This window comes from Girardinichthys multiradiatus, chromosome 6 (assembly GCF_021462225.1).
Source record: "Girardinichthys multiradiatus isolate DD_20200921_A chromosome 6, DD_fGirMul_XY1, whole genome shotgun sequence".
NCBI lineage: Eukaryota > Metazoa > Chordata > Actinopteri > Cyprinodontiformes > Goodeidae > Girardinichthys > Girardinichthys multiradiatus.
This window is the reverse complement of record NC_061799.1, coordinates 6,151,482-6,295,660: the sequence shown is the minus strand read 5'-3', so window position 1 is coordinate 6,295,660 and position 144,179 is coordinate 6,151,482. Positions and strand designations below refer to the sequence as shown.

The following is a 144,179-nucleotide window of genomic DNA, read 5'->3' as shown; positions in this document are numbered from 1 at the left end:
GGCCACTTTGTTTAAAGATTTATTAGAGTGTAAAAAAGTATTTCTGGGCATATTTGACTCTTTGAATATTTGGCTCTCCGGGTAAAGAGGCCTCTCCGAACCAAGTTCTTGAATATTTACAGGCCTCCTAAGTCCAAAACTGATGATGGACTCAGACCTGAACCTTCAGAGGCACATAAAGGTAGTAACTAGGTCGGCCTTCTATCACCTAAAGAACATCTCCAGGATTAAAGGACTAATGTTTCAGCAGGACCTTGAAAAACTAATTCATGCGTTCATCTTTAGTAGAATTGATTACTGCAAAGGTGTCTTCACAGGTCTTCCTAAAAAGTCGATCAGACAGCTGCAGTTGATCCAGAACGCTGCAGCCAGCGTCATCACTAGAACTAAGAAAGTGGAGCACATCAGCCCGGTTCTAAAGTCCCTACACTGGCTCCCTGTAGCTCAGAGAATAGAGTTTAAAATACTTCTGTTAGTCTATAAATCACCGAATGGCTTAGCACCAAAATACATTACAGACTTGTTGTCAGTGTATCAACCACCCAGACCTCTCAGGTCTTCTGGCTCAAATCTACTCTGCATACCCAGAACCAGAACCAAACATGGAGAAGCAGCTTTTGGTTCTTATGCTCCACTAATCTGGAATAAACTACCAGAAAACTGTAAAAGCGCCGAAATCCCTAAGTTGCTTTAAATCAAGATTAAAAACTTATTTGTTTAGAGTGGCCTTTGACTGTGCCATCTAAACATTATTAGTAAAGTTTTCAGTCCAATTTTCCTTTCATTTTCTTATCCATCATTCTATTCTCTTTATTTTATTTTTATTTTTTTAAATTACCTCTGTTTGAGTTTCTGTATCATTGTAATGTTTTTCCGTATGTGCAGCGCCTTGAGTGCCTTGTTGTTGAAAAGCGCTGTATAAATAAACTTGACTTGACGGCAACTCAGCTAAGCACATTAGTTTTCTTTGGGTTTCCAGTTTGGATAAAGTTCAGGCCACTCCATTCCAGGAACTGCGGTCTCCAGCAGAAGTTATCTAATGATGCAACATCTATGAGCTGGAGCATCATCATCCATGAAGATGAAATTGGGCCCGTGTTGTTCATGCAGGGGCACAATGACTGGATTAATTATGTTATTCAGGTAGTATGGTAGTATTGGCAGTTCTGTATTGACTAGACACCTGCCCACACTGTAACACCATCACCACCAAAGGCCTGTTCGGTGACAACAGTGGCCGATGCAAAGCGCTCTCCTTGACCTCTCCAACATCGTTAGCGGCCATCATTTCTGCTAAACCTGAATCGGCTTTCATCAGAGAACAGAACTGAGGCCCACTGGTCCCTGGTCCAGCGTGAATGCTCCCTGGTCCATGCAAGATGATGATGCCTGTAACTGAAGATGTGGTCAGGTACCCTTGCAGGTCATCTAGCACGCAGACCACGCTCATATAAACGGTTTCAAATGGTCTGACATGACACTTGGGTTCCTCTCACCTCCCTTAAATGTGCCTGGAGTTGAGTGGCATTCATCACCTGGTACCGTCAGGGCACTGTTCACAAGGAAGCAGTCATCAGTGTGGGATGTGGCCAAAGGACATCAACTTTTATGCCTTACTGTGACTTTTCCATACTCTTTGTTGCAACCTGCTGATGACACTCTGTAACACTCTAAGCTCATTGGCCACTTAAATCTGAGAACATCCTGTTTGAAGCCACATAACGGAAAGGTACTGTTGATTAATTGTTAGGTGTTTTCTTGGTCTCATAATGTCAAAATGTGAACAGCATGATGAGGAGGACTCTTTAAATATCAGTTCTGATTCAACCAAGAACTGTATTGGTCAATTCATGGATCAAGCACCTGTTGTGAATTTTGCCATTAAGCTCCTTGCTAGAAGACAATAAATACTAAAAAAAATTGAACAGTTGGACATGTGCATTCAAAAGTTGTCAAACAGTATGTATGGACTTTAAAACCTTAATACATGGGGAAAAAAGGCTCGAATATGTAGAAGAATTGGGAAACTGCACTCACAAAACACAGCTATTTGAAATGCACGGCGTTACAAAACTTCACTAGACAGAAGCACATTTCTGCTTGCAAAACCTGTCCCAGCAGTAAGTTATATATGTTTGTTATCTTGTTTGGTTAACTTTGTCCAGACACATCAACTTCTGGGGCGCTCTACGCGGTTTTGAAACGATTTATTTTCGTTTTCAGTCCATAGAAAGGCGTACTATTGCATGTTAACACGCCATTCACCCTGTATCTCCTTTAGTTCCTGGTATTCTACTGACACCGTAGACTATGGACCTCCTGCCCGTGCTCTCTAAGTTCACCAGGAAATGTTTTAAATCTTATTTACCCGCAGTTTAGCCTGGACCAGTTTACAGACCGGAAGTCTAATTTTGTGACGTTTCCTTTCGCCGTCAATACCCTATAAATCGACTCTTCAGTTAGTTTCTGGTAACAACATTATCCAGATTTGCACTGTTAAATTAATAAGCTCAATTTCTTTTCTTGGCTTGCAGAAGTTCAGAGGAAGAGCCACGTCATGTAGCGGCTCCTGGAACAGCAGGATGTGGTTTCCGGAACTAAAGGCTGTACTGTAAAAACTACCAGCCACCCCAGCTGCTCCCGCTGGGTATAACCAGGTTTCTCTGCAGCGATCACCGGCTCTATCAGCGCTAATTAACTCACCGTCTGCAGGAACGACAGAAGCCATAGCAGGTACACCTCTCCCGACATTTTGGAACCTGCTTTGTTGGAAACTACTACAAGGGTCCTTTATTATTTCATAGGGGAAAGGTGCAATGGCCTGAGTGAAATTATCTATGAAAATGAAATGTATATTGTAATTGTCTTGTTTATTGATAGAACGTCGGTATAATAGCTTGTACATTTTTATTTTTCATTTAATAAGAAACATTTTATTTAATTATTTCGGGGTTTTTTGCATTCTGGCATTAACGAAGGGCAACTAAGAAATCTCTCCTTGTCTTTGATGATTTCCAGGATTGTGAAAAGAAGGCGACACCTGCCGTCTGGTTGAGGTAACTCACATGAAACTATCCAATACGGATTGAATAGGCAGTAAAACTGGACGAATAGAAAGCCTCTGCTGGCTGGTGGACTGATCATATACCCAATAGCTTGGGTGGCAAACGGGTAATGTGTCCGTAGTGCGGTAGTAGCCACACTCTATGGGGCAGGGGGCACTGGCAACCGCGACTGGTACTAGTCTGATTCCCAATCCGACGTGAGAAATTTGCATTCTGCTGAAATCTGTTAGGCTTTGTGACGATTTACAACCCTGAACAATTAATTAAGCATGGGACTCTACCATTTGAGGTGACAGTAGGATCGGGGCGTTTCAAAATATTCACACACGTTCTTAGCAACGAGAGAGAGAGGGCCATGCTCGCACTCCTCAGCCGCTGAGTAATCCCCGCAGCCGCTTTGTTTCGGTGTTTTCTCTTTCGAGGATGGAGTGACCAAATCCCTATCCGGATGATTTGATGGGGCTGCTCAGAGTCATGATGCCACCCAAGTTGCAGCTGCTGGCGCTGCTTGCTTTTGCAGTGGCCATGTTCTTCCTTGAGAACCAAATCCAGAAGCTGGAGGAGTCCCGGGGAAAGCTTGGTAAGTTGACGCGATCATGGCAGAACGGCGCTTCTAATGGACCGCTGCACGGTGAGAGGAGGAGGGCTGGCAGAGATCCGGGCGAGCCCTCCTCGTTGTGCATGTGGGTCAGTTAAAGACGCGAGGTGCGCCTCATTCCTCAGGCATGCTTCATCTTGTTCCTCAGAAAATGGTACACAGTCTTTCATTATTTACTGATGCAGGAGCTCCTGCACTTTGCATGACTCTGAGGCGAAAATCCATTTCTGGGTAGGGGAATTGGTAATTACATAAAACATCTACAGAACTGAGCAATCAGCCTGATGCTTTGTGACAAGGAGGAGCGACTGCGTGGTTTTATACAGTAAAAGGGGCAGCTGGTCGCAATGGTTTTCATCACTGATTGATCAGTACTAAAAAATACTAAGTTACGTCCTTTTGATGTTTTAATCCATCCAAAAAGCAGTTTGACAGCATACTTTAAAGATGCTATCACTAACAAATACACGCTGCCAACAAAACAGCTTGCTAAAGACGTATGGATTTCCACTGCAGGATTTTATTGTATACATTTGTTTAAAGCAGAGAATGACAAAAACGAGCGATTTCAGATTTGAGTGTATTTGAGCTGATGGCATCACAAGAGGCAAAATAAACGAGGCGATCACCTGACATTATGTTGCGTTCTGTTTGCACTCAGAAGTTCGACTTTCCAAGTTCGTAATCGGAAATGCATCAAGAAAGACCCCTGAAGTCAGAATTCCAACATAAAATCGGACCTACTTGAGCAGCGCCAAGTTTTATCCATATGGCTGCTGCATATATAGAATTTTGTGAAGGTTGCAGGCATCGACTATGTATTACCACTGGCAATTTTGAATATGTTCCTTCAGTGTTTGGGAGCATAAAACTGAGCCTTTATTGCTGATAGTCGAAGCACCACAACAATTAACGAAGCCCACTGGTTTTCCACATCGCAGCCAGAACGAGCTCCAACTAAAGAACAAGATAGAATGCAGTGTTATGGTGCTTATTATGTTCAGAAGGGATTTTCAGTTTCCAGTCGGAATTAAAACAAGATTGTCCCCTGAAGTCAAAAGTCCTGAAGTCCAAGTTTAGTAACAAATGCAACACAAGGCCAGTAAAAACAACTTATTAGCAATCTGACCATTTTTATCCAATTAAACTAGTGCCAAATGTTCAACTGTACATCTATTTGTGAACGTGTTCTTTTATCATTCCCTACATTGCTATTAGCTTGTATTGCTACTAATAGTTAGGAAAACCACAGCAATTAGCAAATCCCACTGTTTTTTTTTACTTGCAAATATGCACGCAACTCGAGATATGATGTCATTCCTAGATCTAAGTGCTGACTTCTAACCACCGATAAACACTATATTGTAGAAGTGAAGAAGTATACAGGACATGCCTCTGAAGGTTGAATCAGATTTAAAAACTGTGGAAAAAGATAACAAGAAATACAAAAATGGCCATACTTAAATGAACACTGATCAGTTGCCTTATGTGATGTCATAAGAGGCATGTAACTGTGGAAGCTTGGTTTTGGTAGGGTGCAATTTATCTTTGTTAAATAACATATTACACAATGTAGCAAATTACATAGAAAAAGTTACTGTGACAGGTTGTTCCATAGATATCTGTAGTGAGTTTGGTTAATTTTACAGAAAGAATACCATGTTTAATACAGCATAGTTTGAAAGAGAAGCTTCACCCTGTTACGCTTGTTTGATGCCTATCTAAATGTTGGATCACCTTAATGAGCTGTAAGAAATGTAGGAAAGTAAGACATTAAACTGCTTGGTCAGGTTGCTGGCTCCTGATTCATGCTTGGACTGTAGGAGGAAAACATCACTGCTCAGTACACTTTTAGGAAATAACCTGCATTTGTGAGGACACTTCAAATCCTCCCCTGCCCCCTTTACCAAATTCTCCTCTGATTAAAAGAGTGGCCGGCGATGCCCTCCAAAATCTCATTGCCAGGTCCCACAGGGGCTCAGTCCCAGTAAAAATCTGGGACGTTGCAGGATTATCTCTGCAGTGCCTCCGCTGAGGGGATTTTTGAGGAGCAGCAGACCTGAGCAGTCATTTTGAAGGGTGCAGCCAAGGTATCTCAGGGGGATTCACACAACATCCAACCTCTTCTGATGAGAGTGCAATCCTGGCACCGAGGCAATTCCAAATCACAAGCATTCGAACAAGTTCTAGCAGGAGAAGCACAGGTGTAATTAGTGACAGCTGGGGTACATTGCATCTCATTTAGGTGATGCAGCCTCAACGTCTTACTCATGAGTAAAATATGCACTGTCTTCCATTGATCAAAAGGCAGCTAAACATATTTGATTGGTCAATTTGCAGTTTGCACAATCAATGAAGTAGATAAGAGATAAGATGACGATATTGGTAACAGTTATACAGTTAACAAGCAACAAAATTGGGGTACCCTTATCAATGGAAAATAATAATGAATTAAAATAGAGACACACACACATACATATATATATATATATATATACACACACACACACACAGTATCATGTCAGGTGTTTGCAGTCTATAGCCTATATCTCCTGTCCTGCTGGAGGGCAGCAGCTTAGCCTCCTGGCGTCCTGGGGGTGTGTGCTGAGTCACATGATGCTGCATGCTCTCTTGAGATAGCAGGTGATTTTTTTGTAAGCCATAGAGCAGGTTGAAGATCACATACAGAGATGTAATATGTCAGTACACTCTATATGGAGCAGCAGTAGACTGCTGTCAACAGTTGCCTCTTCAGGTGGATCCTCCTGAGGATCCTCAGAAAGTGCAGACAATGTTTGGGACTATAAACAATCCCTGAGGTGTTTGACTTCCATTGGAGGACTGCATCAAGGTCCACACCCGGAAACCTGAAGTTGGGCAACCTCTCCGTATGCTCCTCATTAATGTTGATGATCTCCTCCTGAAGTCAACAATCAGTTCTTTATTTTATAGGTGTTGAGGGCCAAGGTGTTATCAGGACACCACTTAACCAGCACACCACTGTTGGGGTGTCGTCAGCAAACTTGATAATGACGTTGTCTGGGTGGGTGCTGACGCAATCATATGTGTACAGAGCCTATAGTAAGGGCCTCAGCACACAAACTTGTGGAGGTCCAGTGTTCTAGAGGAGGACTGTGGAGAGATGGGACCCATTATGACTCTCCAAACATGGTGGGAAGAAAGTCTCTTATCCAGCAGCAGGGAGTAAGAGGAAGCCCAGCGTCCTGTAGTTTTAATGTCAGGCTGGCTGGTAGTACAGGATAAGGGCATTTTCACACCTATAGTTTGATTACTTTGGTCTGAATCAGTTGTTTAGCTTGACTTAGAACATTTTCCTGTTTGGTTTCTTTTCACACATAGAAAACGAGCAAACCCAACCCTGTCACTACAAACCACACGAGAACGTTCCGTCTGGTTATTGGTCAGATATGCCTGGGACGAGAGTACCAAATGTAAATACAGGAAGCAGATGCAGGGTCCATGGCATTGGGGGGTTTAATCACATCATGTGGGCACTATGTCAGGCATAAATATCTGACAAGTATACTGAAAGATGTTGAGAGGACCTCTTGCATGGGGTTGCATGGGGCTTTATAATATAGGAAAAAGATGTGCAGCCGGTTTGTTTGCACGCATGCCTGGCTACGGGAAGCCATTTGGCTCAAGCTTGCAGTGAACACCTGGTAACTGTTTTTGCTGAAAGAAAGTCATAAAAAAATCCAGTGTAGATAACACAGCGCAAGTGTGGAAGAAGGTGCTCTTAATTTTTGATCAAGTAAAATTTTTCCATGTTAAATCAGTTCTGGGCTGCACGGTGGCGCAGTTGGTAGCACTGTTGCCTTGCAGCAACAAGGTCCTGGGTTCGATTCCCAGCCTGGGGTCTTTCTGCATGGAGTTTGCATGTTCTCCCCGTACATGCGTGGGTTCTCACCGGGTACTCCGGCTTCCTCCCACAGTCCAAAGACATGCCTGTTAGGTTAATTGGTCACTCTAAATTGCCCTTAGGTGTATGAATGAGTGTGTGCTTGGTTGTTTGTGTGTTGCCCTGCGATGGACTGGCGAACTGTCCAGGGTGTACTCCGCCTCTCGCCCATAGACTGCTGGGGATAGGCACCAGCTCCCCCGCGACCCACTATGGAATAAGCGGTAGAAAATGACTGACTGACTAAATCAGTTCTTTGTCTTCTTACATAACGCTACGTGTGGCAGAAAATGTGAGATAAAATAAATAAACTGCTGGTGGTGATAAAATTAGAAGTTTCATATCATAATTAATCTAAAAACATTGTCATGTGGCTTCTGGGTCAGACTTCAAACTATGTTTTAATGTGTCTGATGTGCAGCTGAAGCTTCTGCTCTCTATCTGATTATGGATCTGCTCCGATCCAATAAGTTAGCTAAACACTATGCAGGTGACATGAATTGTTTGATTAACATTACATTTTGTTTATAATTTCTACATAGCTTGCAGAGTTTTGCATGGTGGAGATGGTGACCTCAGATGAGAACCGATTTAAAATACCGAGGAGGTAACTGCTTTGCATTCACCATCTGCTTCATTCCTGCACCACATTTACTACGCAGATTGGAATAAGTCCATGCAGACACAAACACTGCCATCAAGTCCAGGAGATGCAAGAAATATGCACTTCTGTTTGTATCAGGTCAGGGCGGTCCTCTCTCTTTAGCCACAAATGCACCTGGTGCTTAAGTGATAGAGAAAAATATTCCTAAGAGAAATACTTGGGATGCTTTCCAATTTTGAATAACACGCTGCTACGAGACAGCGAGGTAATAACAAATGTTTCTGTGAGATTGTTATTTAAATGACTGAAAGCTGTTGCCTTTATTGGACTGATGTAGCCTTTAGCATTGCCAATCATGTCTGAAAAGGTCAGTGGCACAAAGAAAATCTCAGTAAGTCAGTAACACCTATGCTTCCCTTGGTAGTCCGTGTTGAGGAGCAACTCAGGCATCTATTTATATTTCCTGCTCTCCCACACAGTGGTTTTTCTTGTGCCTGCACGAGGTTGCAGAGAGCTGTGCAGGGTTATACGCTATACGCTGGGAGTCTGTGTGTGAGTTCATATGAGCGTCAGCTGAGCTCAGCTTCGGGGAGACGAGCGTCCGTCAAGCATTGTTTGGACAGATATGAAAAGACATTTGCAAGCCTGAGGAAGGAAAAACACGTGTCAGTGAACCTTGGTTGCTTCAGGACACGCATAATCAGTGTTATTATTGATACATGGGGGTCGGGGGGTGTTGTAAAAGTAATAATTCTTTACCTATTATTTACATTTTGTCATGTTGCTTTTGATAGACCAACACAAAGTGAAGTATAATTGTGAAGGGGATGAAAAATGGGAAAGCATGGTTTTCATGTTCTTTTTTTTTTTTTTTTACCTACATGCAAATTGCCGCATGTGGTTAAAAACAATGGCGAATGGGCCGGAGGAGACGGACGCTGTGTAAATCCATGGAGGATTCGAAGTGTACACCACACTCAATTTTTTTTCTAAACATTTTTGAAAGCCAAGTAGTATTTTTCTTTTCACAATTATGTAGAGCATTGTGTTGGCTTATCACATGAAATGCTAACAGAATACATAACCGTTTGGGGTTGTAAGGTGACAAAATGTGAAAAAGTCTAAGCAGTATGATACTTTAGGCATGTCGATTCTTCCTCAGTCGGTTCTTCAGAAATAGCTAAAACTCTTAAGCTAAGACTTTGTCTTAAAATTGTAAATTTTTTCCTAGTTGCTGCCAGAAAACCCAAAAAGCTATCACTGCTTTATTGTTCAAGAGATCCATTGGGAGAAAACCAGTGTGATCATTGTGTTGAATTTTAGACCACTGTTAATGAAATTGTGAATAAAATCCATTACCGTTGTCTTAAATGAACATTTCATCATGACTTTTCTCCATGTTGGAGCAATAAACACACTCTGCTGAAAATGAATGTGAGAGGCCCTCCCCTCACCGCCACCACCACAAGAATCTGTTGACTTGGCAAGAAAGCTCTCTGATTGATGACCGGAGCAGGCAGACGTCTATATGGGAGCAGCGAATTATGTGCTGCACGGCCAAATAGTTGTGACGGGGGCCCTGATGGTGACAGTGCTGAAGGCCGGCCACGCTGCCTCGTCCCATTACCAGGTACGCCTGCTGCACATCCATCTGTACAGTGCTGCAAGGCAGTACATGGACCATTAAAATGGACAGATGGTGTCCAAATCCAGATCAAGATACCACAAATCATTCCCACACCATGATAAAGCGGGAGACTACAGGATACATTGTTAGGTTACAATAAAAGCCTCTACAATGATTCAACCCATGGCAGATTTCCTCTGTTGCTTTTTTGTCACAATTAAAAAGATCAGCAAACAAAATATTAACATCAGACCAAGATAGCCTGAGTAAATACAACAATCGGTTTCTAAACGATGATTATCAATGGAAAATGGCTATCCAAAACAACCTGGCTCTATGTGTAAAAAGGTAATTGCTCCCTAAACCTAATGACTAGTTATTGCACCCTTTGGTAGCAACAGCTGCTATCAAATGTTGGCAATAAGTGGCAGGGACTCTTACTTCAGTGTGGAGGAATTTTGGCCTTTTTTTCTTGCAGAGCTGTTTGTCGTTGAGCATGAAGTGCCTCTTTTAATGTCATGTCAAAGCATCTCTACCAGATTTATGTCTGGACTTTGACTAGGCCGTTGGACCATTGTTCTGCAGCTGAATCCAAGTGACCTTGAGCTTAAAGTCACTGATGGTCGGACATTTTCCTTCAGAATATTCTGCTAGAGAGCAGAATTCATGGTTCCCTCAAAGATGGCAAGCCCTCTAGGTCCTGAAGCAGCAAAGCAGCCACAGACCATCACACTACCACCGTCATGTTTAACTGTTGGTATGTTGCTTTTTCTGCAATACTGTGTTTTACCCCATATGGAAGGGGACGCCGACCCTCCAAAAAGTCCCACTTTTGTCTTGTCAGTCCACAGAATATTTTCTAAAGTCTTGAGGATCATCAAGTTATTTGGCAAATGTGAGACAGGCCTTCGTGTTCTTTTTGGTCTGCTGTGGTTTTCACATGTGAATTCTGACTTTCTTATTGTTGAATCATGAACTCTGAACCCTTGACTTAGGAAAGTGGGAACTGGAGTGCTTCAAATGTTGTTCTGGGTTCTTTTGTGACATCATAGATGAATCCTTGAGTAATTTCTGTAGGTCAGCCTCTGCTGGAAAGGTTCACCACTGATGCATGTTTTCTTCATTTGTTGGTAAGGTTTCCCCCTGTGGTTCACTGGAGTCCCAAAGCCATAGAAACCACTCTGTAACCCTTTCCAGACGGATAGATGTTAACGACTTTGTTTCTCATCAGTTCCTACACATCTTTATATTATTGCATGATGTGTTATTTTCTTAAGGCCTACTTCAAGTTGTCAGATGAGTGTGATGTAATTAGTTTCTCTTTTCTATAGGTCAGGTGATATGACTAGTGAAGCTGAACCAAAAAAATGTGGTTTAGCACAGTTAATTCATGATTTAATAAAGGGGACAGTCATATTTTCACACTGATTCAGGTCCATTGGATTGCATTATTCCCCTAATGAATAATGTCATGATTTAAAACTGCTTTTTGTATTTGCTTAGGTTATCTGATATAAAAATCTGTTTAATAATCTGAAACAATGACGTGTGAAGCAACACAAAAAACTAGTAATAAATAGTTTTTGCAGCATTGTATTTAACACCACGTTTCTTTGTGGTCTCTTCGCTATAAAGGAATATGGTCCCTCTCTTCCTTACGATGTTACTTTGTTGGATTGGTTGCTCCCTTCAGTAATTCCCACAGTGTGGTTTTAGCTGAGGATCAGGCTTTGACTGCACTATTGCAACACCTTGATTCTTTTGTTTTTCAGATATTTTGGGATGTGTTTGGGATTGTCGTCCAAAAAAATGCTATGTTTTTCTGCCATCATGAACTTTAACTTTGATCGTGCTAATTAAACCCTGTAGACTAAGATTATTGCTCCTGGGTTTTTATTTTGGCTTAGCAGCATTCTCTTATTTCAGAGTGAGATCCTGTTGCTTTACAGGTTGATTTATTCCCCACATTACACACCTCCTGCAGGGCATATGACCTCTGATTTGCTCTCAGACTATTCATCATCCCAACGTTAACTAGGATGCATCTGGCATTGGGTCTAATCTGATAGTCTGGCCGTATTCTTCTACGGCTGCTCACTGGATTGGTTGAAAGGTAGACAGGCTCTCTGTGGAGGAAGAGCTAGAGAAAGGAAAGCAAAAAACATTCTTCTTTCCAGAGATTTGAATTTATGGCTCGACTCTCCAAGCTAAGATTGCTGTTATATTTTTCATACTACAAACAGTTTAAGGTGCTCTCATTGAATGAAAGTATTACTTCAATCTGAAGATAAGAAGAGCCGGAACTCTCTGCATCGCTGAAAATTTATAAATGCATCACAATCTTCCAGGTTAAATAAAACCCAACTAAAAAGAATTCCAGCATATTTCATTTACTTTTTTACAAGATAAGTTGTACTTTCTTTTTTTATTGCACACCACAAAATCTGGAAGTATGCCACATCACAAGATATTACAATTGTTCATTTTAAAATGATTTTCAATTTAATATTTGAGAGAAAAAGCTCTGATTTACTGTTATGCATTAGATTGTTCAATCATTTATTGTAACTATGCAAAAGCCTTGGGTAGTCTTTCTGTCATGTTTAATCAATAATTATTTATATTAGGACTAGCGGCAATGCCACAACATGTTTCTGACAGAGCAGTCGTCGTTTTGCAGCTCCGCAGTTAAACCAGATGTCATTGAACTCTTTAGTATCTATTTGCAGCAACTGGCTTGACTAGCATGAATGTAGAAAATACAGTTTCCTTTTCTAAAAGCATCTCACAATAAAGTTAGCTTAACATTGAAACAAGTGATGGATACTGAAAACAACTGAGACTTCCCTCAGTAACAGCCTTTTAAAACCAGAGTGCTGGTGGTGTTATTGTCAGCATGATCTGTTAGCTCTCAGATAACTTTTTTTTTTACTCCTTAACGAAAAACGTTTGGATTTTTAGTTTCTGACTGGTTGATCACCAATCAGGGCCACTTGAGAATCGTCCGATTCCGGTCATCAGCCAGGTTCTCTGTGCTGCTCTTGTGAAAACTGGACAGGAACTATCTGGCATATGGTATTCAATGAGCTGCATATAGAGCTAAAATAATGTTTCCAGCCATTGGGTATTAAATAGTTTGATAAACTAATACCAATGCCAGTCACATGGTTTTACTCCACTGAGTTCATTACACAGTTGAGTGCATCAGTATTGTATAACATTTGTCTTTCCAAGTTGCTGCAAAAGAGTGTAGGTGGGCCAAACTCTATTAAAAGGGTATTCCTTCTCGGAGAGCGCTCCTCTTCATGTAGATCTGTGCTGTTCTTAATTTTTAAAGCTCTGTAAACTCTTCAAACGTGGTCATAGGTGGCACTTTTGTACACATGTCACAGCATAGAGAAATGCTGCTTGTAAAAGTGCTGCCTCATGGCCTTTGTAACGGGTTGAAAAATAGATTGCTCCAACTGTGTGCCCTGCAGGCCTTGTGAGGGCTTCATGTCTCTCAGTAGGACAGAATCTCAAATACTTTTTTTTCCCTCTCAGCATCAGCGGCTTCTATCTGCTGGCAGTTAGTCGGCCTGATTAAAGGAATTCAATTTCCATCTGTTGCGTGGTGGTGTCTGCTTCCAGACACAAGTGGCTCTGTGATGAGTTCTGGGAGAGCAGAGACCTGCTGTTGAATGCTGAAAGAAAGGCGGGGGGGTTCATGCGATCATTGTTGAGGCGTTTGTGGAGCTGATGGAAGACTTTTAAGCATTCATTTCCTGGCTCAGCTTTGTCGCTGTCAGGCCTGAATTTGACTTTGATTGTCATGCTAGACACTTACAGCCCAGCCATACACGCCGCTACTCAGGGACCTGGAGATCTGGTCAGGAATTTGCTCTTGAAAGGACATTGGTCAGGCATTACCAGTCTGTCCTCAGGCACACACAGCACAGAGATTGATTGCAGCTCGGTCCCCTGCCGAACATTATTCATCTGATTGCTGAAACTGTATCAGACACTGAGCCGCAGATGTGTATGAAACTGTCCGCCAGGCTTCTTTTTTTACACACCAAGATTTGTAGATTTTGTGCCAACTGACACTAAAGAAGGAGTTTGAATACTCTGCACTGTTCCTTCTCTCTTTCTCAAAGCCAAGAGCAAGTATTTTCCTCGAAGACACCTAAACCCCACTTTTTCCCCTTCTTTCTTGTTTTCTTTTTACACAGCAGTCGGGTTCCTTTTGAACTCTCACTGAAACGCTTCATATCCTATTTTAGCTCTCCTAAGGGCTATAAAGGATGCACGAGTCATTTGTTCTCCCTCTGCACCTGGGCATCTGCTACCATAAGCAGCTGGTGGTGTCTGCTGCCTGCACCTCTCTAAAACATGCCATTTTGAGCAGCTAATGGTGGAGAGCTCACTGAAGAGATGGGTGTAGGTGTCGGGGAAGGTTGTTGGGGGGGAAGGTTGTTGGAGGTTGGACAGCATAGTGCTAATGGTCAGATGGGGCTTTTGCTGTACTGTTAGAAGGAATCTTTGATTGGGGCCAGGGATTTATGGCCTCTGGTGTGCACTTTGTCTGACAGAAAATTTGTTCCTACACATCGGGGCGCACAGCGGCAACCGGAGCCAGCTCTGCCTTTCGCTGCTGTTGCAGGATGACAGACAGGCTAATCAGGGTGTTATAGACGGTTTCACATCCTTGGTGTAATTGGAGGCTGTTACAGCAGAGCACAGCACTCCAATACCACCCATCACCCCCACCCCCCGGATTGCCTCACTCCTGTTCTCCCTCTAACCTCACGAAGGCAACCTCTCCCGCCACATTTCTCCCTTTCGCTACATAGTAGTGTAAAGACTATGATTCTTCAAGATAAAACCAACCAAATTTGAACCAAATTGTAAGTGGTGCGTCAACCTCTAAATCCAAGGAGAAAACACCATACCTCCTGTTAACTGGATAACTCGTCAAAGACAATGTACCCTCTAAGCCTTTTTCTTTTACTGCAATTGTGCCTAAGAAGGGAACACAAAGTGATGTGACACCTAGCCGGCCAGTGGTAAATAAGTCAAGATCACATTGTAATTTCTTTGCGAAATACAGGCTCGACAGAGGCCATCCCTTATGCTCATTCCTTAGTGCTTTGTACATTCTAATTTTATTATAGTTTAGATGAACAATGTCATCTGGACTAATCATTCTACATTTATTCACAAATGGTTTCTCATGTTTAATTCTGTCAAGGAGGAGCTTAACCAAACCCTGCAGACCTTATACCCCATCACACTATTGCAAATAACACTACTGCATCGCCTTCCTACACATGAGATACAGTATTATATATGATATTATCACTATCTTAGCCTAGCTGCAGGAGGTTTTTTTTATGCTGAAAAATACATATGTGCCAATGCAACAAAATTAATTTAAGTCTGTCTAAAATGTAGGGTAAAGACCCAATTATAACATTAGTTTATTTAATGCTGTGCTATGCAGACACTATCTGCACTGATGAAGATTCAATGATGAAGATTCTATCACCTCGAGTTATTGGAGTGGCTCCAACTAAGGGCAGCTCAACCTACTTCCTGATTAATTCAGCAAATATTTAATCACCTGGGTCCACTTTTAGAACATTGAACTCTCATCCCTATATGGTATTTGGATTTTTAGAAATTAACTAGCATAAAACAAAAGGTAATGTTACTGCAAATGTAACATACTTCACCATGACAGTTACATAACTTTTACACCTTTTATCCCTATACACACACACTAAACAAAATGGTGCGGCATTAAAAGTCACACACATACTTCAAACAACAAAACATTGTGACTACAGCTTTATTCTTATTTGCATGTTTTATCTTAAACTTTGAGCAGAGTTGTAGCTCCCATGTCTTGCCATATTACATTCGATCCCTGCTAACCCTCTGCAACTGCTGAATTTTTCAGTCTGTTAGCTTTACCTCAGCAAACTCAACACACAAATGAGATGATCTTTCAATCTATCTAACTAAAAGAAATCCCAATAAGAAATACACATAGGTTCCACATACATAAAGTTCATAACAATCAAACACATTTTAATTTTGTGTTGGTGAGACACAAAAACACAGATTTTCAACTATATTCCATAGTTGGCCCAGGTTCCAGTGTCAGGAAAATCCACTTTTTCCATTTAAAGAAGAATGATTTATTAAAACTCTGCTACAGTTATCAAAGATCTTGTGTAGCAAGGCATCAACTAGCAAGATTTGTCTTTATTCGGCTATGCTACACAACCATTGAGAGTTTGAAGGAGATTACATTAAAGTCTTCAGATCAGTTGTAATAAGTAACACCAAATCACAACGGTAGCAGTCTCCTGGTCAGTGAAAATAGGATCTGAAACTTTGAACCTTCAAGAGGAACTAAACCACCTATCAACTTTATTTTGCAGATAGACTGTATTAACTGGGCTTTAAGTGTGCTATCTTTATATCTTTATGTTACTGTTTTTTTTTAATTTCATATAAACTTGTTTAATTTTGCAACATTTGTCCTAAAACCGTCTTAGTGCTGCCCTCTTTGTGTTTAACAGTGGTTACTCCAGTTGAATTTTCCTATTATTTCAAATGGTACAGCTTGGTACATGCTTACGTCACACCCCCTGCGTTCAGATATAAAACCATCTCACTCAGACACACGCTCCCGTAGCGAGTCAGGAGTTAGAATTGTTCCTCCGCTACCTCGTCTACACCAGCTTCAGGCATCGCCTGGTAAGACTCAGGCTCAACGGGCTCCATAAAGCCTCTCTTAACCTCTAGTGATGAGAGGGGTGAAAAATCCTCTACCTCCAAAGATCTATCCGTAGCGAAACTACCAGCATCACTCTGGTGGTAGTTTCAATATGTGACATTAAGCCAGCTGCCAATTTCCCTCATCCTCCTGACCCTGCTAAACCCTCTCTGCTCATCCCCACACTTGGCACAGCACACTTCGGTGGCATTTTTCAAAGATTGTCTGGGGGCAGAGTTATTCTGTTACGTTGGGTTTAGTTCCAGTTTAGGGCAAAAGAGTGGATGCTTTATACTGAAACCAAATTTAGTCCATCTGTCCATCTAAACCCGCTTGTCCTTGCAGGGGTGCTGGTAAATATCTCGTGATGAGAGGCAGGGTACATGGATAGGTCGCCAGTCCGTTAGAGGGCCACACAGACATACAAGACAAACCACTACGCAACCACACACTCATACCTGAGAGCAATTTAAATCAATCAATTGAGATAATGGACCCGCTTTTAGAGAACCCACACATGCACGGAGAAATCATGAAAACTCTGTGTAAAGACTCCAGAATGGGATTAAAATTCAGTATGTGATCAATAATGCCTTAGTAAAAATGCTGATAGAATTTATTCAGAATTATACTTTCTTTTAAAGGACAACAACCCTAAATTTACTCTAAAACATCCCCTCCTGTTATAGAGCAGCTTTAAAAACAAGTTCAAGTGTAAAAAAAGAAAAAAAGAGGGATGTTTCTGTAATACTAACTTTCAGCAAAAGTCATTACAGAGAGAATATATATTTAACTGATGCCAATACGGTACAATCTAATGCATTTAATCCAACTCAGATACATTCTATTTAGTTCATTTCAAAATAAGTCAATTAAACAGTCTAATTTATCCAATTAGACTTGACCTACATGTACCAAATGTAAATGGAGCTGAGATGAGCTGAGCTGTTCCCAGAGTTGAAGCTGTACAGGGGGATGAGCTAAAATACACCCAAGCTCACGTGGATATAGTAGACATTTCAACTAACCCTCAAAGAAACGTTTTTTATATTTCACCAATTATAGACACATTATCTGTGGCCATTTTCCCAAATTAGAAACACCAAGTGTCATTTTTTGTTCTATTTACTCACTAGGGTTCTTTTTCTTTTCCCATTATTATGACATTAGACATTCTTCCAAACGGCTTGGCTTAACATAGATGTCATCTAACTGCTGCAGTACTCACAGGTAACTCTACACTAGAGCTGCACAATATATGGAGTTGAAGTGTCACTGTAAGCCACATCGTAATCACAAAAGACTACTTGTATTGTGCAATTAAGATCGTTTGACTATTAGCAATTATTAATGATTTAATTTAATAATAATCAACTATTACCAAAATTACCAAAAAATTTTCCAATATAAAATTTCAGTCAGACCCATCAGAGCAAAACCTGATCAGGAATTGGTCTGCCTAGTATGGTTCTAGGAATACCAGCCCAATATGCCGTGGTATTATTGACCAATAGATGAAAGAGGTATTCAAACACTGAACACCGTTCTGTACCAGCAAGCACTGCACACATATCCAATAAACACAATTCAACACAATTCAACTCCAAGGTAAAATATTTCATTTGACAAACTCTTTAACTAGGGTAAAAATATTCAACTAAAACTACCAAGCAAAATGAAGGGAAAAAAATGAGCTATGTACAAATATAGAAACATGGGAACCAATAAAAAAAATGCCATGATATCACAGTTTAGTGTGGATATTTGTGTTTAAGAACCAAGGTTTATTTAGCAGAATATTGAAATGAGGTCAAATTAGTTTTAAAACTAATTAAGAACAACAATTGGTATGTAATGAAACAACCAGTCAAAATGCAAATCCTTTCGAATGATAGTGTTGTCCTCCGCGTCTTTTGGTTTCCATTTTAAAGCAGCTGAGCCGCTTATTATCATCACATTTTGTTTCTTCAACCAACTTTTTAATCAAGTACTCTGTTCTCCTGAACACTGTCCAGAATGACCCGTTTTACAGACTTTTAGAGATTATTGCATTATACCCAGTATTAAAACATATGGTACCTTTGTTCTGATTTTATTAATTGAATCTCTGTGACGTTATCGATAGCAGACCTCTTACCTGTAGTAGACTAATGATGAATCACCGTGAGCTTTGCAGAATTTAGATATGTCCTCTATTGTGGGTGGGCTACAGTTAGTCAGATGTACACAACCTGTTTTATAGGACTTTGGCCATTTAAATTAAAGAAAAATAAAAATGACCATATTAGAGAGATTGAATATGTCAGCAGACATTAACAGATTTCACAATTATCTTTCATGTTACGTTTGGTGCCATTTTGTCCATCCGGACAGCGTCTTTACTTCTATGTGAAGTTCTGTTTGTTGTGCCTGTTGGATGTGTCGATCCACCAGATCAGCTGCGACTGGTGGCCTCTACCTCTGCCAAGAATAACGTAAACCTTTGGATCTGCATGACCTGGGCAGCAACATCAATGATGGTGTATTGCTGTGCAATGATTCCGATGGACTCACAATCAGCTTATTCAGTAAAAGCAGCTAATGAGGCTGATTAATTCAGCATACATCTGACTAGCTTGTTAGCCTTTCTCAACCTCTAGGGATGTACTTAATTTTCCAGCAAGCTGCCTTTGATATGACATATTTCCACCACAGGTATGGGAACTATCATCGATAATACAGTCCCAGAGCCTCAGTTCAAAAAACCTGAAATAACCCTTAATATAGGGCCTACTGTTTTATCATATAATAACCAACCTTACTAAATGAACTCCACAGGGCTTTAAATTAAACATGAGCCTTTCAATTAATGACAGCACGCCAGCATGTCCTGACTGTTGGTTCTGTTGGTTTTCTATTACTCTACTATACCTGCTAGTAAATTCTTTGAGTTGTAGGAATATAAGTTCTTCCAAAAACAGTGATCTGTCTTGTTAGTAATGTTGAACAGTTATCATCTGTTAATGAGTTGTCTATATGTTCTGTTATTGTTGCAGCAGTTGGGAAAATTATTGCATTTCAGATTTAAATTATAGCCGTTAGATCATGTTCATATTGTAGTACTGTGATATATTGACTCATACCATGTGAGTCTGATGTCAGCCAATACCTAATGTAAAAATGATTACTCACCTCAACCTGTTTTAGCAACTAATGTGGTTTACTGTTTACTGTAGCTTGAGTAGGTAAAGGCTTAGAGTTCTGGCGGTTGATGACGGCTGCTGTTGCAAACACGTAATGGCAGCCATCATTTTCTTCACACTGTCTCCCCTGCAGAAGGAGCAGGGTTTACCAATTTCTGCTTTTTCTCCCCGTCACTCCTCACAGCTCCTTCTCTGACAGAACAAACATCAGGTGGCTAATAAAGCTCTGTCATAACCATAACTTATTATGGCTGTGCTCTCACTTGGATCCTCCTTGATCAATTGATGTAAACAACATTTTTATATGCTTTCACAGTCTCTTATGTGGTATTACAACGTACCACTTGTGTTTTACTGTCCCCATCGGCCGAGCGACTGAGAGGACAATAACGTTTGCTTCCGGCTGAGGAAGCGAGCTGCTGTCAAAGGAGGAATTAAATTTTGATTGGGACATAGAAATATTTAAATCCCTTGCTTGTGGAAATCATAAACTTCTACAAAGAAGAAAAAAAGGATAGAAAGCCTGTAGCACTTTTACAACCAATTACATCAGACCACAAATGAATAAGCAAGGAGGAATAAGGTTTTCATTTGTCGAATATCCTCCTTTTCCCCAGATTAACTTTGCTCCTTGTTTACCAGCTGGCTGTCCAAAACTATAGATCTCTAGGGATTGACTGTTGATTTTTTGCGTGTAAAAATGCTTCCTCCTACAGCCCCTTGCAAGTATCCATTCCTCGAACCCCTTTATATTTCATCCTGTTACTTCAGTACATTTTATGAAGGTTTTATGTGATAGACCAACAAAAAGTTCACAATTGTGCAATTGAAGGAAAAGGATCCATGGTTTTCAAAAATGTTTTAAAATAAATATCTGAAAAGGTGGTGTGCATGGATATATGTTCAGCCCCCTTTTTTCACCTAATCAGAGAAAACAGTCCACCAGGACATACTTTAATCTGTTCTTTGAAGGCCCCAGATGTTTTGTAGAGAACATCAGAGAAGAAACAGCATCATGAAGACCAAGATGCACAGCAGACAGGTCAGGGAGAAATGTGTAGCAGGCTTAGGCTCTTGATACATCTGGAGGAGCTGGAGAGATGCAGGGGTTGTGAAAAATAATCACTAGGGAGTGTGAAAAAAAGCATGTTACACTTTTCAGAATTTTCTGTTTAAAATATTGAAAACCGTCAGTCATTTTGCTTGATGTAGTTGGAAAGTGACAAAACATGGAAAAGCTCAAGGGACCTGAATACTTTTGCAAGGCACTTTAAGACTCCACTTTCATTTTTATCAGTATGCATGCTTCTATCTTCTTTTTATTCCCTGCTCCCATTTCCCTCCTTATGCCTGCATCCTTTGTCCTCTCCTCACAGCGATGTTGGCAGCTTCACCAAACTGCCTGGCTTTCAGTTCCAAGTTTATTAGAGAGAATACAGATAAGAACATGACAAACAGCTGCGTTGCGTACTTGTCTTTGTGTTTGCACAGCACCTTATTAACAACTTATCTGGGTTACTGAATATTGAGACCGGCCCCCGCTGAGTGCAGATCCCCACATTTGTGAGTCGACATCTTTGTGGTTTTTCCTCTGCTTCTGCTCAGCTGGTGAAGCTGCTCACCAGAATGATTAATCCGGTTCTTCTTTTCTTAGATGTGTGGCTGTGTTCTTCCAGCCAAGCCTCTGCACCAGTCCAACACAATGGATTACAGTACTCCTGGTTTGGGCTTTGTTAAACAGATTAGTCTTTAGTGAGCTCTTTCATGTTGTCTGCACAAGCTACTGAGAGCTTATAGACTCCTATTCTTACTATTTTGGGTCAGCGTTAGCCTCAGGGTTTACTGTTTTACACTCCAACTGATGTTTGGTAAAGATCCAAAGTGTTTGTCAGTGTATTCAAAAAAAGTCTGCATGCAAGTTTTCTAAAATCCAATAGAAACTGCTTGAACCTAAATGTAACAGAACTTTTTTGCCTGACCAGTTTTGCTCGGAAGGTTGAAGTAAAACTGTAATTTAATCCCAACTACCAAACAAAACCAATCAAAATGTTGAGCACCTGGAAAGAGTGGTCCAACTTGGACCTGATTTAACTTGCAGAGCCGTGATCAGTATATACACTCACCGGCCACTTTATTAGGTACACCTGTCCAACTGCTTAACACAAATTTCTAATCAGCCAATCACATGGCAGCAACTCAATGGGTTTAGGCATGTAGACATGGTCAAGAAGATCTGCTGCAGTTCAAACCGAGCATCAGAATGGGGAAGTGACTTTGAACGTGGCATGGTTGTTGGTCCCAGACAGGCTGATCTGAGTATTTCAGAAACTGCTGATCTACTGGGATTTTTACGCACTACCATCTCTAGCGTTTACAGAGAATGGTCGAAAAAAGAGAAAATATCCAGTGAGTGGCAGTTTTGTGGGTGCAAATGCCTTGTTGATGCCAGAGGTCAGAGGAGAATGGACAGACTGGTTCGAGCTGATAGAAAGGCAACAGTAACTCAAATAACCAAGGCATGTAGAAGAACATCTCTGAACGCACAACACGTCGAACCTTGAGGGGGATGGGCTACAGCAGTAGAAGACTACACCGGGAGCCGCTCCTGTCAGCTAAGAACATGAAACTGAGGCTACAATTCACACAGGCTCACCAAAATTGGACAATAGAAGATTGAAAAAACGTTGCCTGGTCTGATGGGTCTCTATTTCTGCTGCTACATTCGGTTGGTAGGGTCAGAATTTGGCGTCAACAACATGAAAGCATGGATCCATCCTGTCTTGTATCAACGGTTCAGGCTGGTGGTGGTGGTGTAATGGTGTGGGGGATATTTTCTTGAGGTATTTCTTGTTCTACCCTGTAAATGTCCCAAGAGAACTGTTTGGTTTTTCCACAGTCTGCCTCCACAACACCCACTTGTATTTTCTAGAGTAACAAACAGCTCAAACTCCTGCTGTCATGGAACTGCTCTCATTTGCTGATGACCAATTGCTTTTGATTAGCTAAACCTACTTGCCCTTTAATCCCGTGGAAGCTCAAAGGGTGTGCTTAGTTTTTCCATTTTGGCTTCATCTTTGCTTAACAAACAAAGACAGTACAACATGTTTTGTCTGTTTTTGTACAGTTGACGTTAAAATAAAATAATTTTCGAAGCTGATAAAGACATGACAGTTATGTTCTGATATGTAAAGCCATACATTTGACAGGGGGTGTGCGCCTTCTTTTTCTGCTTCAGGCGCAATAAAATGCAGAAACGGAAAATCAACAATGGATAAATAAGATTTTTACAGGTAGTTTGGCATTATTCTCACTGTGAGAAAGACATTAATAACTCCTTGTTTCCTGGGGATAGACAGGAAGATTTGCCTGAGCTGTTCAGACTGACAGCAGTATGAGTTTAAAAGCAGAGGTAGAATGTTTTAGTAGAAACTAGAAGTAAGATCTATTCACATCCTCAATTGACTTCATACATACACAGATGATTTTTCAAAAATACAATCAATGATGGTAAATACAGTACATTACTAGACATATGGAGGTGTAATGAGATGAACGAATCACTCAGATAAGGCTGCAGAGATGAAATGATAGAACTGCTCTGTGTAATGGACTTGTCTCTTTGTGAAACAGATTTTCTCCTATCCTTCCCACTCAACATTAAACCCATGAATAGCTGTTGTCTGCTCAGTCTAACAGTGTTGAGCTTTCCCTCGACCCCCGTACATGCTTTATTAATTACTTGTTACAGGGCCTATGGATGAAAAGGGAAGAAAGAATATCTCGGTTGTATCTTTGCAATCCGTTCAGCACAGTTTGGCCGGTGTTTATTGTCACACTAGGAAATAAATCCTTGGAGGAAAACCAGAGAGCTCTACTCCAGTTCAGATCTACTCTATATGCCTTCCTCTGTTTCATTATCTTTCATCTTCAGTCATCTGTTGACCTGACTGTAGTATTTCCCGTGTTTTGCCAACAGTCTTTAGCAGTGACAGCCATTCCTGCTGGGACTGCTTTTCATTTTTACAAAAGGCATTTATTAGCTTGTCCTTAAACATTGTTCACTTGTTTTCCTTTTGCTCTCTGCCAGAGAAAACATGGCCAATAGCCACTGCTTGGTCATCGAGGATGTGTGCAAGACGAGAGCTGTTCCAGCCAATCCACTGTACAGCTTGTCAGACCTACCATTTCTTCACAAAGCAGAGGATTGGTAGGATCTGCCGGGTGTGCCAGTTCTTCCATAATCCTCATCATCTGCTGGCGGTTTCCAGTGAATCAGGCTTCTTTTTCTTTTCTAGCAGACGTTACTGACAGGGCCATGCAATCAGAGATGTCTCCTAGAAGAAAAAGTGCCAACTTAAACCATGATTATTATCTTTTTTATCCAATTTGAATAAATAACTGAATCTGACTGCACTGTTCAATGGTTAGGATTAATTGGAATGTATGTATCTGACTTTTGTGAAGTGCCTTGAGACGTCTTGTGAATTGGCGCTATATAAATAAACTGAATTGAATTGAATCATCTATCTACAGTATACCATACAGCTGTCATTGGAATTATAACATTACTTGCATTTAGCTGTGCAGTCTTAGATATGCCATATGAAGCTGGGGCCTATTTAATTGACCATAGATTTCAGTGCAGAAGCTGAACATGACGACAGCATGTCTAATGTTTTAGTCAACATTTGCTGATAAAAATTGCTTTCCCCACTGAGGGGTGGACTGGTCTCTGGAGCCCCACTTTAATATCTGGTTTTAACCCATTCCATAGCAGATGCTAAAGTACAAGGTGAATAGGGTTGCAAAATGGAAATTAATGAGGAGTTGTGACAATTAATGGAAACATTTATGTTTAGGCTTTTTGATTTGATTTAAGGTGATTCCAATCTGTTAAAGAACTACAATTATCACAGTTAAAAATTTCTTTGTGGCCTTCTTGCCACATCCCATCATGTGTTTGACAGTTGGTGTAAACCAGGATTTAAATCATTTTAAACAAAGACAATAATAACAGTGATTAGCACGCTTAGCAATAGAAACTACATACAGCAGTCTCTATTTATTCCCTTGAAAATACAGAGACTTACCTGAACTATTTAGAAAAAATGCCTGTTCCATTGCAGACAAAGGTTAAAAGCTCAAAAGAATAAAACTATTTGTGGGATCCACTCAAGTCAGCTCTGGATCAGTTAACTCCATTGCCAGTGTGATGAATGGCTCCCAAGGCCTAGACTTTCATACCTAAAAAAAAAAAAAAAGACCCAAACTAATGCTTTGGGTCTTTAAGTAGAAAATGAAGAAAGACCAGCACCGGCCCATAAGGGTTTGTCAAGTTCTTGCGCAGATATGTGCATCCCAAACATTTGTGGTTGTGATGATAAAACCCGTTTTCAAAAGATGAGGCCAAAGAAGTTCACAAACAGAAGAACAAAAGCAGCAGAAAAATTATTTTGTTTGAAGAAATACAATGTATGGAGATTTCTTGTCTTAAATTATATGTATTTGGACAATCTATCATTCAGTGATCACAATGTAAGAAAAAGTATGTCAAACTGTAATAGAATTGCACCAGATAGTGCACATTATCACCACCTATCAAGCTATAGTAAAAATGCTGCAACTCCGAGTGGAACGCTGTAGTCCAGGTGACCCAAAAACAGCTCCATATTAGCACTTGATCATAGGGAAGTCCAAAAGCAGTTTGCGATCGTGGAAGAACTTAGCATGTTTCCGGCCTTATGAAGTTTTTACATGCCATCTACATGGATAGCAGAACCTGATTTTCAAGTAGAACATCTGTCACTATGGACAAAAAAAGAAACATCTGTATGCATTAAACACTTTGAAAGAAATGTCGAAAGAAGTCGTTTTTGTCATTTTCAGTCCATCATCTTGTATCCAGTCCTACTGGCTAATCCCTAAATGACATTCAATGGTGTAATTGTGGTCTCAAGACCCACAGTCCAAAGCCGTTAACCACTTAAAGCGGTTTGCTCTCTGTTGTCACTCAGCTCAAACAAGGGTTTGTTCTGTGCCTTGTCTAAATTGGAGGAATGCTTTGAAGGCAACAGAGACATTCTTGTTTTTAGCGTATGACTTTTGCTGGACATTCGGCAAAACATTAATAGGCATTATATAATATTTGGCCTTTACATGGGTGGTTTATGAAGAATTCTTGGAGAGCAGCAGCAGCATGACTCTGAAGGCATTATAGATGGAAATCAGACTTCTGACCTTAACAGCACTGTCCTCTTCCCATATATATAATTCTTTCCCCATCAGTTTGTTCTCTGCTTCTTGTAAAAACATAACTCCCATGAAAATTATATGAATGAAAAGGTCTTTGAGCATTACAGATCTTCATAAAAGAGCACTTCTTGTCGACGAAATGTTTTGTCGCTGCAGTTTTTATGAGGATCTTCAGTGTAGTTCTTCTGAGTGATGTGGACTAAAATGCACTCAGTCTGTGACTTCTAATTAAATCTGAGTTTGATTCCTCCTATTATAGCCTGCCTGGAGAATCAGTCATTTACTCCAACTATCCCGTGTGAACTGTTTGCTTCTGTGGTTTCTCTGTGTTGGTAATAACAAGTTGGTTATCATCATGAAATTGTTCATGATGATTAGGAGTGTGACGATACATCTACGAGACAACACCTAATTAAAGGTTCACAAGAATGAGACAACCAAGGTTTTAGTCATTTATTTGGGAAAACTGAAAATATATGTGTAATCTTTCACTAATAGTACAAATCACAAACTGTGTTTTAAGGAATCTGTAATCAGTTTAGACTATTTTATAAATTATGTTTTGACAATTTGACAGGTTTGACTATTTTATAAATTGTGTTTTTTGTCGTTGCCCAATACTAAGGTGGTCCAAATTCCAAAAAGCACTAAAAATGCTTAGACCCCCTAATCTAGGGGGTTTATGCTGCCCTAACAATTCCTTGTTTTTAAAAGCTCTGGTTCAAACATGAGGAAGCTACTGTCAGCATGCAGAAATACTACTTAAAATTGATGTTTCATTTAGTATTTTATATTAATCGCCACAGGGGAGTCTGGGACATCTGAAAGGATGGATTTGGCATGTGGACCAAAGAATATTTGCAGGCCCCCGCCAGCTGTAGTTTCTAGAAAAAGCAGTTATTGACAGTGTTCTATCCATTCCTTTAATGTCACACATGTGGGTCATAGCCATTAGGATAACAATTCCTGTCCTTGAATAATTATCCGTTTTAACATGCCATTGTACGGTGGTGCAGTTGGTAGTACTGTTGCCTTGCAGAAAGAAGGTCCTGGGTGCAAATCCTTGTCTGGGTTCTTTCTGCATGGAGTTTGCATGTTCTCCCCGTGAATGCGTGGGTTCTCTCTGAGTACTCCGGCTTCCTCCAATGGTTACTCTAATTGTCCTTAGAGATGAGTGTGTACATCTGTCTCAGAACAACCTCTCCAGACCCCTCCCAACCACCGGAGGTAGGCGCCAGCCCCCTCGTGACCTTGTAAAGACAAGCTAGTCTAGAAAATGGATGGCTGGATAGATGAAAATGCCTGTTTGTACATATGCTGCCTGTTGTGTCACTGCGTCTTTCACGGAAGCAAGTATAAATGTGATGACAACACTTAAGGCAATAGAAAAGTTAAAATTTCTAGTCTAAACAGTCTATGGAACGCTTCCCTCCTTAATTCTTATTTAAATCATTTTGGATACAGGTTCCTTTTCAGCTCTGTTTTGCTGCACACGCTTCCTACTCCTTATCATTACTATATCTCTACCTTGGTTTTTCTTAACTCCACTCTTTGCTAAATGCATCCAAAGACGGGCCTAGAATAAATGGTTTCCAAAGTCAAGTTTATCCAAGTGTGTGTGAGTGCTGAAGTGGTGACATAATTGTCGCCCTGGAAACCTGGCAAAGCAAAACAGCAAGCTACATCCGAGGAGCTACCGAGGGCGCACAGAGAAACCGTCAATAATGGTAAAAACGTTTTACATTTCTTTTACCACATAAGCGACTTAGATCTCCTTCCGGCCATCCTCCGTTGATTTTGCAATCCAGTAGCATCCAAGCAGAACCATACAAGCCGTACACCTCAGTCTGCTCCTGATAGCCAATCTCTATTACCCACCTAGCTCAAGGCCTCGGTTCGATGAGGCTAACCTTTGGAGAGAAGAAAACTGGTGGATGGGAGCAATGATGGATTTATGAGCCGCTTGAAGAAAGGATCATCTTCTCTCCCTCGCTTTTATTATCCCATCAGATCAGACGTGGGAGCAATAATACATGACGGCTTGTCCTATTTCGGAGATGTAGCTGCGAATGTGAATGATGATTTGAAATTCTAGCATCTAATCAGCGTGAAATTGCTTCAGTAAATATGTTTCAACTACCAGGCCCTCTGTCTTCCGCCCGCCTCTCACTTGGAATGGGGCTGGGAGTAATAGGCTTGTAGTTGTCACAGTTTTTAAGACCCGTGTAGGCTGCACGGTTCATAATTAGCTTTTAATGCATGGAGACGACTACAGGGGAGGGAAGCTGAGGAAAATGTGGAATGAAAGGAGCCTTACTGTGTGGCCATAGTAATTCACACTTTTGTTCCCTAATTAAATGACCTCAGAGGGGATCTCTAAGCTTAGCTGGATGTGTGGGTGGGTGTGTGTGTGTGTGTGGGGCGCCCTTTGATATGGGGGTTTGTGCCAAGTGTGTTCAGTCTGGCAGTGAATAGGGCACCCACTACAAAGCTAAAGAAGAACCTCTGCGTGCCTGCTTCACTCTCTTGTTGGTTATTGGAAATTTGGCAAAAAACACCATGTCGTTAACAAGTGTTTTCAGGGCCCCTTTCACATGGTCAGTGGATTTCAGTCAGCAACACAGCAGCCCTTGTGTTTTCTCACTCTTCTTACGGAACATTACCTACTAGGTATCAAACAGGAAGGCTAATTTTGGCTTTAATTGTTTGAAAGCTGATGTTTGGTGCACACCGTATTTCTCCCATGCAGTTTATTTTATATGTACATCAGCAACAGCAGCTTCTTGCAGCAAATTTATTCTTTCTTAACCTGGATTTTAAACAGAGCTCACTGTCAACAGAGTTCATAGGGGATGTTGTTCCTTTGATTGGAATGCAATGAAAACTGTTGACAGGGATGTATATATATCTACGGTATAATGTAGAGTAGCAGTGACTCTGGAAAATGTTGCTGCTGCATCTTTCAGATGTCATATTTCATTTTAATGAGAACAAAAACCAAATATTTGAACTTTTATTGTTGTGTGGTGGTGGCTGTAAAGTGAAAGATGAGCACACTTTAGAAAAAGGAGCACAGAATGTCTTTGAAATTTTGAATGATGTTTAACTGACTGTGCCTATTTATGGCTAGTTTTTGTTCGCTCTTTCATGATAAAGTTTAGCACCTTTGCCTGTTCCATTAAACTCACCAAGATTTTCCTTCAAGTCCAAGTTAGGAAAACTGTTCACTTAAAATTTGTAAGTCTTGTGCCAGGAATTAAGTGTTTTAATTTTAAAAGGTATATGATCATTCTTACTTTTACTTTTTCAGTAGTGTTTGAGCCTGTAATTCACAATAGTTATCCTCATCCATGTGTGACACGGAAATATGTAAAAATGCGAATAGAAAAAACAATGTAACAAGGTAACTGAGACACTGATCAATGCACAACTCAATTGCCACCCTGGAAGAATATTATGGTTGAAAAGTCACCTACTCAAACTTAATCTCATAAGTCATGAGTAAGAAGCATGTAGTCAGGTGAAATGTTGTCTGAGAGCTGTATCTTGGAGACTTAACTTCTGTTCTGGTTTTGACAAGCATTATAACTCTGTTCACAAAGGCATAAACATTCCCATTTTTCCCAATAACTGTGCCACCAGTATATTTCAGTATATATTTATATCAGCAAGTCATGCTGTTGTTATCTTACACATAGTGGCAGTGAATGGAAGCAGCTAAAGGTCTCGCTTATCTACATATAATCTATACATATTTTACATCGTAAGGGTTTAACTGCAGTGAAGTAGCAGTTAATGTCCTGTTCTGATTACATTGTCTGTCACACCTTTCTATAAGTTCTTATAGAGTTAGCTTTCTAACAACAATTTAACAATTTGGCACTTCAAGGTAATGCTACACATATGTGGTTGAAAAGTATGTTAAGATATCAACTCAGCACTAGCAAACGTTTCTGTTGTTTGTTTGGCTGGTGCTGAGCAAAAAAAGACTACTAAATCTATCTGTCGTAGTTGGAGCATGAACTATGATATGTCCCTCTCCCTTAGCCTTGGGTTATTTATTCCCCTGAAGCCAACGTTTCAACTGTTTCACAATCTTGAGGAAAAAAACATGTTTTGAACACAGACTGTTTTCAGTGGGATATGAGAAATCTGTCATGTTGAGCTATTTATTAATCTCACTCGCTTTTCCCTCCATAGAAAATCTTTGGAGAAAGTAAGAATGCCCACTTCATTTTTTTGTGTAACCAGTGAGCAGCCACCCATCCGTTCAGCATATTCTCACTAGAAATGTTATTTTCATACAGTAATAATCCGTTTTCTTCTGTTTACAACAGTGGGTGTGTATGCTTTAATGTAACATACACCACTTCATTATCCACATATGGCAGTACCTTTCCATTTTAGAGCTACATGACCTCATGGCTTAAGGCTCATTTTGTGTCCAAGAGTGTATTTTAAATGTACCCGTCTGCTTTGTTTAATAGTAGAAAGGCTGACTGACCGAAGATTTTTAGGTTGTTCGTTCGTTCGTCGTCTTCCGCTTATCCAGGACCGGGTCGCGGGGGCAGCAGACTCAGCAGAGACGCCCAGACGTCCCTCTCTCCAGACACCTCCTCCAGCTCCTCCAGGGGGAGCCCAAGGCGTTTCCAGGTCAGCCGAGAGACATAGTCCCTCCAGCGTGTCCTGGGCCGTCCCCTGGGCCTCCTCCCGGTGGGACGTGCCTGGAACACCTCCCGAGGAAGGCGTCCAGGAGGCATCCGGTATAGATGCCCGAGCCACCTCAACTGGCTCCTCTCGATGTGGAGGAGCAGCGGCTCTACTCCGAGCTCCTCCCGGATGGCCGAGCTCCTCACCCTATCTCTAAGGGAGTGCCCGGCCACCCTACGGAGGAAGCTCATTTCAGCCGCTTGTATCCGGGATCTCGTTCTTTCGGTCATGACCCAAAGTTCATGGCCATAGGTGAGGGTAGGAACGTAGACCGACCAGTAAATTGAGAGCTTTGCTTTTCGGCTCAGCTCTCTCTTCACCACAATGGACCGGCACAGCGCCCCCATTACTGTGGCAGCCGCACCGATCCGTCTGTCAATCTCCCGCTCCATTCTTCCCTCACTCGTGAACAAGACCCCGAGATACTTAAACTCCTCCACTTGAGGCAGGAACTCCCCTCCAACCTGAAGAGGACAAGCCACCCTTTTCCGGTCGAGTACCATGGCCTCGGACTTGGAGGAGCTGATCCTCATCCCAGCCGCTTCACACTCGGCTGCGAACCGCCACAGCGCATGCTGTAGGTCTTGGCTAGAGGGGGCCAGCAGGACCACGTCATCCGCAAAAAGAAGAGACGAAATCCACTGGTCCCCAAACCAGACCCCCTCCGGCCCTTGGCTGCGTCTAGAAATCCTGTCCATAAATGTTATGAACAGGACCGGCGACAAAGGGCAGCCCTGCCGGAGTCCAACATGCACTGGGAACAGGTCCGACTTAGTGCCGGCAATGCGGACCAAACTCCTGCTCCGCTCATACAGGGACCGGATGGCCCCTAATAAAGGGCCCCCGATTCCATACTCCTGGATCACCCCCCACAGGGCATCACGAGGGACACAGTCGAATGCCTTCTCCAGGTCCACAAAACACATGTGAACCGGTTGGGCAAACTCCCATGAACCCTCGAGCACCCTGTAGAGGGTATAGAGCTGGTCCAGTGTTCCACGGCTGGGACGAAAACCACACTGTTCCTCCTGAAGCCGAGGTTCGACTATCGGTCGGACTCTCCTCTCCAATACCCTGGCGTAGGCCTTACCAGGGTGGCTGAGGAGTGTGATCCCCCTGTAGTTGGAACACACCCTCCGGTCCCCCTTCTTATAAAGGGGGACCACCACCCCAGTCTGCCAGTCCAGAGGCACTGTCCCCGACCGCCACGCAATGTTGAAGAGGCGTATCAACCATGACAGCCCTACAACATCCAGACACTTGAGGTACTCGGGGTGGATCTCATCCACCCCCGAAGCCTTGCCACCGTGGAGCTTTTTAACCACCTCGGTGACTTCAGCCTGGGTGATGAAAGAGTCCAACCCCGAGTCCCCAGCCTCTGTTTCCACCACGGAATGCATGATGGCAGGATTGAGGAGATCCTCGAAGTACTCCTTCCACCGCCCGATAATGTCCTCAGTCGAGGTCAGCAGTCTCCTGCCCCCACTATAAACAGTGTTGGCAAAGCACTGCTTCCCCCTCCTGAGGCGCCGGACGGTTTGCCAGAATCGCTTCGAGGCCAACCGGTAGTCCTTCTCCATGGCCTCACCGAACTCTTCCCAGGCCCGAGTTTTTGCCTCTGCCACAGCCCGGGCCGCAGCACGCTTGGCCTCACGGTACCCGTCAGCCGCCTCAGGAGTCCCACAAGCCAACCACAGCCGATAGGACTCCTTCTTCAGCTTAACAGCATCCCTTACTGCCGGTGTCCACCACCGGGTTCTGGGATTGCCGCCACGACAGGCACCGCAGACCTTACGGCCGCAGCTATGGGCAGCAGCATCGACAATAGATGCAGAGAACATGGTCCACTCGGACTCTATGTCTCCAACATCCCCCGGGATCTGGTCGAAGCTCTCCAGGAGGTGGGAGTTGAATACATCCCTGGCCGAGGGTTCCGCCAGGCGTTCCCAGCAGACCCTCACTATGCGCTTGGGCCTGCCAAGTCTGTCTGGCTTTCTCCTCCTCCAGCGGATCCAACTCACCACCAGGTGATGATCAGTGGACAGCTCAGCCCCTCTCTTCACCCGAGTGTCCAAAACATGCGGCCGAAGGTCTGATGATACGACAACAAAGTCGATCATCGACCTCCTGCCTAGGGTGTCCTGGTGCCAAGTCCACTGATGGACACCCTTATGTTTGAACATGGTGTTCGTTATGGACAATCCGTGACTAGCACAGAAGTCCAATAACAAAACACCACTCGGATTCAGATCGGGGAGGCCATTCCTCCCGATCACGCCTCTCCAGGTGTCACTGTCGTTCCCCACGTAGGCGTTGAAGTCCCCCAGCAGAATAATGGAGTCCCCGGGAGGGGCACTATCCAGCACCCCCGACAGGGACGCCAAGAAGGCCGGGTACTCTGCACTGCCACTCGGCCCGTAGGCTGAAATGATAGTCAGACCTCTCCCCAACCCGAAGGCGCTGGGATACGACCCTCTCATCCACTGGGGTAAACCCCAACACGAGACGGCTGAGCTGGGGGGCAACAAGCAAACCCACACCAGCCCGCCGCCTCTCCCCGTGGGCCACTCCAGAGTAGAAGAGAGTCCAACCCCTCTCAAGGAGATGGGTTCCAGAGCCCACGCTGTGCGTGGAGGCGAGCCCGACTATTTCTAGTCGATATCTCTCGACCTCCCGCACAAGCTCAGGCTCCTTCCCCCCCAGCGAGGTGACATTCCACGTCCCTAGAGCCAGCCTAAGCATCCGGGGATCGGGCCGCTGAGGTCTCCACCTTCGTCCGCCACCCAATCCTCTTTGCACCGGTCCCTCACGGTTCCCCCTGCAGGTGGTGGGCCCACTGGGGGATGGCCTCGCGTCTCTCGTTCGGGCTTGGCCCGGCCGGGTCCCGCGAGGAGCAACCCGGCCACCAGGCACTCTCCGACGAGTCCCGACCCCAGGCCTGGCTCCAGGGTGGGACCCCGGCTCCGCCGTACCAGGCGATGTCACGTGCCTCGATATTTTGTTCTTCATGAGGGGTTCTTGAACCATTCTTTGTCTGACCCATCACCTAGAGCCTGTTTGCCATGGGAGACCCTACCAGGGGCATTTAGGCCCCAGACAACATAGCCTCTAGGATCATTTGAGCACTCAAACCCCTCCACCACGTTAAGGTGACGGTTTTTAGGTTGTCTGGCATTAAAATAAATTAGAAACACTAAGTCATAAAAACCTTGGTAACTGTACCTTGAGAGGAAAAAACATGAGCTACTCATCAATATACTGTATTTTATAGTGCTGAATGTTTTAGAAGAGAGTAAGGACTGGGCTCAGACACTTTTTCTTCATTATGGGGTAAAGGGTCTGAAATAAGAGCAAATATTGTGTATTTTGGACATGCTGTAGCAAAGATGCAGAATGTTTTCAATGCATGCACAAAAATAAAAACCAATCAGAAGAAAACACAGTTTGATGGGCATAAAGGAGTACATTTTTGCTAAATATTCCCAAAGTACTGTTAGCTCTGTCAGGACTTAAACTGGTGTGTAAAGTGTCACTAAATGTGAGAGAACTGAACAAACGAAGGACAAAAAAAAAAAAAGAAGAAAAAACAAGACATTTGAAAAAAAAGGTCAGCCAAGGAGCTGTAGCTGAAAGTGTTCCTGGGAACTAGAAGGAAATCCATCAAACATGCTTATAGCGTTTTTGGAAAGTTTTAAATCACTTGGTGCCATCTAACTTAATTGATCTTCTTACCTTCCTCCCACCAGTAAGAGCAACTCAGGTCAACCAGTCAGTTTCTCTCTTCCATGAGCCACATTAAAACATAAGTGTGATCTGGCTTTTCCAGGGTCAGGTCCAACATCATCATGTGTACACAGCCCAGACAACAGAAGCATTAGAAGCATTAAATCTTGGCTTAAGATTACTTGGGTTTGAGTGAGACAGTAAAGACTTTAAAATAATGTGTTTTTGTCTACTTTGTTCTTCAATTTTCACCTATTGTATTTCATAACTTTTAATGCTTTAGTCTTTTGTGTTGTTGTTTTGCTTGCCTGTAAAACATTTTGGTCAACCTCAGCTGTTTTTAAATATAATTTATAAATAGATTCATCATCAGTCAGACATTGACCTGAGAAAGACGTAACCCAGGACCTGAGAAGGCATCCTTTAGTTGATCATCCACTGTATTCAGGTGTTTGGGTATGACCTTGCTCATGTCAAAACATTATTAACATTTGGCATTTTTGTAATGAGAGCCATAGAAAGTGAAACAAATTTCATCCTTGTGGTGGGCTGCTGGTGACAATATACAATTAAAGACGTTTGCTTTAAGTGTTTTTGTTACATATACAGAAAAAAACACAGTTTCAATCCCTGTATTAAGGAACCAATTTGTACCTCTAAGTCTTAATATGTAGGTTTCAAACTGTAAAGATCAGCTATCGGAAACTCCTTCATAGTTTGAATACAGACTCAATGTCTGGATTCCGACTTTACCCTGACATCAAAATCCAATATGGATGCTGTCATGACTGCCTTTGATCTAGCCTGGCATTAGATTGAAAACAGTTTATAGGTAAAGATGCACAGATATGGATTTTGTGGCCGATGTCTGATCTTCAGTTTTTGTAAAGCTTATATCTGTGGATACTGACTTTAGCTGATTCCAATTTATCTTTTAGAACTAAGGTAAGCTCATGTGATCATATATTGCATTACCATTTTTTTCTAGCCTTCCTGAAGTGAGTAAAGCGAAGAAAAAAGGGTTAGGCACTTGAGCATCCTATATAAGCAATTAGTGCATTACTCAAACAGCAGGCTCCATGTGTATATCCCGGAACTCTGAGATTTCCAAAAAAAGTGCTAACATGTCCACAACCAGCATGTTAATTGAGAGAAAACAGGACAGGAAACAAAATGCTTTATCTTTTTCCTTTCTCTCAGTTCAGTTGGTAACAACTCAGTGATACTGAAAATAGCAAACCTGGAGTCTTGACTCAGTAACAACATCCACACTGAAGAGTGTTGTTGTCACCACAGTCATAGCCTTTAGGTATTGTGCATTAACTGATCTGAAAAAGATCAGATTTTTCAGTTTCTGAATGTTCAGTCAGAACCATTGGAGCTAAAAAATTGGCTAATTCCAGTCAGCAGCCAATCTTGTTGCATTTTGTTTTTTTTTAAGTTTAAGTATTAATGGATCAGAACTATATTTGAAACTCTGACTCTGGTACACTCAATTTGGTAAGCCTGAGTTCATTAGAGTGATTTTAAATTTCCATTTTTGGGAAATCTAAATCACACTGAATGCACAGATATTCGTAATACGCTTTAAAATAAACCAACTGTGGTAGACCATTGTCCACATGGCTAACAGTGGGAAATGTTTACTCTAGATGTGGAAAATAGACTCTGTCTTCCTTCAAGCATGTGCTACTTAGTTCTACTCTAAAGGCGCCTAATATTAATGACTTTTATTAATTAATGCTGTTTCTGCTGCACTGTGTAGACTCTCTGTACGTGATCAAAATATTCCAGAGATGTCACTTGATCTTAGGCGATCGAGTTCCAACATAGCAACTGGTACTGCTGCTGTTGTTGGCCGAGGCGAGCTTTCCATCATCATGTGAACACATGTCTCCATTACAGTTGTTGTGCATGCTGACAGGCCCTCACCTATCACAAGCAGCTGGCCTGTCTCCACTCCACTGAGTACGAAGCACTAGACGCAAGCGTGCGGAAGTAGCACAGCACTGTGTGTAACCTGATCACACCTCATAAACAGCTGCATGTGACCATGTAGCTCAGTATGACTCTTGCCGTGGATATGTATTATCAAGCTTACTCACATTTAGGGAAATGGTGGAATCTCGAATAAAATCTTATTTGTAAGAATTAGGCTGGGCCCTGTCCAGGCTGGGCCTGTGTCCCTAGCAAGACACAGCTTCAAATGGTGCTCTGCTTAGAGTTCCCACGGGTATTAGGGGCTTTAGTGTTGCTGCCTCCCCTCTTCACACACACACACAAACCTTTTTTCCCTGCATCCTTCCTGCGGAGCACTCGTCTCTTTTGTCAGCACCCGTCAATCTGAGGCAAATTCTGACGAAGAAAGCCGGAGGGTGTCAAAGGCCAGGCCTTTTTTGTTTTGCATCTATTCACACTGAGGCACAGAAGTCTGGCTCCTTTGCAGTCTCACACTGTTTAGGAGGCAATAACCCCAGTAAAACCTCTGAGCTTCTTTTTTAAAGGGCGTTGATGTCCTGTAAACATCCAGTTAGATATCAAATAACTGTAATCTTTATGTCTAACAGCCAGCCTCTAGCCCTTAAATCTGTCTGCTTCAGGACTTCATCTCTACACCACATACAGTTTCAGTTCAATTCAGTTTATTTATTAAGTGCCAATTCACAGCAGATGTCATCTCAAGCACATTAAACAAAGTCAATTCAATTGAATCATTCAGACAGATTCCAAGTCATCTCCATACATTCCAAACTGATCCAACGTGAATCCAAAGGTTTTCCATCTAAGGAAACCTAGCAGATTGCATCGAGTCACTGACTCGAGCACCCATACCTTCTGGACCAGCATGTAGCACTTTGCATGGTGTCATTAACAGTGCATTGTACTAATAAAAATCTAAAAAGTGTGGTTTGGATTTGTATTCAGCCCCCCTGAGCCAGTACTCAGCTTGTAGAACCAATGTCAGCGGCAATAGTTTCTGTAAATGTCCATCACCTTGGTTTATCAGGCATTTGTTTATGCATAGCTCTCTTATGCGAAGCCTTTTTTAGTTTCCGAGATAAAAGGTGGGTTTTTTGCCTTATGGCCTTTTTTTTAGATTGATAGTCTGCAGTAGTTACTTCTCTAAGATTTCTGGATGGCTTTGCTTGTCATTGTTTTGTCACCAACATGATTTCTCCAAACCTACAAACTGGCAAAGCATTTGCTTTAATAAAGGTCACTCTGGTTACTGATGATTAGTTAATCAATGATTTTGATCAGAAAGGCCTGACTGCTTCTTCCTCTCTTTTATAAATAGTGACTATGGCATATTTTAGATCTTGGTATGCAGGATTGTAAAGTAGCAAAATGTTTTACCCCTTCATCCCTTATTCAAAACATCTTTTGTAAATCTTATTAACTTCATCTAGTTTCCTGTCGTTCCCACAGAGCGAGCCATTGCCAGACACGAGGTGCGGGAGATTGAGCAGCGGCACACGCAAGATGGCCTGAGGGAGCGTGAGATGGCGGCCGTGCTTTCTGACAGCGAGAATGACTTGGTGATCATCTACAACCGAGTGCCCAAGACTGCCAGCACCTCCTTCACCAACATCGCCTATGACCTGTGTGGGAAGAACCACTACCATGTCCTGCACATTAACACCACCAAAAACAACCCTGTCATGTCCATACAGGACCAGGTCAGAACCAAAGCTGACAGCCTGTAAACCTCTGTCGTGGAATCTATATGCTGAGATGAGCTGTGTGTGTTTTTAGGTGCGGTTTGTAAAGAACGTGACAGAGTGGACAGAAATGAAGCCTGCAATTTACCACGGACACGTCTCTTTCCTGGATTTCACAAAGTAAAGAAATATTCTTTGTTTATGTTGACAGTAGGAAGGCATAAAACAGGAAATTCAAACTGATGTGACTTTGGTCCTTTAGCTCCCCCTTGTGGCCATTTAAGACTCAAAACTTTAAAATGGGAATGTATGCAGGTTCATTTCATTAAATTGAAGTGCAATCAAAACGTTTATTTCAGTAATCCAATTTAAAAAGTGAAACTCAGAATATTATTATTAGGATTCTGTGCCTCCTCACTCTTCCTCCTGACTCTGGGACCTTGATTTCCAAATGAAACGCGTAATATAATTTCATTTGGAAATAGGACTTTGGATCACTGAGCAATAGTCCAGTTCTTTATCCTAGTAATTGTCTCTGATTCAGCTGTGACGTCACATGGATGGAGCAGCTGTAGAATGTCCCATTAACTCTTGAATGGATTTTGCAAACTCTCGAAACTCCAGTCATCCCTGTTGCTTGTGCATCTTTTTGCTCAACACGTTTTCCTTCTACCCAACTTTCCAGAAATAGGCTTGGATTTAGCTCTCTATGACTAACCAGTTTCTTTAGCAATTACCTTTTTTGACTTGACCTCCTTGGGGCAGGTGTCGCTGTCCAGTCAAAAGTTCTAATTTGATATTTGAATTGAATGTACCTGTGTGTTAGGAAATTATTTGGCACAGTGAGTTAACCCTACGTTCTGTCATATTTAATATTGTCTTAAAATTTACTCCAGAAAGCTGTTTAATGTCTTGTCCAGTTCTGACTCAAATAATCCTCCTCAGGTTTGGAGTGAAGAGGAAGCCCATCTACATAAACCTGATTAGAGACCCTATCGAGAGGCTGGTGTCTTATTATTACTTTCTGCGTTTTGGGGATGACTACAGACCTGGCCTGAGACGTAGGAAACAAGGAGATAAGAAGGTAAAAATTCTCACTGAGGTGCCTAGATTCCCACTGAAGCCCGGTCTCTGCTCTTCAGGTTGGCCATCAAACTATCCCTCTTACTCAACATGAGCAAAAAGCACGTGTCAAATATTTGTCTGAAATCATGAGGTCTCAACATTGAAACAATGTGTGTCTCTTTTAGCAAACTATTGCCCTTTTTGTTCTTCCGAGTCAGATTTCTAAACGCTCATATTGGTGTCAGGTGATGCTCTGGATACGTGTGTAAATAGATTGAAGATTGATTTGATTTAAGAAAATGCTACATGTACGAAACAAAGAAACCTGTTAGAAGAAGTCCCTAAAACTGCACAGCTTGGACCGCTGATCTGTTTTGTCGATATTTGTTTCAGACATTTGATGAGTGTGTTTCTGCTGGTGGATCGGACTGTGCTCCTGAGAAACTTTGGCTCCAGATCCCCTTTTTTTGTGGTCATTATTCTGAATGTTGGTAAGTGTTCCAGTTTCTTTCCTCCTTGACAGCCAACGTTATGCTTAATGTTCCTGTGCAAAATGAATTAAGCTCACCCTCAGGCTACTTCTGTTGAAACCAAATATTTACATACACTCTTTAAAAACACAATTTTTTTCCCTTTTCCCACTGTATGACATTATTGCTTTCTTCAAATTCAGTTGGTTTTTTTAATATATATTTTGATTCATGGCACTAGTGCCCTATATTTTTCGATTTATTTCTGAAAGTAGGCAGACAGGAAATGGGTTGGAGAAATGGGTAAGACATGCGGCAGACTTCACCGGGCCAGGACTCGAACCCAGGACCGACGCGTCGAGAACTAAGGTTCCATTAATGGGTCCCGCGCTCTACCGCTGCGCCACAAACCGCACACACAAATTCAGAAGTTTACTAAGATTACTATTGCTCTAAATGATTTGGGAAACGCAGGGATAGATCTTTTCATAGAAACCCAGATGATGATGTCATCGCTTTGTGAGATTCTGAGGTTAATTCACAACATTTGAGTAAATTGGAGGCACACCAGTAGATATATTTTAAAGGTAGACGCCTCAAACAAACTGCTTCCATGTAATATGGAAAAATCAACACAAATGTGGGATTCTGCAGCACCTCTTCAACCTCAGCCTGGCCCAGAAGAAGGTTCCGGTGTTGTGGAAGACCTCCTGTCTTGTTCTGATACCAAAGAAAACTCACCCATCAGTCCTCAATGACTATAGAACTGTTGCCCTGACATCTCACATCATGAAGGTCCTAGAAAGACTCCTGTTGGCCCACCCGAGTAAGCAAACAGTAAACTATCAGGACCCCCTTCAGTTTGCTTATCGCTGTGGAGTTGGAGTTGAAGATGCCATCATACACCTGCTTCAGCAAACCCACTGTCATCTGGACAAAGCCAGCAGCACTGTGAGGATCATGTTCTTTGATTTCTCCAGTGTATTTAACACAATCCAACCTGATTTGCTTGGTCAGAAACTCCAGAAGACTCAGGTGGAGGCCTCAACAATCTCCTGGATCAAAGACTACCTGACAAACAGACCACAGTTTGTGAGACTGAAGGGTTGTGAGTCTAACCAGGTAGTCAGCAGCATAGGAGCACCACAGGGGACTGTACTCTCACCATTCCTTTTCACTCTGTACACCTCAGACTTCCAGTACAAGACAGACTCCTGTCATCTGCAGAAATACTCGGATGATTCTGCAGTCGTGGGGTGGATCAGAGATGGACAAGAAGCTGAGTACAGGAAGGTGGTGGACCGCTTTGTGGCATGGTGTGGAAACAATCATCTCATTTTGAACGTGACTAAAACAAAGGAGATGATTGTAGATTTCAAGTGAAGCAGGAATAAGTCAAACACTATTTCTATCATGGGAGAAGAGGTGGAGGTGGTGGAGGAGTACAAATACCTCGGTGTTCACCTGGACAACAGACTAGAGTGGAGATGCAACTGTGAAGCCATCTACAAGAAGGGACAGAGCAGACTGTACTTCTTGAGGAAGCTTAGGTCCTTTGGTGTTTACAGCAAGATGCTGCATATCTTCTATAAGTTTGTTGTGGAGAGTGTGATCTCTTCTGTTATTATCTGCTGGGGAAGCAGCATCAGAGCCAGGGACTTAAAAAAGCTCAACAAGCTGATAAAGAAGACTGGCTCTGTTCTGGAGACTCCTCTGGAACCTCTGGAGATCATTGTACAAAAAAGGATGCTTTATAAAATGAAGAACATTATGGAGAGTGTCTTCAGTCAGAGGCTTCTTCAGATCTGCTGTAAGGAAAATGGCAAAATACATATAATAGTTTAATTCTTCTTGCCCAATAAATCAAATACTCCTGGTTTGCCTGTATAAGGTCGTGAAAGTCAGCCTGAAAGCAGCCACACATTCATCTTAACAGCAACATTTCAGTTGTAGTCAAAACCTCAACAAAACAATCTCCACATTCTACCCTGGGCATATGTTGACTATTTTCTTTATTACAGCAGACTTCCATTATAGGTTTATTTTTTTTATTTCAATTCTGCATTATGCTTTTTTAGTCAGCAGTTTCTTTATTCCAATCCAGAATGTGATGGGACCAAAAATGTGCTTAAGGTGTCTGAAGCACCTCAGATCTACAGACGTTTGTAAAAATTAGCACGCTCTGTGAAAGCATGTGTGTTTTTCTGAAATATTTAGACATATGCATATTTAATTTTACTCTTAACGATACAGAAACTGTTGCTTTATATAAATAAACGTGGTTGCACAGTGGCGCAGTTGGTAGCACTGTTTCCTTGCAGAAAGCAGGTCCTGGGTTCGACTGCCGCCGGTCCTGGGGGTCTTTCTGCATGGAGTTTGCATGTTCTCCCCATGCATGCGTGGGTTCTCACTAGGTACTCTAGCTTCCTCCCACAGTCCAAAAACATGAGTGTGTGTGCATGGTTGTTTGTCCTGTGTGTGTCTGTGTTGCCCTGCGATTGATTGGCAGCCTGTCCAGGGTGTACCCCGCCTCTCGCCCATAGACTGCTATAGATAGGCACCAGCTCCCCCATGACCCACAATGGAATAAGCTGTAATAAATAAATGTCAAAAACCAAGGAAAGTGTTTTACAATATTTTGTAAAAAGTAAATTTTAAAACAGCTGACTGATATTTGTTGTGATGATTTCCCTTGAGTTTCTTTGCTGTTGTACAGTAATGGTGTCTGTGATTGTGTTTTTATTTCTTTTTACCTGGTTGCAAGTCAAATTCCCAGTAGGGAAAAGTAATAAAGTCATACTAATATTGATAATTAAAAACAGCACTTTTTGTTGGGGAATACATTTTTTTCCCATTCAAAATGTTTAAAATGTCTTACAGCTGAATCACATCAGGTACATGTAATCAGAACATCATTACTTAGCATTTTGATTGAGGTTTGCTCTGTTTGAACCTGACACACTTTGTTTGGTGTACTTTTAAGTCAGTGAACACAATGGTAAGATGTAAAAAACCATCTGAGACTGTCACAATGAAGATTGTAGATACTGTGAATATGGTGAGGGATTTAAAGAGATACCAATGTACAAATCTTATTTCCTGCTCTCGGTGGAGGAGGACGCTTTTCCTCTGTCTCCGCACCCCTCCCATATCTGCCCTGCTTCAGCTCTGTGTCTTGTCTTTTTGGAGCCTCTTTTTGCACATCTTCCAAATTCTTCCAAAATATGGATTTGGTCAGCTGGTCTCTCAATGCAACTGATCAAATTTTCTTGACGAGAAGACAGGGGTCGGGAGAGCCCGCTTGCCCGGACGGGACATTTTTCTCCGGATACACGATGGACTCCTGGCAGAAGTGGAGGATTGTGTGTTTGTCGATAATGTCAGTCGAGGATGTGGAAGATGTGTATATAATTGGATGTTTGATATCAGGATTTCTGCTTCTTGGAGTCAGCGGTTACCTGGCATATCGAGAAATTCGGAGAATGTCAGCAGCTGTTCTGGCCATTGTGAGGCTGCCTGGCATGTGTGATGGGATCTTCAGATCGATCAACACTCAGACTGAGATGTTACGTGAGCTGAATCGCAGACTGGATGTGATCCTTATACAGGATCGCAAGCAGGTTGCGGTTCCTGGACTCAGGGGTGAAATGGGATAAATCTTGGAGAAAGTTGTTTGCTTGGATCTGGCAGAAAGACCAGGAATTTGGCTGTTTGGATTCGCCTTTGAGAAGCACCAGCGAGACTATCAAGGCTGACGGAAAATTAAGAGTCAGCCTAACCCAAATAATTATTGTTTTTCTGAATCTGGCTCCCCTGCACGGCCTTGATGGCTGGCTATCTTCAACTTCTCCTGGAAGTTATGTAAACATGATGCTCTGCTCCCTCTGCCCCCTCCCTTCCCTGAGGACACCTGTGGACCTGCTCAGAACTTTGAGGCCGGTTGATGAACATTCCAACGAACCATCAAGGACAATGGCCTCTGTGACAGTGCTTCATGGACTTACTTGCACACACTCACTCGCGCACACACACACATGCTCAAGATACACATATGCACCCCCTCACACCACCTTCACCGTTCCCGGCATGATATTGTTTTGTCAACTTGTTGCTTCTTTGTTCTGAGGTTTTTTGCAATCTCAAACTGTATCCTGCTAAGGATAAAGTGCGAAATATGATTTTTTTTCCCTCTACTTTCCTAATGTGGCCTCTTTTCTCATCTAGCAAGGGCAGCGCCTGTGAGTGGGCAGCAAAGCCTCGGTGACCCGTCTCCCTTGTCTTGTGTCATGATGTATGTTTGGATGGGTTGTACTGGAATTCTAATTTCCCCTCGGGGATCAATAAAGTATCTTTGAATTTAATTGAATTGAATTGAAATAGCAATTAAATAATTTTCTTTTCCAGAGATAAGATTAGACATAGATATTTGAACATTTCCTAGTAAAGAACTAAATATTTGATGGGATGTCCTAATTTTCCACATGACTCGATCATTCCTAACCTGCCAGATAACGGAGAATATGTAGTTATGGATTTATTTTCCAATGTAATTGGGCAGAAATCACTATGAGGGGAATAAATCACGCATTTTACCAGCATCTACAAGACAGCTGCCTAAATTTCCTCCTTTTCTGGCTTTAAGATAAATTTCTTTGTTATTCTGCTCTGCATTAGTGACACAGGCTAAGATAAATGTATTATTGTTTTTCTGTATCATTTCGTTATCTGTTTGTAAAATTGTTCTGAACAGCAGCGGTATCGGTTAACAATGCATCACAATAGGCCTTAAAGTACTTTGCCCCCTGTTCCCAGGATCTTTCAGTTCTTTTAGCTTTGACCCGATCTCTATGCAGTATTTATGTAACATCTTCTTTTGGCATTGCTTTTTCCTGCTCTGACTCTCTGACACCTGTTCTTCTCTACAGAGCAGGGTGGAAAGCTGAGGCTAACTAAGAAACTGTTTTCAAAAGCGTTTTTTTTTCCAAACATGGTAAAACAGTCTACAACACTTCTCAGTATCCAATGTCATTCTGAGAGCAGCTAGTAGTTTTCTTTCCTATCTCTGCCTCTGCTTTGTCCTCCGGGCTCACTCTCGGTGCCTGGGTTGGTGGCATCTCACTCCTGTTTATTTTTCTGGCCTCAGCATCATTCTTCCCTTCCTGCTCTTATAACCAGATTGTTTTGTACCTCTCCAAAGTTGTGAGCAGCAACCAGAAAAGAAACAGGCTTAACTTGGAATTAACCCAAACAAAACCTGATCTTTGTGTAGGAATGTGGGCAGCCAGTGGGCTCTGGAGCAGGCCAAATACAACCTGGTGAATGAGTACATGCTGGTGGGAGTAACTGAAGAGCTGGAGGACTTTGTGATGATGCTGGAGGCTGCGCTGCCACGTTTCTTCAGAGGAGCCACAGAGCTGTATAAAACAGGTACTAAAGGTTTTGCTGCATCACTAAATTCATATTTTCTCCATCCTCTGCTGGAATAAACGATTATATATTTTTATGAAATCTAATTTAAAAAAAGGTAATCAAAAATGTAATAATCAAGATCTTAAATATAAATATAAAAAATAATAACATAAAAATAAAAACAGAACAGACTCTTAAAATGCAGCAGGAAAAACTCAAATCCCATGCTAGTGTTTCATAGTGAAACTGCATTTCCACATGCATTATGATAGAAGAACATAAAATATGTATACCCAACAACTGTACAGTCTGAGTAATAGTACTCCTCCAGTGAGGACAATTGACAAAAAACAGCTTTACTGCGAAGAATGTAAAATATCTATTCAGCCCCCCTTTATTATGATACCCCTAAATAAAATCCAGTGCAATCAGTTGTTTTCAGAAGTATATTACTTAGGAGAAGGAGTCCTTCTGTTTGTACTTTAATTTCAGTTCAAGTGCAGCTGTTCTGTGAAGGTCTTAGAGGTTCGTTAGAGAACAAACGGCATCAAGGACCAAGGAACACAGCAGACAGGGCAGGGAAAAAGTAGAGGGGAAGCTTAAAGCAGACTTGGGTTGTAATACACCAACCTCCATTTGCTGTAAATGGAAAGTATGGAACAACTGGCAACCTACCAAGACATACACATAAACTGACAGGCAAGGAAAGCATTAATCAGAGAAGCAGCCAAGAAGTCAGTGGCAACTGTGGAGGAGCTGCAGATATCCTCAGCTCAGCTGGGAGAATTTGTGACAGAATTAATATTAGTTGTACACAACAAAGTTTTTGTCTTTGTTCAAGACTGGCAAGAAGAAAATACCACATTTACCACAAACATGTGGAAAAAGATTCTGAGTCTAGAATTGATATTACTAAAAGTAACACTGGACATTACTCCAAACACACCATTCCCTAGGTGAACCATGGGATGCTTAGTAGGGGGGCAGAGAAGCTTATCACAGTAGATGGGAAGATTGATGGAGTAAAATGCAGGACAATCTAGGAAGAAAACCTTTTAGAGGCTGCAAAAGACTTATTGGAGTTTAGGTGCACCTTCCAGTAGGACAGTGACCCTAAACATGCCAACAGAGCTACAATGGGATGGTTTAGATCAAATCATATGTGTGTATTAGAATGGTCTAGTCAAAGTCCAGACCTTAATGTAATTGGGAATATGGGGAAAGACTTGATTGAAATTGATGTTTCTGCTGACCTGAACTTGAGCCATTTTGTTAAAAACAACAGGCAACATTTCAGGTTCTAAGTGCAAAGCTGTTATTGCAGCAAAAGGTGGAAGCATGACTCAGTGTGGCTGAATAATATGCACTCCACACTGAAATTATTTGATATAAAAAATATTCTTTTCCTTTCACACGAATACTTTTGCAAGATACTGAATAAAACACGAAGCCTTCTTTCATGGGGGCTAAAAAAATCATGGCTGGCATTTTTTATGTTAACAGAAATGTATCTTCTTTCTTCGAAGGAAAGAAATCCCACTTAAGGAGGACCAGTGAGAAAAAGCCACCCACTAAGGAATCCATCGCCAAGCTGCAGCAGTCAGCCATCTGGAAGATGGAGAACGAGTTCTATGAGTTTGCACTGGAGCAGTTCCAGTTCGTCAGGGCCCATGCTGTCAGAGAAAAGGATGGGGAACTCTACATGCTGGCTCAAAATTTCTTCTATGAAAAGATCTATCCCAAAAACTAAAAACAGGGTCTCTCGGGAGAACAGTTTTGGGGTCTTTTGTGCATAGGTTGAAGCATTCTGGGGAAAAGAAGTGGGAGGATGATGGGGCATGAGACATGAGGACTGCTGCTGTTGACTTGCTACATTTGTGATGGAGGACAAAAAGAGGCACTGCTACATAATCAGCCTGCCAACAGCTGTTATCCATCACTGGGTCAATCAGCTGGTGGGGTAGCTTGTATTTCATCAGGAGGTTGTTCTTAGCAGCTTTTCCACTCTGTTTCCCTTCCACAACAAAGGTCATCTGTGCCGAGGAGCCTTCACTGACATGTGTGCACACATAACCCAGCCCACTGTGGATCAGGTGTAGAACTGGCTGTTCGTTTAACCTGAAAAAAAAAAACCCCACTGGCTTTGTACTGTTTGATTGTGTTTGGTTGTATTTTAGCTCTTTAATATGATTATTGTACATATTTGAGGACTGACATTTTTCACAGTGAAATGACTTCTTGCATCACCACCGTGACTAACTCAAAGTGACTGTAAAAAGCTGAGTACCTGCTTGAACCTAAACATCATTTGGTGGGGGTTTTTCTGCTGATTGACTATTTACTGGGGCAAGTGTGTGTGTTTTATACTTTATTTGATGTGTGACTCTTGTAAATGAATGATGCTTTTACACTTAATGTTACTGAATTGTGTTGGAACATTACAGTGAAGATGCTGCTTCTCTAAACATTTCAGTCCAATTTTCTTTTCAAGCTGTGGGTTGAATATTTTGTAGAGATGCACCAGTTTGTGTCTGATTTATGATTAGCGATTTTTGTAAAGATTTGACCTACCGAAAACAATCTTGGCTGAATTTCTTTAAGAACTACAGTATGTTGAACAGTGTTCAAAATACACTGAACAAATAAACACGACACTTTTGTTGTTGCTCCCATTTTTCATAAGGTGAACACAAAGATCTAAGACTTTTTCTATATACACAGAAGGTCTATTTCTCTGACATTGTTCACAGATCTGCCTAAATCTGTTAGTGAAATAATTGGCCTCACTTGAGGAGTACTCATATGTGAGGCATGTCAAAAAGCTGATTAGACAGCAGGATTACTGTACAGATGTGCTGTAGGCTGGCCACAATAGAAGGTCACTCTAAAATGAGAGGTTTTACTGCATGTTGGGCAAGGGGAGTCGAAAACCAGTCAGTATCTGGTATGACCACCATTTGCCTCAGCAGTGCAACACATAGCCTTGATCAGGTTGTTGATTGCGGCCTGTGAAATGTTTGTCCACGCCATGTCAGTGGCTGTGTGAAGTTGCTGGATGATGGTAGAAACTGGAATATGCTGTTGTATACGCCGATCCAGACTATCCTAAACATGCTCATCAGATGACATGCCAGGTGAGTATGTTGGTCATGCAAGAACTGGGATATTTTCAGCTTCCTGGAATTGTGAACAGATACTTGCAACATGGGGCCGTGCATTATCATGCTGCAATGAGAGTTGATGGTCGTAGATGAATGGCACAACAATGGACACCAGGATCTTGTCATGGTATCTGTGTGCATTCAAAATGCTATCATTAAAATGCAACTGTGTTTGTTGTCCAAAACATACCCCTGCCTATACCATAACTCCACCACCACCACGGACCACTTGATCCACAACATGGTTATCAGCCAACTGAACACCCACAGGACGCCAATTTACACTGTCTGCCATCTGTCCTGTGCAGTAAAAACCGGGATTCATCGGTGAACACCTTTCCAAAGTGCCAGATGCCATTGAATGTGCGCATTTACCCACTCAAGTTGATTACGAAGATGATCTGCAGGCAGGTCGAGACCCTGGTGAGGACAATGAGCACGCAGATGAACTTCCCTGAGATGGTTTTTAGACAGTTTGTGTAGAAATTCTTTGATTATGCAAACTGATTATTGCAGCAATTGTCCGGGTAGCTGGTCTGAGACAATCTTGAAGGGTGAAGATGCTGGATGTGGAGGACCTGGGTTGGTGTGGTTACACATGGTCTGCGGTTCTGAGGCCAATTGGATGTACTGCCAAATTCTATGAAATATCTTTGGAGATGGCTTATGTTAGAGAAATGAACATTAAATTCAGAGGAGACAGCTTTGGTGGACATTCCTGCAGTCACCACCACAATTGCACACTTGTTCAAAACTTGCAACATCAGTGGCATTGTGATGTGTGGTAAAGCCACACCTTTTAGAGTGACCTTCTATTGTGGCTAGTCTAAGGCAAACCTGCATTAATCATGTTGTCTAACCAGCATCTTGATATGCCATACCTGTGAGGGTGTAAATTGTGTCGGCAAAGAAGTGCTCACTAGCACAGATTTAGACCGATTTGTGAACAATATTTGAGAGAAATAGGCCTTCTGTGTACATAGAAAAAGTCTTAGATCTTTGGGTTCAGCTCATGAACAATGTGAGCAACAATAATAGTGTTTATATTTTTTTCAGTGTAGTTTGCTAATATCAGGAAGACTGGAAAGTTCATTATTTTTTTCTGTTCAGAGGAGAGGTGACCTAACACTGTGTGTGAGAGAGCAAATGCTGTAAAACAGGGTTCTGACAATTAGAAACCAAGACAAGAGGATTTGGGAGGTGAGATTTTAACTCTTTATCAAGCCCCCAGAGACCCCAAAGCACTTTACACTACAAACAGTCATTCACCCATTCACAGTGGTAGACATTGTAGCCACAGCTGCCCTGGGGACTCGGGTGAAGTGTCTTGTTCAAGGACAAGCTCAAGATCTTGATTACATGCTGTTGACACCATTTAGCCATTTAAATCTGGTGTGTTGGACCAGTAACACATAAAAATGTTGAAGGACATCGGACCTGGAGAACTGGAGTTTGACACCCTTGCCGTAGAGAATGCACATGCTAACCTTAACTGAGATTTCCAAACAACTTCCCATTATGAATGGGCGATGTGGACTTAATAGCTAATCACAGTATGCGATAACAAGAAAAGTGATGACAATTTCAAAATTCACAAGCATTTGGACTCTACAGCTGTCACTGCATACATCCAGAGACACAAATGCTCCTCTAAAAATCAAACCTAGCCATTATCAAATAAGCAACTTCAGTGCATCAGTTACATTAAGTAGTGCAATTACACCACAGCACACAATAATTGAATTTAATCATATTCTCAAATATATTGAACTTCATTGATGCTTTGTTGGAACCAACAGTGGATTAAGTAATAAACCCAGCCGTACTGGGATATTGTTCGGAAAAAGGCCCAGCAGTGACTGTACTTCCTGTGGTAACTCAAGAAGTACAACCTTCCTTAGGAGCTGCTGGTTATCTTCTACACTGCTATTATTTAGTCTGTCCAGGACAGGTCCAAACTTCAGCAAACATTTAGGTCTGCAGAGAGATGCTCAGCACTGGCCTTCCCTCCATCCAGGTCTTGTAAAGGAGTTTTTAGGCTTGCAAACATCCACAGTTAGTCTGCCATCATTAACATAAATGACAAATGTCACAATAAATATTCTTTAATCAATATGGTAATTGCCTATTACTACTGAATATATTTATAAATCCAGCAGGTTCCATAATAGTCAGAGATTGGAAGTTCAGAAGGATAAAACAGAGAAAACTTTGTTTATAACATGTTCAGCCTACTCAGATTCTACTAACGTTAGCTGTAGGTCAGTTGGCTCCATCTCCACTTTGAGAAAAGCATCTCAAAGGTGGGTATAAATGACATCCTGTGGCACACGGTTCCTTTTTTGGTCCAGAAAAGGTCAGGTATGAAAAGCCTCTAAACGTAGACAGTGTAGAGGAGCAGACTTACTGAAGTAGTGAAATGATCAACTGATACAATTTGATTTTAACCAGCTGCTCTCTTCCTTTTGTGTTTCCTCCTCTTCCACCATTTTTAACTTTGAGTCTTCTTCCCTCTGCCACTACTTCCACACTGAAGAGTGTTGTTGTCTGGGCTGCCTATAGGATTTCTGAGTTCTGACCACCTGGTCACCAGTGTTGGCCAGTCAAGCTGAAAATCGCTAAAGTACCTTGAATTTGAACATTTCAAATTCAAGGTAGTCAGCGTTTAGTTTTTGTGATGTGGCTGAGTTGTAAAAATTACGAAAACATGGTACTCGGCTTGTTTTTTCCTCTTCTTCTGCTACAGCTTAATAAGAGCTTGATGTCACTTTTTTATTAATCTAGTTTGTTGAGAATGCAACTCCTGACATAACATATGGAATCAACCATCACAGAGGAGCTTTGGTCAGTGTTTTTACTTTGTAGCAAAAAAAAAAAACAATTGCATAAAACATTGCTAAATTGTATAATATATCCTTGTTGTAAAGACTTTCAAATTAAGTAGAGCAAAGAATTATGGAATCACTCAATTTTGAGGAATAAATTATGGAATCAAAAATAATAACAAAAAATTACTAATAATACTTTGTTGCACCTCCTCTGACCTTTCTGACAGCTTAAATTCTTTTGAGGCTCAGTCTATGCCTATTTATCTTTGGCCCACTGGAAATCTGATTTTATCAGGTTTTTATTCACTCCCTTACATTTCACTTGAACACATTAACTACAAATTCTTCCTATTTGTCTTTAATTTCTGTTTTGCTTCTTTTATTTTCAGGGTATATAGAGTTGAGCTTAATGAATGTGTAGATACAGCTCAGTGGAAGCATCAGTTCCCAGTGAGATGCATAGGAATAAAATAATCATTTCTATTGTTTCAGCTTATTGGGGGCCATATTTTCTGACAGTCAGTCAGCTTCAACAGCTCCTTAAAGTCTGCAAGAAGGCATGGCCAAACGTATGGGGCCTTAAGCAGAATTTGAATTGGGGTCTGTCTTCCTGTTAAGAACATCACCACCACTGACAACATTTCAATACAGATCTGGTGGGACCTGAGAGAGGGGGCCAAGTTTACTTGGCTGACCTTAAAAGCAATCATGGATAATTGTTTATTTGCTGAGATGTATTTGTGGACAAACCAAGCTCATACTCAACAAAAAAATAAAACTTGTAGCAACAGATTGTAACTGTGGTTACACAAACATTAACGATTATTCTTTGCACTTTTACAAAGTAAACTTGCTTATTTAAAATCTTTCAGTTTATCTATGCTGAAACCGTCACATTAAATTTAATAGTATTCTCATTCTCAGTAAACAACAAAGATACATTTTAGAACTATAGTTGTTAAATTCAAATGTGGTGTTTAAACCCTGATGGTTTGGGGACGCTAAGCAGCAGCTAGGATTGCTTTGCTTTGGGCCGACTCTGTCTGCAAGCGCGCTCTCTCTTTTTTTCTCAAAAGGATAAGACAGAATGGAGCAAGGGGTAGGGGGAGAACAGAACAAGAACAGCACTGAACCAGCACAATACCAAGAACATGAACCAACAACCGAGCTAACATACCGAATAACCGATAAAGAACAATGAGTTGTAGATCAATAAGCCAGACCTATGTCATGACACGTGTGCATATATGAATAAACAGGTGGTTCATGCATACACATGCATCGTCACCCGTGTTTGAACGTACATGGACCTGAGTCCATGCACATGTTCGGAGAAGGGGAAAAAAGTTCTCCATTGGTTTTGAAGAGTAGTACTGTGAGGGCCTCCAACAATTAAGCAAACGAACCCAGATAGGCTAAAGAAGCCTCCACCCCAGAGAGACAGCAGCAAAGATCTCTGGAGAGGGACAGATGGGTAGCACAGGAGATGCAACTCCCAGCCTCCCAGGAAAAGCCACAGGGCTTACGAAAAGATTTAGCTCCATCAGAGCCCACCTGCCAAGAGCAAATGAGTCCAGACCCAAAGCCCGCCCAGTCCCAGAGGTCTCACTTTTACCCGCACACTCATTTGCAGAATTGTACATGTGAAGGTATTTGTTTCAGAAAAGTAAATTTAAGGGTAATTAGACAACTTCTCTCTTTATTGTTCAGGGATTTCATTATGTCTTTCTCTACATGAGGAAGCTGAGCCAGCAATTACAACAATGTCATCACATTTAGTTAAGGTTTGCTTTACAAAGCCAGTACTGAGTGCCTAAAGAGCCAAAAATATAGCAAACAAAAAAAAAATCTATCAATAATTATTAATACATTCCATATTGAAAATACCCATTATATATTTAATATTTCAATATTCAAGTTATTCTGTTAAAATTCTATATATTTAAGTATTAATTTCATTATTTCATGATTCACTCATTACATTTATTGAAGGGTTTACAATTAAATACATAATACAATAAAATCACCGTAAGGGTTTTTAAATAAGAATATTTAAATGAAACATGCATTTTAATAAAGCATTGAATGCACCATTTTTACCTGATTGAAATTTTAAATCAAATTAAATGGAATATTAATTCATTAAAGCAATCACTTAATTATTTCTTTTATATGAATTGTGCCACATTTAGGCCTCTATAAACCACGTTGTTAAGCTATTAAATAAAATGGTTTTGTGTCATATCTGTACCTTTTTGCTGCAAGTAAGAAAGCTGTTGCCTTTTTTAATTTTCTATATTTTTAATGGGACACTCGTTTTAAACAGGAAGGCAGATTATGTTGCTAGGGCAACAAGCTTTCAATATACAGTAGATTACCAGAAGGTTATTAATCTCACTTTGATCCTCAGCTGGTTAGCTTTGCATAAAATTGATCATTTTATAATAAGCTACACCTACTATTATAAAGGCAAAAACACTAAACAGATTGACATGCTATAGTATACCAGTTAGTTTTCTGTGCCTTATCTTTGTCTAAAAGAACAGGAATAAAACACTGGCTCTCTTATATTTTTCATTTGGATCTGACAAAAAACAATATACAAAAACCTGTTTTTTTTTCAATTTCAAGAGAATCTGTCTTGTTTTTTTTTTTTTCATGCAAATGTTTGTGCTTCAGTAGAAGCTTCTTCAGCCGGGATTGGAGGTTAAAACAGATATAAAGTCCCTAATCTGGCTGATCCAAAATATGTGTGCATACTTGTTATTTTAACGTGTTATTTCCAGTTTTAAATGTTTGTGGGCTCCCCATATCTTTAGAAAGGGCTCCTACACAGTCTTCAAAAGTGTGGAATTTGATTGTAACATTTCCTAAGTCTAGATAAGCATGGGCGATTCTAGATAGGGGCCAACAGGGGCCAGTGCCCCTGTGGAACTGGTCCTGGACCCTGTTATGCCACCTGTACTGAAGACATAATACTAAATAAATTTTCTTATGATGATATGTGCTGGCAGAGAAACCATAACTGATTGGTACCTTGGCACAATTAAATTTTTTACCTTTACAGTTTTACCTTTAACTACAAATAAGACATCAAGGTGTTGCCCTTTTGGCTTCAACTGTATTGCGACAGAATCACAATTTTCATCTCTTAGATCAGGGGTCTGCAACCTGCAGCTCAAGTGGCTCTGTGGTGCACTTACTATATTGAAAGATGAAATATTGTCCTGTTGTATTTGTTTTACTGTTTTGTTCTGTGCCCCTATGAAAAAACACTGGCCCCACCCTGACCCCCCTGGTAAATTTGTACTAGAACCGCCACTGTGGATAAGTATAAAAAAATCTAATTATTAAGTATTGTAAAAATACTAATATAGTTTAAATATAAAAAATATTTTCTTTTCCATCATTTAAAAGATAAAAGTAAGAATTTATGAAAAATAAAGATTGGGTGTATATTTTCTTTTTAATAGACTTTTTCATCAGAAACCAGTGATAAAAAAACATAACACAGGTGGATATTTGCCATTTCTCCTTTTTGTGCTCATAAACAGTAGAGGAATTTTAAAGGTAGTTTGGTTTTCTTCTCTTATTTAAAATAACAAAACCAAAAAAATAAAAGAAGAGGGAAAAAAATTGACTTGTTATTCTCTGACATCATTTATACCTCGGCTTGAGCTGGCTAAGTGCTTCACCCAGTGATGTCACTGCCCATATATGGTAGGGATGAACCTTTTTAGCAACAAAAACTGCGACAATTTAGTTTTTTGAAATTATTTATTTGTCTAAAGTCATCAAAATTTAAGACATTTGTTCATTTTTGGTTTCTTTATCTGTATTTTTTTGTTGTGGTGAAAACGTCGTTAAGGAAGAAACAGCGCCTCCTATAGTCACAGTACACAATGGTCGCAGGATGCTCGTTTTATCGTTTCTTTGTCTTTCAATTATTTTAAATATTAAAAATAAACTCAAACTAAATTAATCAGTTTTTGACCACAAATAAAATTTATATTTGGTGTTTTAAAACAAAAATCAAATTGACTAAAAGTATTGGTTTCAAATGAGAAAATTAAATTGCCAAACATAGACCATAAAGGTCTTTTAGTACTGACTTGTATTTCGAGAATCTATATATTTGATTTTACTTATTGCAACTTAATTCCAATTCAACCCAAAGTTCTGGAACTGGGTTGGTTTAGATCACAAGCAAAGCACTTAAATCGCCGCTTTTTGGAATTTTGTAAAATTAAGTGGTCACTGAAAATTTATGTCTGGAATAAATCTTAAATAATCTATAAAGCCTCAGAAATTATAACTGATCAAAGTTAAAATCTATGAAAACTTTAAAATGGCCCTTTACTGCCAAATAAGAAGCCAGCTTCAGCATTGTGCTGTTGCATGATTCATCAGGTGTGTGGTGGGTGTTGGGGGCAGGGGCAGATAAGACTTAATTTGGTGAATAATTTGTACTCAATTGACAATAATGCCATAAAACATGTTGTAGAAAACTGAGTTTGAAAAGCATGGGATCTTTAAATGGAAAATCTGTAGGAATCCTAGATAGATTTTTGGATTTAAATGTTCAACATCCTTATTTTCTATATATTTTATGCTCTAATGTCTTCCAGAATGTAGTAGCAGAATAATGTAGCTGATCATCATAAATGGCCGACTCTAAATCTGACACATCTTTATGTGAGAGGAGTCACCGCAGGTCAACAGAGGTTTTTACATATGAGCTGCTATTGCTAGTCAGAGGTACTCATCCCTGCTGTCAGATAATCCCTGGACAGGCATCATCAGCTATTGGACTCATCCCCATAATCTCAGATCGCTCTCTAGTTACAGCTTCCTGGTTTTGACCCTTTGACCCAAATAAAGAAAAACAGTGCATTCTCTCCTCCCGCTGTCCATAAAGCTTCAATTGCAGATTTGGGACTAGGTGACAACATGAAGTTATAAAGATGAGTCTGCAGATGAGGCTTTTAAATTTATCCATAATATTGTTTTTAAATAATTATCAAAACTGAAGGCTTTTGAGAGCGGTCCATATTCTTTAAACATCACGATCCATCCAACATTAAGCACAGCATCGTTTTTTTTAATGTATAATGGTACCAAAAATTTGTACTTTCTGAAATATTTGCCACCTAGATGCTGCCAAATGAACTTAGAAAGGAAGTTTCACAATGATGTATTTGATGTGGTTGATAATGAAAGGCTGTTTTAACACATACACACAAAGCCAGAATGACTAATTATCATGCAGTAACATTTTTATTATGAATTGCTTTTGCAGACTGCAAGTATTTACACTCCTCAAAGTTTCCACATTTTGCCCATTACAACCACAAACCTTAATGTTTTTTTATTTTGATTTCATCCGAAAGGCCAACACAAAGCAGTGCGGTGTGCAAAACTGTGAAGAAGAACCATGAATGATTTTCTATTATTTTATTGAAAACAAATTTCATAGCAAAATAGCTGCAACTCAGTTAGACAGAATGCAGAAGAGTTGGGTCTGAGCCTAAACATGCACCTCAGGTCTTCTGTAGCCTCTAACAAGTTTCCTTCCAGGATTCTCCTGTATTTAGCTCATTTGCAGCTCTGACCAGCTTATCTGTACTTGATGAAGTAAAGCATCTCCAAAGCGTGATGCTGTCCCCACCATGTTTCACACTGAGGATAAGTTTACATTGATAAGCAGTGTTAGTTTACAGCCACACATGGTGTTTTGCATGCATCTCACCAGAGCACCTTCTTCCCATGTTTGTTGCATCTCCCTCAGAGGCAAACTGCAAACCAGACATCTTATCAATTTCTCCCAGAAATGTTCTTGCCACTCTTCCATCAAAAACTGATTTATAAAGTGATGAGAAATAATTTGGATATTGACAGATTCTCCCATCTGGGAAGCAAATCTCTGCAGCTCCTCCAGAGTTCCCTTGGGCCTCACGGCTGCTGCTCTGATTATTGCACTTCCTCCTGACCTGTCAGTTTAGGATCTAAACTGGAAACTAGACAACAACATTTTTGAGTAGGTTTGTGTTTGTATCATATTCTTTCCATGATCATGGCTTTAATATTGGTCTGTGATCTGTTCAAAGCTTTGGGTATTGTTTTAGATCCTAGCCCTGCATTAAACCTCTATAGTTCTCTCTGTCTGACTTGTCTGTTGTGTTCCTTGGTCCTTATGATGGAGTTAGTGTTCATGTCATGTTCTCAACAACGATGGCTCTGTTGTAGGCTGCACAGTGACACAGTGGTGTGGCACTATTGCCTTGCAGCAAGAAGGTCCTGGGTTTGACTCCTGGCCAGGGGTCTTTCGCATGGAGTTTACATGTTCTACTCCGGTTCCCTCCCACAGTCCAAAAACACGACTGTTAGGTAAATTGGTCTCTCTAAATTATCCTTAGGCGTGAATGAGTGTGTGCATGGTTGTTTGCCCTGTATGTCTCTGTGTTGTCCTATAATGGATTGGGGACCTGTCCAGGGTGTACCCCACCTCTTGCCCGTAGACTGCTGGAGATAGGCACCAGCTCCCCCCGTGACCCACTATGGAAGAAGCGGTATAGAAGATGAATGAATGAAATTAAAACACTTTTTCCAGCAGTTGAAAATTTACAAATAGAGTGACATGCTGCTAGTTTCAAAACTTCTATCTTTTGTGGTTTTGGAAGAGTTTTAAGTTTGTGGGATCGACCCAGATGATGTTGATCTTCTAAACTATCAGATACCACAGCACAACAGCTAATAACATAGTAAAGTAGTAAACTTTTAAAGCAGCTTGGTCGAATGGCTTACATAAGTAGCTTCCATAAATTCTGATTCGCATAAGCAAGACTTTGGGCGATTTTACAATAGGCACAGGCCAGATTACAGTTTGTGATTATTGATGCACCAGTGGTCCAAGTCGAACAATTTCTCTTTGATTATCATCTAATATACTGAGAAATCTGATTCTCCCCAATTAATAAATGCACATTCCACTTGTCTCCTGCTTGTAAACACGCCAGCTTTTATGCATAAATGGGGATAATCTTGTAATCACTTCATTTTCTGTTGCATTCAAAGACAGGAACCTCTATCAAGAAAATCTACAGCGCATTAATTCTTTTTTACAGTCAGTCTTTGTAGTGTTTAGGTGTGAGAGTACAACAAAATTTTTGAAAATAGGTGTAAATAAACATTAGAAATGGCCAGTAATAGCCTAATCAGTCCATCTTTATTTAGCCTATACTGCAATAAACCTTTGTCAACTCACTGTATGATGAGCTCAACTGATGATGTCTGCAACCCCCTCAAATCATTATCAAAATCATCTTTATTGGTCATTGCACATGTATGTTACAACGAAATTTGTCCTCTGCATTTAACCCATCCCTTATAGGGAGCAGTGGGTACTCCAATGGTACTATTAGGATAGTTTTGCTGTTCAAACTATTTTTCAACTGTTGGTTACATGAGAGTATAAATAAATCCTGTTTTTTGTCTGAAGATGTGATTGACAGGAATTGTTGTGTGCTATTTAGCAGACCAGTTGCATTAGTTAATATACTGTAACTGGTTCACTGAAGTAACTTATTTCATGTGAAGGTTTGCTTTTCAGAGCAATTTGTGTATGCAATGATAGATGTATGGCCAAAAAGATGCCAATATATATTATGCAGTTATATGATCATTACTTTATAAAACATATGGCCAACCCATTGCAGACACACTCTAAAATTACAACCATTCTACCACCATATTTAAAAAATTTGAATATTGTTGAAAAGTTAATTTATTTCACTCTATTCACTAAGTGAAAAACATTATATAAATTAATTCCACACAGACGGATGTTTCCGAACCTTTATTTCTGTTAATTTGATGATTATCCACTTACAGATAATGAAAATCCGACATTTAAGATTAGAATGTTACATCAAACCAGTTAAAAAACATTTTTATTACAGAAATGTGAGCCTATTGAAAAGTATGTTTATTACCAGCTTAAAGGTTGTTATTTTCAAAAGATACTTTTAATCTGACTAATGAGCCTTATTGGGACGCATATTGTAATTTATTTAATAACCACTATGTTCAGCAGAAAAACTAGAGTTTAGATAGTTTTTAAAGAAATGTCATTTTTCAATATAAATTCAGAATCAGAATCAGCTTTATTGCCAGCTTTGTACAGACAGACAAGAAATTTGACTCCGGTACACTTTGCTCTCAGTGAGGATTTCTTTTTTTCTAATTCATTGTAAATTAATGGTTCAGGTCATTGTTTCCTTAAACCAACAGCACTTTTAATTTTCAAGATCTTTGAAAGGAAGTCATGCTGCCTTCTGTTTAAACCCTGGAGAAAAGTATGTATAACGGACTAAAAAATGATTGTTTCCTGAGAACATATGTGCTGACTGATATTTGACTCCCTACCAGACCTGCCCCAAGGTTCAATGAGGCGTTAAGCAGAATTTCATTATTTTTTTCTGCATTTAACAGAACTTTTCAAACAGTATGTCAGTATGTGTTTTGTTTTGTTTAGTCACCTCACCATAAATAGCACCATGGAAAAAGTTGTCCCTTTAAACATGTTCATTTGCCAACATTTAATTTCTCTAGTGATTCTATGAAGTTTTCCTGAGCTCAGAAGACAACACAGGATATGATGTTAAGATAACATATTAATTAATATAATCTGTGCTCTCTATATAAACAATAAACTCAAGGAACTTTGAGGTTTGGTACTAGTTTTCTGCTATTGATGTGCAGTTTTAATTTGAAAGCAGAAGACAATAACACTTGATTGTTTACTTATACTATTTCCAGAACGTGAGAGTTAATTATCTACATATTATTTAACTATTATTTAAAGAAATTGACAGTGTTACATTATAATATTCTAAACTTATTTTTTTGTTAAAAAGAAACAAAAAATTAAATATGGCAGCCATGAAAAAAAAAATAGTTATATAGCTATCACAGAGTGATTTATTTCAAGCAGAAACACTGTCCCAAGCAGAAAGTATTAAATGAACTTAAAATAATGACTATTAACATAAGTTTTCGTTACTATGAGTACTACTTCCACATCTGTCGAGATGTCCTGTGAGATATCAATTTTTAACACAGTCTCCATGCTAAAAAGGTTCCCCAAGCAAGCACCAAAGTTTGCAATACCTTGGACTGGTTGAACTCCATACTATAGTAAATGCTGCTCAAACAGGTGTTTTTTTTCTCTCTCTTAACTTTCTGCTGCTGGCTTCAGTTTTATTTTAGGTTTGTTTCAGAAGTTATTCTGTTTTGAATAAAATGTTCTATAATATAATACTAATAATAATAATAATCAGCAGTGTTTCGCATCAGCAAGACTTTGGGCTACAGTACAATAGGCACAGGCCAGATTGTACCATTTGCGATAATTGATGCGACAGTGAATTAATAATAATAATAATAATAATAATAGTAATAGTAGTAATAATAATAATAATAATAATAGTAATAATAATAGTAATAATAATAATAATAATAATAATAATAAGAAGAAGAAGAAGAAGAAGAAGAAGAAGAAGAAGAAGTAAAATAAGAATATAACAGCAATAATAATTATAATAATTATTATTATTATACAGTGTTTATTTTTGCTATACAATTTATGTATTTTTTCCAGTCAGGTGATCATTTATCCAGTTTTATTCAACTACAAATCTTAGTTTTATCATCATTATCATTCTTTTTTTTTCTAGGTACTTATGCTGGATTTAGGCTAACATGAGAGTGATCTTTTTCACTCTTTAACAGAATTTAAGACAGTGTCAGGAGGATGGCCTCAGTCAGCCTTACCTATAATGACATGAATAATAATCATGTCTTGCTTGTTTGTGTTGTCCTCAGGTTGGTGTCAGGTTAGGGCTGTAAGGTGAGGCCAGTGTGTTGGAAGTTGTGGATCACGTGTGTCACTGTCCGGGCAGAGAGCAGTCCAGTAGCGGGAGCCTCTGCCGCAGCACTACGGCTCCTCTGGGCGGACGCTTCCAATCTAATCGCCGCCTCTCCTTCTCCAGCTATAGCGGGACACATTTCTGTCGTAGCTTTTTTTTTTTTTCTTTTCTGCATATGAGCGCCAGACCAACCTTCGGGACCCTAGCGGGACGGTAAGGCTGCGTCTAAGAAGTGCGAAGACGGCATGGGAAGCACCGTGTTACCCAGAGGAGCGATGGTTTGGCCAAAATAAGCCCGTCTTTCTGTCGCCAGAGAGGGAAACTTAAAACAAGTCCTGTTTTTGGAGTCCCACCGCCCCTCCGCTCTCCCCGTAGGATTTGATTCAAAGGCGAATCCAAGATGGCTGCTGATTCCGTGCAGGTATGAAAAAGTTGACAACTGTTGCGAAAAGTGCGCAAACCTGGCTGAGAGATGCATTAATAAGTTAGCAAAGAGTTTTATTTTTTAAAACCAGGTTGTGTATGGTCCAGTAGGGTTCTGTCGAGGTACAAGGCCGCCGACTGATCCCAGAGGACTGTCTAGGAGCTTTCCATGGATTGAGGCCTGGGAAACAATTATCCAAACTAACTTCTGATGTAATATTCAAGTTTCATGCAGGTGCTTTTGTTTTGTGGAAGTTTCAGTGTTGATTCATGTTGCTCACATAAAAATACGTTGAACGTAACGCTGCTTTATCCTATAATAAATGATAGTTAAACGTTATATCAGAGCCGAGCATTAAGTTAACTTGCGTTTCTTTTGGAAACTAGTTAGGTGTCTTCGCTTTGTTTTCAGACATTAGTTTTGTGAATAAAGTAAGAACAATGTAATCTAAACAACTCGCTTTACTTTAGTGAAGAACTTGTACAAACGTCTTAAACTGGTTAAACGTGTAACCAGCCATACAACCGCATTCAGGAAATGTCTACCTAAAGAACACGAATACCTCCCGGTTTTCCACAGTGTAAACTTGTCTGAGGATCAATACTCATGAATGCGATTAATATGGTTTCATTTGAGTGACGTCAGCCGCAACAGCAGCGTCCCAAGTTTGGTATTACAGCTCGGTGGTTTTAAATAAACACGTCATGTATGTCCAGCAGAGAGCGAATAAAAACGTCTATAACGTGTGAAATGATCTCAAGATCTAGGATAAAAAGTAAGAAAGAGACATCATTTTAAAATCAGAGGTTCTAGAGTGCCTTTACATTGGATCATGTAACAATGGAAACACACAACATATTTGTTACTAGATCTAGTTTCCTAAAATTTTTCATCGTTACCTTTAAACTTTTGGAAAAGGATTTTTGAAGTTCTGACCCTTATTAAGGTGGTTAGGGCAAATGTCTGTGTTTTAGTGTCCTGATGAATCAAATCCAAAGACCTTTTAAACTACTAAAGATGCTTTTGTTGCCAATTTCAGATCAATCACCAGTTTTGAAAAACTGACCGGCCGATACCAATTATAGCTTTGAATAAATAGCAGTGAAACACTTTTTGCAATTTTCCTGTGCTGATGGACTTTGACTGTTATGTGTTAAAATGTTAAATTATTTATTCTTTTATTGTAATTAGACAGGAGACTTTCTATCCTCATCAGTCATTATCATTAATAATTCACATTTCGATCAGAGCCAACCTCACACTCTGTATGTGGGAGAGATGTCACCGTTACTCAGCATTGCAGGTAAACAGGATTTCACTAATATTTTAAAACAAAGAAATTATTAATTCAATTCAGTTTATTTACATAGCGCCTGTTCACAACACGTCGTCTCAAGGCACTTTATAAAGTTCAGTCGAATCATACACATTTCATGTCAAGTACATACATTCCAATTATCAACTATCAAACAGTGCAGTCAGATTCAGTTATTTATTCAAATTGGTTAAAAAATTTTCTATCTAAGGAAACCCAGCAGATTGCATCAATTATCTGACTGGCAGCAATTACTCCTGGATGAGCATGTAGCAACAGTGGACAGTCGCTTGCGTTGACTTTGCAGCAATCCCTCATACTGAGCATGCATGTAGCGACAGTGGACTGGAAAACTCCCTTTTAACAGGAAATAACCTCGTGCAGAACCAGGCTAAGAGTGAGCGGCTATCTGCCATGACCTACTGGGGGTTTCCTTTCTATGTGAAAGAAAATTAATGGCCGTAGTAGCTCCTTTAGTGGCTTTGTCTAAGAGGGAAAGACGGCTAAGCAGATGAACTCTGAGCCAGTTTTCAAGTCTAGAGTATGAAAGAGAGCACATGCAGTTAGTCACAGTAAAAGCTCAGCCAGTAGCTATGTCTAGGAGAGAGAAAGGGTTAAACACTGAAAGATGGGGCCAAGTTTATCATCTGTAGAAGATGAGTTGTTGGCAGCAGCAGCTCCGCCGATGCCCCCTCCAGTAAGGTGTCACAGATAAACACAGAGCCAGGTCAGATGTAGCTTCTAGAAAGTCAAAAGCTGAAATAACAGCAAATAATGCAACATTGGAGAGTAGTATGAGAATGTAGCAGAGTAAAGAAAAGTGTTCATTATGTCCTCCAGCAGCCTAAGCCTATAGCAGCATAACTACAGAGATAGCTCAGGATAACCTAAACCACTCTAACTATAAGCTTTATCAAAAAGGAAAGTTTTAAGCCTAGCCTTAAAAGTAGACAGGGTGTCTGCCTCATGGACTAAAACTGGGATCTGGTTCCACAGGAGAGGAGCCTGATAACTAAAGGATCTGCCTCCCATTCTACTTCTAGAGACTCTAGGAACCACCAGTATATCATGTCTGAGAACGAAGTCCTCTGACTGAAGGTTTATGTTACAAATTTTGTATTTTAAATGATCTTTAGTGTCATGTATTAGCATTACTCAATTTTTGTGTGTATTATTAATTACGTTAATTACTTCCAGTGTGATAGCCGATTGTTTTGGTAGATAAACATATGTAGTAAGTTGTATTTTTAAAGTAACTAGTTTGCAGTTAAGATAACTTTCTTTTGTTTGGTCTGTTACTTTAATTACACATCTACAGACCTGTCTACTTGTACTGTTCATGGCTGCACGTTTAGACAAATCTTTGCTGAGAACAGATCAGGAATGACTAGGTTTCAGAAATAACAAGTGATGGTTATATGTCCTTTTATAATCAGTAATGATTAATCAGTGCAGGACGTCCTGACTGCATTCTCAACCTACAAAAGAAAATTACCACTTAAAAATAGTGAAATACACAACTGAGCAGACAGTGATTTAAAAGCATGGGATAAGCGAGATCAGTACAGAATTAAATCATATGTTGACTTCTGTTTGTAGCAGTGGACTTGATAAATGGCAGATAAATATACTAGTACACGTAATCAGAGCCTATTTCTTCAGGTCATCCGCTCAATTATTGAAAGATAAGCAACTGGTAGGATGATTTTTTTTTTGATTAAAATTTGAACGTCGATGTTCACACATGTTTTTTGCCAATATTTGCTCCGCAAGAGACCATTTATTTCACATGTAGAAATGCCAGTCCGGAAGTTGCCAAAAGAAATCACACAGTGCATCATGGGACTGAGGAATAAGGTGGATATGCCCCTGAAGACATGAGCTAAGAAGATTATAAGGTTGGTTTAAACATGAGTAACCTGCTTCAGGCAGTAAAACATATTTTATTAATAAACAGCCCTGAATCACAAATCCAACAATTGAATCCAATGTGGCAGCTGCATAATGGCTGATGGTAACTTGCCTATTATTAAATGTTTCATGTAGACTGAAGCCTTTCACTGAAACAAGGGCTGCTGATGTTCTGTCATCTTATGAGCAGGTAGTCATAAAATGTTTTTTAAGGCCCACTGTGTGAAGTGTTTCTTCAGCACAGGTTCTTCTTCCTCTGCTTTATCTGAGACGACATCGGCAACAACCCTTGTCTGAAGAGCAATATTTTCTGGTGGGGGCTGGAAGGTCACAAAATTTCCACACAGGTTCCAAAACACAAAACTTTGCTTAGAATCAGTGTTTTTCTTCACACAGTTATAAGCTTAAAAGGTGGTAACAAACCACTCTGTTACTAGGTTCTATGCTGTTTGTAAAGAAATCAACTTATCCCATTCATCTCCTTGTAAAATACTACAGCGTGCAGAAAGCTCTTTACAGTTTAAAGCAATAGTCCCAAACGCATATTGTTGGAAAATAGTCTGTTAATGTAGCTTTTAGGGATGCTCCGATCAGGCTTTTTGCTGCCAATTCCGATACCGATCACATGGATTGGCAGTAAATCTTTCTGTTTAGCTATATAAGGGCTACTGGCTACATGATGTGGAAAAAAGGAACCATAGAATCACTTACTTACTTTTTCAAAATAAAAAATGCAAAAAACTTGTAGGCACAATGCAGCAAATATTCAGCAAAAAGGACAACTGAAAAACCTGCTATCAATAATTTAATCTTTAACAGAGTTAAATCATTAAGCCTCTAGGCGAATAATGCAGTAAGTCAAATAAATCTCACATTGCCTAAATCAAATTATGTCAAGTAAAAAGAATTGTTCAAAGGCAAGTGCAGTTGCATTCAAATAAACTGTCATAAGTGCATGAGCAAACTGTTTTGGATTGTCAGAAAAAAACTAAATGTTTACCTTTCTTATAATTTACTAAACAAATTAATACTATGGGTCTGTTGCTTCATATATAAAATAAAATAGCCCGTTTGCTACTTAAACAACATTAACATGGTTTTAAAGATCTTGAAACAGAAAAACAGCACAAGTGAAATTAAAGTGCATTTGATTTGAACAGGCAAAATGTTGAACAGCATTTTCACATGCTAAATGCCTATTACTTATTGGTAAGCATTGTGTGAAGGTTCTTTTTAATAAAGAGAAGCGTCTCAGCTTTTTCAGTCATGAGTCTATTCCTGTGTTCGTCCACAATGTTGGATGCAGCACTGAATAAGCGCTCACTCTCCACACTTGTGCATGGTGCAGACAGGTAAGCTCTTGCTACTTTAGCAAGGTCTGGAAAATGTTCCTTATTAGTTTTCCAGTATTCCAATGATGATGCACTCCGAGAGATGGGTGGCTCTAAGAGGTAGATTATCATCTCTGATGGCATTGGACTGTCGGTGTGAGCCTGTTGCGGAGTTTCTTCTGTCAGGATCTCACCGAATATTGAAGACAAAGATCCTGGTTGTGGCACTTTCTCTGCTGGCTCCCCTGTGCTGTTAGCTTCAGGTTCTTGGTTTGGATCCCTCTGAGCGGCTTCTGTCATCAGACCAAGAAGCAGTCTGTGTGTTTTGGTCTTAAGTCCTTCAGAATAAAATCTGTCTTTGTACCTTTAGGGGAGGAGGTCACATTCATTTTCAGGCCAGTTGAGAATAAAAAATCTAATTATGTTGCTTTTATAATTTCTATAATGCTTTTTTTAATCCATCATTATTTGATGAGGATTAGCTCACCTTGGGTCTATGACTGTTGCCAAACTGTAGAGGGGTTCTTTTTCAATGTCAGCAAATCTTTTGGTGACAGCTTCCAGCAACGTGTCCTTAGTTGTCTTCACACCATGATCTGCTGCAGTCTCTTTGGTTAGAAGACAATTTAAAACCATCACAGAGGGTATGACATCAGCAGCAGATGCGATTGATGAGCATATTTCCTTAGTCAGCTCTTCAAAAGGTTCCAGCAGTGTTGTCATGTTTTCAATCAATTCCCACTGAGAAGATGTAAAGGTTGCAGGTAGCTCAAAGTCAGCTGCGTAAACGCCCAATACTCGTTTTTGAACAAGGAGATTGTGGAGCATATAATAAGTGCTATTCCACCTAGTGCTGACATCTTGTTGCAGTCTTTTGGTGGGCTGGCCAAGTTGTTTCTGTACACTCTGAAGTTTTGCATACGGTAATGGGGAGTGCCTGAACTGCCCCACAATGTTTCTCCCTTTGGCAATAATGTCACTTACACTGTGCTGTGACAGCACTGCCTCATGGATGGCCAGCTGCAGGGTGTGTGCCATACACCCCAAACTTGGTAAACCAGCATCTATCATAGCTTTCACCATGTTTCTGGCATTATCTCTCAGTATCACGTGTATCTTGTCTTTTGGAATATGCCATGTTTGAAACATTTTCTCAAATGTGGTGGGTAAAGCTACGGCAGTATGGGAACCAGAAAACTCCTGGGCATGCAGAACAGCTTTATGAAGTTGAAAATCCAAATCAATCCAGTGAGCTGTTAAACTTAGCATCAACACAGGACTGACGTCCGAGCTCCATATATCACTCGTGAAACTTAAAGAGGATGAGATGCCTTCTTTAAGGAGATGTTGGACGTGAGAGTACACTGTCTGGTGGAGCTCGGGCAGGGCTACATCTGTGAAGTACTTACGTCCCGGTAGCACGTAGCGGGGCTCCAAGTGTGACAGCAGTCGGCGGAACCCAGCGTCTTCCACCACAGAGAAAGGCTTGTCATCTAGCCCGATGAATTCAATTATTTTTCGGGTTATTTCCCTAGCCTTCTGGCTGTCACGCTCATACGAGCGAGTGTTGGCAATGGTGGGCTGCGTTAACTGCTGTCTGACTGCTCCGGTTGTCTTCTTTTCATTCTCTGCAGTGAGCCTCAAAAACTCACCATACTCCGCCAAGTGCTTGTTCTTTAAATGTCGTATTAAATTTGTTGTGTTGAAGCATTTTGACGTGCTTCCCCCTCGAGGTGTTTTACCGTTGCATGCGTTGTAGGACGCAAACTTTACATCACTCTCACAGACCCTATAAAAGTTCCATACAGCCGACATGTTTGTTTAGGATTTGCCGCCGCGCGCTTGCGCAGTTTGTAGGACATTGGGAGCTACACTAAACTGCAAAGTATGAGGTACAGGTGATTGCTCATCTCCTGACTTGGCTGTGCCCCTCAGTCTCTCTTGGCACTGTCCACTTTGTTTTTTTAATCAAAATTTGTGTAGGGGCAGTGTTATGCTTTTACATGAGGTTTAGTTTCACTTTAAGGAAAAATATAGAATAAACATGAATTTACTTAGTTAGTTTTCAACTAAAGGCTAGATTATTATGCAGAATATTCAACTTTCTGTTGTTCTACCCTTTATCGAGTCATTAACTTGTTAATTAGTTGCTGCATCTGCTTAGGTAGCGAGCCTGCCGTCAGCTGCTTAACAGGCAAGTCACTTGTAGCTTACCAGCTGTAGTTTTAACGCAGCGCTACCTCGTTAAGAGTGATGGATAGTGCTCCACTGTCGGGTGTTTTGTGCAATCGGAAAAATTTTCATTCAGCTGAATTTTTCTTTTTGTAGGAAAAGGGGAAAAGCCGCAGTCGTCTTTTAACAAGCTGGTCAGCAATGTACAGCAACAGGCTGCACAGGGTCAAAAGCCTATGCTAGCCTATGGTTCAAACAGCCTCAGAAACCTCTGGTTACTCTGCATCTTTTTCTGGCATCTTATTCAAATAACTTTAATAACAGTAGAAATGGTATGATGAAAAAAATGAATGATTTTAATGTTTTTCAATCCTCTGGATATCAGTCACAGGCAATATCTAGTAAGAATACAAACTGATGTCCTGCCAAAGTGACATGCTGTAAAACTGACTGGGTCTGCTCTATTACTCTCCTTTTGATAATGGTACCAGAAATGGAGTACTAAGCTAAACCTAGTGAGTACCTCCACACAGTTCAGTGAAACAAGGCAAGATGGTGCCTCAAAGTGAAGCAACACTCTGACCTTGTTGCTTCATTTCACATAGAGCTGCCGTAGCATGTGTGAAGTGACCTTTAACAGAAGTTCAAGAGGATAATGTTACATATGGTGCAACCTATCCTGAGATATGTTTGGAGTCACGCTCGTAGAATCTGTTTATTACCATGTGTTTCTGTTTTTGGCCACAGTAACCCACAAGGCCTTGGCCATTGCTGTGTAGTAAGATAGGCTCATTGTTAGGCTGTATACTGAGATATTGTAGCCTCCAGACAGACATGGCTAAGGAAAAAACATGACCCTATATGCTTGGAAAATGGTTAGAACTTTTCCATGTCCTATTGTCTGAACATAGGTCATGTTGTAAACCTGCATGAACCTGAGATTTGGACCCAATGTGTTATTTTGCTGTCCAATCCAGGTCATATCTAAATGGCTAAATGAACTCATAAAGGCTATTTTTTTGGGCAGCCTTAACTGGGTAAGAAATTTAATTGCAATTTATTTATGTAAATCATATGTTAAGTTCCCAGTCACCTAATACTTTACATTGGTCTGCTGTGATTTTAAAATGATTAATTATTTAGTTTAATGCTTTAGTTCCTTAATTCCTGGGAAAATTTTGAAGCTGCATGATTTTCAATTGCCTTTTTCATAGTAGATAGTGAAGCTACAGTAGTTTAGTCCATCAGTATTATGCTCTGTGTGTTTGTTATGAGAGGAAACATTTGCTTACAGTACAGCCTCACGTCTCTTTGAACCTATGAAGTCTCATGTCCCTGGTATGACGTTTTTTCCCATCACGAGTCAGTATGTTTGCGTTTCAAGAAATGATAATACCTGGACATGACCAGGATCATCTCTGGCATGTGTGGCATTGGGTGTGAAATGAGAGACGAGGCTAGTCTTGTAAATGGGCAATATGTTTCTTAATCACAAAGAAAATTGGGTTTGATTTCAGATGAAAATATAGGCCTTGCATTTGCTTGAGCTGATGAATGTCTGGCTTATCTGATTGGCCTTTCTTGTATTTCCTTGCATTGTTGCACAGTAAAATAAGATCGTTTGGGTGTCCACTGTTGTCCTCATACCACACTGGGCAAACATAGCTATGAGTGCAAACAAATTTAGCACTGGAGTGAGCAAATGAGAGACCCCCCCACCCCCCCACCCCCCACCAGTCAAAACCTCCGTTTTACCTATGAGTCATCAGGAAGCCCAACATGTGCAAACTATACTTTCCTCAAGAAGTGAACATGGATAGAGGAGAGGTTGGATTTAAAGTGGTGAGGGGGACTAGTGGCTGCTGCAGGCATAAGTCTACCATTGTAGTTTACCTCTGCATGTTGTGAGGAAAAACATGTTCATAAAGCCTTGCTTTATGCATTCAGTGTTCACAGTTATGCAACCAGGCTATTGGAGCTTTTTTATTTAAAATATCCCTCCAATAGATTTGTCTGTTTTTTCGCTGGTAAAGAACAGAAGTTACAATAAAGATTTACAAGGTTTGGATTTCTCGTACTCGTCGTCTTCCGCTTTATCCGGGACCGGGTCGCGGGGGCAGCAGACTCAGCAGAGACGCTTAGACGTCCCTCTCCACAGACACCTCCTCCAGCTCCTCCGGGAGGAGCCCAAGGCGTTCCCAGGCCAGCCGAGAGACATAGTCCCTCCAGCGTGTCCTGGGCCGTCCCCTGGGCCTCCTCCCGGTGGGACGTGCCTGGAACACCTCTCGAGGAAGGCGTCCAGGAGGCATCCGGTATAGTTGCCCGAGCCACCTCAACTGGCTCCTCTCGAGGTGGAGGAGTAGTGGCTCTACTCCGAGCCCCTCCCGGATGGCCGAGCTCCTCACCCTATCTCTAAGGGAGTGCCCGGTCACCCTACGATGGAAGCTCATTTCCGCCGCTTGTATCCGGGATCTCGTTCTTTCGGTCATGACCCAAAGTTCATGGCCATAGGTGAGGGTAGGAACGTAGACCGACCGGTAAATCGAGAGCTTCGCGTTTCGGCTCAGCTCTCTCTTCACCACAATGGACCGGCACAGCGCCCCCATTACAGTGGCAACTGCACCGATCCGTCTGTCGATTTCCCGCTCCATTCTTCCCTCACTCGTGAACAAGACCCCGAGATACTTAAACTCCTCCACTTGAGGCAGGAACTCCCCTCCAACCTGAAGAGGACAAGACACCCTTTTCCGGTCGAGAACCATGGCCTCAGACTTGGAGGAGCTGATCCTCATCTCAGCCGCTTCACACTCGGCTGCGAACCGCCCCAGTGCATGCTGTAGGTCTTGGCTAGCGGGGGCCAGCAGGACCACGTCATCTGCAAAAAGAAGAGACAAAATCCTCTGGTACCCAAACCAGACCCCCTCCGGCCCTTGGCTGCGCCTAGAAATCCTGTCCATAAAAGTTACAAACAGGACCGGTGACAAAGGGCAGCCCTGCCGGAGTCCAACATGCACCGGGAACAGGTCCGACTTAGTGCCGGCAATGCGAACCAAACTCCTGCTCTGCTTGTACAGAGATCGGATGGCCCCTAGTAAAGGGCCCCCGATTCCATACTCCTGGAGCACCCCCCACAGGGCATCATGAGGGACACAGTCGAACGCTTTCTCCAGGTCCACAAAACACATGTGAACCGGTTGGGCAAACTCCCATGAACCCTCGAGTACCCTGTAGAGGGTATAGAGCTGGTCCAGTGTTCCACGGCCGGGACGAAAACCACACTGCTCCTCCTGAAGCCGGGGTTCGACTATTGGCCGCACTCTCCTCTCCAATACCCTGGCGTAGGCCTTACCAGGGAGGCTGAGGAGTGTGATCCCCCTGTAGTTGGAACACACCCTTCTTATGTAGGGGGACCACCACCCCAGTCTGCCAATCCAAAGGCACTGTCCCTGTCCGCAACGCAATGTTGAAGAGGCGTGTCAACCATGACAGCCCCACAACATCCAAAGACTTGAGGTACTCAGGGCAGATCTCATCCAACCACGAAGCCCTGCCACCGCGGAGCTTTTTAACCACCTCGGTGACTTCAGCCTGGGTGATGAAAGAGTCCAACCCCGAGTCCCCAGCCTCTGTTTCCGCCAGGGAATGCGTGATGGCAGGGTTGAGGAGATCCTCGAAGTAGTCCTTCCACTGGCCGATAATGTCCCCAGTTGAGGTCAGCAGCTCCCCACCCCCACTGTAAACAGTGTTGGCGAAGCACTGCTTCCCCATCCTGAGGCGCTGGACGGTTTGCCGGAATCGCTTCGGGGCCAACCGGTAGTCCTTCTCCATGGCCTCACCGAACTCTTCCCAGGTCCGAGCTTTTGCCTCTGCCACCGCCCGGGCCGCGGCACGCTTGGCCCCACGGTACCCGTCAGCCGCCTCAGGAGTCCCACAAGCCAACCACAGCCAATAGGACTCCTTCTTCATCTTGACAGCGTCCCTTACTGCCAGTGTCCACCACCGGGTTCGGGGATTGCCACCGCGACAGGCACCACAGACCTTACGGCCGCAGCTACATGCAGCAGCATCGACAATAGATGCGGAGAACATGGTCCACTCGGACTCTGTGTCTCCAACATCCCTCGGAATCTGGTCAGAGCTCTCCCGGAGGTGAGAGTTGAATACATCCCTGGCCAAGGGGTCCGCCAGACGTTCCCAGCAGACCCTCACTATGCGCTTGGGCCTGCCAAGTCTGTCCGGCTTTCTCCTCCCCCAGCGGATCCAACTCACCACCAGGTGGTGATCAGTGGACAGCTCAGCCCCTCTCTTCACCCGAGTGTCCAAAACATGCGGCCGAAGGTCTGATGATACGACAACAAAGTAGATCATTGACCTCCTGCCTAGGGTATCCTGGTGCCAATTGCACTGATGGACACCTTTTGTTTGAACATGGAGTTCATTATGGACAATCCGTGACTTGTACAGAAGTCCAATAACAAAACTCCGCTTGGATTGAGATCGGGGAGGCCATTCCTCCCGATCACGCCTCTCCAGGCGTCACTGTCGTTTCCCACGTGGGCGTTGAAGTCCCCCAGCAGAATAATGGAGTCCCCGGGAGGGGCACTAGCCAGCAACCCCGCCAGGGACGCCAAGAAGGCCAGGATACTCCGCAGTACCACTCGGCCCGTAGGCTGAAATGATAGTCAGAGACCTCTCCCCAACCCGAAGGCGCAGGGATGCGACCCTCTCATCCACTGGGGTAAACCCCAACACGAGACGGCTGAGCTGGGGGGCGACAAGCAAACCCACCCCAGCCCATCGCCTCTCCCCGTGGGCCACTCCAGAGTAGAAGAGAGTCCAGCCCCTCTCGAGGAGATGGGTTCCAGAGCCCATGCTGTGCGTGGAGGCGAGCCCGACTATTTCTAGTCGATATCTCTCGACCTCCCGCACAAGCTCAGGCTCCTTCTCCCCCAGCGAGGTGACATTCCACGTCCCTACAGCCAGCTTAAGCATCCGGGGATCGGGCCGCCGAGGTCTCCACCTTCGTCCGCCGCCCAATCCTCTTTGCACCGGTCCCTCACGGTTCCCCCTGCAGGCGTTGGGCCCACTGGGGGGGTTTGGATTTCTATTGGTCTAAATTTTTTTAGTCTAAAAGACCTAGAATTATAATCGTGGTGAATGCATTTTCAAGAGTCACCATATTAAATATTAAAGTCAGAGTTATTAGTGATGCGGTTTTAAAGATGTTACTTAACTTTGAGATTTTTCTTTTGGTCATTAATAGGGTTGGACATCATTTATTTGAACGATTGTGGAGGGCTCATTTTGATTCAGCGATTCTCCATTCTTTTACTAACCAGAGTTCTTCTTGAATGAAATAGTCTGCAACACTATAAATTTAAATTCTATGAACCTTTTATAAACATTACTATGAGTTTCTCACAAGGCTATTTTCAGCCAGTATATTAATATCAAACCAGTGAACTTCAATATAAATAATATGAATCTGCAGAGTCTGGTCAAGTGCCTGGCTAACGTTAGCTGGGTACTTGCATTTGAGTTGACCCCCTATTTTAGGGGTACAAGCTGTTAGCTGCCTCAACATGTATTTTTTTGTTTTACTTACTTGGTTCAGACTGCAGCGTGATGCTATGCTGAGTATCAGAACCGGAGGAAGGCCGAGGCTGCGTCAAAGACGGGGCACAAAGTTATTTCTACACCATGAATCTGGAGGTGTTTAATTATGTTGATGGTGCACCCTTCCTTGCATGATATAATCTTATTGTACGTTTTTCACTGAGTCGACTGGTCATTTCATTTATTAAAGTTAAGCCACACAGATCGCCGCCGCACACTGTCCATGGTTTCACACTCACTTCCTGGGGATTCTACTTCGCAGGGTTTCAGTTGGTTCTTCCGGTCGGAATACTGGGTATTGAAACCAGGAATCAAAAATTTGAACCATTCCGGGAGAAAGGCGGTGTTAGGCCCGGTTCTAGTTGATTCTCGAGACTCGATGCTCAATCCTCGTTACCGCTAAAGGTGGTAACCCTTTCATGTCTTATGATTGCAGTTATAATATTGTCTGTAACATTTATTTATTGTTAATTTGATTCCAATACATAAATGTTATATTACAGGCAATAATATGGAATAAAAATCCAATAAATGATGCGGAAGTTTTCAGGTGCCTATTGTGCATAATATTAACCTTAGCCGTTCTTTTATTGATATAGAACAACAAGTAGAACAAGCTGCTTAATAGACATGTCACTCACAGCTTGCCAGCTCTGGATTTAACACCATGTTACCATAAACAGAGAAATGGGAGAGCTCCGTTATTTTCCACGACTGTTCTTGTTTTTCGAACCTGACAGCTTGATTTGTCTTTCTTGTAAGTGAAGGAAAGATGTAGGTGCCTTGTTAAAGCTAACTGAATGGTAATGTGCAGCAACAGGTGAGGGATGGGGGTTCTGTGTCACTCTATACTCCAAACAGCCTTTCCTCATTAAAAGGACATACAACTATAGGGTCTGTGTGATGGAAGATTTGAGCTGTTTTTAAATGACTTCAAAGTGACTTTAAAAACTTCAGCATACAGTGATACCAGTGACCTCCCCGTTTCTGATATGTATTTATGGGATTTCTCCTTTCAGTCCACAACACTTTTGAAAGATGGTGTTTAAAGGCATTAGGCACACTTTACTACCAAGGTTTGTTTAGTGTGATTGTTAATCAGCCGTTTGAAAAAACCACATGAGCAGAGGCTTTTTAGTAAAGTATGTTCAACATACCCAGGATCTTACCCTAACTAAACCCCAGCAGTGCAGATTCTTCATAGAAATGATCATTATTAAATCATAAAACACGGCAATGTGCCCGAAGTTTCTGGCTCTGGACGTGTGTGCGTTCAGAGGACCAGTCACAATGAAGGAGCAGGAGGAGAATTAGCAATAAGAAAACAGAATCAGAATCAGCTTTATTGCAAAGTTTGTACAGACAAACAAGGAATTTGACTCTCGGTGAGGATTTTTTATTTATTTTTTGTATTTATAACAGTAGAAATAAAGAATATCTTTTTAAATGTACATATATACACAGTTGACTTTACAATAGAATGTAACGTGAGATCAGTCCAAGTATGCATGGTGGTGTTCTGTCAAGTTCATCAGAGAAACAGCCTGGGGGAGGAAACTGTCTCTGTGGCGGCTGGTTTTAGCAGACAGCGCTCTGTAGCGCTGACCTGAAGGTAAACAGGCCAAGCATAAATGAATGTGCTTCTAAATGTTGCATCCACATCATTAAAACCACAATTATACAGATTATATCTGGCCTCTCCTATAGTGTATTTCATTAAATTCAGGTATCAGCTGTTATTAAGACGATGAGAATAACTTTCAGTCTTAATCTCCCAGATACAGGTCCGGTTATTTCACATGGTTCTTGCACTAAATGTTCTACAGAGATGAAAAGGATTTACTCCAGCACTGGTAGTAACATCATAAATATGTCTGGTCATTTTGTGTCGACCAAGCTCTACACGGTTATATTAAATGAGCTATGGCTGGACTGTGAACTTTTATGGATATAAACATATAAACCTGATGCTCGCTGCACTCCTAATTAGCTCTGGATAAATGGGAGGGAAAATCTTTGGAGTTCAGAGGAAGAATTTTTCCTTTAGGTTTCTAATCTGCTCCTAATAGCAACCCTATTTTGTAGGGTTCATAGGCACCCCTTCTGCAAACATATTCATTAAAAAAAATTTCACAGTGAAAATCAAATCTAATGGTGTAAATCCGGAGGGAAAAAGGAAAGAAAAGTTTCTGTTCAGGCACCGCTGCCCCTTTTCATTTGTTTTTCACATTTTCTCTCAGCATTCATTGGTTGAGTAGGGATGTGAAGATTAATTTTATCCTGATTTCCAGAGACGTGCATGTACGAAGCAAGTGCATTGGTTTAGAAGCAGTTATTAGTGCATGTTTTAGATGTAATGATGATGCGTCAGTTTTGAAATACTATAAAGCTAATTATAAATGTTTTTAATGTAATAAAAGCTTCTGTACGACAGAAGTGTTTTTCCTAGTGTCAATTAGACTTACGGGGCATTCATGGACCAGAAACAAAACGCAATGCTGAACACTGTTTTTTTTGGACCCAAATTTCCACGAAAAGCCCCTGCTGTGGATAATGTATAACAAATAGGATTTTTGGGGAGATTTACTTGGCGTTTGTAATGGGAATTCCTAAAGCAGTATCCCATAACTGCAAATAAAAAGTAGGTTTTGAGCGGACGCGCTGCCAGCAGCTTAATCAACAGTCCAGCAATTGGAACAAAAGCCTGCAGCTGCAGACTTGCTGATAGCAACCAACAGTTGTTTATCGTAGTGCAGTGACAACATTACCTGTCTGTTGTCATGGAAACCATACATTGTTATGCCAGTGCTTTGTTCAGGCTTTGTGCAATAATCTTACCTGTGCTTTCGCCTACAAACAGTAAGACGATAGCTGGTTGGTCCAATGGATAGCTGTGAGATGGTGAAACTGGTTCGTTGTGGCAGCATCTTTCACAATAACAGCTTTTCCATATAGTTGGCAGATTGGGCTGATTTTGCTCATATCCTCCCTCAACCCAACTCTTGTGTAACAGACGAAGATCTGCATCTTGCTGCAAACTCTAAAGAAGATGACCGAGACTGCAGCACTGTTAAATTGTTAGTGAGTTCACCTGGCTCTCTTTGTTTGGACTCGACCAGCTTAGCAGCAGCTTAACGTCCACTGACTACATAGTACGTTATCTATACATTAGATTATGCACGGATCCTAGTAAGGCTGAAACAATTAATGTAACTAATTGTGATTAATTTAGTAATCAAATAATCGTTAACTGGAGCATACAGTCTGTAAAACATGCCATTTGCTAAAACAACCCACACAGCAGTAATTAAGCCAAAACTGCAAAAATATATACATTTTGCATTTAAGTTGAAAAAACCTTTGTTGGTAAAAATGCTCTATCCAGAACTCCTCAAGTGGCATAGTTTTATCTTCACCTGGTTCAAATTCTGTTAATCTCCTATGAAGCACCTTTTGCAATATGATTATTAGTCGGTTAATTGAAAAAATAGTCTATAGATCAGTCGAGTAGCAAAACAATCATTAGTTGCATCCCTAGGTACCAGTATGTTTCCTGCTACTTGTTTTATTTTAGATTTTACTGTTGTTGTGAACTGAGGAAGATACTCGATAATGCCAGTTCCCTGATCGTTAAAGGAAGAATTTCATTATTATTTAAAAAAATATACCTCAGTGGATTTATGTATATAACACCGAGATTGTTACTGCAATGTTAGTTGTTCTTAGAAGATTAGAAACTGATAGACTAGAATGCTTTGTTCTGTAAAGATCTATGTTATTTATGAGCGCGTCCTGCTGCTCTCCAGACTTCTACATTATATCTGCATGATTATGCTGATACTGGGAACACTTTTTAAACTGGACATCTATAATATCTCCACCTGCTGGACTCAATTGTTTTACCTTAAAGCAATCAGGATTGTTGGAAAGAGTTGATAAAATTACTTATGATAAAATCTTAGATGGCTTCATACTTTAATGATGTGGCTGCAATGGTAATAATAGGATTATTGTGTGTTTCCTTTGTTTTATTTTTTTTTTGTAGTTGCATATTTCTTATCGATGTCTTCGATCCTCTCATCGCGGCTCCCCCTGTTTTACATGAGACCGCAGATATCCAGAGAGAATAACCTTGGGTTGACTTACAGATCTGATAACCAGCTTCATCGTACAACTTGAGCGGCGTCTTTAATGTCAAGTTTAGTTTAGTCAAAGCTCTTTAAGCAAACCAGGATAGGTGGGAACGTGCTCCGTAGTATTAGGCCCCTGGAAATGGTCCTGCATTGAGGTTAGCGCAGGAGATGTTAGCATGAATGGAGTCCAGTGCATCCTTGGCCTTGCTTGTGTTTTACAGTAATGGCTGAAGGCCGTTACTCATAATGATGTAATTTGCACTGACAACACACCCAAGCTCTATACTTTGCTTCGTGGTAATACCTCTAAAGTGTTGCACTGAGATTTCAGGGTGTCTCCTCCATCACACATGTCCTCAGGGGGGAGGGTTGCAAAAGACTGCCAGTGATTTTCTTTAACTGGTGTTAATTTTAAACACAGTTCTCGCCCTGAAGTGAGATTAGGTTCCATTCTGGGCTGCTCTGACATCACAGAGCGAGCAGCTAAGAGGGATTTGGCTGTCTCTGCTCAGACGGTTTATCTTCCCTGTTTATGTCTGTGAGAGAATGCAAGAAAGACTTCAGCAGAGTGAATGACAGAAACTTTGGTCATTGCTTTGGCCGGCTGTGGTGGAGCCCATACACTGTGGCATTGACATCTGCATAACAAAACTGAAAGTGATGAAAGATTAGCTGGTCAGCAGAAGATGCGTGGACTTGTTTGTTCAACTGATCTGGAAATGGATTTGGCTGAAGCTGATGGGGTTGTGGTTGTGGTAAGGAAGAACAGTTAGTAATACAGAATAATTTCTTTTCCAGAGATATTTGCCTTGGCCAATTGTAATTACCCAAAGCAGGTTGAATAATTGTAAAATTGTTTGTATGATGCACATTTCAAATATTTTTGTATATTTGTTTAATGCAACTAATTAGACCGTGTGGTGGTGATAGTGCCACAATGTAATGTCTTTATTTTTATTAATCGTTTCAAGTAAAGCCATGGTATTGAAGGAACAGGTTCATATTGACTACGGCAACAAGTGTTTAAGAAACTGGATTGTTTATTGTAATTCATGGTGACCTCTAAAGCTATGGGATTCAGGAAGTGACTACTAATCCTTAAGTTAGGGTGATGGTTTTAAAGATGCAGGTCATTTGTGACTGACAGCAGCAGTAAAAACAGGGTGCATTAAGTTCAAAACTCCACTATGTTGGAGCAAGGCCAGAGCTCTCAGACTGGTCTAACAGAGCAGAATGGCTAAGCCTCATGAAGACCTGCCATACAGTTTTTCTGCAGCCATTCAGCCTAAAGACACTGATAGTCATATTATTTCAGATTATTCTACAACTGACAGACCTTGACAATACAACATTAGGGGAGCTGAGTTGTCCAAATGTTATTTGTTGAAATTATCAGTTTAGAATGAGTCACTACCATGCAAATGGGCAGTTTCTCTATAATCACTTTAACGAAAATGAGAAGACGTGTATTAACTTGTGAAGTTGCCATGACTAATAACTAGTGACTGCATAAAATCGTGATTTGCTGTTTGCACACTAACAGCAGTGTAGAGTTAAGCAGTTACAATTCTGAAATGTATGTTAATTTTACTGTAGAAATTAATTGTTGTGGAAATTGTGTGATATTTTTCCTCATAATTCACATAAACACAACTTCCTTCCTTCCTGTTGTTTCTAAAAATAGTTCAATTCAGTTTTATTTATATAGCGCCCATGAACAACACATGTTGTCTCAAGGCATTTTACCAAGTCAGTTCAATCGAATCATACAGATTTCAAGTCGGGTACATACATTCTGATTAATCCAAACTATCAAACAGTGCAGTCAAAATCTGTTTATTATTTGAATTGGTTAAAAAGTTTTTCTATCTAAGGAAACCCAGCAGATTGCATCGAGTCAGTGATTTGCAGCATTCACTCCTCCTGGATGAGCATGTAGCCACAGTGGAGAGGAAAACTCCCTGTTAACAGGAAGAAACCTCCAGCAGAACCAGGCTCAGTGTGAGCGGCCGTCTGCCACGACTGACTGGGGGTTTGAGAGAACAGAGCAGAGACACAAAAAGAATACAGAAGCACTGATCCAGGAGTACTTTCTTTAGGAAAGAAACATGAAATATTAATGGTTGTAGCTCCTTTAGTGGCTTCATCTAGGAGAGAAAGACAGCTAATCAGATGAACCCTGAGCCAGTTTTCAAGTCTAGCGGATGATAGAGAGCACATTTAGTCACAGTAAAAGCTCAGTCAGTAGCTATGTCTAGGAGAGACTGGGTTAAACACTGAAAGATTGGGCCAAGTGTATCCTCTGTATAAGGTGAGCATTACGTTGTTGGCAGCAGCAGCTCAGCCGATGCCCCCGTCCAGTAAGGTGTCACAGATAAACACAGAGCCAGGCCAGATGTAGCCTTTAGAAAGAGAAAAAACAGAGAACATAAAGTTAAAAGCTGAAATAACAGCAAATAATGCAACATTGGAGAGTAGCATGAGAATGTAGGAGAGAGGGTGAAAGTGGTCATTATGTCCTCCAGCAGCCTAAGCCTATAGTAGCATAACTACAGAGATAGCTCAGGATAACCTAAGCCACTCTAACTATAAGCTTTATCAAAAAGGAAAGTTTTAAGCCTAGCCTTAAAAGTAGACAGGGTGTCTGCCTCACGGACTAAAACTGGGAGCTGGTTCCACAGGAGAGGACCCTGATAAGTAAAGGATCTGCCTCCCATTCTACTTCTAGAGACTCTAGGAACCACCAGTAAACCTGCAGTCTGAGAACAAAGTGCTCTGTTAGGAACATATGGAACAATCAGATCTCTGATGTATGATGGAGCTAGATCATACATATGTGAGGAGGAAAATTTTAAATTCTATTTTGGATTGGAAATGTAAGATGACTTTATTTAGGCCTGTGGGTGCTGAGGGTAGTTATTTTTACATTAAGGCCCTTATATTTATCACTATATCAACATTTGCATCAGGCTCCAAACATTATGTAAGCACAAGTTAATATTTTTCAAATAAGTGAAACAAATATTGTTAACTAAAGCCTGAAAAAATGTATCTGTGTTTTATCAAATATTGCAACAATTTTTATATCAGCTCATTGGACTATTGTTTTGATGCTTGAAATTGGTTTACCCAAATATTAGCTTTACAAAAGTAATGGACAATACTATTAATATAGTAGATAAATGTATCATAAATCCCCTAAATGAAATTTAATATCACTTTTTTACCCAATTTTATATAAACCAAGATAAAAATTACTTAATAAGTACTGTTTTTTTAAAATGAACATTTATACATATTATCTGCACTTCTTATGTCTGTTAGAGCTGAAAAGCATCTGATTCCTGTTGGAGGCAGGTTTCCACTTCCTGGGAGCAGCTCTGAAACATCTCTGTAAAAATAAATAACTTGAACCAGATTTTTCCATTTCTGCTTCAGAATCAGATGAAGAGCTCCTTACATCCCCCACAACAAAAAGTCAAGAATGTAGCTGAATGATGTGATGTCTGTTGTAGTGTTGTTTTCAGTGTGTGCCAGAGTTTGGTGGTCTCTTTTCTGACAGAAATATAATAACTTTTAAAATAACTGTAAAACAGCCAGTTTAATCATATTCTATGACAAATATAAACAAATGAATCCTGCACTTTCTATATTAAAGCAAAAGATGAATAATAATAAAATAATAATAATTCACAAAGTTTTACTGGTCTTAAAATCAATCATTTCTGTTGTAGAACTCATTGCTTTGAAAACCTCATATATCAGGGGTATGTAAATATAAATATTTTACTCCAGCCAGCTGCTGTGTCTGATTTTGAACAGGCATGACTGGCAGCCACACTACTAGCCAGCTGGTGGTGGCAATGCATCGCATCATTGTATGTCAGCCACTGGAAAACGACAAAGAAGAAGCAACATGGGTTGCCAATGCCCCTTTTCCATTGGCTTGTTTTAGACGGCGTGGCTCCACTCCACTCCACTCGATTTCGCTCTACGCAATACGGTACCGGTTGTGTTTCCAGTGACCCACTGACGACTGCAGCTATGGCGGCTGAAGCTCTGCTTCCAGCCGTCATTGTAGTGTGCTGTGGCGTTATTAACTTTACTATTAATAGCTGTTAAGTTACTAGCTTGGGAGCTAACGCTTGCTGACAGTCCGATGACTTAATGGTGCACAGGTGAGTGAGTAAAAGAAGATTGCTTTGTCAAAAATATGTAAGTGGACTATGAAAATCACATATTTAAAGATGAATGAACAGAAGCATAGCCTTTCCTTTTAACTTCCGTTGGGTGTGAGGCCAGTCGATCTTATATGTTCTGAATCAGTTGGAATTATAAAGAGTGGAAATCTTTAGCTGGAAAAGAAGGACAATAACTTTAGAAAAAAGTTAAGCAAATTGCCCTGCCTGCCACAAGCACAACAAGGAGAGCAAAGCTGTTATATCAAGATGTACAGACCCAGCTGGACTGTACCATTTAAAGTGCGTTTAATAGTGGTGCTTAAATTGGATTGCACTTTTCTGTTTACCAGATGATCTCATGGGCATATGAATAACGGATCAGTAGATAAAAAAAATGTTAAATAAAAATGAAAGAAAATGTATTTGTCATTTGATTAAATGTTCGAACCCCAAAGTGTTTGGATGATGGAGGTTGTGGACCTCCTGCTATTTTAGTTGGAGACCCCTGCTATATACAGTATATACACACCATTAATGACGTACCTTTTGACAAACACCATACTCCACCAGTTATATCAAATATAGGCTTGTAAAACAGTCTGTGAAGAAATCTGCAGAAAAACAAGACTTTTTGGAAAAGGGAGACTCAGTTTCCAGGGGGGTTATGTTTCCTTGTTTGCAATTTTCAGTCAGTCGGAAGTTGTAAACTTGACTCATAAATGTTGACGTTTAGGCTGTAACTTTGGAATCTCATGCCAGGGAATTCAGCATGTCATATTTATTTTTGTTGATAAATGACCAGAAATGTTTAACTTAGTCACCCTTATAGATATGAGCAATGCTGAAGTGTCCCTAAAAATAACGTCTGACATTTTTACAATTCTGTGCCCCAGCTTCCACACAATGTGACTCCTGACCCAGGATTTGCTTGGGAACTTGTTGGTCATCGTGTCGTTTTTTATCAATGTGAATGTCTTTTTGTTGGACACATGTTTGCATATAAAGACACTAGCATCTCCTTTGTATGTGCCTGTTTCATGTTTCTTAATACCATCCTATTTCTCACCTTTTCTCCCCCAGGGGGATGCCAGGGCCCAGTTGGTGGCAGAGCGACTCGGTCTTGGACACAACCTGGACCTGTCTGACACCATGGTCCAGCAGAAGCTGGATGAGATCAAGGAGCAGATCCGCCGTGAGATACGCAAAGAATTAAAGATCAAAGAAGGTGCAGAGAACCTGCGCAAGGTAAACTCAACAATATTATCCACAAAAAAGAATTGTATTTAATCGCAATGTACCGAACTTTACCGTTGTTAGTTTAATTTCAGTGCTTTTTCTACTTATTCTGTCAAATTTAGAAATTACAACTTTTAGAAATGATTCCAAAAACATGTAATAGTGCCCCTTCAGTTTCTTAAAAGAAATGTTACTTTATTGCCCAATTTTCTCATGTCTTCTTTCCTGTCCTCAGGTCACCACAGACAAGAAGAGCCTGGCTTATGTGGACAATATGCTGAAAAAATCTAACAAGAAGGTGGAGGAGCTTCATCAGGAGCTACAAGAACTAAACGCTCATATTGTGGTCAAAGACCCAGAAGAGCTATCAGGTAATTGGAACTGGCTGACTGCATCAATTTCATGAGCTGATTCTTCATTATCCAAGTTGCACCAATAAGAGATTTGTAGCCAGTTCTCATCCCTGTTTTTTTGTAAAGCTTTGACTGGCTGATTTCTCTTTTAGAACTAGAAACTAGAAAGATAAAAGAGCAGCAGTCACAACATTTCTTTCTGATGTGAGTGGATGTTAAATGTTTAAATTGGAAGCAGAGGCGACATCACACCGTGTGCATGAGACAGCAGTACCTGTAAAACGTGGTTTTACTATTTTAAAAGAAAGACAAACTGATGACATGTTTAAAACCATCATTATCTTACATTAGCATCTTATAGGTGTAGCTAACATTACTAAAACAACTTTCTGTGTGTATTCCATAGATAATGTAGATCCTGACATCAACTCTAACTCTTTCTGAAAATCCTGCCAACATTTCCAAATGCAGCATGTTCCATGACACACAGGTTGAAACTTTGCCGTCTTATCAACTAGAGTCTTGCGCTCTCCTGCCGCAGACGTGCCTCAACATGTCATAGAAGAATTATCTTCTTACATCTCTGTGCTTCCTCTGACTTTATTTTTAAACTTCTCTCTGACACTGCTAATAGCTAACAGAGTCTTCTTCTCTCAGTGTCCACACTGAAGAGTGTTATTATACCAACCCATTTTAGTTTAGGTATGGTGCATTGACTGACCAGAAAAAGATTAGAATTTGAAGTTTCCAGTCAGGTGCTTGCCATCATTTGATTCCAGTCACCAAGCAATTTCTTTTGCATCTCTACTCCAAATCTTAAGCTAAACTTACCTACTGGTGGAGGGAGTTACGTGGCTTAGTCAAATCATTCAAATCCCCACTGTCATAGTAACCCTTTCAGTGGTGTTTTTGCTGCATAGTTGTTTTAACTGTAAATAGAAATAATGGCAGTATAAACAGCTTTGGGAGAGTAGTGTCAGACCTCCTATATAGACATACACATGCTAATGGAAAGAGTGCACATCCAGTGTTTGGAGGTGACTCATTCTCCAGAGGCTGACATTGTTGCATTCCCACATTCCATCGATGGTTGCAATGAGCTGCCGATTGTTCCTCTCCCAGCCTGTTGAAAGTCTGCTCCTGTGCGTTTGTCAGCAACAATGGAATTTAGAGAGAGTTTAACCACAACAGCTGGGAGCACTCAGTATCCCCTTTGTTACAGCTGTTGTCTTATGGAGTAGTTGCTGGTGGCTGATGTTCTGATGGGTTCAAGCAAACGGATGATGTTTGTCTGCCTGTTGCCATCACATTCCCCTGGTCTAGTTGACACTAAGAAGTAGATTAGGGGAGATGTGTGTGTTTGAGTGCAGGAGTAGGGGAAGCATGTTGTCTTCTAAATGGTTATCTTAAGTGGAAACAAATTTAGCTTGACTCTGCGACCTCCTATCTGATGAACAAGGGCTTTCTGTATGAGTGACGCTGCACCAGTGGAATGCTTCTGGCCGTCACAGAAGGATGGACGTTGTCTGAATGTTGCTGAACTTCTCAGATATGAAACAGCTTCTGGAATTATGTTACCCTCTGGAAGACGTGGAGACATCGCTTGTTTCCTGAATTAGTAAAAAGGAGTTGCTCTGTCTCTGCTGTCGGCTAGAGAGTGTTTATTGTTCAAGTGCCTCTGGCTTTTCTTCACCTCTCAGCTGAGGCCAGAAATAGATTGACTGGAAAGCAGTATCCTGGATGCAGAGTCACCAACCAGGCTCCCCTGTCACAGCTGGTCTCCTTCCTAAAGGAAAATTCCAATATTCAGAGGTTATTCACTCTCAAGAGTTTTGCCCTCAATTATGTTTCATCTCCAGTGAGATAAACTCAGGACAGTTTCAGGTCTGCGTTGCCGAGTGATGATGTCATTGCTTAGAGAATCGTATTAGTCATGTTTGCCTTCTCATCAGACACAGGCAGTGTTAATGTGTGGGAGGGTTCCCCTTTGTCAGTGGTCCAGCAGTGACATCAGCCCTGCAGCTATTCAGTAGCTCACTATGTTGTCCCATGGGTGTTTTCTGAGGGTGGGGGCCCCTGAATTCCTGGCTCGATACGACCTGAACCCCACCAGAGAGAGGAAAGCCCCTAACGTAAACTGGATGACATACTCAGTTCTTCTCTTCGTGTCATGTAGTGCCATCACCGGTGACTTAACATTAATCTCTCTGCAAACACTCTTCTTTTAGAGATGCACTGATCACAGATATGGGGCCAGTTTCTGATCTCTGCTACAGTTGGTGTCATCAGGTAGAAGCTTTACAGGAACCAGAGTCTAATTTCTCCTAAAAAAATATATATTTTATATTAGACCTGCTGTGATTGATCATTAATTAATGTAATGGTAAAAATAGGCATGGGCTGGTATTACATTCTTAGGGTATGATATTATAGTATTAAGACAAAATAATAAAACTTGCTCCACAAGCTTTTCTGCTGGCTTTCCTGTTTATTATGTCTCGACATCCTCAGCTCCTATTAAACAGAAGACTCAGGTCTGATGTTCCGCAGCCTATTACAGGTCATTACATGACTCATTTAATATTTAAGTCCAAATAAGCCCGTGCTTCCCTCTCTGCTTCCACAGGTGTTCAAAAGAAAGCCTTACAAAGTGCATCCAAGGCATGAATCATAGATTTGCTTGTGTCTGTCAGCATCTTGGTGATGTTCTTTGCCACCCCAGTTTTTAATGTTGATGGGCACATTTAGGAGATGTGACGCACCATAAGGGAAGGTTTAAGATCGCTTGATTTATTCAAATTACTGTATGTATTTTTTGGCTATATATAGTGATTGGAATTTGAATTTTGTCTTGGGAAGGTGGTGGTGGACCGAGCGCTCATCAACACAAACACAGGAGATGAGATTTGTATGTTTCTTTAAATAACACCAATATAATTATTGATTGCTTTCATAAATTACACAAAGCGGTGTGGCGCCGTTGATGTAGGGGTTTAAATACGCGGCCCACGTACTGAGGCTTCGGTTTTCGACATGGCGGTCCCGGGTTTGAGCCCCTGCAACATTTGCAGCATGTCTTCCGCTCTCTCTCCACGCCCATTTCCTGTGCTGCAAAAAAACATATTTTTAAAGAGTTAAATAAATTAAACATAAAAATCAATATAAACACAGCATAATTTAAAAGTTTTTAGAAGAACACTTTAACAGATATTAAAACATTTATCAGTTATCTACAAAGTGTGCAGCTTTGTGTTCTTTATATGTCTTCATCTATGTTTCTTTCCATCTTTCTGTTATACACTGCCAGTCAAAAGTCTGGACACTTTGTCATTCAGTTGAATGAATGAATATATGCATTTACATACCTACTTATTTACCAAGATCATTCTTGTACAGCCAGGTAGAGTATTTCTCTTCTGACAAAAAAGCTGGGTCAAAACCTGTTGTCACCCAGTGATGTGTTGATGCTTGCCGCTTGTAAAGGGGCGGGGCCCGAAGCAATATTTTCTACAGTTTGATGCAGAATAGTAGTTATTGTTGCTACTCGCAGGTGATTGCTTGCCGCTGTTCTTAAAACTCTGGGAACGTTTAAAAACCCAGATATTTTAGCCTGTTTTGCAGGTGGCTGCAACATCTTTTCCGGTGCAGTCTGTGTTTACTGGCGGGAGTGTGTGTTCCCCTGTGCATCAGGGTGGAGGTCTGCCGCGACTGATGCAGAGAGCAATAAATTGAAGCACGTTCATGTAGAGGCAGAAAGGACATAGTGATATAAAAATAACAGAAATAAGATCATTTGGTGTGTTTTAGAAAAGGACGTAAAAAGGATGTATAGGGGCGCCCCTCCCCTTCATATAAAGACCGGGGAAACACTGCATATTTATTATTTACACGAGGTCACTGTCTCATCTCTGTCTTGAAGAAAAATAAAAGGTCAAAAATGATAGAGGCCTTTGAGAAATATTTAGCTAAGTGTTTTTGGACACATAAGGTTCATGGTTTGTGAATCTATCCTGCAGAGGTTCCTTCATGGCTGAATTGGCAAGTCAAGCCTAAGGAAGGTTGGGTTATTTTTTTTGCTCACCTTAGAAGTATGTCTGAGGGTGAAATAGTTACTGTGGAAAAATTACTCCCCATTCAACTTCCACCATCCGTCAGAGCTGTTCACTTTGGTTGTCTTTGTGGAAGTGGAGTTCTGTAGTATTTTGAATTCAACTGCTGATGGTTAAAAAGAAATCAGAAAACCCATTGATTAATCATTATTGTGACTTCACATTTGCATAGATGTTGGGGATCTGTCTGCATGTTCTGAACCAATTCTGTTTATTGCTGAGTGTGTAGGTGCCTGCAGCTGTTTTCTGTGCTTTAGTCTTATGCCAACAAACTGCATTGAATTACAAACGAAAACCGTTCAGTAGATTGTGATACGTCAGTCAAACATCCGACTCCAGTAACTGTCTGTGCACATGACCTTATGTTTTCACCTTTTTTGTCTCTTCCTAGAGTGCCCTTTAACCCCAGATACTCCAAGCAGTGAAGCAAGAACGTGCACAAGCAACAGCCGCCTGGCAGCATTAAAACGGCAGAATGACATTGAGCTGAAGGTGAAGCAGGGTGCCGAGAACATGATTCAGATGTACTCCAACGGCTCCTCCAAGGTAAGCACAGCAGAGAGGAGGAGGACTCACTCGACTTTCAGGTTTTTGTAGATTCGTGTCAGGATGTCAACGTAAAAAAACGACAGAATATAATAAGTGGCCACCCATTTTTCGAAAGTGCTCCCTTTATTTAACATAAGATGTTTTCTTTTAATAAGTGACTGGATTTCATGGGAAAGCAATACATGGTTAATAAAAGATGAATACTTTGTGTTTTATCTGCCATTTTCCCTTTTAGGACCGTTTTAGTTTGTCTGCATCTTTTAGTTAAAATAAAAAAAAAACTTTTTATAAGAAGAGTGTCTATATTGACCACCTCTCCTGTGGTGGGTGACAAAATTTGGCCCATTTTTGAATTGTGGTCGTGGGCAGCACAACATCATTCTGAGATCGTTGGATTGCTCCCAGGCCGCACTTTGGACTCTAATTTAGAAGGTTTACTTGTCAAATAAGGGATGTTCTGGTCCATCCTAGTTGACCTGGAGGTCATTCCAGTCTTTGGTGTTTAAACTCAGTAGGGACAACCATGTTAAATGTTTAACGTGCGTTATTACCACAGAAGAGCTTTGTTTTAGTTTACAAACCACTAACTATGTTTATGTGTCAATGATAATAAACAGTTTGCACTTTCATGGCATGAATAAAACATTTGCAGGTGACCAGAAGTTTTGATTCATTCTGATCTGAATATAATATAATTGCAGAACAATTAGCATTTTACATCCATGTCACTCATCCGTGTCATAAACAAGATCAGCTGTGAAATATCTACATATGTGCTATGAGATTGGTATTAGATAGTGTGTTTATGTGTTCAGTCTTTTATTTTGAATGTCAGAAATCGGGGTTGTTGTTGTATTGTGATGGCAGGGAGGAAGTAGAATAAATAAGATGTGGAGAAACCGTTCTTCTTTTATTGGATTATTTTCATTATGTAACAGTTATCAGTAATAAAATCCTTTCCTGTAGTAGAAGGACTTATGAAGATTTCTTCACTTCAAACTAATAACTTCACTGATCGTCACCTGAAACTAATCCTTTAAACTGCCTGTGACACGCTTTTCCCACAAATTCAGAAATTGGAAGAAAACATGTTGAAGCAGTAACTGACACGATATTGGGATTAAAGATGTGATAAAAGACAATTGTGACACCAAATCAACATATCTCGACGTTAAGTTTTGCAAGTCCAAAGTTGTCTGTAAATTATGTCAAAGGGGATGTCTCCTGTCATTCACTGTGTGAGCATCAATGATAAACAGTTCAGGTAGAAGCCATGTTGCGTTAAAAACAGCATTAATATGGTGAGACGATGCATTTCTGGTGGTGGCAGCAATACTACTACAGCAGCCGTCAGTCTGTATCACTTTCCTGAAGGGAAGAGGACCAGAGCTGGAAAACTGACAAGGGACAGATGGACTGGTCCCACCAAGCACAGCCAGCTGTGATTGGAGGACTTTTCAGCAAACTGCTTCGAACTGTATCTGCTCCGATCTGGTCCGCTGCGAAAGCCGGAGGTGCTCCAAGAACCATACGCAGATCGCTCAATAAAAGCCAGTGATAAATGTAATTGTATTTATCATATTTGATATTTTTTATTTATCAAAATTTGATGTCACAGGCACTTTAGCATACTTTGAGGCAATGTTACATATGCCATGTCTGGGAATTTCTTACAAGTGCTTAGAAAATACAAGCAACTGCACCAGAAGCAGTTTTCTCTCCAAAACAACACAATAGCCCCTTTACCACTGAAAGTCCCTGGATTTAAATACCTGTGTTTTTTTTTTTTTACCAGGGTAAATTGTGTACTTTCTGTTTGCATTGCTGTGAACATTTATTTAAATCAGCCAAATGACGTCTGGTGAAGTTGTAGGGAAAACTGCACTACACCTCCAGTCCAGCAAGTGGCAGTAATAAGAAACCAAAGGCTAAACAAGCAAAGCCCGACTGAGAAGCCCATATCCTGCCATTTGTTCACAAAACAAGGTAGAGAATGCCCAACTGGCTTTTTGTTTGCTTGTGGTGTTCTACCACATTGTAATTGTAAAAGTACTCTTAAATATGAATCTGTTATAAAGTAGGAAACAACAACATGCAGGTCTTTAAATATGGCAGATGAACAAAGACAGAACATTGCTAGAAAGGGTCCATCAATCGCCGTTGCTCAGCACATAACCCCGCCCTTAAACAATTTCTGTCCCAGCCCCAGACAAAACTGTTTCTATATGCAATGGAGAAGAGTCTAATGAATCTAAATAGTTTTTTACTTGTGTAGCTTGTTAGCTCAGTGACTGTCTACCATGTGTATGACCCACATCAGTAAAGAAAATCTCTTGTTAGATTAGCCAGCGAACCAGTCAGGATAGATGAGGCTTTTAGGAAGATGGGCCCATAAATGACAGAAACTTAAATTGATCAGACAGAAGCTGGTAAATATAACTAATAAATGGCATATCGCATCTTGAATTTTAAATGATAGGTTTCTCTCTCAAATGTGTTTTAACCACTTTAGGAACGGCTCAGAGTTTGGCCTGAAACCCCAGCCTATAACATGGCAGGTTGGCCTCTACTGCTTCTCTGCAGAGGAGGGGGAGAAACATGAGAAGATGCTGACACATACTGTGTGTTGCACACACACGCAGTTGTTTGTTTCCCAAGTTCATGTGGCTGTTCTGCCTCCCTGCACAGAGGGAGGACAAACTATAATTTAGATGGTAGATGTGTGTACCATAAGTCATGCTTCAGGTAATAACATCTGAAACACTCAGAGCAGCACTGAGGTCTGTAAAGATCGCTGCTTTATTGGGAATAGAGTTTGTCATTTCACAAAGATTCTATAAAGTTTTAATGTGTTATTTAATGTGCTTTATAGCATAGTTGGGACTGTTTCTTTCATCTACTTTAGTTATCATATCTTTTAGAGATGCACCAGGATGTTGTTCAGTGAATGCTTGAGCGACTGGCTGTTACCGTCTCTTATTCCACTAGTGAACACAGCCTACCTTGGCACTAACAGATCATACTGACAACATTTTTCGTTGTGAAGGTTGTTATTGAGGGAAGAGCACTCTGTTTGCTATTTCTGATAGTGAGGTGTTTAATGATTAAGTGTTTAACAATGAAGTTAGAGGCAACAGAGGTTGGAAGCTTCTTGGAATGAAACAGTATTTTCTGCAGAGGGATACTGACTCCTAATGCAGCCATAATAGAGCTACTTTATTGGTAGTGCGGATCTTAGTTTTGGCCAAGGTGAACTCTTCACCCAAATCATTACTCAGTTATTACTTTTGTCCACATGATATCCAAAGTGGACCATTATTCACATTTATTAGCTTTCTGCAACTCTGCAAGTCATACCCGGGCCTCATCATTTTTACCTGACTTCGTGTCTGGCTGCTGGGGTCACAGCGTTTTAACGACCTTCACGGTCAGACAGAAGCACCTTTCAGATGGAAATAGTCCTGATGTCAGAGAGGAAATGCCTGCTGGACAGAGGACTTTCCTGCACGGGCAGCCATCAACAAGCAGCATTAAACATCACAGGAATTTGGGGTGGAGTTTGCTTTGTTCTTAATGTGTGTGTGTGTGTGTAGGATTTTGTTTTGTTTTCAGTGAATAGGGTTTTCCATGTGGTCTGTTGTACCGCAGCTCCAATTAAGGGCACAAACTGGCGTTGTGGCACTAGATTTGGTCTGCCACCACAGGGGGTTTATGACGTCAAAACTCAACGAGTAATGTGTTTATACAGTCACATGTAAAGTCCTGATGTCCACAGTTATTTTCCTCAGGACACAAAATATGAATTAAACCCTGTTGCTCGGTTGATAATGTATACAGAGCAAACAGATTTTAATTTTTGTTTTTTCCTTTTCACCTACAGGATCGCAAGTTACTCGCAGCTGCTCAGCAGATGCTTCAAGACAGCAAGACAAAGATTGAGTTCATCAGGATGCAGATCCTTAAGGCCAGTCAGGCCACTGAACTGAGCTTTGAGAGCAATGACATGATGGGTGAGCTGTCACTCTCATTAACTGACACTTAACAGGGGTCAATTTTGGTCATTTCGCTTCCTCGCAAATTTGTGCCTCTGAGGTTTTGGTCGTTTTCACACAAACCTTTGGTTACGAAAAGAAGCTAATTGTCATTAACAGTTTCATAATGACTTTGACAACTATAATCTGCTCACACCCTACTATAAGGAAACTAGGAGTAATTTTGGACTATGACTACAATTCAAGACCACACTTAACTATAAAGAAAAACAAATCTGTATTAAAGTGCATGGCTATGAAAGGTTTTGTTTACAGTATGAAATGGAAGTTGGAATGACCTGTGGGGGTACAGAATGGTACAAATAGACCTCCAAGACCAAATTTACACCTTTTAACCTAAGGTTACCAACAACTCATTGTTTAAAACCATCAACACTTTTGTTCCTTGACTTTCAGACAAGTCCATCATCAGTCCTTTAGACCTGCGGGTGGAGGAGCTGTGTCACCATGCCAGGATAGAGTCTGCAGTGGCAGAGGGAGCCAAGAACGTCATGAAACTTCTGGGCTCTGGAAAAGTCACAGAAAAGAAAGCTCACTCAGAGGTAGGCTCCCTGTGTCCATATAAAATACCCAATTTCTCCCCTTTTGATGTATTGTTTGTGATTTAGACTCAAATCACTTTGGGCCAAATCACTTTTTCTACACTGCATACATACATCTTATCTTTTCAATTATTTTTGTTGTTCAGGCTCAGGCTCGCTTTACTGAGTCCAGTCAAAAGCTCGACCTTCTGCGTTATTCGTTGGAACAGCGTCTCAGCGAGTTGCCAAAAAATCACCCCCGCAGCAGCGCCATCATAGAAGAGCTGTCTCTGATGTCCTCTCCAGCCCTTAGCCCCAGGTCCAGCATCATCTCCACGCAGAACCAGTACAGCACCGTAACCAAGCCTGCAGCACTTACAGGTAACACAGGGACGACACAGCTACAGATCCTTGTTCAAATCACCAAAAAGCCAAAAACAAACAACAGTTGTTTAATGTAAATCTTTTAGGATAGTCTGGCATCAACCTCCTGAGGTAACTGATACATTTCTAGATGGGTTATAAAATGGAACATCACTGTTTATATCAACACAGTGTGGTGTTAAATCAGCGAACCTGTTTGTCTTGTAAAGCCATGCCTGTATTTTTGTCTTCATTTTCACTGCCTGTTCAGACACACCTCTTTCCTCTCTGTGTCTGAACAAGCTGCAGACTTGCCCATAGCCTTTCTTCACTGCGACCAGCTTAGTCAGAACACCTCGCAACAAATCAGCTCAAGTTATAAATAATTTTCATCCAAAGAATGTCTCTGCATATGAACTAATTTCCTCTAGGCTTAATCATTTTAATGCAAAAGTATACTTTTCCACATTTTGTCTCACAAACTTCACTTTTGGGATTTTATCTGATAGACCACCTCAGATCAGTACATTATTGTGAAGAAAAATAATCGTGGTTTTGAACATCTTTTACAAACAAACAAATCACCCTGAACACACCATGATTTAGCAGGTACAGGTCAGCTGGTCATAGACGTTGGATCTTATGAAGCTAAATACAGGGCGATCCTGGAGGAAAAGCCATGCGGTAGAGTGGCCCAGTCAAAGTTCCAGACCTCACTACAGTTGATGATCACAGATACTCGCCACCTGATCTGACTGGGCTTAAACCCTTTTTGCAAAGAACAGGCAAAAAAAATTCAGTCTCCAGTACAAAGTTGAAAAAGAAGTGAATCAGTAATTGTTGTTAAAGGGGGTTCCACAAAGTATCAACTCAGCGGGACTAAATCTAAATGCACGCCACACTTTTTAGATGTTTCTATATTAAATTTAAATCTAAAAATAATTTGCCTTCCTACTTTGTGTAAGTCTGTCACATAAAACGTAAATAAAATACATTGAAGTTCTGTTCAAGGGGTGTGAAAACATCTGATAGCCACTGAATCCAAGTGTAGCCAAAGGCACATCTATAAGACCATTTACTGACTGTTAATATTTAGCATCTATATCTTTTATTTGGGTGTTTTCTGCCAATGTTTCATCCTGTTCAGGGACATTGTCAGGTTACAATCCACCCAGGTTCTAGGCTGTTGCAGGGCCTTTGTGTCACTAAATAATATGGATGGATCTTTTTGATGGGTGAAAGAAAGAAGCGGGAAGCATTTGTACTTAGTTCTGCACACAAGGATATTTTCTCAGCAGAGATGCCAAAACCTCCTTCTCCTACACAAAATCCTGCAGCTATAACATGGTTATAATCCTTCAGATCACATAATATTATATAACTAGTATGCTTCACAGCAAAGAATAACATAGAGACATATAAATTTGTTGCCTGTTTCTTTGAAGTAGAAGACAATCTCACTTTGTTTCTGTGTGCTGTCTTGCACTGCTAAGATCAGTTTCATTAGTCATCCTGCTTTCCCTCCGGCTCTATTCAAGTACACAACGAGCTGGGAAGCACACTTATGTCCACAGGTATTTACTGACTGGAGCAGCAAAGTTGGATTTAATATACGTTATTAAAATCATCATCATCAAATGTTAGTCAGTGGGAATCGGTAGGATTCTCCTTGAAGCTAATGTGTAATGCTGATGCACGCAAATATGGGATTTAGCTTATATTTCTTCTGTATCAAGCTTTGGCCGAGATTCACTTAGACCCAGTAGGTCTGGTATGTGTTTAGGATCTATATTTTATTTATGTCAACCGTTGGTTGGTTTGATGAATTCCTTTAATAAATTATAATCACTACTTCCTACCTGGCTGAGATACTAGTCATGTATGTACAAGACTAGACAAATCTAATGAGTCTTTAGAGTCAATTGGAACTCACTGAAGTCCCTGAATGTCAAAATATGTTCTAATTCGGTTAGGAACAACTTTAAACACACTGACTGGTATGTTACCTTTATCCTCAGGCACATTAGATGTCAGACTCATGGGCTGCCAAGACCTTCTGGAAAATGTCCCCGGCCGTTCCAAAGCAGCCCCGAGCCCACTGCCTGGCTGGAGCCCCAGCGAGACGCGCTCATCCTTCATTAGCCGTGCAAACAGAAACCGAGGTGTGAGCTCCAGGAACCTAACAAAGAGTGAAGAGCTTTCCAGTAAGTACATCTGAGTAGGTACGTCCCTTTGACACTGTTAGGACAGACACTGCTGCAGGAAACCTTTCCAGAAATCAGCGTGGTTTTCCGGAATCTTTATAACCCCTCTGCCATATTTACCAGAGAATAAACATGACATATTTTGTCTATGGGTTCCTTAATTTTTATCTAGCAGGCTGCTTTTTTGTGTACGTTGCCAGTAAGGGTCTAAAACGTCCCGACGCAGAGCAGGTTCTCCTCCGGCAAGATTGCCACTACAGTCTGGGAAAAAACGTATCCGCCTACTGCAAGAGCATATTCCAGAATGCCATTAGAAACATTGACATCACACAAATTTTTATCAAGTCCAAGGACTTCAAAGACTTTACACTGCAATAAGTCATCCCCCCATTCACACACAGATTCACACACTGACAGTTATAGGGTACATTAGAGCTGATTGTATGGCAGCCACACAATCGGCACCACCGGGCCCTTTGACCACCATCAGCAGACAAGGCGGGTGAGGTGTCTTGCGAAAGTACACAATGGACGCAACCCACCAATTACAGTTGTGGAAATGCGTACATAGAGTGGATTTTAGATGAACCCCACCGATCCAGTCCCCTGGAAAGAAAGGAAAAATGAGAGCTCGGTCGATCTAAATGCATTATTTATGACTATGCCAATGCGGTTAAGCTCCGAAACTGAATTAAAGTCACTTCGAACTCAGAAGTTTCTAATAATCTACAGATCTTTAATATTAGTGCCTTGCAGGAGCAGTAACCTCGAAGCCTACACAGATGCTCCAGCAGTGCTACTGCTCCATTCAAACTTGGAATCAGTGAATGATCAGCCATCCTGGACAGTTGTGATCACCTTACTCTGTATCTCCGAACATAAACACTAAATATTAATAAGCACCTTGGTTAAAGACTTTAATGCTTCCTTTAGGTAAAAATGTCCTCTTAGGTTGTTGGATTTTATTAAATGCAAACTGATATTCAGCCTTGGTGTCTGGGATTAAATGTTATGTTTGCAAAAAAAATAATACAACACTTCAGTAAGAATTTGAAGTTAACAGCAGAGGCAAATAAATATTTACCATCCTCCCACTAAGAAGCCCTACTTTTGGTTCAGGGTCCATCATAAGAAGGTCCTACCTCCTAAATGGGGCCTTATCAGGGTAGATTTCTTCTTTGATTTGATTTTAAATTTGATCTGTCTGATTTGGCCCTGGTTTCCTGTTATGAATGTGCTGGGGGGAGAACACTACCCCTTAAAATTACCCTGGTTCCTGAAAAGGGGGTGGACACTTACAGATAACCAGAAAAAAAAGGTCCTGGTTGAAAGGTAGGACTTTTCCATTTACCTGGAACGTTTGGGCAGAGTTTTAAGGAGGGAGACCGCTGAATTGGTTCAATTCTGTATATGCCATATTTTCCATTTACTTTAAGCGCAATAGATTTTAAATAATCAGCATCTGCTCAGATCAGTCTGTGGGGAGTAACTCCTTCATTCCAAATAGTATTTGGGGTTTTAAATGGCTTATGTTCTGAGGCACAAATAAAAATAACCACAATCTTCCTGGATCATTAATAGATTTCCAAGATGTATGCGCTGCTGTGTGTGTGCTTGTTTCTTTGGGACAAGTCTTTCAGTTTCACAGTGTAGACGTTGTAAAATGATCTCAGGTTTATAATCTGACTGTGCCTGCGCCTCCTCTCCTCTCCAAAGTGAAAAAGTCAGCGTTGGCAAAAATCCCTCAAAGTTTTCAGTTACACCTTTCATGAACTTAGCTGTGAGTGTGCATAAGTTTTAAAATGTAGTCACCGAGACAGAACCATTGATCAGAGTTTTAGTTGCTTTCATTTCCCACTCAGTCGCTGAGTGAGGCCTCAGTCAACACTGGTGTAGTGGGACCGAGCAGTGCCACTACATCTGTGGACATAATAGCATTTCTTTGGACTTCACAGTGGAAACAACACTCACGGACCAAAACGCGCCAGTGTAAATGAATGTTCTGGGAAAATAAGTTTCTGGAAAAAAACATTCTGTGTATCCCAGTTAAACATGTATTAACTGTTGACACAGTTTTTATGATGTGTTAAAAATGAAAGAAATCATCAACTCTAACTTTAATACAAATGAACTAACTTGCCTTTAAGTCCAGCGGAGCCTGATAACAGCTCAGTGTGTTTCCTTCAGATGAGATCAGCGCTGTCCTGAAGTTGGACAACACCGTGGTTGGACAGACGAGCTGGAGGCCCGTCAGCAACCAGGCCTGGGATCAGAAGTTTACACTGGAGCTGGATCGGGTAACACATGTCTGCCTTTGATCTACACCTGTGCTAACAACTCAGTGGTGTGCTTATGGCACTCCGCTGGTCTGTTCCAAGGAAATGTTTGCTGCTGTTGTTGACCTGGCTCTGTTCTGTAGTCTCGAGAGCTGGAGATCTCTGTGTACTGGCGCGACTGGCGTTCACTCTGTGCTGTCAAGTTCCTGAGGCTGGAGGACTTCCTGGACAACCAGCGTCATGGAATGTGTCTGTACCTGGAGCCACAAGGGATGCTGTTTGCCGAGGTAAATACATGCTGGCTCCAAGTACTGCCAGTCTATAACAGGATACTCAGTAAGTATTATTTTCTTTAAGGATTCTAACGTTCTTTTTTGTTTTTTAAAGGTGACATTTTTCAATCCGGTTATTGAGAGAAGACCAAAGCTGCAAAGACAAAAGAAGATTTTCTCTAAACAACAGGGTGAGTCGTTGCTATCAGGACGGCGTTTTAAGGTGGAGGAAATTTGATTCTTGGATGTTTTTTCCAACATGTGGTGTCCATTCATTTAGAGAATTGAAACCTCCTTACCTAAAAGGATTTTATTCAGAATCTGCTGACCTAAAATGTTATCTCATCTGTTTTTGTTTCCCACTGTCCATCCTTTCCTTCATATTCCTCATTTTGTTTCCCTCTCATCTATTCTCATCAGGTAAGACCTTCCCACGAGCCCCCCAGATGAACATCAACATCGCCACCTGGGGTCGGCTGATGAGAAGAGCCATACCCAACCTCAGCACCAACTCTTTCAGCCCCCAAGCTCCTGAGATGGGACACGGCAGCCTGCCTGGCTCCCCCACACCTAGCAGGTAAACAAACAGGGTGAACTCGTCATCAGCATAAAGACTATATTAATTTTGGGCTTTAAATGATGCTTTTAGATTGTGTTTTCAGGGTGGAATGATGATACAACCTCAGTAATGTCTAAAAACAAGAACTCAGGGCACGTGTTTCAAAAAGTCAAAATTATGCATACAGGCTCAGAAATATGTGTCTATATATCCTGTCGTTTGATGAGTTGCAAATGAACCACAAACTTTTTGAAGTCACCAGCTAAGCTTCTGGCAAAACTACACCTGGACGTCTGAGCACTGTTCCTATCAGAAATGATGGAGCTTCTTTAAGTTGGTTGGTGCCCTGGCCTGGACCAGCTTTGCAGAGTCTGGACATTTTCAGCAGGGTTGGGATCGTTGCCCTGTTGGAACACAGGGTTATGTCCAGGTTTTAACCATCTAGCTGTTTGAAGCTCCTCTGTTATTTTGCTGGAAGCAAAACTTACCCACAGCTTGATGCTACCACCACCATGCTTGACAGTTGCTATCCTGTTCTTAGGCTTGAAAGTTTTACCTCGACTCCTCCAAACATACTTCTTGTCATTATAGCCACATAGCTTAATGTTTATCTTGTGTGACCATAAGACATTTCTCCAGAGGACACTTTTGCCTTTCCATGCGAGAAGCTGCCTTTAGGTTAAGCTTAAAGATGTCAACTTTGGAGGAGAGGACTTCTTGTCAGTGGTGATGTTCTACTGGTTTTACTGTGGACAGTGATACTGCTGTTCCAACATCCTCTAGTTATGGCAGGCTTCAGTCTTGGTGGTTCCTGAGGTTCTTGAACATTCCAACCAATTCCCTTCCATCTGAGGCTGACCATAGGTTTTAGGGTTGAAGATGAACTTCTGTAATGACCCTAACCTCAGCCCCTATTTGAAAGCTAGTTCTGTACCAGTACATCAACCACCTTAAATGAGCTCAACCAGCTCTGAAAAGAGTGGTCAAATATTCAGTCTGGTTATGCCAGCTTCTTCTTCAGAGCATGTTTACCTCCAACCAGGACCGTAGCTTTATGAAAGGAATAAATAAGTCATTGTTGTCTCATTGTAAGTTAAATAAATAAGCATTTTTCCTTCTTACCCACTCCCAGCTATCCGCTGGTGACCAAGCTGGATTTTGACAAAGAACCCACACCAGGACCCAAACATTACGCAGCACCTGATGATGTTAGAGAACCACCTGCACAGAATAAGATGCCCAACAAGGACGATGTGGAGGTACGAGTCTGTCCCAGTAATAACAAGTATGTGATTAATAATGCTCCACCCAACCAATATATTACTAATGTGTCTGCAGAATGCACTAAGTGAATTCAACTTCCTCAACAAGAGAATTAGCACAGTCCTAGAACCGGACTCAGATGGGGTGCTGGAGCCAGAGTTCCAACATCCAGACCTGGAGCTCACGTCCATCCAGAAGCATACAGAGATAAGGTTGGACAGCCTTGTCTTTGTCTTACTTTTACAGATTTCTCACAACTTGTTCTCCACTTGTTGATTCTACCTCTGTAACATGTCAGTTATTATATCCAGTTATTATATGCTGCCCCCTGGCATCAATAGTCAACATTGCATACACTGGTCTTTTTCAAGGGAGGAAGAGCAGTTCCACTTCAGTCTCCAAGATTTTAAATGTGTGGCAGTCCTTGGACGTGGTCACTTTGGAAAGGTATGTTTTCTCACAGGCAAGCACCTTTTCAGGATAAGTTTTTTTTCTCCCTGAGCACCTATATTTTGTTAATGTGTTTAGGGTGCATTTAATGTATATCACTTACTTGTGAAAATATATGGTGATCATGTATGAAATTGGAAAATTCACTGAGTTCCTATTTATTTTATGTCCAATCCTGTTTGTTTTTTACAGGTGTTGTTATCTGAATACAAAAGCACAGGCGAGATGTTTGCCATTAAAGCTTTGAAGAAAGGAGACATTGTGGCTCGAGATGAGGTTGACAGGTAAGCATTTATAGCTCTCCTCAGACTGTTCTCACACACACGCCAGACTTCTTTTAAATCTAAAGCTAATGTAAACACACAGGACTGTTTGCTTCTTTCTTCTCTCACTACTGTGTAACTGCAAAACTGCAGAGGTTATCACAGACTGAGTCTGTTCAGCTGCAGATCTTTTCACTTAGATGAGTAGGAAACACACAGGTTGCCCTTGTTTTACCTAACAACCAACAAGCACAGATGCAGAAGTTGAATGCAGGTTGACAGATTTAAGTGCATCTGTTTACATTTGGATTTTTGCATTACTCTCAAACCTTGACATGTGAACTAACTTTTTGGATTTTTAAACTTACACAGTTTTGAATATCAGAATCTTAAAGTTAGTCACCTTTGGTATCATGTTTAAACACTCAGACATCCCTTGGTTAAATCACCTATATTTGATTGGATTGGGTTATTCTCTGGTCAGCTGTGCTAACTTCTTTTTTATTACTAGCTCCACTTAGATGATTTTGTTGTTGTTACTGAATCATTTTAATGCTACAATCTGCTAACATACCTGTTAAACGTTAGGGTAAATAGTAAAAATGTATTTTCAACTGAGAACTTTATGCTCACAAACAACACTCTCAGTCCTTTCAGTGATCTGGCTGCTGACTCACTGCTAGAGTTATCTGTTGTGGCAGTGTCTTGAACTGAGTCCATGTTCCTTTAGACTTTGGTTGTTTATTCTGTTAAAGCCAAGTTTGCAATTGTTTCATAATGCGGGGGCAAAAGTGTTACAAAGGGAGAAATCTGCTCTCTTTATGTGTTTGTTCTGGTCTGGATCTTTTTGTGTTGCCTCTAAGCAACCAGCTACTCCTCCAACATGTTATCATCAGAAAACAGTTTTCAGTGTACAGCAGTAGAGCGGGGTCTTCAGTTGCAGATGACATGTCATCATCTATATACAGTACAGACCAAAGGTTTGGACACACCTTCTCATTCAAAGAGTTGTCTTTATTTTCATGACTATGAATATTGTAGCTTCACACTGAAGGCATCAAAACTATGAATTAACACATGTGGAATTATATACTGAATAAAAAAGTGTGAAACAACTGAAAATATGTCTTATATTCTAGGTTCTTCAAAGTAGCCACCTTTTGCTTTGATTACTGCTCCGCACACTCTTGGGATTCTGTTGATGAGCTTCAAGAGGTAGTCACCTGAAATGGTTTTCACTTCTCAGGTGTGCCCTGTCAGGTGGATTTCAAGCCTTATAAATGGGGTTGGGACCATCAGTTGTGTTGTGCAGGAGGAGGATACAGTACACAGCTGATGGTCCTACTGAATAGACTGTTAGAATTTGTATTATGGCAAGAAAAAAGCAGTTAAGTAAAGAAAAACGAGTGGCCATCATTACTTTAAGAAATGAAGGTCAGTCAGTCCGAACAAATGGGAAAACTTTGAAAGTGTCCCCAAGTGCCGTCGCAAAAACCATCAAGCGCTACAAAGAAACTGGCTCACATGAGGACCGCCCCAGGAAAGGAAGACCAAGAGTCACCTCTGCTGCGGACGATAAGTTCATCCAAGTCACCAGCCTCAGAAATCACAGGTTAACAGCAGCTCAGATTAGAGAACAGGTCAATGCCACACAGAGTTCTAGCAGCAGACAAATCTCTAGAACAACTGTTAAGAGGAGACTGTGTGAATCAGGCCTTCATGGTAAAATAGCTGCTAGGAAACCACTGCTGAGGACAGGCAACACGCAGAAGAGACTTGTTTGGGCTAAAGAACACAAGGAATGGACATTAGACCAGTGGAAATCTGTGCTTTGGTCTGATGAGTCCAAGTTTGAGATTTTTGGTTCCAACCACCGTGTCTTTGTGCGGCGCAGAAGAGGTGAACGGATGGACTCTACATGCCTGGTTCCCACCGTGAAGCATGGAGGAGGAGGTGTGATGGTGTGGGGGTGCTTTGCTGGTGACACTGTTGGGGATTTATTCAAAATTGAAGTCATACTGAACCAGCATGGCTACCACAGCATCTTGCAGCGGCATGCTATTCCATCCGGTTTGCGATTAGTTGGACCATCATTTATTTTTCAACAGGACAATGACCCCAAACACACCTCTAGGCTGTGTAAGGGCTATTTGACCAAGAAGGAGAGTGATGGGGTGCTGCGCCAGATGACCTGGCCTCCACAGTCACCGGACCTGAACCCAATTGAGATGGTTTGGGGTGAGATGGACTGCAGAGTGAAGGCAAAAGGGCCAACAAGTGCTAAGCATCTCTGGGAACTCCTTCAAGACTATTGGAAAACCGTTTCAGGTGACTACCTCTTGAAACTCATCAACAGAATGCCAAGAGTGTGCGGAGCAGTAATCAAAGCAAAAGGTGGCTACTTTGAAGAACCTAGAATATAAGACATATTTTCAGTTGTTTCATACTTGTTTGTTCAGTATATAATTCCACATGTGTTAATTCATAGTTTTGATGCCTTCAGTGTGAAGCTACAATATTCATAGTCATGAAAATAAAGAAAACTCTTTGAATGAGAAGGTGTGTACTGTATGGAAGAGCATTTATGTTTTAAATGGGCAGAACTCCAACGGCCTGTTTCAGAAAATCACATTTTAAAGTTACTGTTCTTTGAAAAAGACTAGAAATGCTGAATTCTTTGTCTTGATATAGTTCAGAAATTTAGCTTTCCTGGCTCCATAATATGATTTGACCTTAAATGACAATAGTTTTAACTGAATGTAAGTTATTCCCTCAAACAAATATTTCAGGTTTAACTAATCCATTGATTACAATTTTGATCTCTTGGAGATGATCCTAATGCCAAATTCTTTCTTTTGGTGTTTTAACAAATAGGAGAAATGTTTCGTTAATTTCAAAATGTGGTATAAGAATCTCTGGTAAGTGTAAATAATTCAGTTGAGGTCTGATTTGTAATATTTTGTAACTAGAGATGTTCAAAGCAACTCCTTAAAAATGCTGAAGTAGCAATTTAATTCAGTGCCAAATTGTAGACCTCAAATTAACCACTGTCTTCCGCATCATCGGTCATCTGTTATATACAGCAGTATTTACTCAGTCCTGACACTGTGCCCAACATAGAGGGATGGACATTTCCATTCCAGATTTGACTAGACATGGAAATAAGCAACAGGAAACCCAGGAGGCTTATAACTGACAGAAACTGGCGCCCTCCATCCTTGGTGCCCAGGGCAGAAAGCCATATTGCTCTGTCAGAGACAGACTCTGTAATTTCACACATCATGCATCTGATCTTGGAACATCACGTATTATCTGTAAGAACACATTATTGCTAGCTATGGTGTAGTGTAAACAAACAAGGTGGCAGAAAACCTGTGTAACGGCTGGTATCATTAAAAGCTTTGTTGGAGAAGTTCAGATTGACATGAAGTGCTGACAAGCTGTACTGGTCTCTGTCTCCGCCAGTCTGATGTGCGAGAAGAGGATTTTTGAAACTGTCAACAGTGTCCGCCACCCCTTCCTGGTCAACCTGTTTGCCTGTTTCCAGACGTCGGAACATGTTTGTTTTGTGATGGAGTACGCAGCGGGAGGTGACCTGATGATGCACATCCACGCTGACGTGTTCGCTGAGCCCCGCGCCGTGTGAGTGACCCTGGCTTACACATCAGACTCGCTTTAACCTCAACTGTGCAACATTTTCAGCCAAGTTGTGGATTTTCCCACCATTATCGGCACAATCAGAGTTAGTCTGCTGAATGGACAGTGGTTGGATGATCACATTAGAGAGATGCTTTTTCTCTGTTTCTTTGCCATGTTATCTGATTTCACTGTCATTCTGTTCTCTTGCAGGTTTTATGCAGCATGTGTTGTTTTGGGATTACAGTTTTTACATGACCACAAGATTGTGTACAGGTACGTTCTACTGAATGTTGCTCACAACAAAATGTTTTAGTGTCTCTGGATGCAGGGTTCCTGCATTGATTTATATTACAATGACAGGCTTTATCTATAATTTGTCACATCCCTGAAAAAAAATCTACAACTGGAGGTTTCACTCCTCATTTGGCCATTAGATAACTTTAAATTTACATTAAACTGGACCTGTGCTTAGTAAACTGGTTCTGGTTGAAAACGCTTAATATAAACAGAATAAAGATTCCTATTTCAGGTTTTCTGCTCAGTATGGAACTTGATTTCAGAATTTTCCAGCTCTGTAGAAGTATTAAAAAATACTTGTATTTCCAGACTTGATTGCATATCCCAAAGTTTACATGGTTTTTTCCCCCTTCTGTCCTTCCTTTTTTATGTCACTTCCTTCCTCCTTCTCTCCTACCCTCCCTTCCTTCCTTGTGTCCTTCCTCTCCTCCTACTTCCTTATTTGTGTCCTGTTGTCTAACCTTTCTCCTTTTCTTCAATTCCTCATATACTTTCTTTCATCCTTCCATCTTTCTTTCCATTCCACCTCTCTCCCTACTTCCTTTTCTCTCTCTCTTTCTAATACATCCATAGTGAACTTTAGTATTTTAAATTTAATTAATTTGTACTCCAATGTCCAGAATCTTATAACAACTCCAGAAAAATGTCGAGAAGTTAGAGTCTGTAAAATGTTGAAATGAAAAATATGTGTCAGTGTAAACCAACTCTGTCTGACTCTCAGAGATCTGAAGCTGGATAATCTGCTCCTGGACACGGAGGGATATGTGAAGATTGCTGACTTTGGGCTTTGCAAGGAAGGTAAAATGGAATATTGCATTAAATCACTAAAAGCCTCAGAAATGATTTGGGAAAAGGATCCCAATCCATATTGATCACCCAAAACAGGCTGTGAAAGCAGGGTTTGTGGTCTGTTGTGCTGAATAGTGTCCCCTGCTCTTAGGAATGGGTTTCAGGGACCGCACAAGCACGTTTTGTGGCACGCCAGAGTTTTTAGCTCCAGAGGTTTTAACAGAAACGTCGTATACTCGCGCTGTGGACTGGTGGGGACTGGGTGTCCTTATCTTTGAGATGCTGGTCGGGGAGGTGAGCTGTGGTCCGTATTAAGTACCATTAAATTAAAGTGACTTGTGCAAAGCTAGTTTTCTGTAACCATCCATGTCTCTGTTCAGTCTCCATTTCCTGGTGACGATGAGGAGGAGGTGTTCGACAGCATTGTCAACGATGAAGTTCGCTACCCACGGTTCCTTTCCACCGAGGCCATCTCCATCATGAGGAGGGTGGGTATTAGGACGAGGAATCAGTCTTAGCTTTGATCCACACAAATACGAAGACATTTAGTAAATAATCCCAACGTTGCACCACATACAGGATGGTAATCACATTACAGTTGCAGAGTTACCTCGTTAGAGTCGGGACTTGCTCACGTTATTTACCTTTCTACCAGAACTGCCAGAACCTCTCTGCTTTATCCCACCAGCTGTTGGTCTGATCCGCTCCATTATCAAATAGGCCAAACTAGCAGAAGGTATTGTGTTTACTACTGTATATATGGGGCATATAACAGCACAAGTGACCTCTGTAGTTTACTGTGACTTGGTGTCAGAGAAACTGGCCACTTGTCTGCAAATCACTAGGAATTTCCCAAATATAGACTCATTCTGTTCAAACAAGCATAAAGTCCTATTAACAGGATTAGCAGCAAGACTGTTGTTGGCGATGTCTGAATATGTCAAACCGTAGAGCTGGTGGTTTACTTCAGACTAGGGGTTAGAAAGCTCTGCTGGGCTGTTCTAGATCTTAGAAATATACATTGGAGCTGAACCTTTAATGTGTTTTTCTGTTTTCATCAGGTCCATGGTTTTTATTTGTTTTTTTTTCTTCTAAATACTCTTTTTCGTGCTAACAAACTCTAAATTAAGCTAAATTATCAATCTACTTTGCTTTGCAGAGGTATTCACACCCCTTGAACGTTTCCCCTTTTTAAACGTCAATGGATTTTAGGTGATAGACCAACACAAAGTGGTCCATCACTGAAATGGAAGTGGATGATTCACGTTCAATCTGATTCGATGAAGAGATTCTTTGAACAAAGATTGCCACAGATTCCTTATTTAGATTCGGCTCTGGACTTGGACTACGCCATTCTAACACAGAAGAAGGCTTAGAACTAAACCAGAGGTGGCCATCTCAAGTGTGAGTGTCCCGCATGTTTTAGTCCTATCTGTGCTTCAACACAGCAAATTGGCGGAACTACCTCCTCAACATGTCATCAGGTTGTGCAGAAACCTGCAGATGACCCATTTATTTGACTCAGGTGTGTTGAACCAGGGCCATGACTAAAACATGCAGGAAACTAGCCCTTGAGAAGTGACTTTGGACACTGCTGATCTAAACCATTCTATTCTAGCTCTGGCTCTATGTTAAGGGTTGTTGTCTTAGTCCCATAGCATGATGCTGCCTACACCATATTAAACATGGGGTTTGCTGTTGGGTGCGGCGCTGATGGTGTAGGGGTTACGCGCGCGACCATGTACAGAGGCTACAGTCCTCGAAGCGGCCGTCCCGGGTTCGAGTCCCGGACCCGGCGACATTTACCGAATGTCTCCCCCTCTCTCTGCCCCCTTTCCTGTCTGCCTACTGTCAAAAATAAAGGCCACTAGTGCCGAAATAAAATCTGTAAAAAAAAAAAAACATGGGGCTTGCAGTATTCAAGGTGATGTAAAGTGTAATTTTTCTTGCACACATCACTTTTTGCACGTAGGCTAAAAAGTTCAGTTTTGTGTCCCGATGACCTTCTTCCTCATGTTTGCTGTGTCCCCTACTGGAATACAGCCAATAATACCTATTTATTTCTTCCCTGATCTTCTATAAAAGCCAGATTTGTGGAGGGCAGGACCAGCATTTGTCGTGTCCACAGATTCACCTACCTGAGCTGTGGATCTCTACAGCTCCCCCAGAGTTACCACGGGCTTCTTAGCAGCTTCTGATTAATGCTCTCCTTGCCCAACCTGTCAGTTTACAGGGTAAACTAGCAGATTAAACACACACTCAATATAACATTTAAAGAGGACCATTTCACTGTGTTTCTTTAGCCTCTAGATCAGCGGTCTGCAACCTGAGGCTTTGGAGCTGCAAGTGGCTCCTTAGACCTTCCACAACGGCCCTAAATAAGTTTGGCTGAAAGTGATAAAGAACCAAAAATTTAGATATAATATCAAAGACAGTTTTTAGGAGGTTTTCAGTTTTTTCATAGGATAATTGCATAGGATTTCTTCAACAGAATGACACAGTTTTTTAAATCTATTTTTTCAGGTTATTAGGATGGAAATTATTTGCTTTTTTTTACATGATTTTCCACAAATATCTCAAAGAGGACAATGTATTCATTCTCTTTTAGAAAAATTGTATTGTTTGTCTTTATTTTAAAACCTATAACTACAAATAAAATGGTGTTTTTTCAAAATGATGACAAGTTTCCTATAGTAGATATTTACAAAAATAAGTTGTCTTTTTTTCTAAAGGTCCTGAAACCTAAATGAGTTTTATTTAGCTGGATTGAGGGCAAAAATAGCTCTTTGGATTGTAAAGGTTGCCAGCCCCTGATCTAGATCATTTTACCTCTGACCTATAAAAATTGGATCCAACTTTAACCTCTTAAGCTAGACAGGCCCGGCAGAGAAAGGCCCGTTTTTACATCTCTCCTACTAGGTCAAACACCGGCAAGTTTTTTCTTTCTTAAATCCCTCACAAAAGGAGACTTTACAAAACAATTCCCCAAATGGGTTTTGCACAAATACTTTTAGTTTTACTGCAACTTAAACACACGCGATGACATGTAAAGGTCCCTCAGACATAGCTGTCTCTGTAAACAAAACGGTACAAAAAGCAGCTTTCTTTTTGCAGCACCGCCCCATGTCTCATATCGTAACAAACTGGAGACACTCACCTTTCTAAAATGGCCTAACTCGTCTTTCTAGTGCCTTCTCTGGTGATGTAATTTGCGTGCGTAGTATCGTAACTTTCATGAGTAGGTTACGATGTTTCTGATGTTGTTTCTGTGGGGGGCATTTATTTATATTTATTTTCTTTTTGGTGCATTTGTTTTTCATAGAACATTTGGCTAAATTGTGCCAAAATGCCACCTCCACCTGGTCCATTCCCCACTAAAACATTTGTGGAACAAATATGCTTCAATATAGTCAATATATTAATGAATAAAAGTCTGAGGCTTCTCCCAGGATTTCAAAAGAATTTTCATGGTGTTTTGCAATGTTTATTTCGTGAAAAATTTGGTGAGGCTCAGAAAATTAGATTTTTTTTCTGTTAAATCACAAATAAATCAGATATAGTAACAGTTGCAATAGTGGTTCCACTGGAAAAATATTACTTTATGTCTTATTTTTACACAGGTACTGAATGTTTGCATTTAGACTTTATTACTGTGGAGCTATAGTTGATTTATTTCAGATATGTAACTTCAGGCGGAAATTGCTTCTAAAACCCTGTGGGTTTAAGAGGTTAAATGGCAAAGAAAGAATTGAAATCCCTATTTTTAGATTTTTGGAAAATGAAGATGGTATTGATCACAATCTGAGATCTGAAGTGTTTTTAATCTGTGATAATCCAGGTCAGATCTTTGCAGATTATGTTAGTGTGTCCAGATGCCAAAAAGAGTGAAATGGTACTTTATCTCATTGCTGAATAATAAAACTCAACTAAGTGAAAGTTTTGTACTTATGTGGACATGTCATAAAAACTGAATCAGAAAAATTGAGCCTGGAAAATATTTGGAAATTTGAAGAGGAAATTGTTGGAACCCTGAGTTTAGGACGGCCATGTCTGGGTATGGCTGCTGTTGTGTCATACTCGTGATTGAACAGATGTCTGTGTTCAAATATTTGGGATATTGTTTTCTAATCTAACCCTGCTTTAAATTTCTCCACAACATTCCACCTGACCTGTTTTGATGGTGCTGATTTTTTCTCTGATGTTCTCTGACAAACTTCTGAGGCCAGAAACAGGACCGCTGGATTTATACTGGGTTGCTCTGGATTTTATTTAGGAGTATCAGACAAAGGGGAACTGAATACAAATGTACTCCACACATTTCCCTGCCACCTTCTATGCTCTTCAGAGTTAAGTGTAACTTTGTGTTGGTCTGTCATAAAATCCCAACAAAATATACTGACGTTTATGGTTGTAACCTGACAAAATGAGAGAAGGTTCAGGAAGTATGAATGTTTTTGGCACTGTGAAATCATATCCCCTTTAATTGAGAAGATGCCATCTAGTGGCTACTGACAGAACTGAATACATTTTCTGTCTGAAGAAAGATTTATAATTAAAACCCTTGTTTTTTTTCCCTGGTAAAACGTTTTATGAAGATTAGGTCTGATTAAAAATTTTTTTCAAAGACTTGAAGATCCTGCTCTTTGAAATAAAGAGCAGACAGGTGCCACCTATTACTGTGTCTGCAGCAGCAGAGGACCATGAAGTCTACAAGACATCATGTACATTTCTAGTTCTATGCATTGATCCAGCCCTTTGAAGGCATGATCTTAACTGAAAATCAAACTTTGATGTTATACTGATGAGATTTTCATAAGGACTTACCAGCTGCATGAAGGTGGGAGTTTTTAACTGCGGCATGTTTTCTTTCTGGTTAGCTTTTGAGGAGGAGCCCAGAGCGACGCCTGGGAGCAGGAGAAAGGGATGCAGAGGAAGTTAAGAAGCATCTATTCTTCAGGGTAAGAGGGGAACAAAAATCTTTATTAAAATGATATAAAATCAGAATACTAATGCTTCCCTGTCTATGCACTGGTAGACCATGGATTGGGACGGGTTGTTGGGCAAGAAGGTGAAGCCGCCGTTTGTGCCGACCATCCAGGGCGCCAACGACGTCAGCAACTTTGATGATGAATTTACATCAGAGGCGCCGATCTTAACCCCACCCAGAGAACCCCGAATTCTGAGCTCAGACGAGCAGAACCTGTTTTCTGACTTTGATTACATTGCTGACTGGTGTTAGCTAGATCATCACACACCCACACACACTGTGAACTAAACTGCTCAGCAATGACTGGAGCTCACTTTTTAAAAACCATCTGTCCTCCCTTCCCAAAATGTTGAGAACAATGCTTCTGGCTCCCTGAGCCTTCAAACAAACTGTGCCATTGAGAAGAAAATCTAGATGACTTCTACAAGGACCTCAGTATTTTTTTTAAATCCACGAGATCTTTTTTTAAACAGCAAAAAAAAGAAATTGAATGGAGTTGTGTTGGATCGCATTTGGAGAGATATCCTGCACAGATCGCCGTCGTCTCCCGTTGACTGACCACTGAGAATGTTTTACACATGGACTGAGAAGACGGCACCATTACAATCATATTATTCAGTGTTGCTGTCTTCAGATGTTTTTTTTAAACGTGTACAGATTATATTCAGTCACATATTTTATGTGCTATTTTATGTGCTCTTGTAAAGCCCTCAGTTTGGATCATATCTGAAACTGGTGTTCAGTGTAAGCTTCGTCACTGAATGGTCAGCTACAGAAAACATCTTGACTACTACAGCTGCTTCCTGACTTGAAAGACCATGAGAGTCCGTTCAATACATTTCCCCTCTGGCTTCCACACGACAAAGGAAAGAGCAGCTCAACCAGTGACTTCCACCTACTTTGAAAAAATAAAAAATGAAATGTCATTACTTTAAATGCTTTAATTAGAAGAAATATTAGAAAGCATTATCTTTTGAAGCCTCCTAGAAACTCTGTACCCACTAGGAGGTGCCACCACAGACAGGGAAATCATGATCAATTAAAAATTCAGCAAAGCTAAATTTGTACTGCTGTTTGGTATTACAGCATGTTGTATTACCAGCTAGTTGTGACCTTTCCTAATACCTCAGTGAAATCAGCACACCAAAACTGACAAGTTTTTCCCCTTATTTTGGGGAAAAATGGTAACACTACATCCAGTTGATGTGAAAACGCCATTAAAGCAACTGCTTCCTACATAAATTTGATTGGATTTTTCCAGCTGACTTCCTTTCAGTTTGCATGTTAAATATGACTGATTCAATGTTTCAGACCTGCTTATGAATCACTACATGGGGGCAGGGGGTTTATTATATGCATACTGTATGTACACAGGTAAGCTGAAAGCACTAATTTTATCAATAGTTTATCTACATTTCTTAACTATGGAAATAGATTGTACAAAGTGTTTATGTGCTTGTGCATGTTTCCAGAACAGGTATAAACTGTATGGATGGTACAAATGACCCAAATCACAACTTATTCATCCTGGTGTAAAATGTAAAAAAAAAAAAGAGGCATCTTTGCAGTCACTGTTAACTATCATGAATGCACAGATTAAACATTTGTAATATTGGCTTTTTATTTCACTGCTGAAACACATCCTGGCTGGTACAACCCAATACGGCATGAAAATAGTTTGACAAGAGATCCGTTAAACACACCAATTAATACAACTTGGGTTTTTTTATTTAAGAACAGGACCGCCAGGCATTCCTACTGCTATTAAATAATTCATCCCATTACATTTCCCTATAAACTAAAACAGTGAAAACTAACCCTGGATTTAGTAGTTTTAAAGTAAATATGCTCTTCTGACAGTTATGAGTAGAGCAAGCTCATATTAGCTGGTTCATTACTGTATCTGGTAATTAGCCAGCAACATATTTTCAAACTGCTTAATTTGTCTTAGAAAGGGCAACAAAGGTACCTTCTTACACCCAGCTGACCAGCAGCATGCAGCAAAATGTGGAGGCATGGAGGCTTTAATTCAAACCATGAACTAATTAATTGAAAATCCTTTATTTTTTAATTACTTGAAACTGTTCAAACAAAATAGAACCTGGTAAATTTTCTACAAAAGAATTGCTTTGAGTATACAGTATGAAAACCAGCCTAAAACTGCAAGTTTCAGTTACTTTTCCCGCTTGGACATATATACATGGTGCAGTATATGCAGTCTGCAAGCTGTTGAAGCTCTGGAATGTTTCTGTATTTCAGTCACAGTGGCTTGATGAAGTCTGCTTGTTTTGACCACAACCAAAGAATTAGTTTAAATCCTAAACCAACATAAAACGTGCAGCAAAGCGACTTCAGCACAAGGTAGGTGGAGTTTACAGTTGAGGCAGTTTATCAACAGGCGTGTCAAACTTGAAGTCTGGAGGGAAAAGCTCTGCTGCACGTGGATAGATGAGTCGGTACGACTGTCTGATGGTGACGTCTGCAACGCCGGCGATATCTCCGATTTCTGGGGGAGGAAAAAAGAATTAAGGATCATCTGGTACCAAGTCTGCAGAACCAGAAACCTGCAAATATTTAAGTCAGCTAATCAGAATCAGAAAAGCTTTATTGCCAAGTACGTTTTTGGACATACAAGGAATTTGTTTTGGCGTAGTTGGTGCAATACAGTACAAATTAAACAGTATAAACATATCTACAATATAATATAAATATATGTGCACAGTTTTAAGTGAGTGAGAGTAAATATAGAGCAGTATAAGATGCGAGAGCAATACAACAGTGCAGGTGATCATTGTGCAAGTAAAGCAGGAGTCCAAGCTGAGCGTTAATGTAACTCATAGAGTTACAGGTTACAGGTGTCCTGTCAGCAAAAAAGGGGGGGTGTGGGGGAAAGGGAGAGTGTCAGTGTGGTTTCCGGGCTTTGTTAACCAGGCTGGTGGCAGATGGGAAAAAACTGTTCTTGTGGCGTGAGGTTTTGGTCCGGATGGACCGCAGCCTCCTGCCAGAGGGGAGAGTCTCAAAGAGTCTGTGACCGGGGTGGGAGGGATCAGCCAGAATCATCCCTGCCCGCTTCAGGGTCCTGGAGGTGTACAGTTCCTGGAGCGACAGTAGACTGCAGCCAATCACCTTCTCAGCAGACCGAATGACACGCTGCAGCCTGCCCTTATCCTTGGCTGTAGCAGCGGCGTAACAGATGGTGATGGAGGAGGTGAGGATGGACTCAATGATGGCTGTGTAGAAGTGCACCATCATAGTCTTTGGCAGGTTGAATTTCTTCAGCTGCCGCAGGAAGAACATCCTCTGCTGGGCTTTCTTGATGAGGGAGCTGATGTTTGTCTCCCACTTGAGATCCTGGGAGATGATGGTTCCCAGGGAGCGGAAAGATTCCACAGTGTCAATTGTGGAGTCACAGAGGTGATGGGGGCAGGTGGGGCTGGGTTCTGCCTGAAGTCCACAACCATCTCCACTGTCTTTAGAGCGTTGAGCTCAAGGTTGTTCTGGCTGCACCAGTCCAACAGATGGTCCACCTCCCATCTGTACGCGGACTCGTCACCATCAGAGATGAGTCCGATCAGGGTGGTGTCGTCCGCAAACTTCAGAAGCTTGACAGACTGGTGACTGGAGGTGCAGCTGTTGGTGTACAGGGAGAAGAGCAGAGGAGAGAGAACACAGCCTTGGGGGGAACCGGTGCTGATGGTCAGGGAGTCAGAGACGTGCTTCCCCAGCCTCATGCGCTGCTTCCTGTCAGACAGGAAGTCAGTGATCCACCTGCAGGTGGAGTCGGGCACACTCAGCTGGGAGAACTTCTCCTGGAGCAGAACTGGGACGATGGTGTTGAAGGCAGAGCTGAAATCCACAAACAGGATCCTGGCATAGGTTCCTGTGGAGTCCAGGTGTCGGAGGATGAAGTGAAGGGCTAGGTTGACTGCATCATCTACAGACCTGTTGGCTCTGTAGGCAAACTGCAGGGGGTCGAGGAGGGGGTCGGTGATGTCTTTTAGGTGTGAGAGCACAAGGCGCTCAAAGGACTTCATCACCACAGAGGTCAGGGCGACGGGTCTGAAGTCATTAAGCCCTGTGGTCCTTGGCTTCTTGGGAACAGGGACGATGGTGGAGGACTTGAAGCAGGCTGGCACATGACATGTCTCCAGTGAGTGTTAAAAATGTCTGTGAAGACTGGAGACAGCTGATCAGCGCAGTGCTTCAGGCTGGCTGGTGAGACAGAATCCGGACCAGCAGCTTTCCGGGGGTTCTGTCTCCTGAAGAGTTTGTTGACGTCCCTCTCCTGGATGGAAAGAACCGTCCTCGGCGTGGGTAGGGGGCTGGTGGGGGGGAACTTCAGGGTGGGGGTTGGAGGTGCCAAGGCCCCTCTTGAGGTTGGAGAGATGGGGGTGGTGGATTGTGGCTGCAGCTGTTGGGGGGCGTCGTGGGGGATGGTTGCAGGACTGTCCCTTTGTCTTTCAAAGCGGCAGTAGAACTCGTTCAGGTCGTTGGCGAGGCGTCGGTCGTTGATGGAGTGGGGGGCTTTCGGCTTGTAGTTGGTGATTTGCTTGAGCCCTTTCCAGACAGACGCAGAATCGTTGGCTGAGAACTGGTTTTGGAGCTTCTCAGAGTACAGTCGTTTGGCCTCTTTCACTGCCTTGCCAAACTTGTACTTAGCCTCTCTGTATATGTCTTTGTCTCCACTCCTGAAGGCCTCTTCCTTATCCAGTCTTAACCTTCTGAGTTTAGCTGTGAACCAGGGTTTGTCGCTGTTGTAACTCACCCTGGTGCATGATGGTACACAGCTGTCCTCACAGAAGCTGATGTAGGAAGTCACAGCCTCTGTGTACTCGTCCAGACTGTTGGTATTAGTCCTGAACACATCCCAGTCTGTACAGCCTAAACACGCCTGGAGATTCTCCACAGCCTCACTGCTCCACTTCCTTGTCGTCCTCACAACAGGTTTGCAGAGCTTTAGTTTCTGCCTGTATGCAGGAATCAGGTGGACCATGATGTGGTCGGATTGGCCCAGTGCAGCACGTGGGACGGCGTGATAAGCGTCTCTGATGGTGGTGTAACAGTGATCCAGAATGTTGTCCTCTCTGGTCGGACATTTAATAAACTGTCTATATTTGGGGAGTTCGTGGGTCAGATTACCTTTGTTAAAGTCGCCAACGACGACTACTAAGGAGTCCGGGTTGGTCCGCTCCACACTCAGTATCTGGTCGGCGAGCATGCGCTGTGCGACCTGCACGTTAGCTTGCGACGGGATGTAAACACCGACCAGGATGAACGAAGCGAACTCACGGGGGGAATAGAAAGGCTTACAGTTTATGATGAAGGATTCCAGGTCTGGAGAACAGTGCTGCTGAATCACTGTCACGTTGTTGCACCAACCACTGTTGAGGTAAAAACAGATTCCTCCACCTTTCGCTTTGCCGGAGAGTTCCGTGTCTCTGTCCGCTCTGTAGAGCTGGAATCCTGCCAGCTGCAGCACAGAGTCCGGTATTAATCCACACAGCCACGTCTCCGTGAAGCACAAAACTGCCGATGAATAAAAGTCCCTGTTTTTCCCCAACAGCAGTTGTAGTTCCTCCATTTTGTTGGGAAGTGAGCGCACGTTAGAGAGAAATATTCCAGGTAACGGTGTTCGTAGTCCACACTGGTGAAGACGTACCAGCACCCCAGCCCGTTTCCCTCTCTTCCGGCGTTTCACCGCGTGAACAAAGGTGAGCGCACCTTTGACCAGAATGTCCAAATATTCCAGAGCAGTAGGCAGAAAAGTGGGAAATAACTCCTCTGGTGTAGTAGCCCTGATGTTCATGAGTTCTTCTCTGGTGAGAGAGCTCCGGGTTTACCATCACAGAAGACCGTTTTAAAGCAAAAAATAAGACAAAACAATGCGCACCAACACGCCGAGGCGACCATCTGCGGCGCCACCAGAGTCTTCAACATAGAGGACCTAATCTAAAGGCTTGTTCATTCAGTCCAGTGGAAAGAAAGATGCAACATATCTACTTCAAGCAGAAGGATCTGGATCAGTAAATATTGTAAGAGGAACATTTTGCTAGATCCATAAATGGAAATGAGCAGAAACGGGAATCAATGTTTCAGCATAAAAATTTCTGCTCTGTAAAGTCAGAAAAAACCATCAGTAGGAGCTAAACGGAGTTTCAGTGATCTGAGGAGAAGCACTCATGGACTTGTAAGTGGATTGAGTGAAGTTACTAAAATTTTTTTTAAGGATAATAATGGATCTTCCCATTAATCCCATTCCTATTTTCCCACAGAACAAAAAGCTTTGAATCATTACCATACTATATGAAAAACAAAGATAAAAGTTATTCACGAAGAACTTTAAACCTTGAGAGAGCTCCTAATGTGAGGAAATGTTAAGAGTAGTGAGGAGGACTTTTAGTGAGCCTGCCTTAAGCAGAGAAGATGGTGGAAAGACAGAGAGAGAGTCTCTGTAGAATGAACAACAGTGAATTAATAAAACACCACCAGCTCAATCAGGCAGGGATCCACCCCCTAGACACTAAATGACAGTCAATGAGCACAAAAACTTCTATAACAAACATTAATATGGAGATAAGATAAACTATCATCCCCCTAGGGGGAAATTAAATAGTTTCAATAGCAGGACAGATTAAAGGTGAACTTCTAGTGAGGGAATACAAATAATAGAAACAATACATTACCACAAATATAAAGTGAACAAAATTACAAACAATAGTCCAAAATTATTTAAATATATACAAACTAAAATGCTGTCAAAAAATACATTTGGAAAAATGTTTTATATATAAATAACAGAAACTCTAGACAACAGTACAATAATCTAAGCACTATAAACATAGAAGGAAGATGTAAATACAGTGAAGAAGTATTTGCTGTATTGTACATGATGATGTCAGCAGTCTAAATGGTCATCTACAACGTTCTCACTTTCGATGTGCAAACATGGTAGAGACACACCCCAAAAGGCATCATTTTTCTACCACTTAACATCCGTTCCCAACTCTATCATCTATCACATAAAATCCCAATACAATACACTGAAGTCTGTGGTTGTAACGTCATTAAATGTGAACTAGTTCAAAGGCAAAAGTCAAAGTCAAGTGAGAGCCATTTCTAAAGCTCAGCAGTGTGTCTACATAAGCTCTCACCTTTCTGGGTCTTCTTCTCAGCAGAGGCCTGGGAGGCCATGTAAATGGCTGCAGCAGCCACGGAGATGGGGCTCCTGCCAGGCACCAGGTCGAGCTCTACAGCTTTCCTGGCGATGAACGTAGCTGCCATCTGCACCTGTTTAGGCAAGCCGAGGTTGGAGCAGAAGCGGGACATGAAATCGCCCGTGGTGATGAGATCCACACTGGTCTCCAGCGCTTTCAGGATCAGTTTGAAGCACCTACCAATCTCTTTCTTTGAGATCCTGGAGACAGCACAGATCTCTGCAAGAGATGATCAGAAACATTAAAAAAGATTTTTTTTTATTTTATTCTATGTTTTTCAAATTTTTCAAAATGTTATAACAATGTACAGTCTTGGTTTAAAATGTGATAAAGTTGTCCTATAAAAGCAGCTTTCACAGTGAAGCTCTTTGTTTACCCAAGAGAAAACAACCTCTAATTAGATAAGATGGCAGGAAACATTTGTTCTGACCTTTAAAAGTCCTTGGTACCCCCTCTTGTCTGCAGGCGATGTAGAGACAGGCTGAGGCGATGGCATCGTTGGCTCGCCCCTTCAGACTCTTTTGTTCATAAACCTGCTTGAATAAGTTGTTCGTTCTGTCCTGAGAAGCCGAAACAAGAAGTTTTAAACATATAAACTTTAAATTAAATCAGTGTGATGTTCATTCAGAGAAGACTGGACCTAAATAAATCAGCGCTGTTCCAACCACATCAGAACTGTTGCAGATGCAGACATGATGGTGCCTACTCCACAGAGCAGCCACCAGACCTTTACCTCTGCCTTTCCATGTCAGCTTCAGGACATTCTAACAATATTTATTACCACGTTGAACTTACTACAATGTTCCTTGGCAGGTTGATACGATCTGCCATAGTGCTGATCTCTTTAAAGGCATTCAGCATGGCCCGGTCAGAGCTGCTCATGGTCCGGCGGTTCTGATACTTTGAGTTGCCAAATTCATCAAAACTGGCTGCACCTGTTCCCTGTGGAGAAAACACTGGATGTCAGGAGGAGAGAATGACCAGATTGACACCCAACAGAAAATGGCTCCCTTCTAAACTCATCACCTTGCTGATCATGGTGGTCAGGTCTCCTCCATTGAGCAGTGGGTTCTGGGCATCTCCCACTCTGGATGGATCTTTGAGAGCTTTCTCATTAGAAAACGTCCTCCACTCTGATCCCACATCAATAACACGATCGCCTGAGGAGAGATCGTTTGCACTAATCAATTAACTTAATAACAAAATACATGACTCTGAAATAAATATGTCAAGCAAAAAATGTATTTCTTCTTAAAAGAATATATGTCACACATCTGTTAAATGATTTATGGCCCTGATCAAACCCAAAATAAATGCTGGTGGATGCCATGCACTGGAGTCATTTAACCACATTCCATTACAGTAGACCGAGAAGATAGAAAGTGCCTAGAAAACATTCCCTACTGGTATGAACTGAAGCATAGCTGGTACCAGATGTCCCACAGCAGACGGCTCATTAACGTAAAAGGTACCAAATGGTCAAGTGGTGAAGTCCTGTTTTGTGGATGAGCCAAACCACACAATGATGGATGAACACAGGACAGACAGGACAGCACAATGGTAGGGTAGAAGATGACCAGCAGCTCTAATGGAAGGTTATAGTTCTTGAGTTGCTGCAGGAAGTACAGTCTGTGGGCCTTCTTCTAAACAGGACCGTGTCACTTCCTGAGAAAGGGTGGTTCCTAGGAACCAGAAGTGATCCACAGTAGACGCAGGGTTGATGAGGGAGGGTGGAGGTGCTCTCTGGAAGTCCTCCATCATCTCCACTGTCTTGAGCCAATTTAGCATCAGGTGGTTCTGACGGCACCAGTGGACCAGCCCAGTCCCCTCCAGAAAACATTCTCATTGTTTCATGTGTAAAAGCACATTTAGTCAAAATTTTAGAAAAACAAAGCTGTCAAAGCTTTTTGTTCCATTGGCTGGAGCAGCAGATTATTCAGTGGACCACAACCCTACCTTTTCTGTCCAGTACATCTAAAAACAAAGAAATCCCCTCATTTCAACGGACAAATCTTCTCCATATTGTTTAAAAACAGATGTGTGCTCCAGCTACTGATCTGTTTTCACAGGACATTCTCAGTGAACTATCCCATGTTAAATGTAACAGTACACTGAATCATGGCCCCTCTACTGAGTCTGTAAACAGACTGAACCGCCTCCCCCTTTAGTCATATTACATCCCATTGGGATAATTAAACACAGGATGGTGCAATATTCATATACCATTACCTCATGCAAACAACTTTGTGTCAGAAAAGAACATAATGAAAAGCTTTCGTTCTTTTTGGATCACTTGAGTTTTCATCTTGACCTTCTGTTTTCATGATTAGAATCTCTTAGCAATAAATTATAGATAGAATGACCTCAAGGAATGCGTGAGATTAAAAATGAAAAGGGTGTAACTACATCAGTTTTAACAAAGCCATTATTTCTCTACATGAGAGTTTCTGCTTCTAGAAATTAAAGTCAGGACAGTTTCAGGGTGAAATGAAGGATGGAGGTGGCAGTTGTCTCCTTAGAGGCCTGCTGAAGATACACTTTCATCAGAAAGCAGCTGAAGTGTCTCTTCTCCCACCTGAGCTGCTCAGTGTCGACGGGCTTCATTAAAGCAGAACTTAGCATTCCCAATGGCTCTGCCCTACAGTCTGGCTGATTTGGGCTGGATATCCTAGAATTTATGCCCCACCTTAAACAGAAAACATTTCTACCTTGACAACAACCACCAGTTGCAAAAAAAAAAAAAAAAACCTACATTCTTTAACTTTTGGTAAGGAAACCAACGACTGCATTTGTTTTTAAATGTGGAATTTTTCCAACAGCACCACAAGGTGACAAAGCATAGCCACAATATGCGACAATTTAGAATTGTGTTTATTATAATTAACTCATATTATATATGTATATATATCCCAAGTATTAGGTGTTTACACTTTGCAGGCCAATAAGCTATCCTGCATGGAAAGCAGTTTCATCTGGGTTGTTATTGTATGTATTTTGAATTTCTTCATGATTACTTGAAGTGAAAAATGTTTTTCAACAATAACATATCATCTCTTAATTAGAACAAAGCTCTATAAATGAATGCAAGTAATTTATAGATGTATGAGTGTGTTCGGTTTGATATATATAATGATAATAATACACCGTTGCAACTATTCAACTTCAGACACAAATTGATGCACACATCTATAAATTTACACAAACGGGGAAAAGTTTTAGAAACACATTCTCATTTACTGGTTTTCTTTATGTTTATGATCATTTACATTGTACATAGATTCTCACTGAAGGTGGGCTACTGGGAGGAATGCCTCTGACCAGACCAGTAAAAATATAAAAAAAAGAAAGGTCTGCATGTTCTCTCATGAGAGAGGTCTGAGGGCCCGACATCCTCTAGTAGGCCTTTTGCTCACTGCCCAGTACCGTGAAGCTCAAACAGTATTTGCCTGAGAAGACCAGAATTTGGTAGGTTCAGTACTGGCTCCCTGTTCTTTTCACCAATGAGAACTGGTTTACTCTGAGCTCTTGTGACAGACATGAAAGGGTCTGGAGAAGCTGCGATGAACGTTATGATGCTTGCACCATTGTTCCGCATGATCGGTTTAGTGGTGGGTCAGTGTTGGTCTGGGGAGGCAGAGACGCACAGACTCGTACAGAATAAATGATGGCGCCCTGACTGCCATTAGGTACCTAGATGAAATCTTTAGACCCAATGTTAGACCCTTTGCTGGTGCAGTGGATCCTGGGCTCCTCTTGGTGCATGATGATGTCCGGCATCATGTGACAAGAGAATTCAGGGAGTTCCTGGATGATGAAGGATTTGATACCACTGATTGGTCTCCACTCTCCCCTGATGTAAATCGAATAGAACATCTCTGGGGCATCATGTTTAGGTCCATCTGACACCACCAGGTCGCACCTTAGACTGTTCAGGAGCTCAGTGATGCCCTGGTCAGGATCTGGGAGCAGATATCCCAGGACAACATCCATCATCTCATAAGGTGCATGTCCCAATGTTGTCAGACATGCATACAAGCATGTGGGAACCGTACTAACTACTGAGAACCATTTAGAGTTGCTCCAACGACATTTCAGCAAGTTGGGACATTGCAGCTGGATCCTTTTTGAGATTAGGCCAGCAGCTCCAACCACTAAAAGGTTTTAATAGTGTTGCTTTTTAATTTCTCTCTAGTCTTTACATTTAATATAAATAAACACCAAATAGCTTTATGTTTAAATTAGGTCTTATGACGTTTAAAGATTTATGACATCTGTGACACAATAAGACTTCAAAAGGGGAATCAAGATAACAGGTAAAAATCTTAGGAAGGTTTTCACTAAAACATTTGAGATGAAAGAAATTTATTGAAAGTATGTATTCAATATTCATCATCTGAATACTAACCGACAACAAGGCCGCATTCAGGACAAATCATGTCTCCTGCTCTGTAGTCCTCCACCAGTATGGCATCAGGATGGTTGGGACACTGAACTCTGGGTAAGGCCAAGGCTTCTCCACTGCAAAAGCAAACAGCAACATGATTGAAAATATCAAACGTAAAAAAAAAAAACGTAATACGATGGAATAGGTCTGCCTTCTATGGTAGGATTTTACAATTTTCCAGCTCTTAAACTGGTCATAAACTGGTCGGTACCTCATTAGAAATTTAGACAAAAGACAACACATTTAACTGGGCCACCAATCACATCTGACTCTGACTTTCTTTGGTATACAGAGGACTGTAGGGTTTTACTTCCTGCAAGTTAGAAAGTCCTATGACTGAAGAGCAAGCCCACACCATCACTCCTCCACCACCGTATCTGAGCTGGTACAAGGTGCTTACAATGTGCTGTATGCAGATTTTCTCTAAAACGTGGTGCCATTAAGGTCTCATATATCAACATTGATCCAGAAGTCTTAGTTTGCATTTAGTCAGTCTTCTAAACACTGAAATATCTTTCTCCCTGTAGAATACTGACTTTTTTATAGAGGAATTCACACTTAAAGTTAATCGGTGCATTGATTAGCATCACCTGGCAGCAACCTTTTAGAGGGACCAAAGATGCGTTTTCCCCATGTAAAAACCCTTAAACTGAGATAGCATCAACTCCCTAGTTACTGTGACCATTTACAAATAGAAACATTCCGTTCTCTGTATTTTACATTCGGACTCTCACTTCCCGTTTAAACAGAGGACAACTCATACCTTGATGAGCTCAGTTTAGGGGCCCATCTTGCAAAGTAACAGAGGAGGTCCAGTAAACTGACTAAACATAGCGAATACTCAAAAGTCAATTACTATGTAGATGCTATAGTGTAAATACAGCGCAGGTCAAGCTTGGTCATGAGTTATATATGTGAACCAATAGGTTGAAGTATTTGCCTAATTAATATCTAATTCACGGAAATTAGAACTGCGAAGTAAATTTTTCAGGATATGATTGAATTAATTTCCAGCACAGTGAGACAATGTTATTAGCTGGTCTTAGACTGTACGAACATTAAGCCTTGAGTTGTGCAACGTTGTTAATATCCTACCTGATTACAAATGTCTGGTTCGTACATCGTCGAACTGCATACACAGACTAAACCTTTACTTTAATAGTACTCTGATTTACTACCGCAACTTCGAACAGGAAAAACAGGGTGGAAAGCGCAGCGGCGAAACAACGACGACTTCTGGCAGCATCTACCGACAACCCCGCGAGCTAACTAGCTGTCACCAAGCACAATAGACCCAACAAAATTAACGGTAAAGAAAAGGGCGGCTTATTTGTCAAACCAGCATTATACTTTCCTCTCATACCGTTCCTAACAATGTATATGCTCACTACATGACATCTTAAAAGAGTTTCATAAAAAATAAAAATAACGAAACGGTAACGTTAATTAAAAGTTACGCACCGACTCGTCGACGCCATGTTACTCCTTGCTCTGTCCGTCAGCCAAAGAAGCAAGAAGCCGCCGTACCTCTATTTATAACCTACTCCGTTCACGTGGTTGTCAAACTACGGCGAGTCAAAGAGACCAAACTAGGTTGTTTTTATTTCTAAATCAGCGCGCCGTTAAAACTTTAACACAAGATCAAACAAACCTGTAATTTTAAATTCCCACAATATCAAGAAAATTGACATTTTTAGTCTTTTTGCAAACCTCTATAAATTCATGCAAAATTTTATCAGTGACTCCTTAAATATTTGACCTCTTTTCATGTCAGTGGCTTATATATGTTCCAAATTGAGTTTTTTTAAGAATACAGAAAATTAATTAACATGCTCAGTATACAGGTCCTTCTCAAAATATTAGCATATTGTGATAAAGTTCATTATTTTCCATAATGTCATGATGAAAATTTAACATTCATATATTTTAGATTCATTGCACACTAACTGAAATATTTCAGGTCTTTTATTGTCTTAATACGGATGATTTTGGCATACAGCTCATGAAAACCCAAAATTCCTATCTCACAAAATTAGCATATTTCATCCGACCAATAAAAGAAAAGTGTTTTTAATACAAAAAATGTCAACCTTCAAATAATCATGTACAGTTATGCACTCAATACTTGGTCGGGAATCCTTTTGCAGAAATGACTGCTTCAATGCGGCGTGGCATGGAGGCAATCAGCCTGTGGCACTGCTGAGGTCTTATCGAGGCCCAGGATGCTTCGATAGCGGCCTTTAGCTCATCCAGAGTGTTGGGTCTTGAGTCTCTCAACGTTCTCTTCACAATATCCCACAGATTCTCTATGGGGTTCAGGTCAGGAGAGTTGGCAGGCCAATTGAGCACAGTGATACCATGGTCAGTAAACCATTTACCAGTGGTTTTGGCACTGTGAGCAGGTGCCAGGTCGTGCTGAAAAATGAAATCTTCATCTCCATAAAGCTTTTCAGCAGATGGAAGCATGAAGTGCTCCAAAATCTCCTGATAGCTAGCTGCATTGACCCTGCCCTTGATAAAACACAGTGGACCAACACCAGCAGCTGACACGGCACCCCAGACCATCACTGACTGTGGGTACTTGACACTGGACTTCTGGCATTTTGGCATTTCCTTCTCCCCAGTCTTCCTCCAGACTCTGGCACCTTGATTTCCAAATGACATGCAGAATTTGCTTTCATCTGAAAAAAGTACTTTGGACCACTGAGCAACAGTCCAGTGCTGCTTCTCAGGTCGGCAGTCTTACCCATGATTGGGGTTTTGAGTGATGAACCAGGCTGGGAGTTTTAAAGGCCTCAGGAATCTTTTGCAGGTGTTTAGAGTTAACTCGTTGATTCAGAAGATTAGGTTCATAGCTCGTTTAGAAACCCTTTTAATGATATGCTAATTTTGTGAGATAGGAATTTTGGGTTTTCATGAGCTGTATGCCAAAATCATCTGTATTAAGACAATAAAAGACCTGAAATATTTCATTTAGTGTGCAATGAATCTAAAATATATGAATGTTAAATTTTCATCATGACATTATGGAAAATAATTAACTTTATCCCAATATGCTAATATTTTGAGAAGGACCTGTACATCCTGTATAACTGAAAACTAATCTGTCAGAAGGTAACATCAGGGTAACACCAACACAGAGGAGCAAACATCTGCTTATAGAAGAGTGCACAAGATTAATTATTGAACCAGATTTTATTTTTAGACTGCATGTGCTTGACATGTCTTAATGGAAACATTCAAAGCGTTATGTAGAATAGCATTAGATGCTCATATAAGAAAATCTTCAAACTTCAAACAATATTTTCTTGTGGCCTTCATGTAAAATAAAAATAGAATCACCATGCTGTGGCTGTCTGTGCCCATGACTCAGTGCCAGTCTGTGACCCTACTGCTGTTCATCCATTCTTCAGATCTGTTTGGAAGACCACCAAGTCAACGCAAGTCAATCATATGGTGAATTTCTCACATCCTTCTTTACCTTTCTTTTGCTTTACTTAAACACAATCAACAGAGGGATTTAAACTGATTTATTAACATGGCCTACACAATATAAACTCATCGGCCACTTTATTAGGTACACCTTGCTAGTACCGGGTTGGACCCCCTTTTGCCTTCAGAACTGCCTTAATCCTTTGTGGCATAGATTCAACAAGGTACTGGAAACATTCCTCAGAGGGTTTGGTCCATATTTACATTATAGCATCACACAGATGCTGCAGATTTGTCGGCTGCACGTCCATGATGCGATCTCCCGTTCCACCACATCCCAAAGGTGCTCTATTGGATTGAGATCTGGTGACTGTGGAGGCCATCTGAGTCCAGTGAACTCATTATCATGTACAAGAAACCAGTGTGAGATGATTCGTGCTTTATGACATGACTCGTTATCCTGCTGGAAGTAACCATCAGAAGATGGGTACACTGTGGTCATAAAGGGATGAACATGGTTAGCAACAATACTCAGGTAGGTTGTGGCGTTGACACGATGCTCAATTGGTACTAAGGGCCCAAAGTGTGCCCAGAAAATATCCTCCACACCATTACACCACCACTACCAGCCTGAACCGTTGATACAAGACAGGATGGATCCATGCTTTCATGTTGTTGACGCCAAATTCTGACCGTACCATCCGAATGTCGCAGCAGAAATCGAGACTCATCAGACCAGGCAACGTTTTTCCAATCTTCTATTGTCCAATTTTGGTGAGCCCGTGCGAATTGTAGCCTCAGTTTCTTGTTCTTAGCTGACAGGAGTGGCACCCGGTGTGGTCTTCTGCTGCTGTAGCCCGTCTGCCTCAAGGTTCGACGTGTTGTGTTCAGAGATGCTCTTCTGCATACCTTGGTTTTAACGAGTGGTTATTTGAGTTACTGTTGCCTTTCTATCAGCTCGAACCAGTCTGGCCATTCTCCTCTGACCTCTGACATCAACAAGGCATTTGCGCCCATAGAACTGCTGCTCACTGGATATTTTCTCTCTTTCGGACCATTCTCTGTAAACCCTAGAGATGGTAGTGCGTGAAAATCCCAGTAGATCAGCAGTTTCTGAAATGCTCAGACCAGCCCGTCTGGCACCAACAACCATGCCACGTTCAAAGTAACTTAAATCACCTTTCTTCCCCATTCTGATGCTCAGTTTGAACTGCAGCAGGTCATCTTGACCATGTCTTCATACCTAAATGCATTGAGTTGCTGCCATGTGATTGGCTGATTAGAAATTTGCGTTTACGAGCAGTTGGACAGGTGTACCTAATAAAGTGGCCGGTGAGTGTATGTCTGTATGAATAAAGAAGACAGCGGGTGGCGCTATATACAAAAGCAGATTCTTGCTCATGCACACTTTCTTTGTTCCTGCCCTAAGATAAATTTTCCGGTACGGAAAAGACTAGTTACTTAGCGCTCTGCGAAAGCATTCACATTGTAACTGCTCCCAAAGGGTTTTCGTCTGGTGCAGAATAAAGTAACTCTCCAACTGATGATTAACCAGCGTTTAATCTTTTATTTGTCACACAGCAAATCTTTTGCCAGGAAACACAGAAAGATTACACTGAATCACACAATACAAACCTGTGTCAAATTGACCTCCACTTCGAAAACGACCGTCAAACCAGCCCTTACGGGGTTTTGTAGGACACAATAACACAACGCGTTACAGTAGTAGCCCGAAGAGGACATTTCAAAATAAAAGCAGTACGCTTTACGCCTGGAGTGGGTTGATTTCATTCTTATTTTTCAGGTCCGACTGTGGAAATGGAAATTTATTATTACCTTTTCACTGTTTATGGTTGTTGGTGTGTTCATCATTTTAGTGTCCATTTATTTTTTTATTAGATTTAATAATTTTTTAATCAAACTTTTGTTTCCAGTGAATTATTTCACTTAAGGATTACAGAGCAATACGTCCAGATGCTGCTCACCAAAGTTCACCAACATTTGATGTGGAATTTCAAAATTAAAGCCCTCCAAATATGAGTTTTTTCAGTCACTTTTCACTAAATTGCTGGTCACGTTTCCAGTCTGTTTCCAGTTACTGATTTTACATCAGGATGAAAGTAGAAATCCTCCAAATGATGTTCACCAAAGGTCATTAAGATCTGATTTGGGATTTCAAAATTAAAGCCCTTCAAAATCTCTATTTTCAATCACTGTTACCTAAGTTGTTGTCAGTGTTGCTAAAAAACTGTTTCCAGTTATTGGTTTCACTTCAGGATGACAGTAGAACATTTCCAGATTCACCAACATCTGATGTGGAATTTCAAAATCTGTATTCTTATTTACATTTTACGAAGTTGCTGTCAACGTTGCAACTAAACTGTCGATTTCCAGTGAGAACTTTCATTTCTGGATGATAGAACAACCACTGCAAATGTTGCCCAAGACAGTTTACCAACATCTGTTTAGAAACTTCCAAATTATAGCCCTTAGAATATTATTGGTCACATCAGATTTATTCATGCATTTTAATCTAAAAGGAGTTTGACAAGCCCTCTTTTATCTTTAATCATAGAGAAATGCAATTTTCACTTTGATTTCTTTTAGATCACAGTCAGGTGGCGGAAAGAACACGCAGACCTTTCTTTTTTTTATATTTTTACACATAATATTTATGCTTCTTCAAAATACATGGTCCATACATCGTGGTATTTAGGATAGCACATTTGTCTAATGGACTACCATTTTTGGGAGGGTCATAAAAATAGGCACTATCAATTATCAAGTAATCAAGGATGTCAAAGAAACAGCAAGGGTAAATAGGCCTATGTTTTTACAATAAAATTGATCATTTCAGTGTTTGGTTGCTTCTCATTATTAGAAAGCCATAACATAAAGGCTAATATAACTTTTATGAAGATGGCACTTGTTGAAGTGTAAAATATGAGTATTATCTAGAGTTTTGGTATATGTCAAGTAGCTACGCTAGCCGGCTATAATTCTTTCCCCCCCTTTTTTGGATATTTATCTATTTGATGTATATGTTAAATTGTCTGTTTAACTTTGCAGAAATAAATCCCTTTCCAAGAAGGGCATGTATAATATGTTTAATAATTGGAACACCTGTTTTCTTTTTTAATCCAAGTTGATACTCATACTCGTCTTCTTCCGCTTATGCAGGACTGAGCAACGAGGGAGACAGTCAAAGGGCTTCTCCAGGTCCACAAAACACATGTGAACCGTTTGTACAAACTCCCATGAACCCTTGAGTACCCCGCAGAGGGTGTAGAGCTGGTCCAGTGTTTCACGGCCGGGATGAAAACCACACTGCTCCTCCTGAAGCCAAGGTTCAACTATCGATCGGACTCTCCTCTCCAACACCCTGGCATAGGCCTTACCAGGAAGGAGTGTGATCCCCCTGTAGTTGGAACACACCCTCCGGTCCCCCTTCTTGTGAAGGGGTACTACCACCCCGGTCTGCCAGTCCAGAGGCACTGTCCCTGACCGCCACGCAATGTTGAAGAGGCATATCAGCCACGTCAGCCCCACAACATCCAGAGACTTGAGCTACTCAGGGCAGATCTTATCCATCAGGGAGCTTTTTGACCACCTCGGCGACTTCAGCCTGGGTGATAAATGAGTCCAACCCCAAGTCCCCAGTCTCTGCTTACCACAAGGGAATGTGTGACGGCAGAATCGAGGAGACCCTCAAAGTACTCCTTCCACCGCCGGATAATTTCCAATGTCGAGGTCAGCAGCTCCCCACCCCCACTGCAAACAGTGTTGGTGAAGCACTGCTTCCTTCTCCTGAGGTGCCAGACAGTTTCCTAGAATCGCTTCGAGGCCGACTGGTAGTCCTTCTCCATGGCCTCAACGAACCACTCCCAGGCCCAAGTTTTTGCCTCAGCTACCGCCCGAGGCGTGGCACGCTTGGCCTCAGACTATCCATCAGCTGCCTCAGGAGTCCCACAAGCCAACCAGAACTGATAGGACTCCTTTTTCAGCTTGACGGCATCCGTTACTTGCGGTGTACACCACCAGGTTCGGGTATTGCCGCAGCAACAAGCACCGCAGACCTTACATCTACAGCTATGGGCGGCAGCATCGACAATAGAGGTGGAAAACATAGTCCGCTTGGACTCTATGTCTCTAACATCCCCCGGAATCTAGTCAACGCACTCCCAAAGGTTGTAGTTGAATATATGCCTGGCTCAGGGCTCCTCCAGACGTTCCCGGCAGACCCTCACTGTCCGCTTGGGCCTACCAAGTCTGCCCGGCTTCTTCCTCCTTCAGCGGATCCAACTCACCAGGTGGTGATCGGTTGACAACTCAGCCCCTCTCTTCACTTGAGTGTCCAAGACATGCAGCTGAAGGGTCATAGACACAAATACAAAGTCAATCAATGACATCCTGCCTAGGGTGTCCTAGTGTCAAGTGCACTGATGAACACCCTTATGCTTGAACAAGGTTCAGATCTAGGAGGCCATTTCTCTCAATCACACCCCTCCAGGTGTCACTGTTGTTTCCCACGTGGGCATTGAAGTCCCCCAGCAGAATGACGGCACTGATGCTCGGCCCATAGGCTGAAACAACAGTCAGACACATCTCCCCGACCAGAAGGTGCAGGGATGCAACCCTCTCATCCACCGTGGCAAACCCCAACACGAGACGGCTTAGCTGGGGGGCAACAAGCAAACCCACCCCAACCCAACACCTCTCCCCGCTGGCCACTCCAGAGTAGAAGAGAGTCCAACCTCTCTCAAAGAGCTGGGCTCCAGGGCCCATGCTGTGCGTGGAGGTGAGCCCACGCACATGACATGATGTCCTGTGTCTCATTGTACTACTCCTCATGAAGGCTTCTGAACTGCTCTTTGTCTGACCTGTCACCCAGAGCCTGTTTGCCATGGGAGACCCAACCAGGGGCTTTTAAGGTTTGCTGCTTGTATTTGTTGTTTTTATCAAAGTTCTTTATCCAACTTGTTTTAGATATTTTTTGAGTAAATTGTATGTACAGTACATAGAGGTTGTCACCCAGGTATTCAAATTGTAAACTATAAAAATTCATAATTTTAAAATTCCACATCAGATGTTGGTGAACTTTGGTGGGCAGCATCTGGACATGTTATACTGTCATCCTGAAGTGAAACCAATAACTGGAAGCAGACAGTTTTTAACAACATTGGCAGCAACTTTGGGGGAAAAAAACTATAAAGTCAGATTTTGATGGGCTTTAATTCTTAAAATTCCACATCAGATCTTAATGACCTTTGGTGAGCAACATCTGGAGCTGTTCTGCTATCATCCTGAAATTAAATCAATAACTAGAAACATCGACAGCAACTTAGGTAAAAGTGACTAAAAATCTCAAATTTGCAGGGCTTTAATTTTGAAATTCCACATCAGATATTAATGACGTTTGGTGGGCATGATCTAGAAGTGCTCTACTAATATCCTGAAGTGAAACCAGTAACTGGAAACAGACAGTTTTGCTACAACATTAACAGCAAATCAAGGAATACTGAATGTACATATGAATTTTGAGGGACTTTAATTTTGAAATTCGAAATCAGATGTTGGTGAACTTTGATGGGCATCATCTGGAGGTGTTCTACTGTCATCCTGAAATGAAAGTACTCACTGGAAACACAGTTTTTGTTTATAACTATTCAAACGTAGGGAAAATAAATGGATATTCTGAAATATGGAGCATTCAATTAACTCCATAAAGTGTGACTAAAATATATATATATTTCTTATATATCCATATTCACAGGAGGCCATAAAAATATTTATAGAACAGAAGAGGAAGAATGACATGAACTGACTCCAGTCAATAAGCGTAAGACATACTGCTTTTATTTTAGCGTGACCTACAAAACCCAGTGAGGGCTGGCTTGACTGTCGTTTTTGAGGTGGAGGCTGGCTTGATTACAGTTAATACAAACACACGTGTTAGCTAGCTTACATTTACAACTACAACAAAACACACAAAGTAAAATACATAAACATACCGTGTGCGCCTTCCGACAAAACATTCAGGAAATGTTATTGTCCATTCTGTCCATTTTTATCTTAATACCTTACTTTGTCTTCGTACCGATACTGGTAGCATCCAGCGACGTGCACAGGTGTCTTAATTGAGCATACATTTAGTGCATGGCGCTCACCTCTAGGCGCAATATTGAACTGTACCAACAGGTGTCACTGTTGCGACAGAAATCTTAAATTATACTCTCAGTGTTAACAATTGTATGACACTAAATGTGAACAAATAACACTGCTGTCGCAGAAAAAGGTTGTTATGACGTTATTGCCAGTTCTCCTTTGAAAAATAGCTCAACCTAAGTCAGATTAGATGGAGAACAATACCACAGTTTCTAAAATTTTCCCATCAACTCTGCCCAGCTTTACTGTCACTGATGAGGAAAAGTATCCCAGCAGTATCACCGTGGGGATTGTGGGTTCTGGTTGATGTGCAGAGTTAGTTTCATCCACGCATAGTGGTTTGCATGTATATCATAAAGTTTAGTTACATCTCATCTTTCTATAGAACTTACTTTAACATATTTACAGTTTCAAACATAGCTTAAACCAAATTCTGAACAGGACTTCTTGTGGCTTTGTTTTAACAATGGCTTTCTTCTTCTCCAGACGTCCTCCAGACATCTTCCACCAGAAGCTGATCCAGCTCAAAGTCCCGACATCCAGCCATGAGTGGATCACCAGCTTCCTGAAGGACCAGCAGAAGCAGGTGAGGCCGGGGGGCATTTTCTTCCGCACAAGAACCATCAGCATCAGTGCCCCCCAGGGGTGTCTTCTCTCCCCACTACTTTTCTCCCTTTACACAAATTATTGCACCTCGGTGGGCCTGTCTATGAAACTCCTGAAGTTTGCCGATGACACCATTGTTATTGGACTAATCTAGGACAGTGTCTGCATAGAGGAGGTAGATTGGTCAGTGGGGTCAGAACCACCTGGAACTCAACCCACTGAAGACAGTGAAGAGGATGCTGAACTTTCAGGGAACACCACCCCCATATACCCCCCTCAACAACACTGTTCTGAGGAACCACCATGTCTCGAAACCTGAGATGATGCTCACACATAGACAATGTGTGGAAGAAAACCCAGCAGAGACTTTACTTCCTGAGGCAACTCAAGAAGTACAACCCTCCACATGAGCTGCTGGTCATCTTCTACACTGCCATCATTCAGTCTGTCCTGTCTTTGTCCATCTCAGCGTGGTTTGGCTCATCCACAAAACAGGACAGGTCCAGACTGCAACGAACAATCAGGTCTGCAGAGAGAATCATCAGGGCTGACCTTCCCTCTAACCAGGACTTATACAGGTCTAGGGTCAAGGAAAGGGCAGCTAAAATCTCTGCAGACCCAACACACCCTGCATACAAACCGTTTAGGGTTTTCAGGACGGCACTACAGAGCGCTTTCTGCTAAAACCAGCCGCCACAGAGACAATTTCTCTGGTGAACACTTGACAGTCAGAGTTCCAGAACAACATCATGCATACTTGGACTGATCTCACATTATATTCTATTATAAAGTCAGTTGTGTATATATGTACATTAAAAAGATATTCTTTATTTCCACTGCTATATATACAAAAAAATAAAAAATCCTCACTGAGAGCAAACTTGTCAATAAAGCTGATTCTTCTCATCTTTTCCAGAACCAGAAGTTGTCATGTCCACAGATTCTGCCATCCACGTGAGTTGTGCAGCTTCTCCAGAGTTACCACAGGCCTCTTGGCTGCTGCTCTGATTGATGCTCTCCTTGCTCGGCTGGACAGTTTAGGTGGATAGCCATATTTTGGTGTTTGCTTTAAACCTCTCTACAGTTTTCTTCCTGACCTGTCTGCTGTGTTCCTTGGTCTTCATGATGCTGTTTGTTCAATAGTGTCCTCTAACAAACCTCTGAGGATTTCACAGAATAACTGCATTTATACTGATGTTAAATTAGATACAGGTAGACTAAATTGGTGACTTCTTACGCAAAGAGAGTACACTGGATTTTATTTAGGCGCATCAGACTAAAGTGGTTATGGTTATAAATACACAGTACACTTTTGAGATTTTCATTGGCAAAAATGTTTTAATTCAATTAAATTGATCTGATATTGACTTGAAATCTGTATGATTCCATCGAATTGAGTTTGTAAAGTGCTGTGAGATGACACATGTTGTGAATTGGCGCTATATAAAAAAACTAAATCCTTCCAGTTCACAATCATGAGTTATTTGGTCTACATTAAATTCCCACAAATTACATTGGAGTTTGTGGTTGTAACGTAACAAAATGTGAAAAGATTGAAGAGACATGAATTCTTTTGCAAAGAATTAATGTCTTTGCAAAAGACATGAATTTTTTTTAGCCCACAGAAAATGTGTGGGCTAAAAAGGTGTGTGTGAGGAAAGCAGTCCACAAACCTGACTCAGGACCTGTTCTGTCAGAAGAAATGGGACAAAATTCCAGCAAACTATTGTAAGGAGCTTTTGGGGGATATACCATTTGGCCCCCAAGTGGATTTTTTGAAAGGGCGGAAATGTGTTTAGATGTTCCTAACAAACACAACGAGATAACAGATTTTCAAGGAACTACCAGGACAAAACATCTGCTAGACTGACATGTCAGTGCAAATACCATATGCGAGAATAATTACAAGCCACAACAAGACAAGACAAATGAAGCATGCCAGCTTAGCAAATCTTTATCCTTTATCCTTACATGTCTCTGAAACACATGTAAATTTACACAAATCATTAGATACATTTTCAATTCCATCAGAACTTTTTAGAATACTCTAAAGGCAACAGATCATTGCTTTATATTATGCCTAATATACAACCCAACTCTTACCAAGCCAGAGCACCTCATTGTGTGAGAATGCAATCTCTAGGTTTACTGTGCAAACAGAAAAGAATAGTAGCTTCCAGGAAACAAGTATATTTCTTTGTGGTTGTTTGTGGTTTGTCTGACATGCAGCTAAAGCCCTGCATGTTTCTTCTTTGGGTGTGAATGTCTGTGTGCTGTTTCCTTTTTGTCTGAAGAGGGAGGTTTATGGACTATTTTTACCTTGGTGGTCTGAATACCAACATACTCATCTAGTTGCCGGGAGTACATGGGGTTTTGAAAGGTCTGTGTCCTAAAAAAGAAAACCCATTATGGTTTAACCACTACCTCACTGTTTGGTGAAAAAGCCAAATGATTCAATTTTTTTACCTCTTCATCTTGGTTCACCCCACCGACCATATGTCTCGCCACAGACCCAAAAAGCACTGGTCTCCATGCTTGGTTCTTCAGGGACCACTGTTCTGCATATTCTAGTTTCCCTGCTGCCACAAACCTTACTCAACACCTGACTCAATATTATGTCAAAATATTGAGGCAACGTCTCAAGACATCAGCCAAGAAGTGAAATGGGTCTTTCAAATCAACAATGACCCGAACCATCCTGCAGAATTAGTTACAAAGTGGCTTGAGCACAATAAAACCAATGTTTCGCAGTGGTCATCAAAAAGTCCTGATCTCAGCTCTACAGAAAATGTGTGGGCTAAAAAGGTGTGTGTGAGGAAAGCAGTCCACAAACCTGACTCAGGACCTGTTCTGTCAGAAGAAATGGGACAAAATTCCAGCAAACTATTGTAAGGAGCTTTTGGGGGATATCCAAAAGGTTTGACCGAATGTCAGCTGTTTAACATACTGTTCTACTAAAAACTGAGGAAATGTATGATACATCCTGACGTTGAAGAACGTTTTGAAAATGTTCTACAAAATTGTCTTTTATCATTCTTGCATTTAGCAATTAGAAATAATGTTGGTAATTTTTACTGATCTAAGACAGGGAAAGTTATGCCTGATTTAATGTCAGGCAGTGAGGGCATCAATGAGGGTTTTTTACATAGTGTATGTAAATATTTGGTTTCAACTGTATGCAAAATATTGCATCTGCTTTCTATAAAGTTGTTTATTCACTCCAATGGCTCATCAACCGCCTCAGTGTTTAATCTGACATGCTGAGTCTAGTTTCTACTTTTCTTTGTTTCTTTCGTCATTCTTTTCTTCCCCCTCTCAGTTCTTCCACTGCACAAGGGCAGAGTGAGAGAAAGCAGACTGGCAGCAGGCAGCAGGCAGCAGCCCGGTACCGGTTGAAACCTGTTTGGGTTGCGACTGAGAAGACATTTACTCCACCCCGTGCATTATCAACGCAAACCAGAAAGAGTTGGAAGTTATGCGGGTTCTACTGCATAAATAAAAAGACAGAAAGAAAATAACTTCATAGAATATTTTATTTCTGAGTAAGGAGATTTTCAGACAGTCTTAAAAGAGGAGGAATACGATGCTGCATTCATGTCCCGAGAGGAAGGACTTGAAAGTTCTAAGTTTCTATTTAATCTGTTTATTGGTCTAACATTCATCTACTATTTTGTAGTTACTGGGAGGTTAACTTATTTCCACAAGAGTGTCAGACAGATTAAAGTAAAGTCTTGACATTTATATTTCTCAAATAATAAATCCTATTCGTTAAGCCGTGTACAAAGCACTTCTTTGCTGTACGGTTCCATCGCTCCGTAATTTACACACACTTTCTAAATTTCCGAAACCGAATGTTGCAGTTATCCAAATCACACTATAAATCTTAATTTTAGGTGTAACAAAATGCCTGCATGTAAAATTGCGATTTGAAATTGTTCCTCCTGCAATATTCTACAATATGTTTTGTGTCTTTGTGAATAATTTAAATTGAACAATCAAATTAGTGGCTTTACAATGATTCTTGTTTCCCCTTTCCACCACGCTCAGTAAACGCAGCATTTGGTAGCTAGCGGGCGGCGTCTACGGGAACTTGCTCTCATCTCGCCGTCCAATGGGAAGCGTCAGTTAAAGCCACAAACTGCGCTGTGCGCGGCTCCATGTTGGATCTGAGAGTCTTCAGAGAAACACACTGCTCGGGCAGTAGCTACTCATGTTATCTAACACACGGACGAGAACCTCACTGTGCACCCAGACATGAGGGCTAGCAGCCGGCAAGCAGCAGCGCCGCGAACAAACCTTCCCCAGGATTCTGCTTCTCTGAGCGGCGTCATTACTGTTGCGAACGCTGTTAACAACGAGGTTCAGAAATTAGGTTAATCACGCACCTGAGGAGCGGCTAGAAAAGTGGCATGCCGAGTTAGGAAGAAACACTTGGACTAAGATAACGCTGGCAGTAAGTATATTTTCCTTTACAAAAAAACAAATAAACTAAAATAAAGTATTTTTCTGTGCAATAACTGATTTGTTAAGGCCGAAAAACATAGTAGTGAAGCTTCCTTTTTGACACGTCTAATCAAGTCACCTGATCATGTAAGGCAGCAGAGTGAGAGGGAAACTTCGGCGTTCAAAAACTGAGTGGACGTGTTTCATCAGCCAACCGTGGGAAAATCTGTTATTATTTTAGGATATTTAAAAGGTTATGCAGGGAAAATGCCTCGTGATGTCCAACTGCATACACTCACTGGTAGCCATCTTAGAAGTTACAGTTTATCTGACTGAACTTGACTTGTGGTCCTGCACTATCACGTGGGAGCTTCAGTTTCGCACATTGTGCCTTTTTTCTTCAAAAGTTAACCAAGTAGGCCTGTTCCGTCTTTTTCTAGGCTCACTAACACACTCACACACACCACCCCTGTTAAGACACAAGGAGAAGGTTGATCATTATGTAAAGACTGTCTGAACTGTTCAGACACAGATGTAGTTGATAAACCTGAACTGCTGGATCTGAACAAATTGACCCACTTACTGGGGCAAATAAAAAGGAAAAACTTCACTTATTGGTTTGAGATATTTTGAAAATTCTTCTGTTATATTCCATAGAAAAAAATAACTTATGTACTTTAAAGAACACCACCAAATCCGTATGGGTCATGAAAATCCTGATGGGTGCATCTCAATTTTTAATCACATTTCCCCCATCAAAAATGTTTACCTGTATGCTGTATAGCTGCAAAAAAAAAACAAAAAAAAAACTTTAAAGTGTAAATTTGGCAACAGTACAAGCTGTACAATCACTAACTTTTTTAGTCAACACCATAATGAAGGCAGTTAATGATAGACGTTTTTTTGTTTTGTTTTGGCAAACCATGTAACTAAGGTGATGCAAGATGAGTACAGCATTTAATCTTTTCATAAGAGGCAAATATGCAAGAAAAGGATGGAAACATTCAAAGGAAAACTGATTGATTTCAGTTTCATAAATGATCGTTATCCTCGTCAGCTTTTGCTTCAGTTTTGTCTCCATGGCAATGTTCTTTAAGGGTTTTGGGGTCATTGGAGTCAAACTCTGACTTAAACACACAAGGTTCATCCATCTTCAATTCAAAGGTAATTCAAGTTGTTGAATTGCAGAATATACCTCAAAGTATGTCAACTGTCCATTATTGTTTACTAAAACCAGTTGATCTGTCAATTTTTGTGTTTCTTGTGAAATACACATAAATCAGAATTAGTTTTTTTTTTAAGTATGCTTCCTTAAAACGTTTTATTAAAAAAAATCCTATTTAAGAAATCCTATAATGGACATCCGCACTACTTTACACAGCGGTGTTTTTATTATCAGTGTACATTTGCTTGAATAAATGTGTCCCACTGTGTAGGATCTTTAAATGGTATGAAACAAGCTAGAGGGCTGGCTACAGTTAAACATACAATAAATATCCAGGCCTGACAACATGTGGCCTGAGGAAGAGCAACACCTCTACTTCTCCGTCTAGGTAATCCAATTTTTCATCTCCTCAGGTGGTTGAATACAGGTCTTGAATACATCAGGTGTTTCAACATGTCATAGTTAAAAAAACTGTTAACATCAGTGATGGCTGCAGTCTATTCAGGATTTGGCCGAGTCAGCAACCACAGTTATCACCCTGACACAATGAATGAAAAAAATACATAATATACCACTGTCTTGGATAGACATTTTATACTGTCACTCGTTAGGACTTTGTTACTAATTCAGTCTTTTTTAAGTTGCTGTATAATCAAGAGCTATTAGATTCACAGTATCAACAAATTAAGTCTGAAACAAAAAAAAAATGTTTGTGTGTAAAGTTGTCAGTCAGATATTAAATTAATTAGGGATTGGTAGTTTGATTATTTAACCTACAGTTATAAGAAATGTAGGTACGACCCTAATTATCCACAATAGGCACTTTAGGAAAAGAAGAAAATTTTTGGAACTCGTGCAGATTATGTTATTGATGTTACTTAAAACAGTGTTAGAAAATGAATGAGAATATATGTTTTCGATATTACACTGCAAAATAACTTGGCTGCACTGTCCCGGGGGTTTTTATCCCATGGATTTCATTGATTTGGTGTTGTGACTCAATATGTTTGGCAATATAGTGTGTTTATGTGTGTACATCATGGCGTGACATTTAAGACTCTGTGAAGTACGACTGAAACATGGCTGACAGGAAGTGAACGTTCAGTGCAGCAGACCATGGTGCAATTATGGTGAAGACTCATGCTCAGCGGCAGCCTCAGTTACTTATTCAAAGCTTGCTTTGTGCTGGTGAAATAAGACTCCAGCAGATGGGGCAGGGGGCAACAATGTGGCACAGCCACCTTTCACACTCTGCTGTCAAGTTGACCAGAGTCTAAGTTTGCTTTACTAGAAACTTTCATTAAATCTTATTTTGATCACTTCATTCTTTTGTGTCTAAAAGAATACTCATGACCTGAAGGTCTAAGCTTTTAGAAGGCTGTTTATACTGATCAAAGATAACATTTTGACCTCTGATGAGGGAATTGAAAAAGTCCTTGAGTCTGGAATACGTTTTTTGTTGTTGGTAGAAACAGGGAGTAATGCATTTGTAATGTTTTCACTGTGCTTCTTCTGTAACTCAAGCTACTTCTACTTTATTTTCCAGTTGTCACTCTCATTGTTATCAATGGAAGCTTTAAATTGCCTTTCTGTTCTCTCTTTGACCTCTACTTGTGAACATTTGTGGATTTGTGGTTTTATTTCACGCAGTTTTTTTTACTCTGCTTTCACATACAAATGTTAATACATGTTTTAACAACAGTTAGTGGCAGCCAAAATCACTCCAAGTGTTGAGCATCTAAACTCCCGCAGAAATATTTTTTTAAGAAATAAAAAAAAGCCAAGGAGGATTTCAGGATGATAACTATAAAGATACAGATAAAGTACAGCTACTTCAACTATTTGACTCCAGTATGACGAGTGGCCTTGCCCCTGTAAGACTGGGCCTGGTCTTATGGGTTGTTTTTCTTTCAGATCATGTTTGTTGGCTGGGTGTGTTTGGGTGTAAATTTTAAGTCATATCAATTTTCACTCAATGTTGACTAGTTTGGGTATACTTAAACTTTGTAAGATAATTCGCATAACACAAAAAATGGCAAATTGTAAGTACTTTTATTTTCGACCTATCTATTTATTATATTTGGAGAAAAATCCCAGATGTTAAAAAATCCTCAGTGATTGTAAAATAAGGAAACCAACAAAGAATTGACACTACTCCATCTGAAAAGATACATTTTACATTGTAACCTAAATAGAGTTAGTAAAGGTACTTCATGATCTAAATAAGATTACTTCTGTTCTCTCTTTTTATTATAGTGATGTTTACACTCACTGAAGTTGCTTCCCTGAACGACATCCAGCCAACGTACCGCATCTTAAAGCCATGGTGGGACGTCTTTATGGACTACTTGGGCCTGGTCATGCTCATGCTGGCCATATTTGCAATGACCATGCAGATCACCAAGGACAATGTCGCTTGCCTTCCCTATCCTGAAGAAACAGGTGAAGCTTCAGAAACGGAAACCAACTTGTGCCCCCCTCAAACAGCATCCTCGGCAAGACCCACTGGAGCCCCTGTTACAACCACCATCTCTTCAGTTCCTACGGAGCTCTCTAACAAGGCCATCACTGGTATTCTCACAACTCATCGGCCTGCGGTGGCAGCGCAGAAGACTGTCCCTAAACCTGAACCGAGAGGGGTTAAAACGAACCTGGACTTTCAACAGTATGTCTTTATCAACCAAATGTGTTACCATGTTGCCTTGCCCTGGTATTCCAAATACTTTCCATACCTTACACTTATCCACACCATCATTCTCATGGTCAGTAGCAATTTCTGGTTCAAATACCCCAAAACAAGTTCAAAGATCGAGCATTTTGTATCTATTTTGGGGCGGTGTTTTGAGTCTCCTTGGACAACAAAAGCTTTGTCTGAAACCGCTTGTGAGGATTCTGAGGAGAACAAACAGAGGCTGACGGTCAGCTCTTCAGGGCCAAAACAGGTGTCTTTAGAGGGGAAGGATGAAGGTGCTGATGCCAACCAATCCACACCAATGCTCGGGGTCAAGTTTTCTGCAGATAAGCCCATTGCAGAGGTCCCAAGCAGCATGACAATCCTGGATAAAAAGGATGGAGAGCAAGCCAAAGCCCTATTTGAGAAGGTGAGAAAGTTCAGAGCCCACGTGGAGGACAGTGATTTCATTTACAAACTCTATGTAGCCCAAACCTCTGTCAAAACTGTTAAATTTATTTTGATCTTGTCCTACACTTTCACCTTCTTAGCTGAAATAACATTTAGGCATTGTTGTGAACCAGACATAGAACAGCTAACAGGCTATAAAAGATTCTACTGTACGCACAACATGGCTTTCATGCTGAAGAAGCTGCTCGTTACCTACATGGCATTGATCTTGATCTATGGGATAACATGCCTTTACTCCCTGTTTTGGGTGTTCCGACGACCTCTAAAAGAGTATTCCTTTGAGAAGGTAAGGGAAGAGAGCAGCTTTAGCGACATTCCGGATGTCAAAAATGACTTTGCATTCCTCTTGCACATGGTCGACCAGTACGATCAACTTTATTCCAAACGTTTTGGTGTCTTCTTATCTGAGGTTAGTGAGAACAAATTGAGGGAGATCAGCCTCAATCATGAGTGGACGTTTGAAAAATTAAAGCAACACGTCACGCGCAATGCACATGACCAGCAGGAGCTGCACCTGTTTATGCTGTCTGGTCTCCCAAATGCTGTATTTGACCTGACAGATTTGGAAGTGCTGAAACTGGAGCTGATTCCTGAGGTGAGATTTTCTGCAAAGGTTTCCCAAATGACCAGCATGCAGGAGCTGCATCTTTCCCACTGTCCAGCCAAAGTAGAGCAAACAGGTTTTGCTTTCCTACGGGATCACCTGCGCCGGCTGCATGTTAAATTCACAGATGTTGCTGAGATACCGCCCTGGGTCTACTTGCTTCGCAGTCTGAGGGAGCTTTACCTAATGGGGAACTTAAATTCGGAAAACAACAAAATGATTGGTTTGGAGTCTATGAGAGATTTGAGGCATTTGAAGACATTATGCCTGAAGAGTAACCTGACAAAAATTCCAGTGAACATCACAGAGCTCTCGCCGCATCTTCTTCGACTAGTGGTGCACAACGATGGGACAAAACTGCTAGTTCTGAACAGTCTGAAAAAAATGACAAGCCTCATTGAGCTAGAGCTCCTCAACTGCGAACTGGAAAGGATCCCCCATGCTATCTTTAGCCTGACCAACTTGCAGGAACTTGATTTGAAGTCGAACAACATCAGAACAATAGAAGAGATCATCAGCTTCCAGCACCTCAAGCGGCTGACATGCCTAAAACTTTGGCACAACAAAATCATCACTATCCCACCATCCATTGGTCATGTCAAGTCTCTGGAATCTCTCCACCTTTCTCACAATAAACTGGAGTCCCTTCCTTCAGCCTTGTTTACTCTTCCTAAACTGCGACATTTGGATGTGGGCCATAACTCCATTACAGTGCTTCCACCAGATGTCGGTCTCCTCAACAACCTCCAACATCTGGCCATTAACTCAAACAAGCTGGAAACCCTGCCCAAACCTCTCTTCCGATGCACCAAGCTGAAGGTTCTTTGTCTAGGCCACAATGCACTCACCAGTCTGCCAGAGATCGTGGGTCACCTGGTGCAGCTCACACAGCTGGAGCTTAGAGGAAACTGCCTGGACAGATTGCCCGCCCAGTTAGGAAACTGCCGGCTGCTGCGTAAAAATGGGCTTATCGTGGAGGACCATCTTTTTGACACCCTGCCCGTGGAAGTTAAAGAGAGTATCAGCAGAGAAACAAATGTTTCCTTTAGTGGCTTGTAGAACAAAAACCACATGAAAGACATTGAAAAGAAAAACCTTAATTATTGTGGAATTTACATAAATAAATGGATTTACTTGATCATTTCAGAGTATATTGGTTGCTAATATTAGCATTAAAGATGCATTGTTTTTTGTTAGTAAGTGCAGTGACTTCCAAAAGTATTCTTTCTTAAACTTTCGGATTTTCACTTAAATTTATTTTAGGATTTCATGTGATAGACCAACAGAGAAAAGTGGCCAACTGTTTAGTGAAACAATTTTCTAATTTTTCTCAAACAGAACTTATATAGAACTTAGTACTTAAGTTGATTCCAACACTTCATTTTTTAACCCTCTTTGAAAAAGATCAAAATCTGTCAGCTTGCCTTTATTTTTCAATGAGTCCTGTCATGGCTTTTTCAGGTATACCATACGGAGCACATGGTTGCTTATAAGTGCCAGGGCATTTTTGCTGCAAAAAAAGGATATCTCAAGACCGTACCCTAACTGCATGAATAATTTTATTAATTCCAGATTCAATCCAGCATCAAAGTAGGGGGGCAACATTGATGTTACAGTAACCTGTGTTTGTATGACCTTCGACCATTTAGTGATTGTGTGCTGGTGTGTTTATGTGTAGAAATAAGTGTGTTTGTGTGTGTTTGCGTTGTCAGAAACCCCCAGGCCATCCACACCTCCCCAGCCCCCCTGCTCTGCGGCAGGAGCCAGGGGACCACACTGTGTCCCCTGAGCGCAGCCCCCCCATGGTGTTTGTGTGTGTGTCTGTGGTAATGTGAAGTGTTAGGATTGTTGTCCTGCTGGAACGTGAATCTCTACCCCAGTATCAAGTTGTTGCAGTCATTAACAGGCTTCCCTTCAGGATTACCCTGTATTTTGCTCCATCAATTTTCCCATAATGTCTGACCAGCATCACTGACCCTGCTGAAGAAAAACATCTCCACAGCCTGATGCTGCCACCACCATGTTTCACAATGGAGTTGTGTGTTCAGGGTGCTTTAGTTTATGACCACACATTGCTTTCGGTAACAGGCCAACAACTGTTATTTCAGTGTCATCTGATTAGCACATCTTCTTTCATATGTTTGCTGTATCTCCTGCATGCAAACCACAAATAAATTTTTTATTGCTTTTATTTTTTTACAACTATGGTTTTCTTGCTATACTTCCATAAAAGCCAGATCTGTGGCTGTTACGTTGGCTGTCCTTACTTAGCCTGTCAGTGGACAGCCACGCCTTGGTAGGTTTGCAATTGTATTATGCTCTTTTTAGATGATGGATTGAACAGAGCTCTGTGAGATGTTTAAAGCTTGGGATATTGTTTTCTAACCTAATGCTGCTTTAAACATCTCCACTCATTTCTCTCTGACCTGTGTGCAGTGTTCCTTGGTCTCCATGATGCTGTTTGTTCACTAATGTTTTCTAACAAACCTTTGAGGGCTTCACAGAACAGCTGTGTTTATACTCAGATTAAATTACAGACAGTTTTTTTTTTTTGTTAATTAGGTGACATCAGAAAGCAGTTGCTTGCATAGGACTTTATCTAGAGGTAGCAGAGTTAAGGGACTAAATACAAATGCATGCCACACTTTTCAGATTTTTGGTTTTGAAAGATTGTGAAAAAACATGAGTCATTTTGTATCATACATATCCTATGATTCCCATAGAAAGTA

General features: G+C 41.2%; 5 protein-coding genes across 9 annotated transcripts in view; 3 read left to right on the top strand and 2 right to left on the bottom strand.

Moving 5' to 3' along the window:
• The window catches only part of selenof (selenoprotein F), a 19,298-nt gene extending 16,476 nt beyond the window's left edge, over nucleotides 1-2,822 (bottom strand). Inside the window, exon 1 of the mRNA XM_047367994.1 lies at nucleotides 2,704-2,822. Coding sequence (XP_047223950.1) covers nucleotides 2,704-2,751 — 48 coding nt within the window. The 5' untranslated portion in view covers nucleotides 2,752-2,822. The remainder of the gene's footprint in view (nucleotides 1-2,703) is intronic.
• Nucleotides 2,823-3,034: 212 nt separating this feature from the next.
• Nucleotides 3,035-47,714, top strand: hs2st1a (heparan sulfate 2-O-sulfotransferase 1a). Of its 2 annotated transcripts, none has more exons than XM_047367993.1 (7): nucleotides 3,035-3,056; nucleotides 37,879-38,129; nucleotides 38,206-38,291; nucleotides 39,057-39,195; nucleotides 39,570-39,667; nucleotides 44,916-45,073; nucleotides 46,582-47,714. In XM_047367993.1, the coding sequence occupies exons 2-7, from the start codon at nucleotides 37,953-37,955 to the stop codon at nucleotides 46,803-46,805; spliced, it is 882 nt and encodes a 293-aa protein (XP_047223949.1). In that variant the 5' UTR covers nucleotides 3,035-3,056; nucleotides 37,879-37,952; the 3' UTR covers nucleotides 46,806-47,714. The 2 variants fall into 2 exon arrangements, with proteins under 2 accessions (XP_047223949.1, XP_047223948.1); XM_047367992.1 differs by lacking the exon at nucleotides 3,035-3,056 and adding an exon at nucleotides 3,133-3,645.
• A 13,285-nt stretch (nucleotides 47,715-60,999) lies between these two features.
• Nucleotides 61,000-111,850, top strand: pkn2a (protein kinase N2a). Of its 2 annotated transcripts, none has more exons than XM_047368325.1 (23): nucleotides 61,000-61,391; nucleotides 83,134-83,298; nucleotides 83,525-83,660; nucleotides 88,143-88,297; nucleotides 92,181-92,310; nucleotides 92,749-92,894; nucleotides 93,041-93,254; nucleotides 95,255-95,440; nucleotides 97,628-97,737; nucleotides 97,860-98,003; nucleotides 98,104-98,179; nucleotides 98,409-98,565; nucleotides 99,680-99,806; nucleotides 99,886-100,022; nucleotides 100,182-100,257; nucleotides 100,453-100,544; nucleotides 103,989-104,165; nucleotides 104,373-104,435; nucleotides 105,181-105,257; nucleotides 105,400-105,542; nucleotides 105,629-105,736; nucleotides 110,126-110,206; nucleotides 110,284-111,850. In XM_047368325.1, the coding sequence occupies exons 1-23, from the start codon at nucleotides 61,371-61,373 to the stop codon at nucleotides 110,485-110,487; spliced, it is 2,925 nt and encodes a 974-aa protein (XP_047224281.1). In that variant the 5' UTR covers nucleotides 61,000-61,370; the 3' UTR covers nucleotides 110,488-111,850. The 2 variants fall into 2 exon arrangements, with proteins under 2 accessions (XP_047224281.1, XP_047224280.1); XM_047368324.1 differs by lacking the exon at nucleotides 61,000-61,391 and adding an exon at nucleotides 78,498-78,627.
• A 430-nt stretch (nucleotides 111,851-112,280) lies between these two features.
• gtf2b (general transcription factor IIB) lies at nucleotides 112,281-131,473 on the bottom strand. Of its 2 annotated transcripts, none has more exons than XM_047368328.1 (7): nucleotides 131,337-131,473; nucleotides 121,855-121,967; nucleotides 118,476-118,609; nucleotides 118,245-118,391; nucleotides 117,880-118,009; nucleotides 117,387-117,668; nucleotides 112,281-112,741 (listed from the first exon to the last, which is right to left on the bottom strand). In XM_047368328.1, the coding sequence occupies exons 2-7, from the start codon at nucleotides 121,883-121,885 to the stop codon at nucleotides 112,608-112,610; spliced, it is 858 nt and encodes a 285-aa protein (XP_047224284.1). In that variant the 5' UTR covers nucleotides 121,886-121,967; nucleotides 131,337-131,473; the 3' UTR covers nucleotides 112,281-112,607. The 2 variants fall into 2 exon arrangements, with proteins under 2 accessions (XP_047224284.1, XP_047224282.1); XM_047368326.1 differs by lacking the exon at nucleotides 131,337-131,473 and adding an exon at nucleotides 123,355-123,458.
• Nucleotides 131,474-136,147: 4,674 nt separating this feature from the next.
• lrrc8da (leucine rich repeat containing 8 VRAC subunit Da) lies at nucleotides 136,148-142,588 on the top strand. Of its 2 annotated transcripts, none has more exons than XM_047369303.1 (2): nucleotides 136,148-136,549; nucleotides 139,961-142,588. In XM_047369303.1, coding segments are annotated over exons 1-2 (2,550 nt in total). In that variant the 5' UTR covers nucleotides 136,148-136,548; the 3' UTR covers nucleotides 142,510-142,588. The 2 variants fall into 2 exon arrangements, with proteins under 2 accessions (XP_047225259.1, XP_047225260.1); XM_047369304.1 differs by lacking the exon at nucleotides 136,148-136,549 and adding an exon at nucleotides 136,572-137,703.
• The last annotated feature ends 1,591 nt before the right edge of the window (nucleotides 142,589-144,179 follow it).

What these genes read in the sequence shown, in the direction of transcription:
- hs2st1a (XM_047367992.1), top strand. Translation starts at nt 3,522, where the DNA reads ATGGGGCTGCTCAGAGTCATGATGCCACCCAAGTTGCAGCTGCTGGCG. An exon ending in GGAGTCCCGGGGAAAGCTTG is followed by an intron (nt 3,646 to 37,878) that starts GTAAGTTGACGC and finishes TCGTTCCCACAG; the next exon opens with AGCGAGCCATTGCCAGACAC. An exon ending in TCATGTCCATACAGGACCAG is followed by an intron (nt 38,130 to 38,205) that starts GTCAGAACCAAA and finishes GTGTGTTTTTAG; the next exon opens with GTGCGGTTTGTAAAGAACGT.
- pkn2a (XM_047368324.1), top strand. Translation starts at nt 78,559, where the DNA reads ATGCGTGGACTTGTTTGTTCAACTGATCTGGAAATGGATTTGGCTGAA. An exon ending in GCTCGAGATGAGGTTGACAG is followed by an intron (nt 100,545 to 103,988) that starts GTAAGCATTTAT and finishes TGTCTCCGCCAG; the next exon opens with TCTGATGTGCGAGAAGAGGA. An exon ending in AGAAGCATCTATTCTTCAGG is followed by an intron (nt 110,207 to 110,283) that starts GTAAGAGGGGAA and finishes ATGCACTGGTAG; the next exon opens with ACCATGGATTGGGACGGGTT.
- gtf2b (XM_047368326.1), bottom strand. An exon ending in TGAATGCGGCCTTGTTGTCG is followed by an intron (nt 118,610 to 121,854) that starts GTTAGTATTCAG and finishes ATCTCTCCTCAG; the next exon opens with GCGATCGTGTTATTGATGTG. An exon ending in GGTACCAAGGACTTTTAAAG is followed by an intron (nt 117,669 to 117,879) that starts GTCAGAACAAAT and finishes CATCTCTTGCAG; the next exon opens with AGATCTGTGCTGTCTCCAGG.